The sequence below is a fragment of the Phyllobates terribilis genome, unplaced genomic scaffold (genome assembly GCF_046119375.1).
Source record: "Phyllobates terribilis strain yellow unplaced genomic scaffold, ASM4611937v1 Scaffold_10__3_contigs__length_209671492, whole genome shotgun sequence".
NCBI lineage: Eukaryota > Metazoa > Chordata > Amphibia > Anura > Dendrobatidae > Phyllobates > Phyllobates terribilis.
The window spans coordinates 148,754,411-148,898,589 of NW_027362770.1; the positions used below are offsets into that span (position 1 = coordinate 148,754,411).

Genomic DNA, 144,179 nt, shown 5'->3' on the forward strand with positions numbered 1-144,179 from the left:
ATGCTTAGAGACATGAAGGAGGCTGGGGTGATCAGGGATAGCTGTAGCCCCTGGGCAGCTCCACTAGTCTTAGTCCGAAAGAAAGACAACACCATGAGGATGTGTGTAGATTACCGGAAAATCAATCGTATCACACACAAGGATGCGTACCCCTTACCAAGGATAGAGGAGTCATTGGCTGCTTTAAGATCTGCTAACTTCTTCTCTACCTTGGATCTCACTAGCGGGTACTGGCAGGTTCCTGTAGCAGAGGCGGACCGGGAGAAGACCGCATTCACCACCCCGATGGGACTTAGCGAGTTCACCTGCATGCCGTTCGGACTCTGCAACGCACCGGGAACCTTCCAACGACTAATGGAGTGTTGTCTGGGCCACAGAAACTTCGAGACGGTCCTGTTGTACCTGGACGATGTCATCGTATATTCCAAGACGTATGAGGACCACCTGAAACACCTGGCGGAAGTGTTCGAAGCTCTGGCAAGTTACGGCCTAAAGGTGAAACCCTCCAAGTGTCACCTCCTGAAACCAAAGGTGCAGTACCTGGGACACGTGGTGAGCGCTGACGGAGTGGCTCCCGACCCTGATAAGATCACCGCAATTAAGGAATGGCCAAGCCCCTCCAGCGTAAAAGAAGTGCGGCAGTTCCTCGGGTTGGTAGGCTACTACCGAAGGTTTATTCCCGGTTTCACCAAAAAGGCAGCACCTATGCAGGACCTCCTGATAGGCCAGTCCCGGAAGGCCAAGAACCAGAAGCTGCCCTTCAAATGGGAGGAGCTGGAAGAAGAGTCCTTCCGCCAGCTGAAGATGGCCCTCACGGGGGACGAAATCCTGGCGTACCCGGATTATAGCCAGCCCTTTATCCTCTACACCGACGCCAGTAACATCGGGCTAGGAGCCGTACTGTCCCAGATCCAGCAGGGGAAGGAACGAGTAATCGCCTACGCCAGCCGAAAACTGCGACCCACCGAAAGGAACCCCGAGAATTACAGCTCATTTAAGTTAGAGTTCCTGGCCGTAGTATGGGCAGTCACCGAGCGCTTTAAGCATTACCTCGCTTCTTCCCGGTTCACCGTGTACACGGATAACAACCCGTTGACACACCTGGACACGGCAAGACTCGGTGCCCTGGAGCAGAGGTGGATGGCCCGTCTGTCCAACTACGAGTTCACAATCAAATACCGGGCAGGACGCTCCAATACCAACGCGGACGCCCTGTCCAGGATGCCCAACCTGCCGGACGGAGGAGAAGATCCGGAGGGACTGGAAGAAGTTGAACTCCCTGCGTTCCACCGTCATGGGACTATCCAGTATTCCCACCGGGTAAGGAGTAAGCAGGCTGCTACGTTGAACCCCTTACCCCACTACAACTGGGCAGAAACGCAAGACAGCGACCCTGCCGTCCGACTGGTGAAGGAGATGCTGACTCGGCCGGAGGCTCGCCTTGAACCAGACGCTCCGGAGGAAGCCAAACAACTATGGGCAGAGAAGAGTCGACTGTTCCTTTACAAAGGGAAGTTGTGCCGCAGAATGGTTAACTCCCGGACGCATGAATTACTCTGGCAAGTAGTGGTGCCACGAAGAGACGCAGCCATGGTGATGGAGGCATACCACGACGGAGCTGGACACTTCGGGTGGAAGAAGCTGGAGTTCCTGCTGCGCGAGCGGTTCCACTGGGTAGGCATGAGGGGAACCATCGAGAAGTGGTGCAGAGACTGTGGCCCGTGCAACCTGAGAAGGAAGGACCGTGCCAGCCAGAAGACTCCCCTGCAGTCCATCGTCACCCGGCAACCGTTGGAACTGGTAGCCTTGGATCATGTAAAACTGACCCCAAGCAGAAGTGGCTACGTCTACGCGTTAACCATCGTGGATCATTACTCCCGGTTTCTGGTTGTCGTCCCCGTCAAGGACTTAACGGCTCAAACAGCAGCTAGAGCCTTCCAGCAGCACTTTTGCCGTCCACACGGGTACCCGGACCAAGTGCTGACGGACCAGGGACCTGCCTTTGAAGCGGAGGTCTTCCAGGAATTCTGCAATCTGTATGGCTGCCGGAAGATAAGGACGACACCCTACCATCCGCAAACTAATGGACTTTGTGAGAAAATGAACCAGGTGGTAATGGATCTTCTAAAAACGTTGCCCCTGGAAGAACGCAGTCTGTGGCCTGAGAAGTTGCCCGATCTGGTGGACCTATACAACCACATCCCGGTAGGTTCCACCAACTGTACCCCGGCTTACCTAATGAGGGCAAGACCTGGTAAGTTACCTGTTGACCTGGAAATGGGAGTCCTGACACCCGAGGACACTTCACCAGAAACAGACTGGGACACAGAGAGGCAGCAGCAGTACCGGAGAGTACAGGAGAGCGTGGAGCGAAGTCTCTGTCAGGCTAGGGAAAGACAAGAGAAAACTTACAACCAGTATGCTCCCGCTGTTCCCCTGGTACCCGGAGAGCAGGTCTTGAAGAGGAAGAGACGGCTCCACAAGTTGGATGACCAGTGGGAGAAGGACCCGTACACCGTACTGCCCTCAAGCCACGAGAACCCGAAGGTTTGTACCATCAGTAAAGACGGAGGGGAAACCACAGCCATTGTATCCCGGGACCACCTGAAGAAGTGTCCCGAACAACTGAGGAACCCTGAAGAGGAACAAGAAGACCATCGACCCGTAGAGGAAAGGGAAGATATGGTTAGTACTGTGCTCGGGGACTTCCCTCGGTCTTGGACTCAAGTCAATGGTGCAGTTGTGGTACCCGTACTCACCTTCCTCCAACCAGCATCCCAAGCACCTACGGAGCAACAGGTAGAGCTGGAAGAACAGCCGGTCCAGGAGGCAGAAGACTCCACACAAGCAGAACAGGAGGATCAACCCTCTGCTTATAGTGAGCCTGCCGTACCCCTAGTGAGACAAAGAGCCGGTAGACAGCTGCCCAGTTTACCCTTGACAGCTCCTACACCCTGTAGTTCAGGGCTAGACAGTCAGCTCCGTAGGTCCACTAGGGCCACTAGAGGCCAGTTACCCGCACGCTGGAGGATTTGAAGTGTATAAATTGTTTTATTTATGTTTATCTGTGTATTGTTGCTTGTGTATAATTTTGTGTTTCCAGTTATTTTTAGGAATCCTTGGTGGATTTACCGGGAATCCTTGTACATAGTTGGAGCGTAACCCAGGATGGACTAGAGACTGTTAAGGACTCGGGGTAGGACAGACCCCTACCTGGTTACGTCTCCCTGTTTTGGTGAAATGGACACCTTGCTTTCTTCAAAGACTGCACCCGGTTACGGACACGCCGTGACCAGCTTTATGTGTTTCCTTATTGTAATGTTATTGTTTATACTTTGTTATGTTACAAAAATATGTTTAGTCCCGGAGTACTAAATTTCACTAGGGGGGAATGTGGCACCCCAGGGGTCTGGTTTTCCACAGTAATGTAATGTTATGTCTGAGAGCAGGTGGGAGGTCCTTTGGTCAGGGATCCTGTGCATGCCACACCTCCTGCCCAGTCTTGGGAGGGGAAGAACTTCCCCTGTATAAACCCTGGGCTGAGGCAGGGTTAGTCAGTCAAGGAGAGTAGAGACAAGAGACAGTCACAGGAAGAAACAGCAGAAGCTCAGTGGGAGCAATACTACTACAAGTCAGGGGCTGGCAGCTGCAGAGCTCGCCCTGACTGAGAAGCTTTCTTACCGGACCCGGCGTCCGAGGCTGTGGGGACTAACTCTTACCCAGCAGCAGAAGCCGACCGGCAGGGGATTTCAGGTCCTCTGGCCCAGAAACCCGAAGGCACGGTCACACGCGTGGGACCAGCACCGCCATCGTGGAGCGGAAGCCATTAGAAGGCCCCGAGTCACCGGCCATACGGGTGAGCACCACACGGTACACTCAGGGACGTGGGCTACTTATATCCGCTTCTAGCAAGGTAGCCAGAAGAGTACAGTCAGTTTGGGAGGCCTACAGCTCCGCCTGGCCAGGGGAGATCCCATCTGCTCAAGGACTGACCAGGCCCCGTTCACTAGCAAGTACTCCGGGAGGGTCTATCATTGTTACCAGTAAAGACCCTGAATTACACCGCACCGTCTCTGAGTGGTTCCTGCTACCCCCATCATCCACATCTGCTGCCCTGAGGCCATACCCCTCCCGTTGGGGGTTATACCATCTACGCTGCACCATCCATCCACCGGCCTCAGCGGACTGTCTTGCAGCGGCAGCTCCATAGCTGCATTCAACGGGTGGCGTAGTCGTCCTACATCTACCGCTGTTACATCGCCGCTCAGTTTGACTCCCTGGGCACGGACCGGGTCACCGCCACGAGACTACAACCCTCAAGAGATCCGGCTCCGGGTAAGCTCCCGCGTGCGCAACGCAGCGCGACACAGGCCCAGGGGCGCGTCAACTTTGGCGTAGTCGGCAGGATTTCGTGCCCGCAACCACCGGGTACTGCGTGCCTGAAAAAGAGACTTTTAAAACTTACCATCCGTGAAGTTTTCCCGCCATCGGTGAAGATTCCCGCCATCCGGCGCCATCTTCAGCCTTCTTCCCGCCATCCGTGGAGTTTTCCCGCCGTTGGACGCCATCTTGAGGACGCCGCGCGGGAAGAAGAGGGGCGTGGACTCCGAAAGCGCGCGAGAACTGAAGCCCCGCCTCACGTCCGGACGTTGCGTAAGGTCCTGGAAGGAGCCCAGCAGACGCCGACGTCACAGGAGCGCGACGGAAGGTCCTCAACCCTGACGATCCACTGCGGAGCCGCGGCCTACGGAACAGGATCATCGCAAGATAGGCCACGGTCCACTAGGGGGGAGGAAGATGTCGGATACGGAGGAGAGCTTCACTGCCTCAACCCCCGCCAGCGCTACCGCTGCTGCAGTTATGCCCTTCACCATGCCCTATATCCCGGGAGCAGCTTGGCTACCCCAGTACTCAGGGGAGTCACATACCCTGCATGACTTTAGAGAAAAGCTGGATAGCCTCTTCCAGGTGTACCCCCTCACAGAAGAGCAAAAAGTGAGCATCCTGGTGGCCCAACTAACCGGGGCAGCCAAAAGGGAAGTAAAATCCTGGCCACCTGGGAGGAAGACTGTCGCAGGGATACTAACCCGGCTGAAGGACACCTTTGATACCCGCACCTCAGCCGAGATTAAGCTTAGATTCTACGGGTGCAAGCAGCGAGCGCGTGAGAGTATAAGGGACTATGCACTAAACCTACAAGAGGCCCTGAGGGCCATTAAGCAGACCGACCCTGATGGAGTGGGAAACGAGGACAGGCTGTTGACCGAACAGTTTATAGAGGGACTGTATTGTAATACCCACCGAACCCAGTTGCGGGCAATGGCCTTACAGGATCCCCATCTGGGCTTTGCACAGTTCAAGGACAGAGCCATCCGGGTGCTCCGAGAACCGGCACCGGGTGGCGTTGTGACCCACAGGCGCCCAGCTAGCACTTACCACCAGGAGGCGGCGCCCTTGTCGGCAGGGCCTGTGGGAGCTGATGCGCAGGCTTTGGACAATGACCCGGCTCCAGACCTACACCATCAGGTCCAAGAGCTAGCTAAGAGCGTTGCTGCGCTAACCCGAACTGTGCAGTCTTTACAGGTTTCCACCCCAGGGAAGATCCAGCTGGCATCCGGACCGGAGGACATCCCGTGGCGTCGACCAAGGAGGACCCCACCGGCCAAAGGAAGACCCAGTGACCGATACAGCGAGGACGGACGACCCATCTGCCGCCGCTGCAATCAACCTGGACATATGGCAAGGTACTGTTCTTTAAACGGGCACAACCTGGGGTAGAGGGCCAACCCCCAGGAAAAAGATCACCAGGCCCATCGAACTGGCGCGACAGATATGTGGGAGGACGTCCAGTCTTGCCTGTGGTACTGGATGGCATTCCCATGAGTGCCCTACTGGACACCGGGTCACAGGTCACCACCATCCCGTACGTGCTCTTTAAGCAGTACTGGAATGACTCGGATATTACCCGCTACCCTGACGACGACTTGAGTATCATCGCCAGCAATGGCCAGCCCGTGCCACAGATCGGATTTAAAGAGGTGACCATCAAAATTGGTAGAGTCGAACTGGCAGCACAGGGACTGATCATTGTAGATATTGACAAGCATGAGAGTCACCCAAAAATAACTCTAGGAACTAATGTAATTGAAAATTGTCTTGCAGAGGTGATTTTCCTTTTACAGCAGGTTGCCAAGAACGCCAGCTCCGGCGAGCAGCGGGTGCTCCAGAAAGAGATCCGGGCACTGATGCGACGGCAACAGGTGGAACTCTCCGGCGGTGAGATTGGTAGCGTAAGAATGTGTGACCCTTTTCCTATTGCCATGCCCCCAAAAAGTGAAATGATGATTTGGTGCCGGGCAGCTATTGGTCTGAGAGGTAGAGATTACCAGGCAATGGTAGAACCAGTTTACTCGGACAGTAGGCCCACCATTTTGACAGCACGGGGGGTGGTTGATGTACGCCATGGGAGGGTGCCCGTTCGCATAATAAATATCGGGGAGAGGGAAGTGTACCTGCCCCGGTATGCCACGCTAGCCAAATTATATACCATTAACTAAAATTCTATACAATCTGTGGAACCCTTGCCTCCATCTCACCCGGAGGAAGGTAACGGCTCTAAGAAAAACATGGAAGACTGGTGTCAGCAACTACATCTGGGTACTGACTCCACTCCCGCACACCAGAAACAAGGAGTCTATCGGGTGGTTCAGGAGTACGAGAGAGTGTTCAGTAAACACCCGTTAGACTTCGGGCGAGTCAAGGGGGTAGAACACCACATCCCCACGGGAGACCATCCTCCTATAAAAGAGAGGTATCGACCCGTACCCCCTGCCCACTACCAACACGCCAAGGGGATGCTTAGAGACATGAAGGAGGCTGGGGTGATCAGGGATAGCTGTAGCCCCTGGGCAGCTCCACTAGTCTTAGTCCGAAAGAAAGACAACACCATGAGGATGTGTGTAGATTACCGGAAAATCAATCGTATCACACACAAGGATGCGTACCCCTTACCAAGGATAGAGGAGTCATTGGCTGCTTTAAGATCTGCTAACTTCTTCTCTACCTTGGATCTCACTAGCGGGTACTGGCAGGTTCCTGTAGCAGAGGCGGACCGGGAGAAGACCGCATTCACCACCCCGATGGGACTTAGCGAGTTCACCTGCATGCCGTTCGGACTCTGCAACGCACCGGGAACCTTCCAACGACTAATGGAGTGTTGTCTGGGCCACAGAAACTTCGAGACGGTCCTGTTGTACCTGGACGATGTCATCGTATATTCCAAGACGTATGAGGACCACCTGAAACACCTGGCGGAAGTGTTCGAAGCTCTGGCAAGTTACGGCCTAAAGGTGAAACCCTCCAAGTGTCACCTCCTGAAACCAAAGGTGCAGTACCTGGGACACGTGGTGAGCGCTGACGGAGTGGCTCCCGACCCTGATAAGATCACCGCAATTAAGGAATGGCCAAGCCCCTCCAGCGTAAAAGAAGTGCGGCAGTTCCTCGGGTTGGTAGGCTACTACCGAAGGTTTATTCCCGGTTTCACCAAAAAGGCAGCACCTATGCAGGACCTCCTGATAGGCCAGTCCCGGAAGGCCAAGAACCAGAAGCCGCCCTTCAAATGGGAGGAGCTGGAAGAAGAGTCCTTCCGCCAGCTGAAGATGGCCCTCACGGGGGACGAAATCCTGGCGTACCCGGATTATAGCCAGCCCTTTATCCTCTACACCGACGCCAGTAACATCGGGCTAGGAGCCGTACTGTCCCAGATCCAGCAGGGGAAGGAACGAGTAATCGCCTACGCCAGCCGAAAACTGCGACCCACCGAAAGGAACCCCGAGAATTACAGCTCATTTAAGTTAGAGTTCCTGGCCGTAGTATGGGCAGTCACCGAGCGCTTTAAGCATTACCTCGCTTCTTCCCGGTTCACCGTGTACACGGATAACAACCCGTTGACACACCTGGACACGGCAAGACTCGGTGCCCTGGAGCAGAGGTGGATGGCCCGTCTGTCCAACTACGAGTTCACAATCAAATACCGGGCAGGACGCTCCAATACCAACGCGGACGCCCTGTCCAGGATGCCCAACCTGCCGGACGGAGGAGAAGATCCGGAGGGACTGGAAGAAGTTGAACTCCCTGCGTTCCACCGTCATGGGACTATCCAGTATTCCCACCGGGTAAGGAGTAAGCAGGCTGCTACGTTGAACCCCTTACCCCACTACAACTGGGCAGAAACGCAAGACAGCGACCCTGCCGTCCGACTGGTGAAGGAGATGCTGACTCGGCCGGAGGCTCGCCTTGAACCAGACGCTCCGGAGGAAGCCAAACAACTATGGGCAGAGAAGAGTCGACTGTTCCTTTACAAAGGGAAGTTGTGCCGCAGAATGGTTAACTCCCGGACGCATGAATTACTCTGGCAAGTAGTGGTGCCACGAAGAGACGCAGCCATGGTGATGGAGGCATACCACGACGGAGCTGGACACTTCGGGTGGAAGAAGCTGGAGTTCCTGCTGCGCGAGCGGTTCCACTGGGTAGGCATGAGGGGAACCATCGAGAAGTGGTGCAGAGACTGTGGCCCGTGCAACCTGAGAAGGAAGGACCGTGCCAGCCAGAAGACTCCCCTGCAGTCCATCGTCACCCGGCAACCGTTGGAACTGGTAGCCTTGGATCATGTAAAACTGACCCCAAGCAGAAGTGGCTACGTCTACGCGTTAACCATCGTGGATCATTACTCCCGGTTTCTGGTTGTCGTCCCCGTCAAGGACTTAACGGCTCAAACAGCAGCTAGAGCCTTCCAGCAGCACTTTTGCCGTCCACACGGGTACCCGGACCAAGTGCTGACGGACCAGGGACCTGCCTTTGAAGCGGAGGTCTTCCAGGAATTCTGCAATCTGTATGGCTGCCGGAAGATAAGGACGACACCCTACCATCCGCAAACTAATGGACTTTGTGAGAAAATGAACCAGGTGGTAATGGATCTTCTAAAAACGTTGCCCCTGGAAGAACGCAGTCTGTGGCCTGAGAAGTTGCCCGATCTGGTGGACCTATACAACCACATCCCGGTAGGTTCCACCAACTGTACCCCGGCTTACCTAATGAGGGCAAGACCTGGTAAGTTACCTGTTGACCTGGAAATGGGAGTCCTGACACCCGAGGACACTTCACCAGAAACAGACTGGGACACAGAGAGGCAGCAGCAGTACCGGAGAGTACAGGAGAGCGTGGAGCGAAGTCTCTGTCAGGCTAGGGAAAGACAAGAGAAAACTTACAACCAGTATGCTCCCGCTGTTCCCCTGGTACCCGGAGAGCAGGTCTTGAAGAGGAAGAGACGGCTCCACAAGTTGGATGACCAGTGGGAGAAGGACCCGTACACCGTACTGCCCTCAAGCCACGAGAACCCGAAGGTTTGTACCATCAGTAAAGACGGAGGGGAAACCACAGCCATTGTATCCCGGGACCACCTGAAGAAGTGTCCCGAACAACTGAGGAACCCTGAAGAGGAACAAGAAGACCATCGAGCCGTAGAGGAAAGGGAAGATATGGTTAGTACTGTGCTCGGGGACTTCCATCGGTCTTGGACTCAAGTCAATGGTGCAGTTGTGGTACCCGTACTCACCTTCCTCCAACCAGCATCCCAAGCACCTACGGAGCAACAGGTAGAGCTGGAAGAACAGCCGGTCCAGGAGGCAGAAGACTCCACACAAGCAGAACAGGAGGATCAACCCTCTGCTTATAGTGAGCCTGCCGTACCCCTAGTGAGACAAAGAGCCGGTAGACAGCTGCCCAGTTTACCCTTGACAGCTCCTACACTCTGTAGTTCAGGGCTAGACAGTCAGCTCCGTAGGTCCACTAGGGCCACTAGAGGCCAGTTACCCGCACGCTGGAGGATTTGAAGTGTATAAATTGTTTTATTTATGTTTATCTGTGTATTGTTGCTTGTGTATAATTTTGTGTTTCCAGTTATTTTTAGGAATCCTTGGTGGATTTACCGGGAATCCTTGTACATAGTTGGAGCGTAACCCAGGATGGACTAGAGACTGTTAAGGACTCGGGGTAGGACAGACCCCTACCTGGTTACGTCTCCCTGTTTTGGTGAAATGGACACCTTGCTTTCTTCAAAGACTGCACCCGGTTACGGACACGCCGTGACCAGCTTTATGTGTTTCCTTATTGTAATGTTATTGTTTATACTTTGTTATGTTACAAAAATATGTTTAGTCCCGGAGTACTAAATTTCACTAGGGGGGAATGTGGCACCCCAGGGGTCTGGTTTTCCACAGTAATGTAATGTTATGTCTGAGAGCAGGTGGGAGGTCCTTTGGTCAGGGATCCTGTGCATGCCACACCTCCTGCCCAGTCTTGGGAGGGGAAGAACTTCCCCTGTATAAACCTTGGGCTGAGGCAGGGTTAGTCAGTCAAGGAGAGTAGAGACAAGAGACAGTCACAGGAAGAAACAGCAGAAGCTCAGTGGGAGCAATACTACTACAAGTCAGGGGCTGGCAGCTGCAGAGCTCGCCCTAACTGAGAAGCTTTCTTACCGGACCCGGCGTCCGAGGCTGTGGGGACTAACTCTTACCCAGCAGCAGAAGCCGACCAGCAGGGGATTTCAGGTCCTCTGGCCCAGAAACCCGAAGGCACGGTCACACGCGTGGGACCAGCACCGCCATCGTGGAGCGGAAGCCATTAGAAGGCCCCGAGTCACCGGCCATACGGGTGAGCACCACACGGTACACTCAGGGACGTGGGCTACTTATATCCGCTTCTAGCAAGGTAGCCAGAAGAGTACAGTCAGTTTGGGAGGCCTACAGCTCCGCCTGGCCAGGGGAGATCCCATCTGCTCAAGGACTGACCAGGCCCCGTTCACTAGCAAGTACTCCGGGAGGGTCTATCGTTGTTACCAGTAAAGACCCTGAATTACACCGCACCGTCTCTGAGTGGTTCCTGCTACCCCCATCATCCACATCTGCTGCCCTGAGGCCATACCCCTCCCGTTGGGGGTTATACCATCTACGCTGCACCATCCATCCACCGGCCTCAGCGGACTGTCTTGCAGCGGCAGCTCCATAGCTGCATTCAACGGGTGGCGTAGTCGTCCTACATCTACCGCTGTTACATCGCCGCTCAGTTTGACTCCCTGGGCACGGACCGGGTCACCGCCACGAGACTACAACCCTCAAGAGATCCGGCTCCGGGTAAGCTCCCGCGTGCGCAACGCAGCGCGACACAGGCCCAGGGGCGCGTCACAGGCTATTCCCCCCATATAATGCCCCATGCAGGATGTCACCCCCCCTTATAATGCCCCATGCAGGATGTCACCCCCCCCCTTATAATGCCCCATGCAGGATGTCACCCCCCCTCCCTTATAATACCCCATGCAGGATGTCACCTCCCTCCCCCAAAGCCCCATGCAGAATGTCGCCTCTCCCCCCCTTCCTTATACTTCCCCATGCAGGATGTCACTCCCCCCCCTTATAATGCCCCATGCAGGATGTCACTCCCCCCCATATAATGCCCCATGCAGGATGTCACTTCCCCCCATATAATGCCCCATGCAGGATGTCACTTCCCCCCTCCCTTAGAATGCCCCATGCAGGATGTCACACACACTCCTCTCCCTTATAATGCCCCATGCAGGATGTCACCTCCCCCAGCCAACGCCCCATGCAGAATTTCACTTGTCCCCCCCCCCCATATAATGCCCCATGCTGGATGTCACTTGTTCCACCCTCCTCCCCATATAATGCCCCATGCCTCCATACATATAAAAAAAAAATCAAATACTCACCTCACTTCTCACCTGCTGCCGCTGCTCCGGGCCCCTCAGCGTCACCGGCGTCTTCCCGCTCTGCGCTGTGACTGCTCAGGAGAGGGGGCGGTATAAAGGCGTCACCGCGCCCTCTGACCTGAGACGTCACAGTGCAGCAGCCGCGGAAGAGACCAGAGCTGCTGTGGAGGCACAGGGAGAGGTAACTATTGTACTGGCACTGCACCACTCACGGGTCCCATAGCGCGGCGGGGTGCCCGACGGTGAGTGGGCCCCCCCGCACATGCCCGGGTGCTGACACCGGCCCTGCACAGTATGAGGCCCCCACAAAAGCATTACACTTTTCTGTGTGTCCTGCTTCTTGACTGACCTGGCCATGACCGGAAGGTCCTTGCTACGCCTTCAGTCTCTTCCCAGACTGAACACTGGAGTAAGGATCTGATAATTCTCCACTCATGTTGTGTTCAACTGTATCTGTGTTCCAAGGACACAGAGATACAGATGAAGCTGGGACATACGCCCGACCTCCCAAAACAGCTCCCCAAATTCGTGACTGTCCGGCTGGATCTGAGACATTTGAGAGGTATGGGCATCCCAAGAATATTTATCACCTATCCATGAAAAACAGGTTCCATGTCCCCCAGTCCCTGAGGGGGAGACACAGGACCCGGTTTCTCAGGTAGATACAGTAGTGTGAATGCGCCCTTAGCAGATAGATAGCAGATCAGGTAGCAACAGAGAGGTAGAACCTGCTGGTCAGCCCTTTGGGGCAGGGTGTGTGAGTCAGGGGACATTTATGGAGCAGACATGTGTAAAGTAGACTCTAAGCACACAACAGAGTCACTCTTTGAGCCCACTCCACCTAGGACAGATGCCAGCTGTGTCATACAGCCAGCGCCTGCCTCTAACAGCAGCGATCTATCAAAATATTAAATCAATTAACCCATTTGGTGGAGGCTTTAGCGAGAGAAAAATAAGTCAAAACTCCAGAATTTTTTTTTTTTTTCAGTCACCGAACCTTCCTAAAAAAATACAATAAAAAGCGATCAAAATGTCTTTTGGAGCTCAAAATGGTATAAATAAAAAATGTCAATTTGGCACGCAAAGAAAAAAAATAACTCCCCCTCCCTCCCCCATACAGCTTCATTGATGGAAAAGTAAAAACGTTCCGTTTCCTGGAAAATGGTGACACACAAAATGGAAATTTTTTTGTTTTTTTTACAAACTTCTGAATTTTTTTTCACCACTGAAATAAAAAAAATTAAAATAAATATATATATATATACACACGCAAATAAATAAATAAATAAATATATATATGCAAGTTTGGTATCGCTGTAATACTGACTGGAGGAATTGTGTCGCCAGGTCAATTTTGCTGCTGTAAAAACAGAACTTAAAAAACAATGGTAGAATCGTATGTTTTTTCCCCATTTCACTTGTTTTTTTTTAACTGTTATCGAGGACATTTTACGATAAAAATTAATGGGGGGCCATTCAGAAGTACCTCAAAAAATGAGACTTTATAATAAACATTATGAAAAGGGAAGAAAAAAAAGGAAACTTGGCCAGGAAGAGGTTAAAAACCAGGCCTTTGTGTGGAAATGAGGGCACAGATGGCACCTGAGAGACTGTGGAGCTGCCATGTTAGATTTTCTTTATTACTTTGTACATGTTTTCCCTCCTACATGCCCACTGGCACACACACACCCTGCCCTGAGGGGCCGCTCCGCAGATACCGCCCCTCCACCACACACATAACTGTTTTCTTAGAACATCTGGGCACTTCCACGTCACTTAAATAGCAGGAGCTCGAAGGTGATTGGTTGACGCTTCCAAGCCTTCCTATTGGCTGAGCGGAAGGATGCGTCAGGCGCCACGTCTGCAGCGGCCAGAGTGAAGTGAGAGAGCGCCGAGAGGTAAAGAGAGCAGCGGCGGCGGAGGGAGACGCCATACGGGGAGGTGATACGTAATGTCTACCGGTGAGTGCGGCCGTACCGAGCTGTGTGGGCGGGTTATGTAACGTGGGACAGAGCAATGAGAGAATACTTACTCGTCCTCAGGGGGCTAAATCTTCTCGTGCACTCAGGGGACTATATTGGGGCTTATTCGGGGTAGTAGTCCCCATAGAAGATAGGAGTTCCTCTCCTATTATGGCTGTTTTGGATTTTTTTAGCAAAAATAAAAATCTAGGGTTTTTTTTGTTTGTTTTTAAAAATGCAAAAATCGCATTTGTTGACTGTTTGCACCGCCCAGATGGCAAATCAACAGCTGTACGTCGCTGTGGTAACCGTCTTGGCGATTAAAAATGGCAGACGGCGGGTTATTGAGCTACGGGACGGTGGTCTCCGCCGGGTGTCTGTGGCCGACCAGATCTGCGCTAAGTATTCCAGAGAGATTGTGATTGGACTGCGGGTCACATGACTTTGATTGTCTGCACTGGTGGAGACAGACGATCGTTTGCGCTCGAGTCCGGGTGTTGGCGATGGAAATGACTCACTGGGTGTAAGGGGGACCGCGTTTAATGGCGTCCTGCAGTTCTACTTGGGATTATCTATGGGGATGTGAGTCCGCTTTAGTAGAACCTCGGGAGGTCTGGTTAGGTATGGGGATATGAGTCCGCTTTAGTAGAACCCCGGCAGGTCTGGTTAGGTGTGGGGATGCGAGTCCGCTTTAGTAGAACCCCGGCAGGTCTGGTTAGGTGTGGGGATGCGAGTCCGCTTTAGTAGAACCCCGGCAGGTCTGGTTAGGTGTGGGGATGCGAGTCCGCTTTAGTAGAACCCCGGCAGGTCTGGTTAGGTGTGGGGATGCGAGTCCGCTTTAGTAGAACCCCGGCAGGTCTGGTTAGGTGTGGGGATGCGAGTCCGCTTTAGTAGAACCCCGGCAGGTCTGGTTAGGTGTGGGGATGCGAGTCCGCTTTAGTAGAACCCCGGCAGGTCTGGTTAGGTGTGGGGATGCGAGTCCGCTTTAGTAGAACCCCGGCAGGTCTGGTTAGGTGTGGGGATGCGAGTCCGCTTTAGTAGAACCCCGGCAGGTCTGGTTAGGTGTGGGGATGCGAGTCCGCTTTAGTAGAACCCCGGCAGGTCTGGTTAGGTGTGGGGATGCGAGTCCGCTTTAGTAGAACCCCGGCAGGTCTGGTTAGGTGTGGGGATGCGAGTCCGCTTTAGTAGAACCCCGGCAGGTCTGGTTAGGTGTGGGGATGCGAGTCCGCTTTAGTAGAACCCCGGCAGGTCTGGTTAGGTGTGGGGATGCGAGTCCGCTTTAGTAGAACCCCGGCAGGTCTGGTTAGGTGTGGGGATGCGAGTCCGCTTTAGTAGAACCCCGGCAGGTCTGGTTAGGTGTGGGGATGCGAGTCCGCTTTAGTAGAACCCCGGCAGGTCTGGTTAGGTGTGGGGATGCGAGTCCGCTTTAGTAGAACCCCGGCAGGTCTGGTTAGGTGTGGGGATGCGAGTCCGCTTTAGTAGAACCCCGGCAGGTCTGGTTAGGTGTGGGGATGCGAGTCTGCTTTAGTAGAACCTCGGGAGGTCTGGTTAGCTTAGTTCATCCGAGTCCGATTCAGTTGAACCCTAAGATGTCTGGTTAGCTATGAGGACCTGAGTTTGGTTCAGCTGAACCCCCAGGATGTCTGGTTAGCTCTGGGGTTCTGGGTCTGCTTCAGCTATACCCAAGGATGTCTGGTTATTTGTGGGGATGTGAGTCCGCTTCAGTTGAACCTCAGCAATGGTTTCGGCCAAACCAATGTCTCCCAACTCCTCCATACACAGGGTGGCTTGGACATGCCGGATCCTTACTTGTTCTGTCGGAGCAGAGTCGGGAGGCGCAGATACACATTAGACTGTTGGTTGTGATCACTGACATACAATGGTGTGGGTGGGGGTTTAAGTCCGCTTCAGCAGAACTCTAATGCCACTGGGTCCTGCAGAGAATCTATGTTTTGGTGTTATTCTATGGGAGATGTACGTTCCTTAGTTAAAATTATCACTAACTTAGAAGTTTTATACGTTGTTTTTTTGGGGAGGCTGAGACCCAAAATGTAGCAATAATATCTAAAATTATATTACATTAGTGTTTTCCAATCTGTGGCTCTTCAGCCGATGCAAAACTACAACTCCCAGCATGCTATGTGCAGCAGCCACAGGTTGGAGATGACCGCATTACCTTGTGCAGCCATGTGATCCCTACACACACGTGTGCTCTGACGCGAGCTGTATGTACACACTGCTCAGCATCCTAGTATGGCATGTATGACCTATACGCTTAACCCCTTCTGAGCCAGCCTGCGGCTCCTCCTTCCCTTACTCCACGTTGTATCTGCAGGCGATTCACTAAATGACTTCTCCTTTTGTCGCACTTTTTTTTAAAAATATAAACAAAGCTTCAAATTACGTTTTTTTTTGGGAGGGTGGGGGGTGTCCTAATTTATTGGATATTGCAAATCCTAAATTGCTTGTGGCTCGCACTCAACTCACTCTTAAAGCAGCTGTCCGATGGTAAAATATATTTTGTACGTGCGCCGTACCGCTCAGTTCTAAGCCAATAGTGCTGCGCTGTGATTTCAGTAAATTCTGGTGGTCGATGACGACCACAAGTGCTGCACCGACACCGATCTATCAATAATCGCCTACGCAGTAAATAAGTGATCATTTTATATAGAGGAGGACCCCTTTTAAGGATATTTTATTATCTTCTCAGGCCGTGACCCAGACATGACGTCTGTTTTGGCCTAGGGGCTGTGACATTCATCATCTGGCTCTCACGTTCTCTGTTAAGCAGCTGGGACCCTCTATGATCAGAATCAATTTAAAGGGGCAGTCTCGGATAGAGGCAACTTGCTGAGATGCAACCAGAAGGTGACGACTGGGTTAAACCTGCTGCACCTGAATACTTGGAGAAGGGTGGTGGGGGGATAATGGGTGTTTGTGGCGCAGGGTGGAGCTTCTTCCTGCAGGCGGTGCGGTGGCTGCACATAGAGGTGAATTGTTCTGCGTTCCCCCGGGATGACATGGACGTGTTGCTGCTGTGCAGAGCTGCTAGGGATCAGGTCTAAGCCTCTGCCACGTCACTGGAGGAGCCGCACTGTCCTCCCAGCCTCCTCCCTCCATCCTGCACGGCCTTATGTCCTGTGGCTTTAAAAATATCATCATATCATGAGTACAGTGCCCGATGTGGACGGAGCGGTGCCAGGGCTTGTGACGTGGTGTATCCCGCAGATGTGGGTATATGGAGCAGGATGTGGTGTGTGTGTGTGTGTGTACAGCCACCATACAGAAGCTTTGGATTTGGTCATCTCTACTTGCCTACGTTCTCATGGGAAAGCTGCGTGACCACCAATATGGCCGCTACGAGGGGGTTCACCAAGCTTTCCCAGACTCCGGATTATACCCCTATTATAATTACTGCATCCCCTATAGCCGGTCTGTGGGAGAGCTGGGTGACCACCAATATGGCTGCTACAAGGGGGGGTTCAGCAATCTTTCCCAGACTCCGGATTATACCCCTATTACCATTACTGCATCCCCTATAGCTGTACTGTGGGAAAGCTGGGTGACCACCAATATGGCTGCTATAAGGGGGGGGGGGGGTTACCAAGCTTTCCCAGACTCCTGATTATACCTATATTATCACTACTGCATCTCCTATATTTACACTTCTGTTCAGGACTATGGGTAAGTTGGGTGACCACCAATATAGCCACTATGAGGGGGTTCACCAAGCTTTCCCAGACTCCTGATTATAGCTATATTGTCATTACTGTATCCCTTACATCCACACTACTATACTTTACTGTTCAGGACTGTGGGAAAGATGGGTGACCACTAATATGGCCTCCACTAGGATATATATATTTTTTTTTTTTAGCTTTCCCAGACTCCTAAAAGGCATATCTATAGCTACTTTTATGGGATCATTGTGTGCATCAGTGCGTCCTCTATAGCCACACTACTAGATTCTACCATTCAGGACATTAAGAAAGCTGGATGTCCTCCTAGTACAGGGGTGTTACACCACTCAGGAGTATGGGAAAGTGGATCTACCTCGTTGTGTTGTCACGCAGGGTCTTGGAATACATTGTTGCATCCACTGTTGTGCCAAAGCTTCAATTCAGGACTCTAGGAAAGAAGGGTGGCATGAAGTATGGCCATTGTGGGGATGATTACCCAGCTTTCCCGAATGGAAAATCTGCCTGTTTAATTGTTTTATGGGATCAGGAGGAGTGGTTGTATCCTCTGCTCCTCCATAGACTCTACTACGCTGACATGCCGCTATACAAGTCTGCAGTTCAGGACTTTAGGAAAGCAGGGTAAAAGCCTATATGACCACCGTATAGGGTTCTCGCCTAGCTCTCCCAAAAATGGCAAAACTACCTAATATATCAGATGACGCTATAGATGCTCTACTGTACTTATCTGCCATTCAGGAAAGTAGGGTGACTGCCATTATGGCTGCTGCGAGGGTCTTGACTCAGCTTTCCCGGACAGACTCCCTCCGATGGCATATTTGCTTAGTAATGCATCAGAACATTTGCACCCAGTCTATAGATATCTTATTATATAGGGCAGCCATTCAGGACCCTTGGACAGCTGAGTGACCGCCAATATATCTACTTTCCTATGATAGGAGTCTGGGATCAGGAGAAAGTTCTCTCTACTCCTCCCTCCTTTATGAATAAGGTGCATTCAATTTTGGTCACTGCAGGGGTGTCCTCCTTTCCTAGATTCCTGAATGGCAAATTTACCTACTATACCGTCGCTTCTAATATTGCTATCAAAGGGGTGTTCACCCAGATTTCCCAAACTGCTTAGTTATAGGGGGAAGGATGACAACCAGTATATAGTTTACCTAGCTTTCCCAGACACCTGAACGGCAAATCTGCTTAGTTATGTTGTCGCCTCACTACTGTGCAGGTCAAGCCGTTCAGGACCATAGCAAAGCTGGTTGACGACCAATAAAACCACAAAAGCAGCGCTCCTCTTCTGAGTAGCAAACCTTCCGATTTGTTAATATGTGATCTGCTCCTCCACACTAGCAATTTGCCATACAGGACTCTAGAAAAGCTTGGTGACAAACAATATAGTCACCGCCAAGTTCACTTTTCCCAAACTCCTGATTGGCAAACTTGTTATATTCTTGTATGTGTGTGTGTGTGTGTGTGTGTGTGTGTGTGTGTGTGTGTGTGTGTGTGTGTATATATATATGTATATATATTATACACCTCCTCAGTGGAAAAGCTATTGTACATCGCTGCCATTCAGGATCCTAGGAAAGCTGGGTGATGCCAAATATGACCACAGCCGTTGGGGATTACCTAGCTCACCCTGTTTGTTGGGGGATCTGGGGCTGCATCATTGCACCTTCTGCTTTTGCTCGTCTGGGCTGTAGGAAAGCTGGGTGACAACCTGCTGAAAAGATATCCTACTTTCCTATATTCCAGAGTGGCAAATCTACTTATTTATATTATATGGGGTCTGGGAAAACATTGCTCCTCCATAGGCGGATTACTGAACTGGTCGGCCATTCAGGACTCTGGGAAAGTAGGGTGGCATCAAATATGGCCTCTGCAGGGGGGGGGGGGTGGTTTAAGATCATTCCCAGGCTCCAAAGCTGCTTGGTTATCTTCTCTGTACAATCACTTCTGTGCCCATCTTCCATTCAGGACTGTAGGAAAGCTGGGTGACAGCCAATATTCACTGTAATGACCGGAAGGAGTCTTGATGTGTTTTATGACCTGTAGGACTAAAAGTGCCAGCATTTCCCATCTATCCATTTGTTGCATCGCTCACAATTGAATTACATTTCCCATAATTCCCGTGGGCTTTGCATTCTGGGACACAATGCCGTGACTGGTTTTAATAAAGGCAGCGAAGACCTAACAGGTTGTGACTTGTGCAGAGCAGGAACGGCAGGGTGGTGCGTACGCTGTATACTACGGCCGCTTCTGGGAAAACTGGGTGCCATCCTCGGCACAGGAGCAGGGATGTCTGGGTGAGAGCTCGTAATGGGGCGGCTGAGGATGATCCACCCTGGGCTTGTATATGGAATCCGCTGTTTGTGCCTGTGCTCGCTGAGTGTCTCTTGGGAGTAAAGTCACCGCTCTGCAAACGGCAATCTGGTCACATCTTGCAAGCGTTTGCATAATGTCGCTGAGAGATTCTGCTCGTTAAGTCTCCTACTCCCCGGCCATAATGATAATTATCTCCTTCTGTTTCCCAGACACGATGAACCACACGGATAAGGCAGAAGACGACGTCCCCGCGTATCTACGGGATGAGGCCCCAGAGGGTAATTACACCTTTCTTCCTTTATTTTAAGGAATTGCCATTTTTCTCATCAACTCTTTCAGATGACTGATGCTTTGTACGTATAATGGGGGGGCTTCACTGTGAGATTCCAAAAAACACCACCGCTCTGCCACCTGGAGAAAAGGGCACTGAAAATGTCAGCTTGACCAGTGTCCATCAATTCAGACACCCGTTATTTGGGTGCCGTTATAGCTTTCATGTTACGGCTGTTGTGATACTGTTAGCACGGGACGTGAAGCGTGTGGGAACGCAGATTCAAGAAGGTGCCTAAGATTGCGTCAGTCAGTATTTGGGGTCTAAGGGGTAACGTTTCTCCTTGTGGGGAGTGCCAAGCCTGGCATGCCAGAGTGAGGAGACTTATAAGCCTTGCATGCTACTGAGAGGACTAGAACTCTAGCGCCACGTATTGGAAGCCGCGATCGGTATTGAAAATGTGAGCCAATTTTTAATTAGGAACTAGCTCCTCCCATTTGTTTAATTTAAAAGGTATTTCTCAGTAAAGGGCATATGGCTGTGATGGGAAGCCCTGCTAGGGACCCTCCACTAGGAGCCAGAGCTGATGGTCACTAAAGGACCCCATTAGATGAAAGATGGCTGAAGCTGCCAATTTTTGCAGGACTAGACGACCATCTGATTTGTATGGGGGTGTCCTGACTTTCCACTGACAGGTGATATGGGGGGAAATAAGGATCAAGCAGTATATGGGCAGCTTTACATTCACTCCTGTTGATTAGCTGATTTCTATCATGGCCGATATATAATGGTCTTTTCCACTGTGTGACGACTAGCATCAATCAATATTGGCCCTTGTAGTCTGTCATGTATTTGCGACCATTGGCCCATTTTCATGTCGTGTATGGGGACCCTAAGCGTAGAAAAATTCCAGCGTCCCCCCCCCCAACTTTTTGCAGATTAGGGGCAGTCTTTCAGCCGCCCTAAAACCTCTGACTACACTATGTAGAGGGCAGGAAGACCCATGTAAAAAATACCTGGGGTGATGGTTATGTCGGATGCACGACTAAGAAATACTTTTATAATACCCGCAGCTCTTAAATTGCAGGTTCCCAATACTAAGCCTCCTCATGGGCGGGGCTCAGGTCAGTGCAGAGTGACGGCCCCTGCGGTCTCCTGATTGAGCAATTAATATAGTAAGACTTGCAGGTCTCCTCCTTTTCAATCTTTTGCAAACATTGCTTAAAATTTGTCACCAGATTTTACAACAAACTGCATAAATTATTAATATAGATATTAGTCTTGTTGAGGCTACTATACTTGCTGTGAAAATCCATATCGCATTGCTTTGTTTATTCCTTTATAACAGTTCCAAGCTCTGCCCACCTAACTCCTCAGTGTCCCTCCTCCCTGCTGAGATCTCACACTACTCGATACAAGCTGCAGATATCAGTCTGTCTGGGAAGGCAGAGACTGAAAACATTCAGTGCTTTTTCTTTTTCGGGTTCACTCATCTCTACAGTTTTGTGGACAGTTCCTGAGGTTTTTATCCTTCTGCCATCCCCACCTCCCCCCGTGTTACTTGCTGCATTGCAAAACGTCAACTGCTTGAACAGATCCTGTGCACCACGTGGCAGTCTTATGACTGGATACTTGACCTAGTGTTGCACGTCTGGAATATGGAAATAACCTGTTTACATAAGAGATTGTTCCGGCGTCTGGGACTCGTACAGATACAGTATCAGGTGTGATGGCAATCCTGGTGACGGGGCTATTTTTGGGCTCCGTAATTTACTGTACAAGTAACGCTTAGAGATTAATGTTGATGGAAACTTCAGGTTATCCAAGTGTCAGTGGTTATCCAAGTGTCAGTGCATTAGTGGGTACGGAGTCGCCCCAGCATGGGGTACCTGAATTTTCCTGTAGGTACATAGTTGATTCTGCTATTCTCGTCTCTGGGGAGTAGAGATTGGTTTTCCTTCCCTATAGTAATCTTGCCCCTACCTACTCCTTGCTTTCCTTTTTTGAAGAATGAGTGCGATTTCACAATACAAAGTGCATGAGTTATTAAATGGATTTGAGACCTGGTGAGACTGGTGTGCTCACTTCGAATATCCTTGTCAGAATGCCTGTATGATTGATTATTTTAGGAGTCCAGCTATAGAATGAACTGTCTCACGAGACTAAATGCTTTCAGTCTGTGCCTTCCTATACAGACTGACATCTGCAGATTGTACTGAGTAGTGTGAGATCACAACAGGGAGGAGGGACATTGAGGAGCTGCCAAATCCGTTAGTTATAAGACTGAAACTGTTATAAAGAAATATACAGGCATTGTGATATGGATTTTCACAGCTAGTATATGTCTCCTCAGGACTAATATCTATATTAATAATTGCTGTTTTTATTGTAAAATCTGGTGATCACTTCTCAAACATTGCTTACAATTTAAGGCTGATGGCTATTAGGTCTATGACCCTAAGTAATAGTTACCTATAAGGAGGGGGGGAGGAATGATCAACGAAGTTCAGATTATAGTAGAAAAATATCAAATTTTATCAGTAAAAAATCATCATAGCAGACTGGGGAATGTGATACATATACACAGCGTGCATTGGGCACACAGGAAAAGAGCAGTGTCATAACAAATTACTGACATATCCACTGATGTAATATGACCTATAGATCAATGGCAACAGTAAGCAACCAACGCCATTACTAGTAAGCCTAGCATTACCATATGTAAGGGCTCCTAAACACCTGAGCGTCCGCCCTGACGTGCGTTTTGGTCCTGCCTTCGTCATCCCCCTTTAAGTAAGGGGGAATAGTAACTTGAAGTGGATGCCCATTTCTATTCTTTCCAGCATACTTGCTGGTCTATTGGGTTGAGTAATGGTGTTCTTAAAGATGGTCTTTCACTGGGTTTAATTTGGCCGGATTTTGCTTTCATTTTATTCTGTTTCTCTTAAAAATGCATTATACGGTTCCAGAGATGTGGGCCTTTTTTATTTGATGCTAATAAGGTGTTTTTTTTTCAAATAAGGCGGCAGCACTCATAAGATACTAATGTGGAGGGCTCTGCCGCTTTTATAAAGACCTTGTAAAGGACTAGTAAATATAAAGGCCCATATTTCCACAACCATATGGTGGATTTAGAGAAAAAAAAAACATGAAAATTCAAGGGAGCAGGGGGAAGTAAAACCAAAAACTAGCAACTTTTGACCTAGTGACAGGTCCTCTTTAAATGGCCTGACGGGTCTACAGGCTATTGGACCTGCCATTAGCTTTCTGTCCCTTCAAGTAGATTTTGCTTAGGGTATGTGCACACGATGCAGAAATGAAGCAGAAAATTTCTGCATCATTTCTGCATCTCCCTGGCAGAAAAAACGCATGCAGATTGTGCATGCGTTTTTCCTGCAGAATACATGCGGATCCACATGCAGATTCACATGCGTTTCCGCATGCAGATTGACAAGCGCTTTCCAGGCGATGTTAGCATCACCTGGAAAGTGCTTGATAACTAGGTCACACTATATAAATCCATGCAAACAGCATGGATTTATACAGTGTGACCCGAGAGAGTGTATATACTTACCTCCGATGGCCCGCGCTGTCCTGCTCACTCCGTTCTCCCGGCTGCCGGCAACTTTGAATTGAAAGACCTGCCGACGTCAGCGTCACGTGACCCGTCACATGACTCTGACGTCACCGCAGGTCCTACAACTCACTGCAAGTGCCGGGAACCAAGCGGGAGCGCTGCGCGGGCCGACAGAAGGTAAGAATACATTTATTTTTTATTTTATTCTTCTTTTTACAGCTTTTTTAATGGTACCTGGGTGTGGATGAGACTCTCCTCTCCTCCACACCCGGGTACCATCCGCACATTAGAACGCACCAATTACGCAAGTACAAATGCTGTCTTGCGGAATTGGCGCGTTCTAATGCAAGTCAATGGCGGCGAAATCGCCGCGTTTCCGCAAAATTAATTGACATGCTGCGGATTTTTGACCGCAGCATTAACGCTGCGGAAAAATCCGCATCATGGGCACAGCACATGCGGATTTCCATTGGGGAACATTGCTTCCCTTCTACCATGCGTTTTTCATGCGTTTCCGCGGCGTTTACGCAACTGCAAAAACGCCGCGGAAACGCATGAAATACGCATCGTGTGAACTAGTCTGATTTTTCTATTACTGGAAGGTTCTCTAGGAACTCAGCACAGCGTGACTATGTAATGCAGCAGAGCTGTCTAGGTGCGTTGCACCCCTCCACGATGAAACCCATTCTGACAGATGTATTTTAATGGTGGAGCTGCCGCACCTGCACCGTTTCGCAGATCAGCGGAGTGTGCCATCTGTTATTGATGTGATAGATGCAGACCTACTTTTGAGAAACGATGCATCGTGCCCGCGGCAGGCAGGTTCTGAGATGTCGCTGATTGAACTGGAGATGAAAGTTTGTGGGAAGAGCTCAAGGCGAGGAAGATTTGCCACCGCAGCTGGCGCGCTCCATCCACACAAATGGCTTTGATGTTACCAGAAGTTTATCTTCCACTTCTAATGAGAAGTGTTTATAAATCTGCAGAATGTGATATTGTCACAGTGGGTGTACCGGAAGGTGCAGGAGCCTGATGTGCATCCCTCTACTTAACTTTCCCGTAGTTTTTATTTTTTTGGGATCTACACACCTTCAATTATCTACCCACAAACCGCCTCCTATTGGATATTGCATTGACGTTTCGCAGAATTAGAGGCTGCATCACAAGCAAAAAAAAAAGAATTATTTTTTTTTTTTTATTTATTCAAAATTTTGTAAAATAATAAAACTAAAGCATACTCCTTTTAGAAATGCTGCCTTGATCCCTGTTGTGGATGTATAATGTAATGTGCCATGTGAGGAGTCTCTATTCTAAGCCTCTCTGTGCAGAATGCACTTACTCCAAACTGCGACTCTCCCACTGACTAGAAGTCCCAGCATGCCCCGATACTTTTGTAGACCTATATTTGAGCTTGGATACAATAAGGCATTCATTATTTTTTTGCTTCTTCTCTTTCCAGAAACTGTTAAAGACCACCCTCAAGCCCAGCCCGGCATGATCTCCCGCGTAACGGGGGGCATCTTCAGCATAACCAAAGGTGCCGTTGGTGCCACCATAGGTGGAGTCGCCTGGATCGGAGGCAAAAGCTTTGAAGTGACAAAGACAGCAGTCACATCGGTGCCCAGTATAGGGGTCGGCATTGTAAAGGGCGGAGTGTCGGCAGTGACCGGGAGCGTCGCCGCCGTCGGCTCTGCCGTCTCCAGTAAAGTCTCCGGCAAGAAGAAGGACAAATCTGACTGAGCCAATAATTATATTATCTAATTTTTCCTTTTTTCTATGAGGACTGACCCAGCAGCGATTTGGTTACTGCAGAAATGGGCAAGCAAAAGAGCACACCAGACAAGACACTTGTTTCTGTAGTGCCGGTGCGGCCCACCGAGCACGCAGACGGGATTGCGGCAGCCGCGCAGTGAACACGACGGACTATGAAGGGTTCATTGAAACTGCAAACGTTACATTTTTAATACACCAAATCATGTTTGTATTTTGGGGGTTTTTTTTTTCCTTTTGTTTTTTTTTATATATATATATTTGTACATAAATTCACAGCACATAGATTTACAGCTTGGTACTTCTGTAGTATGTATTTTATCTTAGTGACACTCATCGGAAAATCCACACACTTTTAATATATCAATGCAATTTTTCACCAATTTTTCATTTTTTATCTTTTTTTTTTTTAATGTCCAAAAATTTCAGCTTTATTTTTTCCTTTTTTTTCCCATTGATTTTTGGCTTATTTTTTGTGCTTGGTAGTTCTGTATGTGACGAAGGGGGTACATTAGTTTGAGGGTAGACCAATACGTTTGTTTTTTTTGCGGAAGGAAGGTTAGTTTTTCCTCTCATTCCTCTTTAGTGCCTTATAGATCGCCCTCAGGTACACAACATAATTATGGATTCTGCTACCACCCTCGCTTATCTTGTAGGGCCACTTATATAAAGCTCCGGGTTTTAACTCTCACCACTGTCTCTTCGGTCTTTGCACACGGTTGACACTCCCTTTTTAAGATGCATTTGTCCTATATTTTTTTGTTTGTTTGTTTCTTTCCTCCCTTGGAGCAGAAATCCAAAAAAAAGTGGTAGTTTACATATTTTTATACATCGTAAGAAGCTTATTTTCTATATAGAGTTTGCCGTGTCTCTGGAAAAGAAAATATCCGAAATGTAAATTTCTTTCTAGATGTCCCACCCTTGTGTATCTTATATCTTTCCGATATTTACTTCGTTGCCCACCTAAACTGTGAATTATGGTGAGAAGAGAAAATTAAAAATAAACTTTGTGCCTAAATATATTATATAGTATTTTTTTCAGGTTTCTTTATACTATCAGAGTTCAAAAAATTTAAGTTTGTGGGGTTTTTCACAACCTTTTCTGCCCTAGGGGGCAGCACAAAAGGGCCAGAGTATGAGATGGCGCTGCAGACTGTGCTATTAGTTTGCTATTGCTTATATAGGTCAACATATTCTGCGTTTGTTTGTTTTTTTGTTTTTTTAAAAGAGCTTTTTCAGCAGCCCCTGTGTCCAGCAAGGCTCGCAATCTAATTTTTCACAACCTACTCAAATATGGGGAAAGCGTTAGATAGAGGAAATCCAGCATCTGCGAAAATCTGGTAAGAAAACTTCACATGTATTGGAAAAGCCTTAAAATCAGGCTGTATATAATATCTTGGCAGAGGCATGAAAAGACACCGGGTCTACGCATTTCAAGCCAAAGCATGGCAGAGGCATGAAAAGACACCCCGGGTCTACGCGTTTCAGGCCAAAGCTGTTAAACGTCAGATTCAAAATGCGTAGACCCGGTGTCTTTTCATGCCTCTGCCATGCTTTGGCTTGAAACGCGTAGACCCGGTGTCTTTTCATGCCTCCGCTTTTTTTTTTATATATACTCCCTGCTTTTAAACCTTTTCCAATAAATGTGAAGGTTTATTTTACCTGATTTTCACGGATACTGGATTCCCCCATCTGTCCCTTCTACTAATCAATTTACCCAGTAACTGGAGCCTTCTGCGCACCACGTCCATGATGGAGTCCCTCCTGCATCGGTGAGCTTTGATGCTTGAACTTCTTCTTCTCCTTTCCATATCATGGGGAGAGCATCATAATTCCGCTCAAGAGGTGTCTGACAACAGCTTTCTCCTCTCTTGCCATTGAAAACAAGGCTTGGCCTGTGTATGGGAATGTTAGAAGTAAAGTACCAGAGAATTACACTTTTTCTGTGTGCTGTTTTTTGGGAGATGCTTCTTTGAATTAAAGCCGATGTCTTTAAAAAGCTCTGTTGCTGTTTCTAGCAGACCATTTGCTTATTATTCAAAACAGTTCTCCTGTTTCTCGAATTTGTGCTGATGCTGCTGTGATCACAGGACTTTATTAATCGACGTGTGGTGTTTACATAACACCAACATTTACATTCTATTCCACTGACTCGTGATAAGATTTTAGCATCTTAAAAACCTACTTTATGAGATGTATTTAATACAAAAAATGTTGCAAGTGGGCTAAAGAAGTGTGAAACATCTGCCGACCTTCACACATTCTCGGAAGTCCTTCTTCAGGTCTTTTCCAGCTTTGTGCGGATCTTTTCATTAACTCCTGTGGTTTTTAAGCTTGGGACATACCTTCAGGCAGTTCTGTACATTATAATTTTTCTGGTTCTGCGTGTTTTGCATGGAACGCAGTCTCTGGGATCATTTCATGGCGATCAGAAGAGCTCAATGTGGAAATACACGTTGGCTTATGTAAGGGTGCTTTAACATTGCATTCCAGCACCATTATAGTCTATGGCCCTGTTGACGCATATGTCGGAATCCCGTTTTATGGGGGTTTCGGACGTAAAGTCAATGAAAAGGTTTTTCCAGCTAAAGGGCTACGACCAAACACTATACAATGTATACTACATACAAGTATGTAGCATTTTTGTGGTAAGTGTTTTAAAGTTTGTTACAATATGACTAGCAAATGATTTGTAGAGCTGTTGTTGCTACTTGGAACCCATAAGTAAGCTGCTGTTGACTGATCTGGTATGTATGTCTCATGCATGCCTACTAGTTTGCAAAAAATAAAATATATATAATTTATTTTATGGTGTGCAAATAGGAAGATAATGGGGTCTCTAGTGCCACCTGTTATGAGTAGCAATCCTAGAAGTCCATTTTGACCCTTTAAGGAGGACATGTCACCAGATCACATCTGGCCAGTTTTTATTCTTATTTTATTCCCGCTCATCCCCCGGAGTATTCCGTTTTTGTGTTTTTGTTTTTTTCAAATCCGCCCTACGGTTCCAGAGATTTGGACCTTTTTATATTTAGTTCTCATTTTTATGCTCTTTAGTAAAGAGGGCGTGGCTCAGAATAATACAGTGCAGTCTAAAGCCACGCCCCCTCCCAGAGAATTCCGCCAGCCACGCCCCCTCCCAGAGAATTCCGCCAGCCACGCCCCCTCCCAGAGAATTCCGCCAGCCACGCCCCCTCCCAGAGAATTCCGCCAGCTGCGCCCCCTTGTGAAGACCATAAAAATTAGTACTAAATACAGGCCCCTATCTCTGTAACCATATGGCAAATTGTGAAAAAACAAACAGCGTATTATTCAGGGGAGCAGAGGGAATAAAATAAGTGCAAAAACTGGACACTTTTAACATGGTGACAAGTGCCCTTTAAGAGCCAAGCTAGAATAATCTCCAAAAGGAAAAGACCTCCACTTGCAGACAGCTGTTTGGTGGGTTCTTGACCTCATCAGTTCAGATGTCACTGGGACCTGGAGTGAGGTGGCGTTCCTCCATATTTAGGGATATTAGGAAGCCTGCTATGGCTTCATAGATTTCTTTTGGGTGCTACTTTATGGAGCTGTAATAGCTGTGCCCTTATTTTAATACGGAGTTTCACTATGGCACTTTATCTTAAAAAAAACAACAACTGATTTGTATATGGTATCTATTGACTTGAATAGGAACCGCAAACAGATGCCCCCTAGTGGTGGCAACAGGGAGCCATGACTTTTACAAAGGTGTTTATTGGAGAACAAGATGGCTGTTGTCTACTAAACCAGAACAACATATGCTTATCCCCAAAGTACATTGGGTAAAACCTCTAAATCAACTTGGGCTGCTGAATTAGATATGGATACCTTGGGGGACTTTTCATACATCCTTTTTTGGATCTCCTCTGTGCTGATTTTAGGACCACATCAAAGTTTAGGTCAATTTTGATGTCATAAATCTTCACAAAGCTCAGAGTAGTTTAGAAAAAGATGTGTGTTAAACTCCCTGTCAAAACCGGCTCACTGCTAGATTCTCTGGTAACTCCTCAATCTGAGCCGGTTTTGGCAGGGAGTTTGTAACTTATCTGTCTTTTTCTGAACTCCTCTGTGCTAATTTTAGGACTTTATCAGTTTTTAGCTCAATTTTGATGTCCTAAAATCAGCACAAAAAAGTTTAGAAAGAGTTGACAAGTTTCAAACTCTCCACCAAAACTAGATCATTGATCGATTCTCAAGTTACCTGCTGAACTCCTTTTTGTGCCGATTTTATGAGCACATCAAAACTGAGCTAAACGTTGATGTGGCAGAGAATAGCTCTGAAAAAGACAGAAGACTTACAGACCGCCCATCAGGAGAAGGTCTCTGTCCCGTGTGTCGTCTCTGTCCCGTGTGTCGTCTCTGTCCCGTGTGTCGTCTCTGTCCAACCAAAGTCCACCTCATTCTACTTAATGTCCTCATCCTTAAAATTTCGAAGATGGAAGTCCATCACCACACGGTCAAGCAGCAGACATTGGGGACAACAAAGCTACAGACCGGAAGAGGGCGAAAGCGACTCTCCACTGACCAGGATGACCATCATCTTATTCGATGACATCAAGTGACCTACAAAAGGAATGGCAGCTAGGGTGAAGTGCACGGCAAGAACAGTTGGTAACAGGCTCCTAGAGGCCTCAAGTCATGTAAAGCTAGAAAAAAGCCTTTCATCAATGAGAAGCAAAGGAGAGCCAGGCTGAAGTTTACCAAAGACCATAAGGATTGGACCATAGAGGACTGGAGTAAGGTAATCTTCTCTGATGAGTCTAATTTTCAGCTTTGCCCAACACCTGGTCGTCTAATGGTTAGACGGAGACCTGGAGAGGCATACAAGCCACAGTGTCTTGCACCCACTGTGAAATTTGGTGAAGGATCGGTGATGATCTGGGGATGCTTCAGCAGGGCTGGAATTGGGCAGGTTAATCTTTATGAAGGACGTATGAATCAAGCCGTATACAAGGTTATCCTTGAAAAACAATTGCTTCCTTCTGCTCAGGCAATGTTCCCCAACTCTGAGGACTAGTTTTTCCAGCAGGACAATGCCCCATGCCACACAGCTAGGTCAATCAATGTGTGGATGAAGGAGCACCACATCAAGACCCTGTCATGGCCAGCCCAATCTCCAGACCTGAACCCCATTGAAAACCTCTGAAATGTAATCAAGAGGAAGATGGATAGTCACAAGCCATCAAACAAAGAACTACTGCATAAGGTCACCCAAAAGCAGTGTGAAAGTCTGGTGGAAAGCAGCCAAGACGCATGAAAGCTGTGATCAACAATCATGGTTATTCCACCAAATATTGATTTCTGAACTCTCCCTGAGATAAAACATGAGTGTTGTTGTTTCTAAATGAATAAGAACTTGTTTTCTTTGCATTATTTGAGGTCTGAAAGCACTGTTTTTTTTTTATTATTTTGCCGATTTCTCATTTGCTGCAAATAAATACATTTTTAGCTTTGAATTTCGGAGACATGTCAGTAGTTTATAGAATAAAACAACAATGTACATTTTACTCAAAAATATCCCTATAAAGAGAAAAATCAGAGAAAATGAAAATTTTGCAGTGGTCACTTATTTTTTTCCAGATACATACATATATATATGTATATGTATATATGTATATGTAGTTTCTCATTATACAAACTTAATGAACTTTAGAACAAGCAAAACCAGACAGACGAGGAATTATAGGTATGATTCATAAAGTTGGAGGACTCGAGATCTAAGGTGGACCTTTAATTTAAAGGCTGTATACAGATTATATTCTAGATCGTGCTCATCGATCCCATCTGTCATCCAATGCTGCTTCTCACTCACACACTAGGGTCTACTTCATAGCAGGCAAAGATTAGATCTGCAGACTGATTGCACATATTGATCCCGAGCAGTAGAATTAGATGGATCTCGCCTAGGTTCATGTGAATTAAAGGGTATTTTCTCCCATCTTCAGAAATGGTATAGTCGGATAGTGCTTGTAAATACAAGCAATTTTGCAATTTACTGCTCATTAAAATTTTAAGCCGTTCTTGAAATATTAACTTTTTTCCTTTTTGTTTACAGTTTGTTGCCTTGGAGACCGACCACCGCTGCTAGACAACAGAACATGCAAATTGTTTACAACTTTTCTATTAAGCACATAAGCGCTGTTTCGAAGCTGACCGGGATCGCTGAAGTGTACCGTTGCCAGGCCAGCTTCAGCCAGTGCTTTCAAGCAGGACAGCAGCGGTGGTCGGTCTCCTAGGCAATGGTTTGTAAACAAAAGACAAATGTTAATATCTCAAGAACGGCTGAAAATTTTAATAAACAGTAAATGGCAAAAGTGCCTATTTTTACAAGCACTATCCAACAATACACATCCGGGAAATGGGGGTGAAACCCCTTTAAATTAAGTTTCTAGTTGGGATAAAGCCACATAATAACATCCTGAGATGTGGCCTGGTACTTTAAATACTAAAGCAAGGATACTATACTCTTGGTACATTTTTTGGAGCCAAAGTCATACTTGCCAACTTTCTTGATTTTTTTTCTCTGGACTATTTTGTAACCTTTGCCAAAAAGACGCATGTGGGTATTTTGGAGTATTTCCTACCTGGCTTTAAGTTAGAAGTGAATTCAGAAGTAAAAGGAAGGTTCTGAGATTCCTGATGGATCCATTTTTAGCGCCAAAACTTTAAGGTAAAGATCTAGAAAAAAAATTCTTGTTTTTCTAGAAACAGCGCCACACTTGTCCATAGGCTCGGTCTGGTACTGCAGTTCATTTACATTGCCTTTAATGAGGCTAAGCTGTAATACCAAATATGGTCCATGGGCAACAGTGGCGCTGTTTTGGTTGAAGAGCCAGCAAACATATTTTCTAGATTAATTAACCTGCGGAACCCAGGACATGAATGATCTGACCTAGATGTCCGAATTAAAAGGACATTCTTGCTATTTGCAGGGTTGCGCTATTTTGAAGGGCAATAATAGAATTTGCATGTTATTCTAATCCTGTTTTAAGTGATAGTAAGGGATTAAAGGGGATGGCCATTATGTGAAAAATATGGCTTTTTTTTTTTTTTTCTTGAAACAGCGCCACACCTGTTAACTGGTTATGTCTGGAATTGCAATAAATGGAGCAGAGCTACAATGCCAAACTCATCCTGTAGATGTGTGGTGCTGTTATGCAAGAAAAAGGCCAAGTTGCCTTATTCTGCACAACCCCATTAAAAGAATAAATACTCCTCATCTGTGCCACATGATCTACTTCCTCCAATCCGGCTCAAGCAAGTTTCCCTAGAAAGAGCGCCACCCTTTTCCATAGGCTAGGCTTGGTATTGCAGCTGCACTTTAGTCAAGTGAATGCAATACCAGACACAATCTTTGGACAAGGGTGGCGCCGTTTGCAGAGGAAATAAAAACTTTTTTTTTATTTCCCCCTAATTTTATACCACCCTTCAAGAAAATAGTCTAAGGAATAAATTTTATGATTAATTCATTTGTAAGATCAGCTTTGGGTTCACATACTTTTACATCCATTATATAGAAAATACATTTACTCTGAAATGGGAAATATATATATATTTTTTAGTAAAATTTTATTTATTTATTTTTCTTACAAAAGATTTTTTTTTTTACTTTAAAGGAGGAGAACATGATCTGGTAATTAATTTTCTGTACCCGCCGAGGTCGTCTTCATCTTCATCTAACGTCTTGTCCCTCGCAGTCACCGTTGAGACTTGTGATATTCCTTTAATCTCTGTTGGTTTGATCTGGTAGCTTACACCACAAATTTTGCTCTATTTTTTGTTAGATAAATGGCAAAAACACCCTTGGTTCTACAAGGCTTCGAGAAAGGTTCTTCAGCTGTTGGATGGAGTCCACCAGTTGAAAACCAAGTCGGGACAAGGTGGTGTTGCATATATTTTGCACAGTTTGGACTATACTAAAATGTAAGTATAGCCTCCATTTCTCCACAGTCTCGGATGAATTCCGGATGGTTGCATATTTGCTAGAATTAGGGGCAACCGTTGCATTGGTGTTCTCCTCAATCCATGACGAGAGACCTTCCTTCCACGGAAGACCCAAAAAGTTGTAAATTTCATGGGCCTTCTTGAGAGGTTCCCTAGCTAGATCTTCATACCGTACCAGCATATACTTCCCTTTCAGCCAAAAAGGTCTACTGAAAGCTGTCTCGAGGGACTTACTGTAATCCGTACACATGTTCATGATCAATGTCAGGTCCATGTTGCGAGGTTTTCGACCTGACGAGTTCCAGATTTGGTATGATCTATACTGGCCTACAAAAGTGTTGATTCTGGAGGCCAGAACTGCTCGGGGGTCCCTGACTAGGTGAACCACTTTAAGATTCAGTCTCGGATCATCCACCAGAGTTCTCATATGGTTGAGGTCAGGAATTCTGATGATTTTTATCGCCATGGTTTTGTAGGATCGACAAGATGTGGAGACCAAAGTCAAGTTAATCTTTCGGCATTCCTTCAAACATTGACTTTCTTGGACTTGGTTGCATACGGGAGGAGAACATAAGGCTTTACTTGATCCTCGTCTGAAAAACGAAGATGTGATATGGTCTTTAGGTGGGGGCTTGATGTAATTTTCCAGGAGATAGAAGTCACAGTCGTAAAGGTTATGCAGCAGATCTCTATAGGCCCCAAGAAGAGACCTCCTGTCTAAGGTAGGAAGGCCATTGGTGTTGGTAAACATGTCCTGTACATGGAATAGGGGCTCATATAGATAAAAAACGTCAGAGTTTTGGTTGAAAATTTGCCCAAGAAATGAAGACCCGCTTCTGCCAGTGGTGAATATTAGGATGTGCTTTCTTCCCGGGTGTCCGTTGACGTCTTCACATAAGGCTCTTGTTACATTATCTAGAAGACAAAGCGTAATACATAGAAGTCATGGTTTCTAGTTTCATTGTAAAAAAAAAAAAAAAAAAAAGGGGTCTCCAATTTGGAATACTCTACTTGTCACAAGATGACCACAATATGTAACTCAACTGGGATTCCCAGTGATCACTTGGGGAAAAATCTGCCTGTAAGTGCTCAGTTTCCCTGTAGCACCTCCACAGGAGAAGTTAAGTATTACACTGTGGTAATTCAAATCAATGAGTTGTCTGAGTAATGTGGGACAGGATGTGTTCTCCAGAGAGAGACACTTGTAGTAATCACCACCGACCAACAGCTGTCTAATGCTGAAAATACCACTGACAACCATGTGTCTAAAGTGGAATATACCATCAACCGCCAGATGTCTAATGCTGAATAGACCACGGACCACCAGGTGTTTTATACTGAATATACCACCAACCACCATGTGTCTAACGGTGAATATACCACCGACCAACATGTGTCTAATGCTGAATATGCCACCGACTGCCAGGTGTCTGATGCTGAATATACCACCGACCACCAGGTGTCTAATGCTGAATATACCACTGACAACCATGTGTCTAATGCGGAATATGACACCAACTGCCAGGTGTCTAATGCCGAATATACCACCGACCACCAGGTGTTTTATACTGAATATACCACCTACCACCATGTGTCTAACGCTGAATATAGCACCAACCGCCAGATGTCTAATGCTGAATATACCACCGACCACCAGGTGTCTAATGCTGAATGTACCACTGACAACCATGTGTCTAATGCGGAATATACCACCAACCGCCAGGTGTCTAATGCTGAATATACCACCGACCACCAGGTGTTTTATACTGAATATACCACCAACCACCATGTGTCTAACGCTGAATATACCACCGACCAACATGTGTCTAACGCTGAATATACCACCAACCGCCAGGTGCCTAATGCTGAATATACCACCGACCAACATGTGTCTAATGCTGAATATACCACCGACCAACATGTGTCTAACGCTGAATATACCACCAACCGCCAGGTGCCTAATGCTGAATATACCACCAACCACCATGTGTCTAACGCTGAATATACCACCGACCAACATGTGTCTAACGCTGAATATACCACCAACCGCCAGGTGCCTAATGCTGAATATACCACCGACCAACATGTGTCTAACGCTGAATATACCACCAACCGCCAGGTGCCTAATGCTGAATATACCACCGACCAACATGTGTCTAATGCTGAATATACCACCGACCAACATGTGTCTAATACTGAATATACCACCGACCAACATGTGTCTAATGCTGAATATACCACAGACTGCCAGGTGTCTGATGCTGAATATACCACCGACCAACATGTGTCTAATGCTGAATATACCGACCACCAGGTGTTTTATACTGAATATACTACCGACCACCAGGTGTCTAACGCTGAATATACCACCTACCACCATGTGTCTAACGCTGAATATACCACCGACCAACATGTGTCTAACGCTGAATATACCACCAACCAACATGTGTCTAGCGCTGAATATACCACCGACCACCATGTGTCTAACGCTGAATATACCACCTACAACCATGTGTCTAACGCTGAATATACCACCTACCACCATGTGTCTAACGCTGAATATACCACCGACCAACATGTGTCTAACGCTGAATATACCACCGACCAACATGTGTCTAATGCTGAATATATCACCGACTACCAGGTGTCTAATACTGAATATACCACCGACCAACATGTGTCTAAAGCTGAATATACCACCGACGGCCAGGTGTCTAATGCTGAATATACCACCGACCACTAGGTGTCTAACGCTGAATATACCACCGACCACCATGTGTCTAATGCTGAATATACAACCGACCATCATTTGTCTAACGCTGAATATACCACCAACCGCCAGGTGTCTAATGCTGAATATATCACCGACTACCAGGTGTCTAATACTGAATATACCACCAACCACCATGTGTCTAACGCTGAATATACCACTTATCAACATGTGTCTAGCACTGAATATACCACCGACCAACATGTGTCTAATGCTGAATATACCACCGACTGCCAGGTGTCTGATGCTGAATATACCACCGACCAACATGTGTCTAATGCTGAATATACCACCGACTGCCAGGTGTCTGAAGCTGAATATACCACCGACTAACATGTGTCTAATGCTGAATATACCACCGACCACCAGGTGTCTAATGCTGAATACACCACTGACAACCATCTGTTTAATGCGGAATATACCACCAACCGCCAGGTGTCTAATGCTGAATATACCACCGATCACCAGGTGTTTTATACTGAATATACCACCAACCACCATGTGTCTAACGCTGATTATACCACCGACCACCAGGTGTCTAATGCTGAATATACCACCGACCACCAGGTGTCTAATGCTGAATGTACAACCGACCAACAGGTGTCTAACGCTGAATATACCACCGACCAACATGTGTCTAACGCTGAATATACCACCGACGAACATGTGTCTAACTCTGAATATACCACCGACCAACATGTGTCTAACTCTGAATATACCACCGACCAACATGTGTCTAATGCTGAATATATCACCGACTACCAGGTGTCTAATACTGAATATACCACCGACCAACATGTGTGTAACGCTGAATATACCACCGACCGCCAGGTGTCTAATGCTGAATATACCACCGACCACTAGGTGTCTAACGCTGAATATACCACCGACCACCATGTGTCCAATGCTGAATATACCACCGACCAACATGTGTCTAACGCTGAATATACCACCAACCACCATGTGTCTAACGCTGAATATACCACCAACCACCATGTGTCTAACGCTGAATATACCACTGACCAACATGTGTCTAACGCTGAATATACCACCGACCAACATGTGTCTAATGCTGAATATATCACCGACTACTAGGTGTCTAATACTGAATATACCACCGACCAACATGTGTCTAATGCTGAATATACCACCGACCAACATGTGTCTAATACTGAATATACCACCGACCAACATGTGTCTAATGCTGAATATACCACAGACTGCCAGGTGTCTGATGCTGAATATACCACCGACCAACATGTGTCTAATGCTGAATATACCGACCACCAGGTGTTTTATACTGAATATACTACCGACCACCAGGTGTCTAACGCTGAATATACCACCTACCACCATGTGTCTAACGCTGAATATACCACCGACCAACATGTGTCTAACGCTGAATATACCACCAACCAACATGTGTCTAGCGCTGAATATACCACCGACCACCATGTGTCTAACGCTGAATATACCACCTACAACCATGTGTCTAACGCTGAATATACCACCTACCACCATGTGTCTAACGCTGAATATACCACCGACCAACATGTGTCTAACGCTGAATATACCACCGACCAACATGTGTCTAATGCTGAATATATCACCGACTACCAGGTGTCTAATACTGAATATACCACCGACCAACATGTGTCTAAAGCTGAATATACCACCGACGGCCAGGTGTCTAATGCTGAATATACCACCGACCACTAGGTGTCTAACGCTGAATATACCACCGACCACCATGTGTCTAATGCTGAATATACAACCGACCATCATTTGTCTAACGCTGAATATACCACCAACCGCCAGGTGTCTAATGCTGAATATATCACCGACTACCAGGTGTCTAATACTGAATATACCACCAACCACCATGTGTCTAACGCTGAATATACCACTTATCAACATGTGTCTAGCACTGAATATACCACCGACCAACATGTGTCTAATGCTGAATATACCACCGACTGCCAGGTGTCTGATGCTGAATATACCACCGACCAACATGTGTCTAATGCTGAATATACCACCGACTGCCAGGTGTCTGAAGCTGAATATACCACCGACTAACATGTGTCTAATGCTGAATATACCACCGACCACCAGGTGTCTAATGCTGAATACACCACTGACAACCATCTGTTTAATGCGGAATATACCACCAACCGCCAGGTGTCTAATGCTGAATATACCACCGATCACCAGGTGTTTTATACTGAATATACCACCAACCACCATGTGTCTAACGCTGATTATACCACCGACCACCAGGTGTCTAATGCTGAATATACCACCGACCACCAGGTGTCTAATGCTGAATGTACAACCGACCAACAGGTGTCTAACGCTGAATATACCACCGACCAACATGTGTCTAACGCTGAATATACCACCGACGAACATGTGTCTAACTCTGAATATACCACCGACCAACATGTGTCTAACTCTGAATATACCACCGACCAACATGTGTCTAATGCTGAATATATCACCGACTACCAGGTGTCTAATACTGAATATACCACCGACCAACATGTGTGTAACGCTGAATATACCACCGACCGCCAGGTGTCTAATGCTGAATATACCACCGACCACTAGGTGTCTAACGCTGAATATACCACCGACCACCATGTGTCCAATGCTGAATATACCACCGACCAACATGTGTCTAACGCTGAATATACCACCAACCACCATGTGTCTAACGCTGAATATACCACCAACCACCATGTGTCTAACGCTGAATATACCACTGACCAACATGTGTCTAACGCTGAATATACCACCGACCAACATGTGTCTAATGCTGAATATATCACCGACTACTAGGTGTCTAATACTGAATATACCACCGACCAACATGTGTCTAATGCTGAATATACCACCGACCAACATGTGTCTAATACTGAATATACCACCGACCAACATGTGTCTAATGCTGAATATACCACAGACTGCCAGGTGTCTGATGCTGAATATACCACCGACCAACATGTGTCTAATGCTGAATATACCGACCACCAGGTGTTTTATACTGAATATACTACCGACCACCAGGTGTCTAACGCTGAATATACCACCTACCACCATGTGTCTAACGCTGAATATACCACCGACCAACATGTGTCTAACGCTGAATATACCACCAACCAACATGTGTCTAGCGCTGAATATACCACCGACCACCATGTGTCTAACGCTGAATATACCACCTACAACCATGTGTCTAACGCTGAATATACCACCTACCACCATGTGTCTAACGCTGAATATACCACCGACCAACATGTGTCTAACGCTGAATATACCACCGACCAACATGTGTCTAATGCTGAATATATCACCGACTACCAGGTGTCTAATACTGAATATACCACCGACCAACATGTGTCTAAAGCTGAATATACCACCGACGGCCAGGTGTCTAATGCTGAATATACCACCGACCACTAGGTGTCTAACGCTGAATATACCACCGACCACCATGTGTCTAATGCTGAATATACAACCGACCATCATTTGTCTAACGCTGAATATACCACCAACCGCCAGGTGTCTAATGCTGAATATATCACCGACTACCAGGTGTCTAATACTGAATATACCACCAACCACCATGTGTCTAACGCTGAATATACCACTTATCAACATGTGTCTAGCACTGAATATACCACCGACCAACATGTGTCTAATGCTGAATATACCACCGACTGCCAGGTGTCTGATGCTGAATATACCACCGACCAACATGTGTCTAATGCTGAATATACCACCGACTGCCAGGTGTCTGAAGCTGAATATACCACCGACTAACATGTGTCTAATGCTGAATATACCACCGACCACCAGGTGTCTAATGCTGAATACACCACTGACAACCATCTGTTTAATGCGGAATATACCACCAACCGCCAGGTGTCTAATGCTGAATATACCACCGATCACCAGGTGTTTTATACTGAATATACCACCAACCACCATGTGTCTAACGCTGATTATACCACCGACCACCAGGTGTCTAATGCTGAATATACCACCGACCACCAGGTGTCTAATGCTGAATGTACAACCGACCAACAGGTGTCTAACGCTGAATATACCACCGACCAACATGTGTCTAACGCTGAATATACCACCGACGAACATGTGTCTAACTCTGAATATACCACCGACCAACATGTGTCTAACTCTGAATATACCACCGACCAACATGTGTCTAATGCTGAATATATCACCGACTACCAGGTGTCTAATACTGAATATACCACCGACCAACATGTGTGTAACGCTGAATATACCACCGACCGCCAGGTGTCTAATGCTGAATATACCACCGACCACTAGGTGTCTAACGCTGAATATACCACCGACCACCATGTGTCCAATGCTGAATATACCACCGACCAACATGTGTCTAACGCTGAATATACCACCAACCACCATGTGTCTAACGCTGAATATACCACCAACCACCATGTGTCTAACGCTGAATATACCACTGACCAACATGTGTCTAACGCTGAATATACCACCGACCAACATGTGTCTAATGCTGAATATATCACCGACTACTAGGTGTCTAATACTGAATATACCACCGACCAACATGTGTCTAATGCTGAATATACCACCAACCACCATGTGTCTAATGCTGAATATACCACCGACTGCCAGGTGTCTGATGCTGAATATACCACCGACCAACATGTGTCTAATGCTGAATATACCACCGACTGCCAGGTGTCTGAAGCTGAATATACCACCGACCAACATGTGTCTAATGCTGAATATACCACCGACCACCAGGTGTCTAATGCTGAATATACCACTGACAACCATCTGTCTAATGCGGAATATACCACCAACCGCCAGGTGTCTAATGCTGAATATACCACCGATCACCAGGTGTTTTATACTGAATATACCACCAACCACCATGTGTCTAACGCTGCTTATACCACCGACCACCAGGTGTCTAATGCTGAATATACCACCGACCACCAGGTGTCTAATGCTGAATGTACCACCGACCAACAGGTGTCTAACGCTGAATATACCACCGACCAACATGTGTCTAACGCTAAATATACCACCGACCAACATGTGTCTAATGCTGAATATATCACCGACTACCAGGTGTCTAATACTGAATATACCACCGACCAACATGTGTCTAATGCTGAATATACCACCAACCACCATGTGTCTAATGCTGAATATACCACCGACCAACATGTGTCTAATGCTCAATATACCACCGACTTCCAGGTGTCTGATGCTGAATATACCACCGACCAACATGTGTCTAATGCTGAATATACCACCGACTGCCAGGTGTCTAATGCTGAATATACCACTGACAACCATGTGTCTAATGCGGAATATACCACCAACCGCCAGGTGTCTAATGCTGAATATACCACCGATCACCAGGTGTTTTATACTGAATATACCACCAACCACCATGTGTCTAACGCTGATTATACCACCGACCACCAGGTGTCTAATGCTGAATATACCACCGACCACCAAGTGTCTAATGCTGAATATACCACCGACCAACAGGTGTCTAACGCTGAATATACCACCGACCAACATGTGTCTAATGCTGAATATATCACCGACTACCAGGTGTCTAATACTGAATATACCACCGACCAGCATGTGTCTAATGCTGAATATACCACTGACTGCCAGGTGTCTGATGCTGAATATACCACCGACCAAAATGTGTCTAATGCTGAATATACCACCGACCAACCTGTGTCTAATGCTGAATATACCACTGACCACCAGGTGTCTAATGCTGAATATACCACCGACAACCAGGTGTCTAATGCTGAATATACCACCGACCACCAGGTGTCTAATGCTGAATATACCACTGACTACCAGGTGTCTAATGCTGAATATATCACCGACTACCAGGTGTTTAATACTGAATATACCACCGACCAGCATGTGTCTAATGCTGAATATACCACTGACTGCCAGGTGTCTGATGCTGAATATACCACCGACCAAAATGTGTCTAATGCTGAATATACCACTGACCAACATGTGTCTAATGCTGAATATACCACTGACCACCAGGTGTCTAATGCTGAATATACCACCGACAATCAGGTGTCTAATGCTGAATATACCACTGACCACCAGGTGTCTAATGCTGAATATACCACTGACTACCAGGTGTCTAATGCTGAATATACCACTGACCACCAGGTGTCTAATGCGGAATATACCACTGACTACCAGGTGTATAATGCTGAATATACCACCGACCACCAGGTGTCTAATGCTGAATATACAACCGACCACCAGGTGTCTAATGCTGAATATACCAATGACCACCAGGTGTCTAATGCTGAATATACCACCGACCACTAGGTGTCTAATGATGAATATACAACCGACCACCAGGTGTCTAATGCTGAATATACAACCGACCACCAGGTGTCTAATGTGGAATATACCACTGACTACCAGGTGTATAATGCTGAATATACCACCAACCACCACGTGTCTAATGCTGAATATACCACCGACCACTAGGTGTCTAATGCTGAATATACAACCGACCACGAGGTGTCTAATGCTGAATATACAACCGACCACCAGGTGTCTAATGTGGAATATACCACTGACTACCAGGTGTATAATGCTGAATATACCACCGACCACCAGGTGTCTAATGCTGAATATACAACTGACCACCAGGTGTCTAATGCTGAATATACCAATGACCACCAGGTGTCTAATGCTTAATATACCACCGACCACTAGGTGTCTAATGCTGAATATACTACCGACCACCAGGTGTATAATGCTGAATATACCACCGACCACTAGGTGTCTAATGCTGAATATACCACCGACCACCAGGTGTCTAATGCTGAATATACCACCGACCACCAGGTGTCTAATGTTGAATATACCACCGACCAACATGTGTCTAATGCTGAATATACCACTGACTACCAGGTGTCTAATGCGGAATATACCACTGACCACCAGGTGTCTAATGCTGAATATACCACTGACTACCAGGTGTCTAATGCTGAATATACCACCGACCACCAGGTGTCTAATGCGGAATATACCACTGACTACCAGGTGTCTAATGCGGAATATACCACTGACCACCAGGTGTCTAATGCTGAATATACCACTGACCACCAGGTGTCTAATGCTGAATATACCACTGACCACCAGGTGTCTAATGCTGAATATACCACCGACAATCAGGTGTCTAATGCTGAATATACCACTGACCACCAGGTGTCTAATGCTGAATATACCACTGACTACCAGGTGTCTAATGCTGAATATACCACTGACCACCAGGTGTCTAATGCGGAATATACCACTGACTACCAGGTGTATAATGCTGAATATACCACCGACCACCAGGTGTCTAATGCTGAATATACAACCGACCACCAGGTGTCTAATGCTGAATATACCAATGACCACCAGGTGTCTAATGCTGAATATACCACCGACCACTAAGTGTCTAATGCTGAATATACAACCGACCACCAGGTGTCTAATGCTGAATATACAACCGACCACCAGGTGTCTAATGTGGAATATACCACTGACTACCAGGTGTATAATGCTGAATATACCACCAACCACCAGGTGTCTAATGCTGAATATACCACCGACCACTAGGTGTCTAATGGTGAATATACAACCGACCACCAGGTGTCTATTGCTGAATATACAACCGACCACCAGGTGTCTAATGTGGAATATACCACTGACTACCAGGTGTATAATGCTGAATATACCACCGACCACCAGGTGTCTAATGCTGAATATACAACTGACCACCAGGTGTCTAATGCTGAATATACCAATGACCACCAGGTGTCTAATGCTTAATATACCACCGACCACTAGGTGTCTAATGCTGAATATACCACCGACCACCAGGTGTATAATGCTGAATATACCACCGACCATTAGGTGTCTAATGCTGAATATACCACCGACCACCAGGTGTCTAATGCTGAATATACCACCGACCACCAGGTGTCTAATGTTGAATATACCACCGACCAACATGTGTCTAATGCTGAATATACCACTGACTACCAGGTGTCTAATGCGGAATATACCACTGACCACCAGGTGTCTAATGCTGAATATACCACTGACTACCAGGTGTCTAATGCTGAATATACCACCGACCACCAGGTGTCTAATGCGGAATATACCACTGACTACCAGGTGTCTAATGCGGAATATACCACTGACCACCAGGTGTCTAATGCTGAATATACCACAGACCACCAGGTGTCTAATGCGGAATATACCACTGACTACCAGGTGTATAATGCTGAATATACCACCGACCACTAGGTGTCTAATGCTGAATATACCACCGACCACCAGGTGTCTAATGCTGAATATACCACCGACCACCAGGTGTCTAATGCTGAATATACCACCGACCAACATGTGTCTAATGCTGAATATACTACTGACTACCAGGTGTCTAATGCGGAATATACCACCGACCAACATGTGTCTAATGCTGAATATATCATCGACTACCAGGTGTCTAATGCTGAATATACAACTGACCACCAGGTGTCTAATGCTGAATATACCACCGACCACCAGGTGTCTAATGCTGAATATACCACCGACCAACATGTGTCTAATGCTGAACATATCATCGACTACCAGGTGTCTAATGCTGAATATACAACTGACCACCAGGTGTCTAATGCTGAATATACCACTGACCACCAGGTGTCTAATGCTGAATATACCACCGACCACCAGGTGTCTAATGCTGAATATACCACCGACAAACATGTGTCTAATGCTGAATATATCAACGAGTACCAGGTGTCTAATGCTGAATATACAACTGACCACCAGGTGTCTAATGCTGAATATACCACTGACCACCAGGTGTCTAATGCTTAATATACCACCGACCAACATGTGTCTAATGCTGAATATATCATCGACTACCAGGTGTCTAATGCTGAATATACCACCGACCACCAGGTGTCTAATGCTGAATATACCACCGACAAACATGTGTCTAATGCTGAATATATCAACGAGTACCAGGTGTCTAATGCTGAATATACAACTGACCACCAGGTGTCTAATGCTGAATATACCACTGACCACCAGGTGTCTAATGCTTAATATACCACTGACTGCCAGGTGTCTGATGCTGAATATACCACCGACCAAAATGTGTCTAATGCTGAATATACCACCGACCAAAATGTGTCTAATGCTGAATATACCACTGACCACCAGGTGTCTAATGCTGAATATACCACCGACAACCAGGTGTATAATGCTGAATATACCACCGACCACCAGGTGTCTAATGCGGAATATACCACTGACTACCAGGTGTCTAATGCGGAATATACCACTGACCACCAGGTGTCTAATGCTGAATATACCACTGACTACCAGGTGTCTAATGCTGAATATACCACTGACCACCAGGGGTCTAATGCGGAATATACCACTGACTACCAGGTGTATAATGCTGAATATACCACCGACCACCAGGTGTCTAATGCTGAATATACAACCGACCACCAGGTGTCTAATGCTGAATATACCAATGACCACCAGGTGTCTAATGCTGAATATACCACCGACCACTAGGTGTCTAATGCTGAATATACAACCGACCCTCAGGTGTCTAATGCTGAATATACAACCGACCACCGGATGTCTAATGTGGAATATACCACTGACTACCAGGTGTCTAATGCTGAATATACCACCGACCACCAGGTGTCTAATGCTGAATATACCACCGACCACTAGGTGTCTAATGCTGAATATACAACCGACCACCAGGTGTCTAATGCTGAATATACAACCGACCACCAGGTGTCTAATGTGGAATATACCACTGACTACCAGGTGTATAATGCTGAATTTACCACCGACCACCAGGTGTCTAATGCTGAATATACAACCGACCACCAGGTGTCTAATGCTGAATATACCAATGACCACCAGGTGTCTAATGCTTAATATACCACCGACCACTAGGTGTCTAATGCTGAATATACCACCGACCACCAGGTGTATAATGCTGAATATACCACCGACCACTAGGTGTCTAATGCTGAATATACCACCGACCACCAGGTGTCTAATGCTGAATATAGCACCGACCACCAGGTGTCTAATGTTGAATATACCACCGATCAACATGTGTCTAATGCTGAATATACCACTGACTACCAGGTGTCTAATGCGGAATATACCACTGACCACCAGTTGTCTAATGCTGAATATACCACTGACTACCAGGTGTCTAATGCTGAATATTCCACCGACCACCAGGTGTCTAATGCGGAATATACCACTGACTACCAGGTGTCTAATGCGGAATATACCACTGACCACCAGTGTCTAATGCTGAATATACCGCTGACCACCAGGTGTCTAATGCGGAATATACCACTGACTACCAGGTGTATAATTCTGAATATACCACCGACCACTAGGTGTCTAATGCTGAATATACCACCGACCACCAGGTGTCTAATGCTGAATATACCACCGACCACCAGGTGTCTAATGCTGAATATACCACCGACCAACATGTGTCTAATGCTGAATATACCACCGACCACCAGGTGTCTAATGCTGAATATACAACTGACCACCAGGTGTCTAATGCTGAATATACCACCGACCAACATGTGTCTAATGCTGAATATATCATCGACTACCAGGTGTCTAATGCTGAATATACAACTGACCACCAGGTGTCTAATGCTGAATATACCACCGACCACCAGGTGTCTAATGCTGAATATACCACCGACCAACATGTGTCTAATGCTGAATATATCATCGACTACCAGGTGTCTAATGCTGAATATACAACTGACCACCAGGTGTCTAATGCTGAATATACCTCTGACCACCAGGTGTCTAATGCTGAATATACCACCGACCACCAGGTGTCTAATGCTGAATATACCACCGACCACCAGGTGTCTAATGCTGAATATACTACCGACCACTAGGTGTCTAATGCTGAATATACCACCGACCACCAGGTGTCTAATGCTGAATATACCACCAACCACCAGTTGTCTAATGCTGAATATACCACCGACCACCAGATGTCTAATGCTGAATATGCAACCGACCACCAGGTGTCTAATGCTGAATATACCACTGACCACCAGGTGTCTAATGCTGAATATACCACCGACCACCAGGTGTCTAATGCTGAATATACCACCGACCACCAGGTGTCTAATGCTGAATATACCACCGACCACCAGGTGTCTAATGCTGAATATACCACCGACCACCAGGTGTCTAATGCTAAATATACCACTGACCACCAGGTGTCTAATGCTGAATATACCACCGACCACCAGGTGTCTAATGCTGAATATACCACCGACCACCAGATGTCTAATGCTGAATATACCACTGACCACCAGGTGTCTAATGCTGAATATACCACCGACCACCAGGTGTCTAATGCTGAATATACCACCGACCACCAGGTGTCTTATACTGAATAACCACCAGGTGTCTAATGCTGAATATACCACCTCCCGGTGCGTCCTCTGCACAGAGCGAGATCCCTTTCCTCCTGCTTCCAGGATGGCCTCTACAGTGGCATGGGGAGTGCAGGGGTTAGTCTAATTCGCACCTTCCCTGCCTTCGCTGAGCTGTGCTGTCTAATGCCACTGACCGCCAGGGACCAGAAAACATAATGAACCAGAACAAAATGCAGGGTAGTGATATATAAATACTTTACTAAATCTGACTAGGAAAGAACGAATGAATTTGATGCAAATCGAGTTTGTGTCGAATTTTTGGAATCCACTGAACTCGGCAAATAAGAACATTTTATTATTCGATTTACATGAATCCACACTGCAGAATCTTACATCAGCCAGAAAAGGCTCACATGACCTCGGGAACGGCCAAGTGGGCGGTCTCATACTGCCTTGCAGCTATCACATCACATGGTATTACACAGGCAATCAGGAGGAACTATCCACAGCCAGTATAAAAGCTGATGCTGGGAAGCTAGCAGCAGCTTTAAAACGAATCTGGATAGTGACAGGACGTCACAGCTCAGCCATAGAGATAGAGAGAATAATCTATAAAACACTGAATAAACTGTAAAAAAATGTCAAAACCCAGAAAGAGATTTTGTCACCTTTGATGTGTCCACAATGCTTCTCGGCCGTCAGACTCTGGCAAGGTGATGTGAAGGTCATCCTGAGGGACTTAATGGCGGTGTATTGGATTCCCAGTGATGTAAACACGAGCAGCACAAAGACTTTCCATGAACACTCCATCATTCAGAATTTACATAGCTTCAGCCGTGTGTCCTATGGAAGACATCAAACAGCACAAATCTCACATACAAGGTTACAGGGAAAGTAGGATTCACTTAAAAATTGAGATCCTGTGTTATCTACTATATATAGAGGTGTTATCAGTCATTGTACAGGAGGATGAGGAGATGAGCTGTGACATCACCTATTGTGAATGGTGGATCCTGTGTTATTTACTGTATATAGAGGTGCTATCAGTCATTGTACAGGAGGATGAGGAGATGAGCTGTGACATCACCTATTGTGAATGGTGGATCCTGTGTTATCTACTATATATAGAGGTGTTATCAGTCACTGTACAGGAGGATGAGGAGATGAGCAGTGATATCACCTATTGTGAATGGTGGATCCTGTGTTATCTACTATATATAGAGGTGTTATCAGTCATTGTACAGGAGGATGAGGAGATGAGCTGTGACATCACCTATTGTGAATGGTGGATCCTGTGTTATCTACTGTATATAGAGGTGCTATCAGTCATTGTACAGGAGGATGAGGAGGTGAGCTGTGACATCACCTATTGTGAATGATGGATCCTGTGTTATCTCCTGTATATAGAGGTGTTATCAGTCATTGTACAGGAGGAGGAAGAAGTGAGCTGTGACATCACCTATTGTGAATGGTGGATCCTGTGTTTTCTACTGTATATAGAGGTGTTATCAGTCATTGTACAGGAGGAGGAGGTCGGCTGTGACATCACCTATTGTGAATGGTGGATCCTGTGTTATCTTCTGTGTATAGAGGTGTTATCATTCATTGTACAGGAGGAGGAGGTGAGCTGTGACATCACTTATTGTGAATGGTGGATCCTGTGTTATCTACTGTATATAGAGGTGTTATCAGTCATTGTACAGGAGGAGGAGGTGAGCAGTGACATCATCTATTGTGAATGGTGTTTCCTGCGTTATCTATTGTATATAGAGGTGTTATCAGTCATTGTACAGGAGGAGGTGAGCTGTGACATCACCTATTGTGAATGGTGGATCCTGTGTTATCTACTGTATATAGAGGTGTTAAAGGTCATTGTACAGAAGGAGGAGGAGGTGAGCTGTTACATCACCTATTGTGAATGGTGGATCCTGTGTTATCTACTTTATATAGAGGTGTTATCAGTCATTGTACAGGAGGAGGAGGTGAGCTGTGACATCACCTATTGTGAATGGTGAATCCTGTGTTATCTACTGTATATAGAGGTGTTAGAGGTCATTGTACAGGAGGAGGTGAGCTGTGACATCACCTATTGTGAATGGTGGATCCTGTGTTATCTACTTTATATAGAGGTGTTATCAGTCATTTTACATGAGGGGGAGGAGGTGAGCTGTGACATCACCTATTGTGAATGGTGGATCCGGTGTTATCTACTGTATATAGAGGTGTTATCAGTCATTGTGCAGGAGGAGGTGAGCTGTGATATCACCTATTGTGAATGATGAATCCTGTGTTATCTACTGTATATAAAGGTGTTATCAGTCATTGTACAGGAGGAGGAGGTGAGCTGTGACATCATTTATTGTGAGTAAACTCCATTATGAAGCTTTGTAGTCAGAATAAAAACTGCCAGATTTCAGGAATTTAAAAAAAACAAAACATAAAAACGAGATATAAACAGGAGATTTTCTGATGACAGTATACAGCCGCTTCTGCATCAGATCTAATTATCTCCTACACGACTTTTACAATAACTTACATTTCCGAATGATCACAATGTGAATCCCTTCCTTACAGTTCTCCCTTTTATGGCCACCATTTATCAGCTAGAACAATAACAATCACCATTTGTCAGATCAGAACGGAAGCGCCATTAGGACCGGCATTTTATTAATTAATATTCCCAATCATCTATCGTACGTGCAGACATTTCCAGAGCTCCAGATCTCCTCCGGCAGGACAGGCATTATCCTCGCTGCGGCTGGAGGAACCGCTGGAGCGAGAACTGTGGAAGACGTGGATATTAATATCAACCACAATGAATAGACGGTGAAAAGTAAAGAAAAGACGTCTCGCCTCCACCGCCTTTCAGGAAGGATCCTATTGTGTTGGCGCTGGTTCTGTAGTCTGGTGACATATTTCATTGCTGGAATAAGCTGTCAGGGTACAGGTGATAAGATCTGAGGAACAATGTATCAGTCGGATCCTTCCGCAGATTATATAGAGGGGGGAGAGGCTGTCTCCTGTCACTAGAATCCAAAATAATAAAGTCTACTCTTCTCGAAGAAAACAAACAAAAAAAAAGACAGGTACAAGCGTCCTGTTACTTTATTATATTTACCATTATTGGTAGAGAAAGATCAATGTGATACGATGACACTTTCCAAGAGTTGCCGAAAGTTTTTTCGGAACTTTTTGAAAGCTTTTAGGAATGGAAAGAATAAATCAGAATAAAAGAAATAAAAGAATAAAATTAATAAATAAAAAGAGCCGAAGATTCCAAGAGTCCGGTCATTAGAAATTCTTATATCCTTAGAAAAAAAGAAGAAGAGTATATTCCCCCCAGAAGAGGATGTATGATCTTACACGGTTACTTCAGTGGATAATGGCCCCCCAAAAACGGCCAAATACATCAATTTTGACGGGGCGTGTGAACTAATTTATGTTTATGGGGGATCACTGCCAGAGGGATCCTCTTCCCGAAAACACATAACCTATCTTAAATAGGTTTTCCAGTTTAAAAACTGCGCCGTACTTATCCTCCCCAGGTCCAGTGCAGAGTCTCTGGCGCTGTTCCTGGTGTCTGTTATTGTCTGACAGCACTGCAGTCAATCAGCGAGCTCAGCGCTCTGCTTGAGTTAACGGCAGGAGCTGGTCAGAACTACTGAGCTCAGTGGAGACCGCAGACAGGCAGCAGAGGTCCCGGAGACCGCAGACAAGTAGCAGAGGTCCTGGAGACCGCAGGCAGATAGGAGAGGTCCTGGAGATCGCAGACAGGTACCAGACGTCTTGAAGACTGCAGACAGGTAGCAGAGGTCCTGAAGACCGCAGACAAGTAGCAGAGGTCCTGAAGACTGCAGGCAGGTAGCAGGGGTCCTGGAGACAGTAGACAGGTAGCAGAGGTTCTGGAGACCGCAGGCAGATAGGAGAGGTCCTGGAGATCGCACACAGGCAGCAGAGGTCCTGGAGACTACAGACAAGTAGCAGAGGTCCAGGAGACTGGAGACACGTAGCAGGGGTCCTGGAGACAGTAGACAGGTAGCAGAGGTTCTGGAGACCAAAGGCAGATAGGAGAGGTCCTGGAGATCGCAGACAGGTAGCAGACGTCCTGGAGACTGCAGACAGGTAGCAGAGGTCCTGAAGACTGCAAGCAGGTAGCAGGGGTCCTGGAGACAGTAGACAGGTAGCAGAGGTCCTGGGGACTGCAGGCAGATAGGAGAGGTCCTGGAGACTGCACACAGGCAACAGAGGTCCCGGAGACTGCAGACAAGTAGCAGAGGTCCTGAAGACCGCAGACAAGTAGCAGAGGTCCTGAAGACTGCAGGCAGGTAGCAGGGGTCCTGGAGACAGTAGACAGGTAGCAGAGGTCCTGGAGACCGCAGGCAGATAGGAGAGATCCTGGTTATCGCAGACAGGTAGCAGACGTCCTGGAGACCAAAGGCAGGTAGCAGAGGTCTTGGAGACCGTAAGCAGGTAGCAGAGGTCCTGGAGACCGCATACAGGTAGCAGAGGTCCTGGAGACCGCAGACAGGCAGCAGAGGTCCTGGAAACTGCAGGCAGGTGACAGAGGTCCTGGAGTCTGCAGACAGGTAGCAGAGGTCCTGGAGACCGAAGACAGGCAGCAGAGGTCCTGGAAACCGCATACAGGTAGCAGGGGTCCTGGAGACTGCACACAAGTAACAGAGGTCCTGGAGACAGGTAGCAGAGGTCCTGGAGACTGCAGACAGGTAGCAGAGGTCCTGAAGACTGCAGGCAGGTAGCAGAGGTCCTGGAGACCGCAGACAGATACTAGAGGTTCTGGAGACCGCAGATAGGGAGCAGAGTTCTTGGAGACCGCAGACAGATACTAGAGGTTCTGGAGACCGCAGATAAGTAGCAGAGATCCTGGAGACCGCAGACAGGTAGCAGAGGTCCTAGAGACCACAGACAGGTAGCAGAGGTTCTGGAGACCAAAGGCAGATAGGAGAGGTCCTGGAGACCACAGACAGATAGCAGAGTTCCTGGAGACTGCACACAGGTAGCAGAGGTCCTGGAGACTGCAGACATACAGCAGAGGTCCTGGAGACCGCAGACAAGTAACAGAGTTCCTGGAGACTGCAGACAGATAGCAGAGGTCCTGGAGACCGCAGACAGGTAGCATAGATTCCGGAGACCGCTGGCAAGCAGCAGAGTTCCTGGAGACCGCAGACAAGTAGCACAGCTCCTGGAGACTGCAGACAGGTAGCAGAGGTCCTGGAGACTGCAGACAGGTAGCAGAGGTCCTGGAGACCGCAGACATACAGCAGAGGTCCTGGAGACTGCAGACAGGTAGCAGAGGTCCTGGAGACTGCAGACAGGTAGCAGAGGTCCTAGAGACTGCAGACAGGTAGCAGAGGTCCTGGAGACTGCAGACAGGTAGCAGAGGTCCTGGAGACTGCAGACAGGTAGCAGAGGTCCTGGAGACAGCAGACAGGTAGCAGAGGATTCCAGAGCACTTGGATGACTTAATACCAAGACACAGGTGTGTGTCTTGGGAGACATGGGAGCACGCCGGGCCATCTGCAAAGCTCAATGTGGAGCACAACAGAGTCCAGTGTAACGGGGAGATGGAGCAAATCCCAGATACGGGACAGGTGCTTAACACGTATACACAGCAGATTTATGAATGTAATACATTTTACATTTAAAGGATTTGTCACACAATGGACATTTAAAAACTGCATACAGAGGTGATCAATGTTTGGTCGCTACAATGGGAGTAAGGAGTTGTTCCAACATCTAAGGGACTGATGACGATAACCAAGTACAGCACTCGGTGTCTTCTATAAACGGATAATAGATGTCCATTTGTGGGAAAGCCTTTCAAAAATTGCTCACTATCTCTACTTGCAATGACTAAACGTTAAGTGCAGAACCCCTTTGGTATTTTTGATCTCACATTATTAGCCAGCTAAAAATAAAGCTTTTATAACATTTAATGACAAATTGCAATTGTAGATTGTGAGCCCTCGCGGGCAGGGTCCTCGCTCCTCCTGTACCAGTCGCTGTCACATTGTGTTCAAGATTATTGTAATTGTTCTTGTATTATACCCCTTTTTCACATGTAAAGCGCCATGGAATAAATGGCGCTATAATAAATAATAATAATAATAATAATTTATAGAGTGTAGTACACAATCATGACTACCAGATGGTGCTGTCTTCTACACTGTAATGGTCATTTGTTTTGTGGCACACCATCTAGTGGCTACAGCCGGTACTGCAGCTTCTAACACTTTTCCACTTTTTCATTTGAGATTCGGTTGCCGTTGTATCCTCGAGGCATATACAACGTGATTATTATTCATTCCTTGTCTTCTCTTTGTTCAGACATTTATTTGCAAATATTTTTGTAGTTTTAATTACCTTGGTCCACATAGAGTTGGTTATATTATTTACCTTCCTTATTTCATTTACTTTGTGGAATCCAATTACATTTTTAGTTCTCGCAACCAAGTTTGCAGTCTGGACATTTTTTTTTAGTAACCTCAGTGGTTTGTTCGGCGTCAGATGTTTATTTCCCACTTGCTGCTCTGCTCATTTATCAAAATTACGTGTATGACAAAGGGGCTTCAGTGGGATCTGCGTTATCTGCGAGCACCACGGGGGGTTCATCATTACTACACAGCCATCTGTTTCCTTTTTAAGCTGCGATCAGTAAACAACAACACAAAGCGGTATTATTCCCCCTGTAACGGACAGGTAAAAAAAACCAACGAAATAAATAAAACTAACTTTCAAATTTAAAAGAACAATTAAATCACATATTTTAGCTTCAATTTCCATTTTATTAGTGGATATTGGTTATGTAACATCTGGGCAACCCCTTCTCTAAATGAGGATTTTTTAGCGATCAGTGATTAGCACCAAGAAAAGCTTTGAGCAGCCACACATTTCTTCTGCAGTGGCCTCTGCTGGAGAAATGTGGTATTGCACTACACAAATTCAAAGGGATAGTTTGCCTCCAGGTGTCAGTGTAGGTAATGTACACTATTAATATGGGGTCCAGACTCTGGTGGAATTTAAAATTTATAAGCCCCAGTGCAAAATCTCAAAGATGGCCCCCAATTATCAAGGGTCTTCTCATATAGGCCAAAGGGACCTTTTTGGCCTCCTAGAAGTGGTGTAACCATCCTGGTCACACCCGTGCGGGAAAGGTGCCTGCCGACGCTTGCAACTATTTCAGCTGAAGTGTATTGTGGCACAGAGACCCACCAGGTCCCCGCACCACAATACATGCCACCAATCAATCAGAGACCGGCAGCTGACATTCTCGTCCATAGCAGTGACATCATTCGTCACCCATAGCAGGTACATTGAAGTCCACTGCCAGCATCTGCACTGGCTACAGAAGAGGACACCATGCGTCGTGGGAGTGAGGGAAGGCGAGAAGAATAATTTTTGCTTTTTTTATATGTGTTCAAGAACTGTCACGATTCCTCCTCTCATGGTGATAAGTGGCAGCTCAGCTGTCCAATCTGGGGCAGGGGCATGCTAATCTGTCAATGTGGTGAGTGACAGTCCAGTCACCCAATCAGGACCGGTGCGTGCTACAGGTGTCTTCTGTTTGAAATGATTCCCAGGCTATTTATCTGGCTGTCTGCCTCTTATCTCTGACAGTTGTACCTCTGCTCTGTTTGGAGTGTGTTTGCTCTTGTCATGAGTGTGTCAGATGTGACAGAGAGTCACCCTGCAGTGGGTTGCAGGAGATCTCTTCGTTTGACATTACAGACACCTTCTTAGATCTGTCTCACTCTAGGACCCAGCGGCTACCTCCCTCCGGCTAATTGATACCCAGGCCTGGGTGTTTAAATACTTCCTGTTTGCTACAGAGAGGTGCCGGTAATATTCACATGACCGCTTGTGAAGGCTTAGAGCTGTTGCAATCTGCTTACCTCCTTTTTGGTGCTAAGAGGCTGTGTGTGTAATCTCTCTGAAGTCGACTGAAGCTAAGTTACTTCCCTCGTGTCTGTCTCCCCTTGCTGTCTTTAGTTGTTAGTGGGGACTGAGTAGTCAGGGCCTAGCTCTAGGGAAATACAGGGTTTTAGGTTCCTGGTCAGCAATTGGTGAGAAACCAATATAGACGGTAGGGAAGACGGGGTGATATCAAATCAGCCTAGGAGGTCTCCACCTCCTCTTTCCTTAGTCTCTGGGCTCCCTTCCCTTCATCCCTTTGTGTTGCACTTTATTTTTCCTACACTGTGCGTGACAGCTCTGTGCTTTGAGTTCTAGTATTTTGATCTTTGTTGACTGACCTTGGATTTGCCTTTGACCATCCCTTTGCCTAGCTCCTTTGTCTTGATTCGCTACATTCTTGGAATTCTGACCCTGGATTGTGACCTGACTACGCCTTTGCCTTACCCCTCTATTTATGATGTACCCTCCTGGGGTTTGACCTTGGACTCCCTGACTTCCCTACGTCACGGCTTGTCCATTAGTAGTGACTAGTGTCACAAGAACAGTGGCAGAACCGGGAACATTATTATAGGATAAGTCCAGGAGCTGGGATACTATAGCCGCAAGGGGCCAAGGATGGGGAACATATATTACTGGAAGGGGTCAGGGTGGAGACAGTATACCAGGATGGTGGATATTATTACTAGAATGGGCCCATGATGGGGGACATATATTGCTGGAAGGTGTCAGAATGGAGACAGTACACCAGGATGGGGATATTATTACTAGAAGAGGCCCAGGATGGGGGACATATATTACTGGAAGTGGCCAGGATGGAAACATTATACAAGGATGGGGGACATTATTACTAAATGAGGCCTAGGAGGGGGGGCATTATGCCAGGAAGGGGCTCACGGTGAGGGACATTATAGGAGGAAGGGGGCCAAGATGGGGGACATTATATCAGGATGGGGGGTATTATACTAGGAAGGGGCTCAGGATGGGTGACATCATTACAGGATGGTGGACATTATTACATTATGGTTGCAATACATATGACTTTATAGGATTTAAAAAGCTACAAAATCCAAATTTTGCACTGTGGCCCATCGGACTCTAGTTATGCCACTGCCCCCTAGACTCCCTGGCATGGGTGCACATCGGCATCACAGATCAATACCCTTTGCAAGTATGTTGACTGCATGGATAGATTTATTTACTATGCTTGCTTATATAGTATAGCACCGAACATTTTCCGCCGCGCTGTACAGACATCATCATCACTGTCCCCATTGGGGCTCAATCTAGATTTCCCATCAGTATGGAATCCTTTGGAGTGATGGAGGAAACCAGAGAACCTTGAAGAAACCCATATCTGTGTCTGCCTCTTGCTCTGCCCTAGTATGTGTGTCTGCCTCTAGCTCCTCCCTAGAATGTCTGTGTCTGCTTCTAGCTCCTCCCTAGAATGTCTGTGTTTGCCTCTAGCTCCTCCCTAGAATGTCTGTGTCGGCCTCTAGGTGCTCCCTAGAATGTCTGTGTCTGCCTCTAGCTCCTCCCTAGAATGTCTGTGTCTGCCTATAGCTACTCCCTAGAATGTTTGTGTCTGCCTATAGCTCCTCCCTAGAATGTCTGTGTCTGCCTCTAGCTCCTCCCTAGAATGTCTGTCTCTACCACTAGCTCCTCCCTAGAATGTCTGCGTCTGCCTCTAGCTCCTCCCTAGAATGTGTGTCTGCCTCTAGCTCCTCCCTAGAATGTCTGTGTCTGCCTCTAGCTCCTCCCTAGAATGTCTGTGTCTGCCTATAGCTCCTCCCTAGAATGTTTGTGTCTGCCTCTAGCTCCTCCCTAGAATGTGTGTCTGCCTCTAGCTCCTCCCTAGAATGTCTGTGTCTGCCTCTAGCTCCTCCCTAGAATGTCTGTGTCTGCCTATAGCTCCTCCCTAGAATGTTTGTGTCTGCCTCTAGCTCCTCGCTAGAATGTGTGTCTGCCTCTAGCTCCTCCCTAGAATGTGTGTCTGCCTCTAGCTCCTCCCTAGAATGTCTGTGTCTGCCTCTAGCTCCTCCCTAGAATGTCTTTGTCTGCCTCTAGCTCCTCCCTAGAATGTCTGTCTCTGCCTCTAGCTCCTATCTAGAATGTCTGCGTCTGCCTCTAGCTCCTCCCTAGAATGTGTGTCTGCCTCTAGCTCCTCCCTAGAATGTCTGTGTCTGCCTCTAGCTCCTCCCTAGAATGTATGTGTCTGCCTCTAGCTCTTCCCTAGAATGTCTGTGCCTGCCTATAGCTCCTCCCTAGAATGTCTGTGTCTGCCTATAGCTCCTCCCTAGAATGTATGTGTCTGCCTCTAGCTCCTCCCTAGAATGTATGTGTCTGCCTCTAGCTCCTCCCTAGAATGTATGTGTCTGCCTCTAGCTCCTCCCTAGAATATATGTGTCTGCCTCTAGCTCTTCCCTAGAATGTCAGAGTCTGCCTATAGCTCCTCCCTAGAATGTCTGTGTCTGCCTCCAGCTCCTCCCTAGAATGTCTGTGTCTGCCTCTAGCTCCTCCCTAGTATGTCTGTGTCTGCTTCTAGCTCCTCCCTAGCATGTCAGTGTCTGCCTCTAGCTCCTCTCTAGAATGTCAGTGTCTGCCTCTAGTTCCTCCCTAGAATGTCTGTGTCTGCCTTTAGCTCCTCCCTAGAAGGTCTGTGTCTGTCTCTAGCTCCTCCCTAGAATGTCTGTGTCTGCCTCTAGCTCCTCCCTAGAATGTCTGTGTCTGCCTTAGCTCCTCCCTAGAATGTCTGTGTTGCCTCTAGCTCCTCCCTAGAATGTCTGTGTCTGCCTCTAGCTCCTCCCTAGAATGTCTGTGTCTGCCTCTATCTCCTACCTAGAATGTCTGTGTCTGCCTATAGCTACTCCCTAGAATGTTTGTGTCTGCCTATAGCTCCTCCCTAGAATGTCTGTGTCTGCCTCTAGCTCCTCCCTAGAATGTCTGTCTCTACCACTAGCTCCTCTCTAGAATGTCTGCGTCTGCCTCTAGCTCCTCCCTAGAATGTGTGTCTGCCTCTAGCTCCTCCCTAGAATGTCTGTGTCTGCCTCTAGCTCCTCCCTAGAATGTCTGTGTCTGCCTATAGCTCCTCCCTAAAATGTTTGTGTCTGCCTCTAGCTCTTCCCTAGAATGTGTGTCTGCCTCTAGCTCCTCCCTAGAATGTCTGTGTCTGCCTCTAGCTCCTCCCTAGAATGTCTGTGTCTGCCTATAGCTCCTCCCTAGAATGTTTGTGTCTGCCTCTAGCTCCTCGCTAGAATGTGTGTCTGCCTCTAGCTCCTCCCTAGAATGTGTGTCTGCCTCTAGCTCCTCCCTAGAATGTCTGTGTCTGCCTATAGCTCCTCCCTAGAATGTCTGTGTCTGCCTCTAGCTCCTCCCTAGAATGTCTGTCTCTGCCTCTAGCTCCTATCTAGAATGTCTGCGTCTGCCTCTAGCTCCTCCCTAGAATGTGTGTCTGCCTCTAGCTCCTCCCTAGAATGTCTGTGTCTGCCTCTAGCTCCTCCCTAGAATGTATGTGTCTGCCTCTAGCTCTTCCCTAGAATGTCTGTGCCTGCCTATAGCTCCTCCCTAGAATGTATGTGTCTGCCTCTAGCTTCTCCCTAGAATGTATGTGTCTGCCTCTAGCTCCTCCCTAGAATGTCTGTGTTTGCCTCTAGCTCCTCCCTAGAATGTCTGTGTCTGCCTATAGCTCCTCCCTAGAATGTCTGTGTCTGCCTCCAGCTCCTCCCTAGAATGTCTGTGTCTGCCTCCAGCTCCTCCCTAGAATGTATGTGTCTGCCTCTAGCTCTTCCCTAGAATGTCTGTGCCTGCCTATAGCTCCTCCCTAGAATGTCTGTGTCTGCCTCTAGCTCCTCCCTAGAATGTCTGTGTCTGCCTCTAGCTCCTCCCTAGAATGTCTGTGTCTGCCTATAGCTCCTCCCTAGAATGTTTGTGTCTGCCTCTAGCTCCTCGCTAGAATGTGTGTCTGCCTCTAGCTCCTCCCTAGAATGTGTGTCTGCCTCTAGCTCCTCCCTAGAATGTCTGTGTCTGCCTATAGCTCCTCCCTAGAATGTCTGTGTCTGCCTCTAGCTCCTCCCTAGAATGTCTGTCTCTGCCTCTAGCTCCTATCTAGAATGTCTGCGTCTGCCTCTAGCTCCTCCCTAGAATGTCTGTGTCCACCTCTAGCTCCTCCCTAGAATGTCTGTGTCTGCCTCTAGCTTCTCCCTAGAATGTATGTGTCTGCATCTAGCACCTCCCTAGAATGTCTGTGTTTGCCTCTAGCTCCTCCCTAGAATGTCTGTGTCTCCCTCTAGCTCCTCCCTAGAATATATGTGTCTGCCTCTAGCTCTTCCCTAGTATGTCTGTGTCTGCCTCTAGCTCCTCCCTAGAATGTCTGTGTCTGCCTATAGCTCCTCCCTAGAATGTATGTGTCTCCCTCTAGCTCCTCCCTAGAATATATGTGTCTGCCTATAGCTCCTCCCTAGAATGTCTGTGTCTGCCTATAGCTCCTCCCTAGAATGTCTGTGTCTGCCTCCAGCTCCTCCCTAGAATGTCTGTGTCTGCCTCTAGCTCCTCCCTAGTATGTCTGTGTCTGCTTCTAGCTCCTCCCTAGCATGTCAGTGTCTGCCTCTAGCTCCTCTATAGAATGTCAGTGTCTGCCTCTAGTTCCTCCCTAGAATGTCTGTGTCTGCCTCTAGCTCCTCCCTAGAAGGTCTGTGTCTGTCTCTAGCTCCTCCCTAGAATGTCTGTGTCTGCCTTAGCTCCTCCCTAGAATGTCTGTGTCGGCCTCTAGCTCCTCCCTAGAATGTCTGTGTCTGCCTTAGCTACTCCCTTGAATGTCTATGTCTGCCTCTAGCTCCTCCCTAGAATGTCTATGTCGGCCTCTAGCTCCTCCCTTCTCCATAGAATTTTAAAAGCACCAACTGTCATCTCCTATCTCAGTAATGGGTAAATCTGTCTTCACTGAAAATAGATTTTGTCCCTGAATTGAGAGTAAAAGATCAGTCCAGGAGGAGACAGAAGCAGATTTCTCTGATAATATATATTACAAAGTTTTTTTTTTATTTTCACGTGCACTATTACTTTATGAAATAAAAATTAAAATGACAATTACTTTTTAAATAGATTATACAAAACAGGATCTCTGGATCTCCTATACATCATATACTCTGCCATATTCAGAACTGATTCATAGGCGTAGAACATTACCCGCTGGAACAGCATTTAGTCACAACTTAAAATTAGAATCGACAATCTGCTAGAAACATCCATCTTTGATTTCCTGCGCGGATCAATAAGACCATTTGTCGTATGATTTAAAAAAACCAAAAACAAAAAAAAAAGCAAATCCAATTAGGAAATGCAGTTTTATTTTACAGCTCATAGTCATAGGAGCTCAGGGCAGCAAGCCAGCGAGAAGTGTCACAAGCTGTCACATCAGCGTCACTACACGGGAAAGGAAGAAACATCTCGTAATGACTTCAATCAGAGGGAAACATACGCTCATATGTGTCACGATCCTGGGAAACGTACATGGAACTGCGGGGGGTTCACTAGGCAAAAAGCGAGATGCTTCTCATGGAAAATACACAATGAAATCATTAACATATTCATCAATAAATTATAGTAACCAGCTGTTTGTTAAATTTGAGACTTAAAGGCGCAGTCAGAAATTCACCAAAATCAGTTGTTTTTTTTTTTCCAGGGAACAGCGCCACTGTTGTGCGCAGGCCGTGTCAGGAATTGCAGCCTGAATGATGTCATCAGCTTAATAATATTATCATGATATATCTGACTCCTGAACCACATTTTATTTTTTTGCCTCTGTAATTTTTCCCTAAAAAAATGTAGCTTATCAGTTTGTTTTTTTTCGAGAAGTTTTTTTTGAGCAGATCCAAATCTTCCTAAAAAAACTCAAAACTTCTCAAAAACTTGGTGTTTCTGCTCCAAAAAGTGCCCAAAGATTCCACGTGCCCAAAGCCTTAGGCTACGTTTACATGGAATTTTTGGAAGAGTTTTTTTGGAGCTGATCAGTTCCAAAATCCTCCTCAAAAAACACTGGTAGGGTATGTGCACACGGCATCTTTTCCAGACTGATTTCGCCCGGAATTAGCCTGAAGAAGAGCCGTAAAATCGCCCTATAAAATGAACGAATTGCACAGCAATGTCCCAATGACCATGAGGACATCTTCCGTCTTATGTCACTTCTTTTAATCACTTCGAGGCTTGGAAACCCTGGAGCAGTTAAAATTGGTGACAGGCTCATTCTTCAGGTGCTCCCTCTACTTACAGGGAGAATGACGGCACCGGCGAAAATTACAGGGAAAATTATCTGAAGCAGCTTTGCCTGGGAAAACTTGGCGGCTACACCTGTATCTAAGAGGTGCCTTATGCACATTTCCTGAGGCTATGTGCACACAGAGTCTTTTTGCTGAGTTTTTTTTTCAGAGGGATTTGAACAGTTTCCTCTCCAAAAACTGCTCCTCAAAAGACTCCTTGTGCACATAGCCACTGAGCAGAAACTCCAAAATTTGGAAGAATTTTGAGCTTTTAAGAAGGATTTAGAGAGTTTCTGCTCAGTTTCTGCTCCAATAACTCCTAAAAAAACTCACTGTTCGCATAGCCTTAAATAGAATCTGGCAGTATGCTCAACCCTCCTAAGTCATCTATATGGGCATGTAGGTCATAAGAAGCTGAATAAAATGATACCTTGATATCTGAGATCCGATGTCTTATTCAAGAGAAATCCTAATTTTTCTTAAAATGCAAATGAGCTCTTAAGATCTATGGGCCGGACATAGACCTCACTGAGAATCTGCCTCCAGAGCTTATATTAAATGAAAGGGAGAGTTACCAGTGTGAGACATGTAGATCAGGAGAGAAGACATTACATGTCTCACACTGGTAACTCCCCCTTTCATCTAAAATAAGCTCTGGAGGCAGATTCTCAGAGAGATCTATGCCCCGCCCCGTAGATCTTAACAGCTCATTTACATATTAAGAAAAACTTGGATTTCTCAGGAATAAGACACCAGATCGCAGATGTCAAGGTATCATTTTATTCAGCTTCTTATGACCTACATTTACTTCTTGGAGAAGAAGTAATAAAGGATGAAACACGTGCACGTCCTGGGTACTAAGATATTGAAGAAGTCATTAATATCAGGTCATTAGGGATCTGACCCTCAGAATGGCCACCGATCAGCTTTTACCTAATCCAATGTCCAGGGAGAAGATGCATTGTATAGAGCAAAGACAATGCAGCTCTGTGCACCATGTAGTGGACATTCTTGGGTACTGCAATTCAACGCTTATTGAGGTTTATAGGAGCTGAGCTGCAGTACCCAAGAATGGCCACTAAATGGTGCTCAGAGCTGTGATTTTCTGGCTGCAGCTGATCAGTGTCGGGTGTCTGATATTTTTGACTTTTCATAAAGATCAATATATTAGTCCTGGACAACCCCTTTAAGGTCTCCTTAACACACTATTTTTTTGCATTATTCAACATTTTTATGAAATTATTGAGTAAGTGGGTACGGCTTCAGTTAGGAGGGGCATGCTCCGAAAATGGCGTTTTATTTTTTTCTGTGAAACGCTGTATTTGAAGCCAGCCTCGGGCGGCTAAGTTTTAATAAAATATTATTCTTTGATCTCATAGTAATTTCTATTGCAAATGTGACATAAATATTTCCGCAGTAAGTCAGGATTTATGCATCTCAGCAAAGTAAAATTCCATTTTTAAGCAGAATCTATTTTCCGCGCATTATTTTTTCATATCTCGAAAATTTCGCCATCGACAAGAAATAGCTCCATCAAGAAGAAGGTTGTTGTTTCCTCCGCTGTACCATAGTGGCGGCTGTGATAGGATGAGCTGTTGCGAGATAGCGGGAAATAAAGCGTTTTCTGTTTATTGCATCTGAGACTTGTAGGAAGATTAATAAGACAAACTGACTATAGGATTACATTATCAAATTAGGTGCAAATGGCTGCGGTGTGACGGCCTTACATTCACCACTCGGCACAAATGGAAAAATATGTATCTCCATCTGTTCTATAGGAGGCGAGCGCCATGGCTCAGATCCCGGATGGAAATCAGGGAAATGAAAAAAAAATAAAATCTAAAATTGCCGTATTCAACACCATTGGTGAGATAAGTACATACATTTATACATTGGGTCCTCGAGGTTCTTGTCTTAAGATTCTTTCCTCCAAACGTAGAAGAACTAAAACTTTTCTTATAGGGGACTTGAACCCACGATCACCCGATAGTGTTTTTTATAGGGGACTTGAACCCAAGATCACCCGATAGTGTTTATAGGTGTACAAACATGGCAGACGTGGGGGTTTTCAATAGGGTGACATGACTGTGCCATCGGCACGCCGCTGTCATGTTGTGACAGGAGCGATGGGCGTCAGAAGGGACACCTTTCCTTTTTTACCATTTCCAACCTCTTAAGTGCCACCATCAGCATTGACTGCGACATCTAAGAGGTTTAACTGCTGCAATTGGAGCCAGCTCGGATTCTTGGTTTGGTGTGTGCTGGCGCCGGCCTTGTCACAGTCAAGCCTGAATCAGGGTCTGGTCAACCAAAGTGTAATGTTAAGGCTATCCTCTCAATTTCAGTGACATGCTCCGTGTTTACTTCATACCATATTTGGTGCAATGTCAACTGGGGAGGCACATTGCTAGTTAAACCTCCTTTGGCCTCCTTGACCTATCCTCAGCCACGTTCATACTAGTTACATTGGTATCGTTGGTGGCCAGTCCTTACCGTGCTTGACCGTTTGAGTTAAGTGTTCTGGTTATGCCCTGGATCTTCCTTGGTACTTGGTCCATGACTCCAACTGCACTCGTGGTATGAACCCTTGGGTATCCTGAGACATCTTCATCAGTCACCTCCTGTTCTTCTTCTTTGACCCTTTTTATGGAGGCATGGATTTTATTGGTTGGACTAATAAAGTCAATCTGTCAACAGGATTGAAACACTCCCCAAAACACATTAGATTAATGTCAGCTCAACCCGCCGATAACCCTCCTAGCATGGACCCTTGGATATCCTGAGACATCTTCGTCAGTCACCTCTTGTTCTTCTCCTTTGACCCTTTTTATGGAGGCATGGATTTTATTGTTTGGACTAATAAAGTCAATCTGTCAACAGGATTGAACCCCCCCCCCACAACACATTAGATTAATGTCGGCTCAACCCGCCGATGACAACATCTAACGGAATTGATTGTCGGTGGAGATAAGGATCCAGCATGTCCGATTTCGGACTGACGATCCTTTTTTTCTCAATGATATAAGCCCCCGCCAGAGATGTCTCAAAGAAAACGTAGGGCAAGTGCTCCGGTGTATGGGAGAGACGACTGAGATGGCTGCCGGTCGAACCATCGTCCGACATCTATCTAATGTGTGTGGGGAGCTCTAGCCCTCCAAAATGCCACCAACCTTTCCAATCCAGGACAGTGACTGGTGTACAATGATGACCTTCTATCTTCTGGGAAATTTTGCACAAGGGAGAAAACAGTCAAGCTCTCAGACCCTGCTCCAGGCTTGATGACTCATCTGTTCGGTGGGACGTCATTTAAGCCAGAAGGTCATCTTGACTTCTTCGGGAGAGACGCTCCACGACCAGACCTCATTTCAGTGTTTTGAGCTTTTTTTTCCTCCATTATCCCGAATCTGCCTAAAGATTGAAAATCATCATTATTAAGCCTATCTCCACTCTAGATAAAAGGTTGGTGATCATGGTACAGGATCTTAAATCCTGCTAATAGTTTGTGTTTAAGTAAAGGGATCAAACATGAAGAACAGAGTCATCCATCAGGGTTTGTTTGAAATATGCTGCATTTATTTCACCTGGAATTTCTGAAATTGCTCTGAGTGCATCACTTAGACAGTCGTTTCAGGAGAACTTGAAGAAGAATGATTGTGTCTGTCTCTAGCTCCTCCCTCTCCTCTCCATAGAACATTATAAACACCAACTGTCATCTCCTATCTCAGTAATGGGAAATCTGTCTTCTCTGAATATACATTGTACCCATAATTTGAGAAGAAAAGGTCAGTCCAGAAGGAGAAAGAAGCAAATTTCTTTGACAAGATATATTACAAATTTGCTAATTTTCATGTATACTATTGATTAATTAAATAAAAATTAAAATTATGATTACTCTTCAAGGAATTTTTACATCATCCCCCCTTCTTCCAAGACCCGATTCTTGCCTGCATCTTGACCTGTGAAATCAGGTTGGATATAGTAAGCTTGAAATGGTTTGCTGCTGACTTCATTGGCTGCAGGGTCTTTTGTACCATTATTATGGGATTCAGCAGTGAGCCTAGCAGGGAGTCGGGGACGTGTGCTCAGAAATTGCTTTCAATGTAATTTTTTTTATCCAATGCATTCGGTTTAACAACATCCATGCAGCCGGTTTTGGTATTCATGCATAGCTAATTTTACGTAAATGAGCTGTTTGTTGTCACTCATGTCAGGCCTGTTCTTCAGATATGGATATAGAGCTGTGCGGCATGTATCAAAGCAGGATTTAATCAAAAATGCAATAAAAAAGGGCCAGAAAGCTAAGAACTTGTGTTTACTGTGAGTTTGGATTTAATGAGCGACTTAATGTAAAATACAGTGGGTGAACTAAGTATTGAACATGTCACCAATTTTTCTAAGTAAATTTATTTCTAAAGGTGCTATTGACATGAAATTCTCACCAGATGTTGGTAACAACCCATCCAATCCACAAAGGCAAAGAAATCATCCATATGCATTCATAATTTAAGTTATGTCTAATAATGAGAAATGGCACAGGGAAAAGGGATTGAACACATGAACAAAGAGAGGTGCCATGGAAAGTCATGACACCAGCTGAAATCTATCGGTAATTAGAAAGCAATCCTGCCATTTAGTGACAAATAATATCAGTTAATTCAACTGATGACCTATAAAAAGGTGTCTCATTACCAAGGTGCCACACAAGAAACATCTCATGATGGGTAAAACCAGTGAGCTGTCTCAAGACCTTCGCAACCTTATTGTTGCAAAACATACTGATGGCATTGGTTACAAAAGAATTTCTAAACTACTGAAGGTTCCAGTGAGCACTGTTGGTGCCATAAGTGGAAAGAACATGATTTTAACATTAACCGGCCAGGACCAGGTGCTCCTCGCAAGATTTCAGACAGAGGATTAAAAAGAATTATCAGAAGAGTTGGCCATGAGCCAAGGATCACCTGTGGAGAGCAACAGAAAGACCTGGAATCAGCGGGTACAATTGTTTCAAAGAAAAGTATAAGTAATGCCCTCAACCTCCGTGGCTTGTATGCACGCTCACCACACAAGACTCCATTGCTGAACGAAAAGCATGATCAACTGCGTTTAAAGTTTGCTAAATTAACACTTAGACAAGCTTGTGAAATACTGGGAGAATATAGTTTGGTCAGATGAGACCAAAATTGAATCCTTTGGATGCAATAATGCACCCATGTTTGGAGGCTAAAAGGCACTGCACATCACCCCAAAAACACCACACCATCAGTGAAGTTTGCAGGTGGGAACATCATGGTGTGGGGCTGCGTTTCAGCATGCGGCACTGGCAAACTTCATGTGATTGAAGGAAGGTTGAATGGACAAATGTACTGAGATAAAAATCTGCTGCCATCTACCAGGATGATGAAGATGAAACGAGGGTGGACATTTCAGCAAAACAATGATCACAAACACATGGCCAAGGAAACTCTTCATTGATTTCAGAGGAAGAAAGTAAAGCTGCTAGAATGGCCGAGCCAATCACCGGACCTGAATCCAATAGAAAATGTATGGAAGGAACTAAAGCTCAGAGTTCATAGAAGGAGCCCACGGGACCTTCAGGATGTGAAGAGTGTTTGTATGGAAGAATGGGCCAAAATCACACCTGAGCAATGCCTGCGACTAGTTTCTCCATACAGGAGGCGTCTTGAAGCTGTCATCACCAACAAAGGCTTTTGAACAAAGTATTAATTAAATTTCAGTAAACATGTTCAATACTTTGTCCCTGTGTCATTTCTCATTATTACACATAATTTATGGACATCTATGGTTTAATTTCTGTGCCTGTGTGGATTCGATGGGTAGTTACAGACATTTAGTAAGAATTTCATGTCAATAACACCCTTAGAAATATATTTACTTTGAAAATTGGTGATGTGTTCAATATTTATTTCACCCACTGTATATTTTCTATAAGCTAGCAAAATCCTTCACAGGCTGCAATTCACATCATAACCAATGGGTGGGGATACATATACTGTAGCATAATCAACTCCCGACTGAGTATCTAAAAATCATGGGTTCTTAAATCAAGGCTGGTCAACTTGTGCCATACATCTCGGGTTATGTCATGTCAAGAGGAAAGGTAAGGACACATCAGTACTATGAGTGAGCTACTTGGAAGCGAACATAGGTAATGAAACTTGATGTGTAAAAGTAATTGAACAATTATAACACCCACACTCTGCATTCTATTTATACATTGAACTCAATAATGAAAACTATACAGGTTGCTCAAAAGACACCCTTAAGGGTGACTACAGACGGCGTTCTTTTAATCGCGCACCTTTAGAAAATCAAGGTTTTGTTGTACTCATCCCTTTCTGGTTCATCTACATCAGCATTTTAACAGAACTATATGTGCTGGAACTTCCTTTTCCTTTCTTCCAGCATGCATCCCTCCTGCCATTGTTCAATGACTTGCTTGCCCTGAACTCCTGAACTGAAAGTCCACCTCTCTGATATGTTTGTATGCTGTTTATCAGATAGGAGATCAGAAGCAGAGAAACAAAGACCTGCTGTTACTTTCTGTAGACAGAAAAAAAATTGCACCCACTTCAATTATAGAAACAAAGCCCTACTGTCATTTCCTGTACAGACAAAGACCCACCCCCACTTCCTGTAGGGAGAGAAGACCACCCTCTCCTTGTAGACAGACAAAAACCCATCCTCATTTACTATAGAAGATCTGCCCCCACTTCCTGTAAAGACAAAGACCCTCCCCACTTCCTGTAGAGAGATAAAGACCCTCCACTACTTCCTATAGAGAGACAAAGACCCACCCACACTTCCTGTAGAGTTACAAAGTCCTGCCCCCACTTCCTGTAGAGACAAAGACCGCCCCCACTTCCTGTAAAAGTAGAGAGACAAAGACCCACCTACACTTCCTGTAGAGAGATAAAAACCCTCCATCTCTTCCTATGGAGAGACAAAGTCCTGCCCCCACTTCCTGTAGAGACAAAGATCCTCCGCACTTCCTGGTTGAGAGAGAGAGCCTAACCTACTTCCTGAAGAGAGGCAAAGACCCGCCCCCACTTCCTGTAGAAAGACAAAGACACGCCCCCACTTCCTGTAGAAAGACAAAGACCCGCCCCCACTTCCTGTAGAAATACAAAGACCCTCCCACACTAGTTACAAAGTCCTGCCCCCACTTCCTCTAGAGACAAAGACCCGCCCACGTCCTGTAGAAAGACAAAGACCCTCCCACACTTCCTGTAGAGTTACAAAGTCCTGCCCCCACTTCCTCTAGAGACAAAGACCCGCCCCCACTTCCTGTAGAAAGACAAAGACCCGCCCCCACTTCCTGTAGAAAGACAAAGACCCGCCCCCACTTCCTGTAGAAAGACAAAGACCCGCCCATACTTCCTGTAGAGATACAAAAACCCGTTCCCACTTCCTGTAAAGACGAAAAATCCCCCCTCCCCCTACCAATAGAGTTACAAAGTCCTGCCCCCACTACCTGTAGAAAGACAAAGACCTGCCCCCACTACTTGTAGAGAGAAAAAGACCAATCCTCACTTACTATAAAGAAAAGTCGCACCCCACTTTCTGTAGAGACAAGGACCCCCTCAAAACTTCTTGTAGAGAGAAAAACACTTGCCCCCACTTCCTGTACAGAGACAAAAAACCCTCCCCCACTTCCTGTAGAGAGGCAAAGACTTTCCACCACTTTATGCAGTGAGAAAAAGACCCCCCCCAACTTCCTCTAGAGAGAAAATGACCCATCACCATTTCATGTAATCCGTCTTTGCTACTTAATAAAGGATCACACCTGACAGTATGCAGTGGGCAGCTGCTTACGCAGAAGGGAGACACATAGTGGCTGCACTTTGTAGTGTTTTTTTCAGGGATAAGACAACATACTTTTTAGAATGATTTGCAGATCGTTTATTTATCACATTATCTCTCAAATGACATCAAGTTGTCTAAAAGTATAGAGACCTCTTAAAGGCTACATCACATTCTCTCAGACTTTTTTATACGGCTTATTTTTTACCTAAATAAAAAGTTATGAAACTTTCTACATAGTCTTCATTAAAACAATTTCTACCATTTTGCTGCTTCGGTGTATCTGTATATCTAGCTGAGTGCTTTGCAAAATCGTCAGTTCTCTTTCCTCTAATTCTGACAGCTCTCCTTGCTCTCCCCTTTACCTTTCTGTGTCGTATAAATAGCTGCAGGAAAGGGGATGGGTTTTTCACAGATCTCTATGATGTGGACAGGGGAAAAGCATCAAAAGGCTCAGGGAGGGCAGAGAAAACGGGCTATAGAAAAGGAGGAAAGCACGTGAAGAGAAAATAAGTGCAGGATAGAAGCTGTGCTCATTTATGAACTAATGAAAACACCCTCAGTACACACAGAGCTCATATCCAGCCTATATTACTGTGAAAGAAACTCTCAAAAGAGAATCTCAGATCGGGCTGCAAACTGCACATCAAGGGATTTGAAAATGAAGAACTGCAGATGAAAACACAACCAATCAACATATGTAAAAAAAAAAAAAATTCCATGTCAGTTTCCATAGATCTCAGTGGGAAATTTGGAGCACTTTATCAGAAAAAGGGCTTTCTAACCTGTAGGACCCATTAAAGTCACATGAGGGTCATGGTAAAGCTGTACTTTTACTGCAAATTGTGGGCAACTCACTATCACTATGGTGCCTGCTTCTTTAAATAAAAAAAATGCTATAGTTATTTGATATTTAATTGTAAAACTACAGATGAATAATATATCCTAATGTAATGGGATTTTCCTGCAAAATTGACAGCACTAATTATATTTCCAAATTGCCGTTGGAATAAGATTAGTTATTCCGATGGATCTGGGGGTAATGAAGAAAATGTAATAATGGAGACGGCATGTATTAGGTCATGGTATACATTGATTATTGTATTGTCTTTTTCAAGTTTTTATATTATTATTCTCACCATTAAAGGACCTAAAAATACCATTTAACAGTAACAGGTAAAACAATGAAATCAGGTTAAATTTGTGATGAAAATGTTGTAAAAACCTTGATGTGTTCATTAAAGGCGTCAATCGAGCTGCTCCTTCTCCAGAGACCAACTGCCGTGGGGCGTAGAAAATGATAAAAAAAAAAGTGTTTTCAAGTTTACTGCAATTCACCGTATTCTCGGAGAAATAACCGGTTTGAGTTAATTAAGAATACCCTCGTATAACCATTTAATCTTTCACCATCCATCCTGCGGGAATTTTCAGGAGCTAAATACCTACAGAACTCATGGCTGAAAGAGAAGGCGCAATCCATTGATCTGATCATTGATTTACATAAACATATTGAGCCTAATTTACGATGGAATAAAAATTCGGCCATTGACTTTGTACCGTGCGCAATCTGTCTCTCTCCCACATTCCTACGACTTGCCTAATAAATAAGCTCCCGTCAAAATGGTCTCGGTGGCAATTTGGCACTCTTTGGCAGCTTTTAATAATTTAGTTTACAGAAAAGCTCCTCCTAAATAAATTAGGGTCCAGATAAAGTCATCAACACGAAAGACAGTAAGACTAAGTTCACACAAGCGTATAAAAAAAGGATCCTTTTTTTCATTCAGAAAAACGGACGATTTTTCATTCGTATTGTCATTCATTTTTTATACATCAGCTGTTATTATAAATTGACAAGAACAAATAGGCTATGTTCACATGTTGCATTTTTTATGCAAATTAAAAGCTGCTTTTTACATTACCAGCAAAAGGGAAACTCGAATTGGAAAACTGTGTTCTTGAAAACTGCAGCATGTCAATTCATTTGCCATTTCTGCAGCTTTTTTCACACATAGAAAGCAATGAGTAAGTGCAAAAACGCAACAAAAACACAGTAAGAATGCTGTTCTCAGTTTTTGCAGCCTTTTTGGTGAAAAGAGCGTAGGTATGGCAGGATGTGAAACCCACTTGTTTTTTCATGATTTTTCCAAGTTTAAACCATAAAGTCTTGGTATCCTCAAATGAGCACCAATGCTAGTATTAGAACAGATAATTAAATTAGTGATACAGTACAGACCTAAAGTTTGGACACACCTTCTCATTTAAAGATTTTTCTGTATTTTCATGACTTTGAAAATTTTACATTGAAGGCATCAAAAATATGAATTAACACATGTGGAATTATATACTTAACAAAAAACAACTGAAAATATGTCTTATATTCTAGGTTCTTCAAAGTAGCCACCTTTTGCTTTGATGACTGCTTTGCACACTCTTGGCATTCTCTTGATGAGCTTCAAGAGGTAGTCACCGGAAATGGTTTTCACTTCACAGGTGTGCCCTGTCAGGTTTAATAAGTGGGATTTCTTGCCTTATAAATGGGGTTGGGACCATCAGTTGTGTTGTGCAGAAGTTAGGTGGATACACAGCTGATACCTGAAATGAAGGTCAGTCAGTCCGAAAAATTGGGAAAACTTTGAAAGTGTCCCCAACTGCAGTTGCAAAAACCATCAAGCGCTACAAAGAAACTGGCTCACATGAGGACCATCCCAGGAAAGGAAGATCAAGAGTCACCTCTGCTTCTGAGGATAAGTTTATCCGAGTCACCAGCCTCAGAAATCGCAGGTTAACAGCAGCTCAGATTAGAGACCAGGTCAATGCCACACAGAGTTCTAGCAGCAGACACATCTCTTCAACAACTGTTAAGAGGAGACTTTGTGCAGCAGGCCTTCATGGTAAGATAGCTGCTAGGAAACCACTGCTAAGGACAGGCAACAAGCAGAAGAGACTTGTTTGGGCTAAAGAACACAAGGAATGGACATTAGACCAGTGGAAATCTGTGCTTTGGTCTGATGAGTCCAAATTTGAGATCTTTGGTTCCAACCACCGTGTCTTTGTGCAACGCTGAAAAGGTGAACGGATGGACTCTACATGCCTGGTTCCCACCGTGAAGCATGGAGGAGGAGGTGTGATGGTGTGAGGGTGCTTTGCTGGTGTCACTGTCGGGGATTTATTCAAAATTGAAGGCATACTGAACCAGCATGGCTACCATAGCATCTTGCAGCGGCATGCTATTCCATCCGGTTTGCGTTTAGTTTTACCATCATTTATTTTTCAACATGACAATGACCCCAAACACACCTCCAGGTTGTTTGACCAAGAAGGAGAGTGATGGGGTGCTACGCCAGATGACCTGGCCTCCACAGTCACCAGACCTGAACCCAATCGAGATGGTTTGGGGTGAGCTGGACTGCAGAGTGAAGCCAAAAGGGCCAACAAGTGCTAAGCATCTCTGGGAACTCCTTCAAGATTGTTGGAAGACCATTTCCGGTGACTACCTCTTGAAGCTCATCAAGAAAATGCCAAGAGTGTGCAAAGCAGTCATCAAAGCAAAAGGTGGCTACTTTGAAGAACCTAGAATATAAGACATATTTTCAGTTGTTTCACACTTTTTTGTTAAGTATATAATTCCACATGTGTTAATTCATAGTTTTGATGCCTTCAGTATGAATGTACAATTTTCATAGTCATGAAAATACAGAAAAATCTTTAAATGAGAAGGTGTGTCCAAACTTTTGGTCTGTACTGTATGTGTGAAAGTAAACAATGACTAACCAACAGAGTGCCCTACCAATGTGTGAAAGTAAACAATGCCCAACCAACTCAATGTCATACCAACTCAATGCCCTACCAACGCAATGCCCTACCAACCAATGTGTTAAGTAACCAATGCTCTACCAACACAATGCCCTATCAGTGTTTTAATTACCAATGCTCTACCAACTCAATGCCCTACCAATGTGTTAAGTAACCAATGCTCTACCAACTCAATGCCCTAGCAATGTATTAACTAACCAATGCTCTACTAACTCAATGTCCTAGCAATGTATTAAGTAACAAATGCTCTACCAACTCAATGCCCTACCAATGTGTTAAGTAACCAATGCTCTACCAACTCAATGTCCTAGCAATGTATTAAGTAACAAATGCTCTACCAATTCAATGCCCTAACAACTCAATGCCCTACCAGTGTTTTAATTAACCAATGCCCTACTAATGTGTGAAAGTAAACAATGCCCGACCAACTCAATGCCCTACTGACTCAATGCCCTGCCGACTCAATGCCCTACCAATGTGTTAAGTAACCAATGCCCTATCAACTGAACTTCCCCTGCTGTTTTTACATCTACAATTGTGCATTATTTCAGGAAGTCATGTAATCTTTACAGTGGAAGCACAGCTGAACTTTAGAATCCTGAAAAACATTGCAAAACAAACGCAACAAAAACACAGCAAAAAAAAGGCAGCAAAACCTGCATTTTGTCTGCAGCTGCAAAATATCAGGTTTTGGCTGCAGAAAAAAAAACGAAGCAAAAATGCAACATGTGAACATAGCCATTCAGTTTCCCTATGTTACAGAATTGGAATGTGTACGTTAAAATAGTTTTTTATTTTTGTGCACCCATAAACTTGAGTGGGCAAACCTCATCCAAAGCACGGAGACATTAGTAAATGCTGCAATTTTTTTTCACGCAAATATTCGGCTCGGCCTGTGAAAAAAACGGTCACCTGGTCAGCCATATTAAATAACATTTGTCCAAGTGCATTGTGGACAGGAATTTGGTTTTCCAGATGCTTTCGCCTGGTTCACCATTTGTCACAAATGTACTCCAGCCCATCCTACCCCCGCCGGAGAAATTTTTATTGACACCAATTATTTGGGGGTAAATGTTGCATAACAAAGTGACTTTTTGTGCTACAAAGTCAGCAAAAAGGTTTAAGAAAACAAAAGAACAACAATTTTTTTTGACTTTGTGCAAAATTGATGAAGTGAGTGCAACATTTTGATGATTTTGACATAAAGAAACATCAACGAATGCCACAAGACAAAGAAAAATGACTTCCCAAAAATCACAAATGAAGAATTGAGCCCTTTATTTTTGTCTTTAACAACATGATTCTTCAGGTCAGTCCGATTACAGCGATACCAAACCTTTTTTTGGCGGTGAAATAAAAAATCTGAATTGTCTAAAAAAAATAAAAAAAAATAGTTGAGTCACAAGTTTTTGAGACCCGTAATTTTTTTATTTTTCCGTCAATGTAGGTTGTACCAGAGCTTTTTTGGGTGGTGTGCTGATGTTTTAATAGTTACTAGTTTGGAGGACATATGATGATTTGATTGTTTAATAAGGCATTTTTAGGGGGAGGGGTGGTGTCCAAAAGATGACAAGTCTAACATTTTGATTTTTTTTCCCTTTACGGAATTTACCATACGGGTTCATTGAGTTTATATTTTCGTAGATTAGACATTGAAAGGTGAGGCAATACCAAATATGTTTCTTTTTTCTTTCTAAATTCGAAAACAGTGGGTGATTCAAACTTTTAAAATGTTTTTTCATACATTTTTTTAGTCTCAAACTTTTTTTTTAAAAAGAATGTATTCATTTGTTAGTTCCTCACGAAGACTTGAACCTGCCACATCAACAGGATTGATGGAAATAGCTAATGAATGCGAGGCCAATGCTCCATTTTAGTTGGCCATTTTGAGCTCCATTTTAGCTTTGCATTTTGAGCTCCATTTTAGCTGATCATTTTGAGCTCCATTTTAGCTGAGCATTTTGAGTTCAATTTTACCTGAGCATTTTAAGCTCCATTTTAGCTGTGCATTTTGAGCTCCATTTTAGCTGTGCATTTTGAGTTCAATTTTAGCTGAGCATTTTGAGCTCCATTTTAGCTGAGCATTTTAAGATCCATTTTAGCTGTGCATTTTGACCTTCATTCTTGGGATCCATAGTGGTCTCAGTAGTCAGACCCACAAATTATTATTATGTGAAATATCTGTAATGTTCTTGATTAAAAAAAGAGCTTGTCAAGCCTGGAAAACTACTGTTTGGATTGTTGACCCCTATGGGGTAAAAGTTCTTCCAGCCCTTAGGAATAAAAGCCATTGTACCCAGAGTCGTGTGACATGCAGAAGTAGTGCTGTTGCTTTAAAAGCATTTAGCAACTATTAGCAGTAAGAAAAGCACAGGAGACAGGAAGTGTTGTGCTCCAGAAGCATCCAGCAACTAGAGGGGTTAACACAGTCACAGGAGAAGGGGAGTGTATTAGCAGAGCCCAAGGGGGATTGTGGGGAAGTTGTTTACTGTCTGTCTGGAGCCAAAGAGAAAGATGGTGTGTGTGTTCTGCATCTGACAGATGCAACCCTGCAAGTGAAAAGGATTCAAATCAGGAGTGAAGCTAAGCACAGGTCAGGTGGAGTTCCTGAACTAGCAGTGCATAGTATTGTCAGGCAGAAAGATAAGGACTGGAAGAAATGGTGTCACAGGGATCATCTCCCTCAGCAAACCCTCCCCCCTCCTCCATCTCACTGTGCTGTAAAGAATGCAGTGTTCATTAATTTGCCTTTGCATTATAACTGTGCTGTCCTGTACTACTGGGAAGACTGTGAACTGCTGTGCTGCTAGGCAAACTGTACTGTTTGTCACTGGAGCTTGTTGTTCATAAGACTTAACTTGCACTGGCTGTGCGGCTTCTTATTAAATGCTACTGTTCTACCATTTATGAGGACTCTTGTCAAGTGTGTCTGGTCAGCAAGTGAAACAAGCTACATGTCTATGCTTGAGGGTCAATACCTCTGTGTGCCTGAAAGAAGCTGCAGCACATGGTCTATGTTCGCCCTGAGTAACGGTTCCCCCAGGATTCCAAAGAATTCATGTAACCTGTCTCACCCCTATCTGAACCTAGCGGCGTGCGTGTAACAGTTGCCGAAGAATAAAATTCATATACTGATGTAATGGTTAAGCTGAAGACATCAGTATATATGGCACGTTACTAATGTGGCCAACAACTGGCTGTTACAGTCAGAGGACCACAGTACCAGGGACATTTGGTGGTCCAATGACCAGTATTCTTAAGGGTTGGAAAACCCCATTGTATTTGAAGGCACATAATTCAAAAAGCATTATCACAACCTTTTTTTTATATAGAGGAACATTAGTCAATTTCGTAAGAGTACGATTTGAAAGATAAATTCAGGAGGAAAGAGATCATACCTTAGTCCACTAGAACCATCAGTCAAATCTATAACCGGCATGCAAAATGTAATTTATTGTAATAGAGTTTGCACATATTTCTCAATAGGTCATGCCAGATTTGGATTTGCCATGCTCCAACTGCCTTGGTCTGTACATGCCCGGCATCCTGCTTCTATCCTTCTGCACTAAGGCTTCCGCGTCAGGTGTTCTTCTGTCCTTTGTAGCACTCCTACCTAGAAGCCACCAAACCTGGCATCCTGTTTAATTTTTCATTGGTATAACTATAGTGGGTGCACGTGTTTCGGTCGTACCTGGGCCCTGGAGCCTAGAGGGGCCGAAATTGTGTCTTTGTACCTTGGAGAAGGACCATACGAGAAGGTCACTAATTTTAAAGACCTGTGGTAATTGGGGGCTCTGTTGGAGATTTTTGATTGGAGCCAATGCCACTTCCTGATAGTCTCTTACATGCAAACACACTAATCTTTGGGTTCTCAAGAGCCAAGTAGCCAATGCCCACTCATTTCATGCTTCAAATGGTCGCTTCATCCAACTTCCTACATCTGAACACTAAGGTACAATCCACTACTGAGGAATTTTTCTACATTTCTGGCATTCGATCCACCTTGTCTTTGACAAGGTCTACCTATACTGACCAACTGCTTGTCAATCGTTGTGCCATAACTCTTCCAACTTTAACCCCTTTATTTTAAACATGCTCCGCCAGCCCTGACCTCTGCTGAGCTGACTATGACTTCTGCTCACTGAGCTGGTACCACGTCCTAGTACTATCTGCTCAGTTTCACATCTGCTTTAGCTTCTTCTGGGTTAGCAACCTGCCTCGAAATCCAGACTCTACTTGTGGGTGTAGACTTAAGCTACATTCATGGCCACCCAGTAGGAACAGGTTAAGTACAGCCAAGATTAAGATGGAATTAAAGACATTTTGGGGTCTTGGCACTTCTGCCAAGTGAGTATTTTAATGAATGCTTTGCTCTCCTATCTGGTTGGAGAGGACCAATGAAGCCTTCCTTATAAGATACAACCCCTTTAAGTAGCAATATTATTTTTAAAGACCCATACATCAAACAAGAGCATGGAGGAACCGGCCAAGAATCAAACAACTCTTGTGTTCTGGGATGGGTAGAAGTATCTGTCATTGCTCCCCAGGTGAGGTGGATCCTCTAAGCCCTATGTTCGGCTGGGCACACGAACCTCAGGCGTTGATGCAGCAAGCTGGAATGTGCATGGGCAGCGAGTACTTGGCACACTCAGGAATCTCAGAAGGAGCTGGATAGATAAAGTGGAACCCAGCATGGATGGAAGCAAGTAAAACACAGCATGCATAGAAAGTGGAGCACACCAAAGATAGAAGTCAAGAAACTAAATCTCAAGACACAGGTGTGAGTGTCAATGGACCTTAAATAGGTCTGGGGAGATGATGCCATTGATCCACTCCGGGCAACCTGCAAAACCCAAAGTGGAGCACAACAGAGGTCAGCGGACACAGGGAAAGGAAGCAGAGCTTGGGATAGTGTGACATATGGAATGAGATGGTTGGTGGCATCAACCAGCACCAAGTACGAAGCCCGATTTGAGTCACTCGGTTCTTCATGTATACCACTGGCTATATGGGACAATTTTTTACACCTTTCTCATAAATTAGTAAAAGAAATTCCGGTATCTACACAAGCCAAAATATTTTCCCTACCACTGTCAATTCCATCAAGGGTGAGAAGCCAAGCGTTAAATTACATTCGATGCTAGAAGTCATCTCAAATAGTTATGACCAAAGCATAAAAAAACACAGTTCAGCTTGATTTAAGTCTGCTTATTGCCCATAAATTCGAGAGGTCAAATATATAAAGAACTTGCGTCATTAATCTCAGCACTGAGCTATTAAAGATACACGGGAGACTATTTACTTCCATCGTTTGGACGCGAAACTGGGACAAAATCTATAGACGACCCATGTACTGCATTAATCACACAGAGAAATGCTGCTGGGCCTAATGGGATTCATTATTTTTAATAGATATATTTTGGTTTTTGAATGTTTTTTTTGCCTCGTCGAGAGCATCTTCAGTCCCTGGATTCATCAGCATCAATTTTGTGAGATTTAATCTAAAATGTCCTCATACAAAACTAAAAAGGACTTTAATTCACATCTAACTAGAGTATAGAGTAGGGTTGGCGGTCTACCGGGACACAATCCATAAAGAGTATTTTTTGCCACCTGGTCCTAATGTACATAAGAAAACCAGAAGTTTACATACACTATATAAGAAGACGCATCTCCATGTTTTTCTCAATATCTGTCATGAAATCAGAATAAACCTTTCCCGTTTTAGGTCAATTAGGATTACCATAATTTTTAATATTTCCCAAATGCCAGAATAATGAGAGAGAGAATGTTTTAAGGCATTTTTATTAGTTACTGCAAAGTCAAAAGTTTACATACACTAAGATTACTATGCCTTTAAGCAATTCTGGACTGCCCATATGATGATGTCATGTGTTTGGAAGCTTCTGATTTTTTTTTTGGCAACATCTGAGTTAATTAGAGACATACCTATGGCTGTATTTTAATGCACACCTGAAACACACTGCTTCTTTGTGTAGCATCATGGGAAAGTCTAAAGAAATCAGCCAAGATATCAGGAAGAGAATTGTGGACTTGCACAAGTCTGGCTCATCCTTGGGTACAATTTCAAGATACCTGAAAGTGCCTCATTCATCTGTACAAACAATTATACGCAAGTACAAACAAGATGGGAATGTCCAGCCATCATACTGCTCAGGAAGGAGACGGGTTCTGTGTCCCAGAGATGAACGTGCTTTGGTCCGACATGTGCATATCAACCCATGGACAAAAGCAAAAGACCTTGTGATGATGATAGCGGAAGCTGGTAAGATTATGTCAATATCCACAGTGAAACGAGCTGGAAGGCCACTCTGCCAGGAAGAAGCCATTACTCCAGAAGAAACATAAAAAAGCCAGATCAATGTTTGCAAATGCACACAGTAACAAAGTCCTTAATTTTTGGAGACATGTCCTGTGGTCTGATGGAACTAAAATTGAACTTTTTGTGCATAATGACCATCGTTACGTTTGGAGGAAAAAGAGAGAAGCTTAGAAGCCTAAGAACACCATCCCAACTGTGAAACATGGGGGTGGCAGCATCATGTTGTGGGGTTGTTTTACTGCAGAAGGGACTGGTGCACTTCACAAAATAGATGACATCATGAGAAAAGAAGATTATGTGGCAATACTGAAGCAACATCTCAAGACATCAGCCAGGAAGTTAAAGCTTGGGCGGAAATGGGTCTTCCAAATGGACAATGACCCGAAGCATACTGCCAAAATGGCAACAAAGTGGATTAAGGATAACAAAGTCAATGTTTTGGAGTGGCCATCACAAAGCCCTGATCTCAATCCTATTGAAAATTTATGGGCGAAGCTGAAAAGGCTGCGAGCAAGACGACCTACAAACCTGGATCAGTTACACCAGTTTTGTCAGGAGGAATTGGACCAAAATCCGACCAACTATTGTGAGAAGCTTGTGGAAGGAGATCCCAAACGTTTCACCCAAATCATTCAGTTTAAGGGCAATGGTACCAAATACTAATGAAATGTATGTAAACTTTTGACTTTGCAGTAAGTAATAAAAATGCCTTAAAACATTCTGTCTCTCTCATTATTCTGGCATTTGGCAAATATTAAACATTATGGTAATCCTAATTGACCTAAAATGGGAAAGGTTTATTCTGATTTCATGTCAGATATTAAGAAAAACATGAATATGTGTATTTTTATAAAATGTACTGTATGTAAACTTCTGGTTTCAACTGTATTTTGCTTTCTCAAATAGACCATGAATTAGTCCTACCGCACTGAGATAAAGTCATCCTGCCACAAAACTAATGGGTCATGTCTAGTTTGTAGGGTCTTCAGATCTATGTCAAGTTGACTGTCAAATTGGTGTAGGCCCAATTACCATGAAAATGCTTTGTAAGGACATCTGTACTGGGACAAGTCAAAGGGAATATGTTTTTTCTATGTAATCTGACAGCAGAATGATGTAGGGGCAGAGACCCTGGTTCCGGTGATGTATCACTTAGTATACTGGGTGCAGCAGTTGTGATAGAATCACAGTTTTCTCTGCTCCAGATCTCGGAATGCTGAGCTGTGCATAGCCCCGCCCATACCACTGATTGGCTGCTTTATGTGTACACTCTGACAGAAAGAGGCCAATCAGTGCTGGGGGCGTGATCGGACTAGGAGGCAGGAGACACCTAGTCCTGTAGTAATAATCTCCTCCTGATAAAACACTGATTTTATTGAAACAGCAAGACACAGCCCAGTAAGTGACATATCACTGGAATCAGGGTATCTACTCCTACATTATGTTGCTCTTGGATTAAATAGCAAAAACCTGCTGACAGATTCCCTTTAAGGCCCCCATATTCATTAGACTAACGTCAGCATGAACCCACTGATACCGATAGTGTAATGTGTAGGGTAGCCCATGGCGCTCCACTAAGAAATGATGACGGGCGAGATGTCGATTGGGCATGTCTGATTTCGATCTGCCCATCTTTTTGTTCTTTAAGAGGTAAACCGCCACCAGAGATATAAAACGTTGGCTCTCTTTTTGAGAACACATAAGAGCGCTCGGAGAATTGAATGAGATCCCTGCCGACTCATAGCATAGCCGGCCCATAAGTCTTATATGTAAAAGATGGGAATATCCCTTTAAATGTCATCATTGACACCTTTGCCCACCACTAGAGTCTACCAGATAAATACTAGATATTTTTGAATCTATAGGACCACAGTAAACTCCTCATCACTACCATTAGCTGGTCTTGATGTTATACCCAGAAAGACTGCCTACAGCAGACAAGCTCCATCAATGTTTTTTTTCACAAAAGTAGAAAATGACCGTTTATCTCCAGCAATAGCGCCTCCACCTGCTACCAGGTTGGTAATGGTATTGCAGCTAATTTATATTCACTTGAATGCAACTGAGCTGCAATACCAGACACAACAGACGGACAGGTGTGGCACTGTTTCAGATCCTTTGTCCACCTTATCTTTTCTTACATAAATGCATGCATTGGGGGTTAAAAATTATTTTTCCAATCTTATTAAACATTTTGCGCCAGTTGCCTTCTATAGCTTGTGCATTGAATTGTCTGTAGAATGAGCTAACTGACATTCAGTCAGTGAGTTCATTCTAACAGGGAGATTGTATCTCTATTATGTTTTTTTTTTTTATCTCAGGTCGTCTCTCCTGAAGCACAGACCACATCAAAGCTGATCGTGTAAGGAAACAACAAGCATGTAAAAGCCAAATTGTGCAAAATTTTTAATAAAACCCAATTGCAAAAATAATTTTTAGCCCCAAATACATGCATTTAAGTAAAACAAAAATAATGGTCCAAAAAGGTGGACTACCCCTTTAATAAAATTATTTCTATTAATTGCCTAGAAATGTTATGTCTACAGTTTATTGATGACTGTTATGTTTTTTTATAGTGTTAATAAAGCCAAAATGAGATGAATGGAGGTTGAACTGCAATACCGGACATGGCCTTTAGACAAGAGTGGTGCTGTTTCTAAAAAAAATAACTATACTTTTTGTTTCTAACCTTGAAAACCCCTTTTTGACATTTATTTCACACAAGCCAAGATTTAACATTTTTTTTACCTCTTATTCCGACTGTTAGCTAGGTTTTTTTTTAAAAAAAATATATATAGATAGGATGTCCATTTTGTTATTCTGTAAGACCCATGCAGAATATAAGGCTTAAAGGGATTGTCTAGAACTGCAATATGTATGACTTTTCCTTTAGCTAGGTCATCAATAATATCAGATCGGTGGAGTGACACCTGGCAGGTCGGATCCTGTGGTTGTCAGAAATATACAGTGTATGGAGCTGGAATACCATAGCTCCATTCACTATGTAGTGGCCATTCTTGGGTACTGCAGTCTACATCATATTCAGGTCAAGAGGGACTGAGCTGCAGTACCTGAGCATGGCCACTACCCAGTGTTTGGCGCTGTGGTTTCTGGCTCTGTACATTGTATACCTCCAGAGGCCGCGAGACCTGGTAACAGCAGATTGATGGGTATACTGGCTGTTGGACTTCCACCAATCTGACCTATTTTAAGGTCATCAAAGTCCTTGAAAACCCTTTTTAATATTATATTGAAGGTCTCTAGGGGTGCAGTTACAGTATGGACCCCAAAAAAGTCTATGGGTGCTATAAAACTAGAGGGTGTAAGGAACCAGACATTACCCCTGTAGTCTCCTTTGCATTGCATGTGTCAATTCAGATGAATGGCCGCCCAGGTGATGAACAGGTGGCTCAAAAGTTAAAGGAGAAGCTGCTCTTACAGAATAGGATCCCCTCTGTGAAGTCCATATGTTCTAATAGGGTATAGGAACATGGGTGGTCTCCATATGTGAAAACCCCTTTAAAGAGGATCTGTCACCAGGCCTCATATGCCTGTTTTTTTTCAATTATTTTATTTCCACTGTTCCCCTAATTATTCAATTTTTTGTTTTTTTTTCGTACAGTTCCAGAGATATGGGCCTTTTTATTTAGTGCTAATTTTTGTGGTCTTTATCAAGAGGGCGTGGCTCACAGGGTAATTATGTGAAATAGCCTAAAGACACGCCCCAGAGGATCCTGTGAGACACGCCCCCTTAGTAAAGACCATAAAAATTATCACTAACTAAAAATACCCATATTTCTGGAACCGATTGGAGGATTTCTAAAAAAATGAAAATGGAAAACGCAGGGGAAGAGTGGGAATAAACTATGAGCAAATGCTGGTCACTTTTGACCTGCTGACAGTTCCTCTTTAAAGGGTTATTCCCAAAACAGAAAGGATAGGGAATAATTTACTGATTACTAGGCGTTGACTTCAGAGGAGGATGCCACACTTCATGGGAGCGGGAGAAAATAATAATAATAATTTTTTTCTTTATAAAATGTTCTAGAGAAGAATGGAAGAGGCCCAGGATGGGGGGTATTATTCCAGGAAGGGGCCCAGGATGGGGGGCATTGTACCAGGATAAGGGAAATTTCACCAGAAAGGGGCCCAGGATGGGGGACATAGTTATAGGATGGGGCGCAGAATGGGGGGGGACACATTATTACTGGAAGGGGCCAGGATGGGACATTATTACGGACGTTGCACAGGATGGAGGACATTATTATAGGAAGGGACCCAGGATGGAGGACATTATTAAATAAAGGGCCCAGAATGGGGGACATCATTACATGATGAAGAACATTATACCAGGAAGGGGCATAGGATGGGGGACATTATTACATGCAGGGGAACATTATACTAGGAAGGGGCCCAGAATGGGGGACATCATTACATGATGAGGAACATTATACCAGAAAGGGGTCCAGGATGGGGGACATTATTACATGATGGGGAACGTTATAGCAGGAAGGGTCCCAGGATGGGGGGCATCATTACATGATGGGAAACATTATACCAGGAAGGGGCTCAGGATAGGGGACATTATTACATGATGGGGAACATTATACCAGGAAGGAGCCCAGGATGGGGGACATCATTACATGATGGGAAACATTATACCAGGAAGGGGCCTACGATGGAGGGCATCATTACATGATGGGGAACATTATACCAGGAAGAAGTCCAGGATGGGGGACATTATAACATGATGGGGAACGTAATAGCAGGAAGGGTCCCAGGATGGGGGGCATCATTACATGATGGGAAACATTATACCAGGAAGGGGCCCACGATGGGGGACATCATTACATGATGGGGAACATTATACCAGGAAGGGGTCCAGGATTGGGGACATTATTACATAATGAGGAACGTTATAGCAGGAAGGGTCCCAGGATGGGGGGCATCATTACATGATGGGGAACATTATACCAGGAAGGGGTCCAGGATTGGGGACATTATTACATGATGGGGAACGTTATAGCAGGAAGGGTCCCAGGATGGGGGGCATCATTACATGATGGGAAACATTATACCAGGAAGGGGCTCAGGATAGGGGACATCATTACATGATGGGGAACATTATACCAGGAAGGAGCCCAGGATGGGGGACATCATTACATGATGGGAAACATTATACCAGGAAGGGGCCTACGATGGAGGGCATCATTACATGATGGGGAACATTATACCAGGAAGAAGTCCAGGATGGGGGACATTATTACATGATGGGGAAAGTTATAGCAGGAAGGGTCCCAGGATGGGGGGCATCATTACATGATGGGAAACATTATACCAGGAAGGGGCTCAGGATAGGGGACATTATTACATGATGGGGAACATTATACCAGGAAGGAGCCCAGGATGGGGGACATCATTACATGATGGGAAACATTATACCAGGAAGGGGCCTACGATGGAGGGCATCATTACATGATGGGGAACATTATACCAGGAAGAAGTCCAGGATGGGGGACATTATTACATGATGGGGAACGTAATAGCAGGAAGGGTCCCAGGATGGGGGGCATCATTACATGATGGGAAACATTATACCAGGAAGGGGCCCACGATGGGGGACATCATTACATGATGGGGAACATTATACCAGGAAGGGGTCTAGGATTGGGGACATTATTACATAATGAGGAACGTTATAGCAGGAAGGGTCCCAGGATGGGGGGCATCATTACATGATGAGGAACATTATACCAGGAAGGGGTCCAGGATTGGGGACATTATTACATGATGGGGAACGTTATAGCAGGAAGGGTCCCAGGATGGGGGGCATCATTACATGATGGGAAACATTAAACCAGGAAGGAGCTCAGGATAGGGGACATTATTACATGATGGGGAACATTATACCAGGAAGGAGCCCAGGATGGGGGACATCATTACATGATGGGAAACATTATACCAGGAAGGGGCCTACGATGGAGGGCATCATTACATGATGGGGAACATTATACCAGGAAGAAGTCCAGGATGGGGGACATTATTACATGATGGGGAAAGTTATAGCAGGAAGGGTCCCAGGATGGGGGGCATCATTACATGATGGGAAACATTATACCAGGAAAGGGCCCACGATGGGGGACATCATTACATGATGGGGAACATTATACCAGGAAGGGGTCCAGGATTGGGGACATTATTACATAATCAGGAACGTTATAGCAGGAAGGGTCCCAGGATGGGGGGCATCATTACATGATGGGGAACATTATACCAGGAAGGGGCTCAGGATGGGGGACATTATTACATGATGGGGAATATTATACCAGAAAGGAGCCCAGGATGGAGGACATCATTACATGATGGGAAACATTATACCAGGAAGGGGTCCACGATGGAGGACATCATTACATGATGGGGAACATTATACCAGGAAGGAGTCCAGGATGGGGGACATTATTACATGATGGGGAACGTTATAGCAGGAAGGGTCCCAGGATGGGGGGCATCATTACATGATGGGAAACATTATACCAGTAAGGGGCCCATGATGGGGGACATCATTACATGATGGGGAACATTATACCAGGAAGGGGTCCACGATGGGTTACATTATTACATGATGAGGAACGTTATAGCAGGAAGGGTCCCAGGATGGGGGGCATCATTACATGATGGGAAACATTATACCAGGAAGGGGCTCAGGATGGGGGACATTATTACATGATGGGGAACATCATACCAGGAAGGAGCCCAGGATGGGGAACATCATTACATGATGGGGAACATTATACCAGGAAGGGGCCCAAGATGGGGGACATTATTACATGATGGGGAGCATTATACCAGGAAGGGGCCCAGGATTGGGGACAACATTACTTGATGGAGAACATTATACCAGGAAAGGGCCTAGGATGGGGGATATTATTAAATGCAGGGGAACATTATACCAGGAAGGGGCCCAGAATGGGGGGCATCATTACATGATGGGAAACATTATACGAGGAAGGGCTCAGAAAGGGGGACATTATTACATGATGGGGAACGTTATACCAGGAAGGGTCCAAGGATGTGGGGCATCATTACATGATGGGAAACATTAAAACAGGAAGGGGCTCAGGATGGGGGACATTATTACATCATGAGGAACATTATTTTAGGAAGGGACTCAGGATGGGAGACACTATTACATGATGGGGAACATTGTACCAGGAAGGGGCTCAGGATGGGGGACATCATTACATGATGGGAAACATTATACCAGGAAGGGGCTCAGGATGGGGGACATTATTACATGATGGGGAACATTATTCCAGAAAGGGGCGCAGGATGGGGGACATTATTACATGATGAGAAATATTATACCAGGAAAGGGCCCAGGATGGGAGACATCATTACATGATGGGGAACATTATACCAGTAAGGGGCCCAGGATGGGGGACATTATTACATGATGGGGAACATTATACCAGGAAGGAGCCCAGGATGGGGGACATTTTTATAGCATGGGCCCAGGATGGGGGATATTTTTACCAGAAGGGATCAGCATAGGGGACATTATTACTGCAAGTGGCCCAAGATGGAGGACATTATTCTTGGAAGGGGCCCAGAATGGGGGACATTATTACAGGAAGAGGCCAGGATCGGGGAGATTATTGCAGGAAGGAGCCAGGACAGGGGACATTATTACATGGGGGGTGAACACGTATGTCTTTATTGGATCAAGAATGTTACAAGGGCCTGTACATCTGACCAATACCAGGTGAGGGCTCAGGTCCAAATTTTGCATCGGAGTCCATCAGACTCTGATTACGCCACTCGCTGTAGAACCTTTATATCAGAGTCTACAGATCTGCGTCTTGAATGGAGCAGAAGTGCATATGCTCAATATCTGCTGCAATAAATGGAGTGAAGGTTGAGCATGTGCACCTCTGCCCCTTCAAGATGGGGTTCTGCAAAGCTCAGGTCCCAAGTTCCAGATGCCCCAATCTCAGGATTAATTACTGTTTGGTGGGGACCCCACCTCTGGGACCACCAGCGTTTTGTGATGAACTATCTTTGGAATAATACTTTAAGACTTTACTTGCAAGAAGCAGTAACAAATGAAATCTCTGCACACAGCACCCTAAAATCAACCCCTACGCGGTCGGGATGTCATACTAAGCACCGCGCTCCATCCTGCGGCTTTTTCAATTCCCAGAGTGAGTAGATCTCCCGCTGTTAAGTAAATGACTAATCTCAGCGTGCTCCACCGCCAAGTTATTTCTACCCGATCCCATGAAACCGGACTGTGATCAGTTATTGATCTGTGACGGGTTTGATGATGACCTTCATATTACAATCCACCATGGCGTCTTATCCATATAACTGCATCTCAATAGTCACTGCCCTTGTAAAGCCCCGAGCGGAGCGTCAGCTCAGCAGGTCATCCTTGTCAAATGACTTTACGATGGCAATTATGGAAACAAATTCCTTGAAGAATTAGAATGTCCGCGTCTCGTCTCTCGTCTTATCTACGCTCAGTGGACGTGTCCTTCACTATTTTATATACTTTGATAACATGATTATAAAATGCCTGGAATACGTACGGTGAAAATTTTCATCAACAGAAAGGTTTTATTGCCCGCTCTGTTATTAATACGACCTCTGATCATATGAGTGGCACGGCATGGTGCCTCTTATCTTATACTGTACGTAAAGACACACCTTCCACATCTGTTGGTTTCTTTTTTTCAGAAATAGCTTCTTATTATATTAAACACCTCAGCTGCTGCAGAACATCATAATATTCTACTCTATTTGTGAGAGAGAACCTCATAATACATACCTCAGCTGCTGCAGAACCTCATTGTACAACTCAGGTGCTGCAGAACTTCATAACACACCTCGGCTGCTGCAGTACCTCATAATACACCTCAGCTGCTGCAGAACCTCATCATACAACTCAGCTGCTGCAGAACCTCATCACACAACTCAGCTGCTGCATAACCTCATCATACAACTCAGCTGCTGCAGAACATCATAATACACACAATAGCTGTGTATGGCGCAGCTTTGGTGCAGATGTATGGAGTGGGCTCAAGCGACCAAATGCACTGCTCAAAAAAATAAAGGGAACACTCAAATAACACATCCTAGATCTGAATGAATTAAATATTCTCATTGTTCAGTACAAAGTTGAATGTGCTGACAACAAAATCACACAAAAATCATCAATGGAAATCAAATTTATTAACCAATGGAGGCCTGGATTTGGAGTCACCCCCAAAATTAAAGTGGAAAAACACACTACAGTCATGGCCAAAAGTTTTGAGAATGACACCAAAATTATATTTTCACATGATCTGCTGGCCTCTGGTTTTTATTAGTGTTTGTCTAATGTTTATATCACATACAGAAATATAATTGCAATCATATTATGAGTACCAATAGGTTATATTGACAGTTAGAATGAGTTAATGCAGCAAGTCAATATTTGAAGTGTTGCCCCTTCTTCTTCAAGACCTCTGTAATTCTCCCTGGCATGCTCTCAATCAACTTTTGGACCAAATCCTGACTGATAGCAGTCCATTCTTGCATAATCAATGCTTGCATTTTGCCAGAATTTGTTGGTTTTTGTTTGTCCACCCGTCTCTTGATGATTGACCACAAGTTCTCAATGGGATTAAGATCTGGGGAGTTTCCAGGCCATGGACCCAAAATCTCTATGTTTTGTTCCATGAGCCATTTAGTTATCACCTTTGCTTTATGGCAAGGTTCTCCATCATGCTGGAAAAGGCATTGTTGGGCGCCAAACTGCTCTTGGACGGTTGGGAGAAGTTGCTCTTGGAGGACATTCTGGTACCATTCTTTATTCATGGCTGTGTTTTTAGGCAAGACTGTGAGTGAGCCGATTCCCTTGGCTGAGAAGCAACCCCACACATGAATGATTTCAGGATGCTTTACAGTTGGCATGAGACAAGACTGGTGGTAGCGCTCACCTCTTCTTCTCCGAATAAGCTGTTTTCCAGATGTCCCAAACAATCGAAAAGGGGATTCATCAGAGAAAATGACTTTGCCCCAGTCCTCAGCAGTCCACTCCCTGTACCTTTTGCAGAATATCAGTCGGTCCCTGATGTTTTTTCTGGAGAGAAGTGGCTTCTTTGCCGCCCTCCTTGAAACCAGCCCTTGCTCAAAGAGTCTCCGCCTCACAGTGCGTGCAGAAGCACTCACACCAGCCTGCTGCCATTCCTGAGCAAGCTCGGCACTGCTGGTAGTCCGATCCCGCAGCTGAAACAGTTTTAAGATACGGTCCTGGCGCTTGCTGGTCTTTCTTGGGCGCCCTGGAGCCTTTTTGACAACAATGGAAGCTCTCTCCTTGAAGTTCTTGATGATGCGATAGATTGTTGACTGAGGTGCAATCTTTGTAGCTGCGTTACTCTTCCCTGTTAGGCCATTTTTGTGCAGTGCAATGATGGCTGCACGTGTTTCTTTAGAGATAACCATGGTGAACTGAAGAGAAACAATGATACCAAGAACCAGCCTCCTTTTAAAGTGTCCAGTGATGTCATTCTTACTTAATCATGACTGATTGATCGCCAGCTCTGTCCTCATCAACACCCACACCTGTGTTAATGGATCAATCACTAAAACGATGTTAGCTGCTCCTTTTAAGGCAGGACTGCAATGATGTTAAAATGTGTTTTGGGGGTTAAAGTTCATTTTCTGGGCAAATATTGACTTTGCAAGTACAGTAATTGCTGTTAAGCTGATCACTCTTTGACATTCAGGAGTATATGCAAATTGCCATTACAAAAAATGAAGCAGTAAACTTTGGAAAAATTACTATTTGTCTCATTCTCAATACTTTTGGCCATGACTGTACAGGCTGATCCAACTTTGATGTAATGTCCTTAAAACAAGTCAAAATGAGGCTCAGTATTGTGTGTGGCCTCCACATGCCTGGGCATGCTCCTGATGAGGGTGCGGATGGTCTCCTGTGGGATCTCCTCCCAGACCTGGACTAAAGCATCCGCCAACTCCTGGACAGTCTGTGGTGCAACGTGACGTTGGTGGATGGAGCGAGACATGATGTCCCAGATGTGCTCAATCGGATTCAGGTCTGGGGAACGGGCGGGCCAGTCCATAGCTTCAATGCCTTCATCTTGCAGGAACTGCTGACACACTCCAGCCACATGAGGTCTGGCATTGTCCTGCATTAGGAGGAACCCAGGGCCAACCGCACCAGCATATGGTCTCACAAGGGGTCTGAGGATCTCATCTCGGTACCTAATGGCAGTTAGGCTACTTCTGGCGAGCACATGGAGGGCTGTGCGGCCCTCCAAAGAAATGCCACCCCACACCATTACTGACCCCCTGCCAAACCGGTCATGCTGAAGGATGTTGCAGGCAGCAGATCGCTTTCCACAGCATCTCCAGACTCTGTCACGTCTGTCACATGTGCTCAGTGTGAACCTGCTTTCATCTGTGAAGATCACAGGGTGGTGCCAGTGGCGACTTTGCCAATCCTGGTGTGCGGAGGTAGCGGTCCTGCTGCTGGGTTGTTGCCCTCCTACGGCCCCCTCCACATCTCCTGGTGTACTGGCCTGTCTCCTGGTAGCGCCTCCAGCCTCTGGACACTACGCTGACAGGCACAGCAAACCTTCTTGCCACAGCTCGCATTGATGTGCCATCCTGGATGAGCTGCACTACCTGAGCAACTTCTGTGGGTTGTAGACTCCGTCTCATGCTACCACGAGTGTGAAAGCACAACCAACATTCAAAAGTGACCAAAACATCAGCCAGAAAGCATTGGTACTGAGATGTGGTCTGTGGTCCCCACCTGCAGAACCACTCCTTTATTGAGGGTGTCTTGATAATTGCCAATAATTTCCATCTATTGTCTATTCCATTTGCACAACAGCATGTGAAATTGATTGTCAATCAGTGTTGCTTCCTAAGTGGACAGTTTGATTTCACAGAAGTTTGATGTACTTGGAGTTATATTCTGTTGTTTAAGTGTTCCCTTTATTTTTTTGAGCAGTGTAGTTTGTTTGTTTTTTTAAATGGTGAAAAAAAAATGAAAAAATGTATAAAAAATATTTGGTTTGCGTCGCAATTTTCATTTTTTATTTTTGGAAGGGTGACAGGGCTTATATTTTTGTGTGGCCTTTTTTATTGATACCAATTTTGGGTACATACAACATTTTCATGGCTTTATAGTGCATTTTGTGGGGAGATTTTTTTTAGCTGTACGGGTTAAATAATTTATTGTTTCGATAGATACTGTAGGACTTTTACATATATCAAATATGTTTATTGTTTGCATTTTTTATTCTTAAAGTGAAAAAAGCCGGGTGATTCATATTTTGATATTTTTTAAATATTTTTATTTTACTTTATTTTTTAGTCCCTTTAGGGGACTTGGATTTGTTATTGTTTAAAACTTGTACTATATAGTGCAATCGAGAAATGAACGGTCTCTCAGGAAGCCCAACCCATGTTAAATTCCAGTTGTTTGTTTCAGGGCACCTAGGTTTATATCACTGGTATTACATTCTGTCATAAGTGGGGTTATGAGTTATACAGATCAAAGGTTGGGGGCATTGGATCACTGCCCGCACCCCCTTCTGTGAATAGGTAATTGAAGTAGGTTATCTGATGAAGAGCAGACATGGAGTGCATACACAGAGTAATTAACAGGCAGTGGTCAGTGTTGGATAACCATTTTGGCCAGCACAGGCATCCCTGTATGCCCCCACAGTGTTAAACACAGTGTTTTAGGTATTAAATCAATGCTTTCACCTTGCACAGCTGCTCTGTCTGTATGGCAAAGTCAGGAAAAGGTAAAATTATATTTTAAGATTTGTAGTGTTTTACAGAATCTATGGATATATCCATGATTATATTTGCATCTGTGGGTAAAATTGCAAAAGTGTTGGTAGCTGGTAACCCACAGGAGCGCAATATCACCTTGAATTATGGATACATCATATTCATGTGGGGTATGCATAGATTGAAGGATGATCGGTAAGATGACGGCCATATTGTTCTTATAGGAGATACCTGGGGAAAATATGACCCACAGCAGAAATGAGGGCCAAAACTAGATAAAAATCGAATCTAATCAGCATTCTCCCCTCTTACTTCTTTGGAAGGAGGAATGAGGGGATTGGTGAGACCCTTTATATCATTTTATCTACCAAATATCAGGGCCAGATCTGGAAGAACCACTCGGGCATGGTCATTCTGCACCACAACCTTTTCGGTGGCGTCTTCTCCGCAAAGAAATCTTACAATCCAATTGTGTAAGGTTTCTTTACTTATCCTTTTTATTTGACATTTAATTAGCATTCCACTTCTTATCTTATCAAAAGGAGGAGTGAGGGGTGTGGTGAGACCCTTTATATAATTTTATCTACCAAATATCAGGGCCAGATCTGGAAGAAGCACTCAGGCATGGTCATTCTGTGCCACAACCTTTTCCGTGGTGTCTTCTCCGCAAAGAAATCTCACATCACGATCCAATTGTGTAAGGTTTCTTTACTTATCCTTTTTATTTGACTGTTTGTTTTATGTATGTCTTTTTGTTATTTCACTTTTTTAAGCACTGTACCTTTTTATATAATAAATCTAAAATTTAATACGCTTGTCCCTTCTTACTCTAACGTACCCACCATCTCAAGGAGAGAAGATAGGTTTGTTGTCTTACCTTGAAGCCAGAGTCTTACTTTTCAAGAGCTTGGGAAAGTTGGGGGTGCATGTTTACCAGTGGTAAAAGGGCAATGAGTGGTGGCAGCGTAAAGTATGGCGTGGATGTGGGGACCATCTGTAGGGTCATTGTTGGCCTATTGCGATATGTGAGTGGACAAGTGAGTAGGAATCAGAGTCCTCCTTTATGATGACATGTGAGGAACGTGTGTTACGAGCGAGTGGTGTTCGTGACACATACATTACTTCTACATTTATTGTACCTTTTGAAAATACTTTATGTGCTAGTGTTGATTTCAAAACTGGTTTATTGCCAGTTTATTCTGATCATCCACTTCCTCATTTTGCGCACTATTATATTGTGCTGCCATAGTCTGTCTGATAAACATTCCAAGATAGTCATAGATTATCTTATTTACGTACTCAGTTGAGGGTTTCAAGATAATGTTTTCATGAGTTGAAAGGTCATAATTCTATTATTTTCACCATAAACAATTCTGACTACAGTCACAATAGTCTGTGCAACTTGAATTAGTCTTTCCAGTACAGTTTCTATAGGATAAAGGTAAGTCCAAAGATCTCATTAGGGCACCATGTATCATGTATGCTGGTCCGAACCCAGGGTATGATATTTTCCAATCCCATATACTACCCTGAAATCTTAAAGGACACTTTTAAATACTGAAATGTACGTATTTTCAACATATGTACAAAAATATTTGGACCGTTTGGATTTTATACTGTGTGCAGAATTATTAGGCAATTTGTATTTTTGATGATTCTTTTTATTATTGAACAATTCCAGCGCTGTCGATCAATCCAAAAGGTTAATAAACCTGAAAAGTTAATATTTAGGAAAGTAAGAGTGATATTTTTTTCTTTTTTTTTTGGAGAATATCTCTATGTGTAGAATTATTGGGCAACTATTAGTGTCCAGAATTATTATGCAACAAAATTAAAAATTTTAATTTTTCTATCTTAATTATTCACTTTCATCTGGTAAAGTGAGAATAATAACCAAACTACTCAATGTACAAAAATATATTTATGACATTTCAAAAAATATCTATGACAATATGGCTGCCCTTCTTCAGTATCAGTCATAAGCTCCATCCATGGAGTCTGTCAGTTTCTTCATCTGTTGACGATCAACTTGTCAACTTTTTGGGCAGCACCAACAATGGCCTTCCAGTCACTAATCAGAGAGGGGGACTGTTCTCCTTCACTGTAAATCTCTCGTTTAAGAAGGGCTCACAAGTTCTCAGTAGGGTTTAGGTCAGTCGGGTCATTATTCTCTCAACTTTAAGGCCTTTACTGGCAGCCAAGCAGTGGAGCCTTCGATGCTGTAATGGAGCATTGTCCTGCAAAAAAATCACAATTTTCTTGAAAGATGCTGACTTTTTCTTATACCACATCTTGAAGAAAGTGTCTTCTAAAAATCTAAAAACTGGCAGTAGGTTGAAGGTTGATCTTGAGTCCATCTTCAACCCAAAAAGGTCCAACTAGCTCATCTTTAATAATCCAAGCCCATAGAAGTGCCCACCTCCACCTTGCTGATGTCTGAGTGGAAGTGGAGATTTGTGACCATTACTGATCCAGCCACGGGCCCATCCATCTGCTCCATCAAGAGTCCCTTTAATCCCATCAGTCCATGAAACCTTTGAAGAATCGGTCTTCAGATATTTCTTGGTCCAGTCTTGATGTTTCATCTTCTGTGTCTTGTTCAGTGATGGTCGGGTTTCGCCTTCCTTACCTTGGCCGTGTCTCTGAGCATTGAACACCTTGTACTTCTGGGCCTCCAGGGAGGTTGCAGTTCTGGAATATGACCGTACTGGAGGATAATGGCTTCCTGGTCGCTTCACGTTTCATTCTTCTCACATCTTTAGCAGTTAATGTGCGTCTTTTGTTTTCAACACTTTTTTTGCGACCCTGTTGACTATTTACAACAAACTTTTGGGTGATTCTGTGATCGCGCCCCAATTTTAAGCAAATTCAGGAGTGCTGCTCCCTCTGTAAGACTTATAACAATTTTTGGCACATTTTGCCCAAGCTGCCTAATAATTCTGCACACCTTGATAAAGGGTGTGGTATCTTTAGGCCTCACCCCCCTCATTACACAAATACACATCACCTGATCTGACCCATCCAATCAGCATTCAGGTTTATACAGCACGGAGTTGGAAAATCTGAATAAAAATGCTGATATGTTCAAAATACTCACTTGTCTAAAAATTCTAAATTCAGTATACATCTTGTATGTGCCACAGTACACAGCAGATGGCAGAATGAGTTACAGGTGAATCTGTCAGTGAGTTTGTCTGATGACAGGGTCTGATCCCCTAAAAGATCTAGAACTTATATTAGCTGATAAGATAGTTCAGGAGAATAGAGATAAGAGTTACAGACCCTGATGTCAGAACAAGTTCACTGACTTATTCACTGCTAACACTTTCTGCAATCTGCCATGTACTGTGATGCATAGAGGCTGCAGAAGCCAAACAAAGTAAATATTTTTTATGAAAAAAGGGGAAAATGCTTTTCATCCCTCAAAAATACATGAATTTAGGTAAAAAAAATGTTTTCCAAGGTGTCCATAAGATCCTTTAAGAATGCAATATTTTTTTTTTGGGTTTTTGCTTTACATTTTTTACCATGCAAGTTAAATAATTTTATGTTTTTATATATGGGAATTTTAGGAATATCAACTACTATTTGTACATTTTTATTTTTTTTATTTTTCATATAGGAAAAGAGGAGCGATTAAATTTTTTAGATTTTTTTTTATATTGTAAAATTTTTATTTTTTTTATTTTATTTTTTATTCCCTTTAAATCACTTGAAAATGCAAATTTTTTTAACCTCCGATTGCGATATACAGAGAAACTGATGGCCTCTTATGAAGCCCGGCCTTTAGATGGGCTTCACAATATTACCAACATAATAGCCATGGCAGCTCATTCACACCCGTGGTCGCATCGCGGAGATTTCACGCCTTAAATGCCACTTTTTGAGATTGACAACAACATCTAAGGGATTAAACAGCAGCGATCGGTGCCAGCTCCAGTCGCTTCTGTTAGCGTAGAGCTGAATAATACGCCATGTATAGAGCGGGCGCAGCTCCTTACACCAGCAACCAACACAGGATGCACTGGTACATTCTATGTCTGGAAGAGGTAAAATTCCCAACAGCGCCACCACAGGAGAGATGAAACATTACACAGTGCCCTCTCGGGCCCATAACTTAATGAGTAAACATGTTTTTTCCACTTGTTTGTTTCAGAGCTCCTAAACTTACGGTATATCATTGACAGGGTATACATTAACATTTATTGTACTTTTTACTTTACGCACTACAATTGCCGTAAAAATGGTTTATTGCCAATTTTTAACGATCATCCTCTCCCCGTTTTGCACACTATTACATTGTAACCTCAGAGTTTTTCTGATAAAAAATCCTACAAAAGTTAATGATGTACTCAGTCATTGGGCTTGAAGGTAACATTTTCTTATGAGCTAACAAGTGATCATAATATTATTTTTATCTTTAAACAGTGATCACAACAGTCATAGTAGTCTGAGCAACTTGAATTAGCATTTACAGACCTGGACCATTTTATCTCTACAGCCTCTATGTGTCCCAGTACAGAGCTGACTGCAGAATGAGCTACAAGTGAATCCATCAGTGAGATCGTCTGACGGCAGGGTCTACTCCCCTAAAAAATCTTGAACTGTGGTCATAAATGAGCTCAGATGGGGGTTTAGGAGAAGAAAATTCAGGGTTACAGACTTTGCCGTCAGAGCAAGTGCACTGGATTCACTGCAAACTCATTCTACAGGCTGCCATGTACTATGATGCATAGAGGCTGTAGAAAGCAAATAATCTAAAAGAATTATGACAAAAAAAGCTTTTCAGACAGAAAAAAACATGAATTTAAGTAAAAATAATGCTTCTAATGGCTTCTGACAGGGCAGGGCCTCCTCCTTGAGTGACAGTTTTGTGGGATAGCTGAACTATAGTATCAGTAAAATTATAAAGCTCAGCACACGTTTTGCTATAACACATTCAGCTATCAAGCTCAGCACAAGTTCTGCTATAACACATTCAGCTTCAGTGGTTTGTTCCGGAGTTCACACTGCTATCACTGTATTTAGGTATAGAGATAACAGGGAATTTGAACAAGCACACATCTCAGGACAGTGAGAGCAGTGATTAAGAGACCTACTCTTAAAGAAGAGTATGCTGTGGACTTGTGATTTTGCAAGCTTTATAACAGCAGCTTGTCAGGAGCTTGGAGGGAGGTGAGCAGCTAACTGCTGTATAGAAATCAATGGGCTGGAGAGAGGTGACTAGTATGTTAAGAGTTACCTTTTATCCTGGAATGTAGGTGGCCAAGCTCCATGTAAAGAAAACAGCTGTACCCCATGAAAGATAAAAGCTCTCATTGCAGGAGAATGACAAGAGATAAAAAAAGCAAGTCAATTGGAAAGTTGCTTATTTTGATGCTGTCTAACTAATTAAAACAATTTAATTACTTGAGAATACCCAGTCTACTATGTACTATGATACATAGAAGCTTTAGAAACTAAATGAACTAATATTTTTAATTGAAAAGAAAACACGCATCACATGAATTCAGGTAGAAAAATGTCTCCAAAGGTGTCCATAAGGGCCTTTAAAATTGTAATAGTGAGTTTGTGAAAGTCTCTATGAATGAACTTAAAGGGGTATTCTTATCAAAGGAAGTAATTGCTTTATGATTGGTACGGAGCTGACCTCAGATCAGATAAAAACAGGGGCAGGAGACACTTTTACTTTTTTCTGTAAGGGATAAGCCCACATTCACTCACAGTGTACTCATGCAAATAGTTGACTATGACTATGGAGTGGGCTATATATTACATAGGAAATATTACCAGCTTACTACTTATGTATCAAGATTACCATTGATGTCTTAGTATTCGTATATAAAAACCTGTTGATCCTTTTTGTAATCTTGTAGACCTCACATAAGTACCCAATTAGTTGCACCCTGGTAGCCTTTCTTGTTACATGACAAATGTATGGTCACTTTTCAGTGCCAGGATGGATGGTCACTTTTCCATTCCTTTCCAGGCTTGATTGACATTGACATCCCCCATCCCTTGCTTGCAGAGCAAGATATATAAAAAGCCTCTTTGCGGACCCTTGTCATTGCAAAGAAGGAGATTAGTCAGCTGGGTAAGAGTAAGGTATGGGGTAAAGTTTCTCTTATTTGCTTACCTTTTTCCCAAGAAGCATTGAATGGCCTTTACTTCTCTTTGCGGCAATTTTGTGTTCGCCTTAAATCAGTTGACTGCTGAAAAAAAAAAGTTATCACCTATCCAAGATGATCAGTAGGGGTCCAACCATTAGGATCCACATAGATCGGCAAAATGGGTCACTTTTATACTTGTTAGAATGAAGCAGCAGTGCACATGCTCAAACTCTGTTCTATTCATTCCCTATTGGGCTGCCCAGTGCTGCACTTGGCTTTTTCCAGTAGCCCCTTAGAGAATGAATGCTGCTCAATTTTGTAACAGGGATAAAAGTTCCCCATCAGGGATGAAAATCTGCCGATCGGTTTGGGTCTCAACAGTTGGACACCCACAAATCTAAAAGTTATCACCTGTCCTGGCTCTGGATAGGTGATAATAACTGGATAACCCCTTTAAGGAGAAACTTTATCCCTTAGACAATCCATCCAGCTCTCGCCCAGCCAACCAATCTTCTACATTACACGGGTGACGGGCAAGACCCCCGAAACAGCTATCTGCAAATGGAGGTCTTTTCTTTTTTCAAAGGGTCAATATTTACGTCTAGGATTGCTGCTTCCAAAAGGTGGCCCCAAACACCCTACTCTCTTCCTCTGTGAAGAGGCTCTTTGCATACCTTTTTCCCCAGTAGTATGGCCTATAAGTCTCCATACACTTGCCTTGTAGTCTACTTAAAGGGTTGTCCAGACTTGGGGCTGAAGCCTGCAGTCACTCTATGACTCACAGTCAGGAATATCTGGTGCTGGTATAGAGGGTAGCACACGGGGCAGCTACCATCACGCTGTGTGCCGGAACTATCTTTTCTTCGCCCAATGCCCACTCTATTGTTAAGGACTGAGACTGGAATGTGTGCTGCAATGGAGGACTTGCTGTACTCACTGTTACACCATTCATGGAACCGACACCAAGCAAGACAGGGGATCGTAGATCCGGGTTAACATACTCACTTTTACTGTGCAATTCTTCCATACACGGCTGCAGTATACAGATCAAGACAAGTTCTTTCGTTAGTGAAGTACCCTTGGTTATGTGCCTTTCCAGTGTTTGCTCTCGTCCCTTCCTGAGACCCAACATAATCCACTTCTTCTGCAACCCAGCTGAGAATCTCCCCTCTAGGGATATAGAGGCCTCTCCTTGAGTACCTCTGACAGGCCATGAGCCTAGGACTGTGCCGGCGTCCAGATTCCGTCTCAAATGTGTCCTCATTCTGTTCTGATAACTTGCACTAGTAAAACACTTCTTCACTGCTACTGCTGATGGAGTCTGTTTTCCTGTCTGCTCAGTCTTCCTCCATACTCCTTTTTATTTATTTACAGCAGGGTTTTTGTTTATTTTGCTTCTTGTAGGTTTTTCTGATTCATAGCCATTGTGAAACATGCATTTATGTGCTGCATGTACAGTACAGACTTTCTCATTTAAAGATTTTTCTATATTTTCATGACTTTGAAAATTGTACATTCACACTGAAGGCATCAAAACTATGAATTAACACATGTGGAATTATATAGTTAACAAAAAAGTGTGAAAGAACTGAACATATGTCTTATATTTTAGGTTCTTCAAAGTAGTCACCTTTTGCTTTGATGACTGCTTTGCACACTCTTGGCATTCTCTTGATGAGCTTCAAGAGGTAGTCACCGGAAATGGTCTTCCAACAATCTTGAAGGAGTTCCCAGAGATGCTTAGCACTTGTTGGCCCTTTTGCCTTCATTCTGCGGTCCAGCTCACCCCAAACCGTCTCGATTGGGTTCAGGTCTGGTGACTGTGGAGGCCAGGTCATCTGGCGTAGCACCCCATCACTCTACTTCTTGGTCAAATAGCCCTTACACAGCCTGGAGGTGTGTTTGGGGTCATTGTCCTGTTGAAAAATAAATGACGGTTCAACTAAACGCAAACCGGAAGTAATAGCATGCCGCTGCAAGATGCTGTGGTAGCCATGCTGGTTCAGTATGCCTTCAATTTTGAATAAATCCCCAACAGTGTCACCAGCAAAGAACCCCCACACCATCACACCTCCTCCTCCATGCTTCACGGTGGGAACCAGGCATGTAGAGTCCATCCGTTCACCTTTTCTAGGTCGCACAAAGACATGGTGGTTGGAACCAAAGATCTCAAATTTGGACTCATCAGACCAAAGCACAGATTTCCACTGGTCTAATGTCCATTCCTTGTGTTCTTTAGCCCACACAAGTCACTTCTGCTTGTTGCCTGTCCTTAGCAGTGGTTTCCTCGCAGCTATTTTACCATGAAGGCCTGCTGCACAAAGTCTCCTCTTAACAGTTGTTGTAGAGATGTTGCTGCTGCTAGAACTCTGTGTGGCATTGACCTGGTCTCTAATCTGAGCTGCTGTTAACCTGCGATTTCTGAGGATGGTGACTCGGATAAACTTATCCTCAGAAGCAGAGGTGACTCTTGGTCTTCCTTTCCTGGGGCAGTCCTCATGTGAGCCAGTTTCTTTGTAGCGCTTGATGGTTTTTGCAACTGCACTTGGGGACACACTCAAAGTTTTCCCAATTTTTCGATCTGACTGACCTTCATTTCTTAGAGTAATGATGGCCACTCGTTTTTCTTTACTTAGCTGCTTTTTTCTTGCCATAACACAAATTCTAACAGTCTATTCAGTAGGACTATCAGCTGTGTTTCCACCAGACTTCTGCACAACACAACTGATGGTCCCAACCCTATTGATAAGGCAAGAAATCCCACTTATTAAACCTGACAGGGCACACCTGTGAAGTGAAAACCATTTCCGGTGACTACCTCTTGAAGCTCATCAAGAGAATGCCAAGAGTGTGCAAAGCAGTCATCAAAGCAAAAGGTGGCTACTTTGAAGAACCTAGAATATAAGACATATTTTCAGTTGTTTAACACTTTTTTGTTAAGTATATAATTCCACATGTGTTAATTCATAGTTTTGATGCCTTCAGTGTGAATGTACAATTTTCAAAGTCATGAAAATACAGAAAAATCTTTAAATGAGACGGTGTGTCCAAACTTTTGGTCTGTACTGTATACCAACTTAAGCAAGCTCAAATTTTGTGCTTTTTCTTCCACACTCCGTCTCTCTCTGTACATGGGACAGAACCTAGTCTGGTCCTGTACAATCGGGTCTTGAACCCAGGGATAAGGTGGCCTGGCACAGGTCTCTCCTAACGGCAGGCATACACTGCCTAATGCTCCTACTACTCACTCTCCCCCAACTGTCTGCAACCCGGAAAATGATTTTATATAAAACTGCTCTATTGCTCTAACTCTCCCAACTGAGAATTTCCCTTGTGTTGTGGCTGTAATGCTTAACTACTTCTATACTGAACTTAACTAACTTTCTGAACTACAGTGCCCTTTCCCATTACTAACCTAAACTATGAACCCTATACTATACTTATGTCCTACACTTAACCCTATGTGTTTTACATAAAGAACATTATACATTCACATATGATAACAGTCACAAATCAGCATGTACACTGTTTAGAGAGGGAGAGGCATGTGACAGCCCGTCACACCCTTACACTGGCGCCAAGAGTGGGTCGATCATGTGACCGCAAGTGTGCGATTTGCATACTTCCGGCCACATTACAACTAGACTTGTCCCACCTCGTTCAATTCACTTGTATTGAGCAAGTTCCAGACATGTCTAGTCGGCATGTGACCACATTTAGGCATATTGCTCTCAGCACCGGCGACTGTGTGCTGTGAGGATGCACAAGTCTGTAGACACTTATAGTGACTTCAGACTTCAATTCCAAGCATGGACAACCTCTTTAAGAAGAAATCCTACCCCTTAGGCCTGCAGAGCTAGAGGAACTGTTTGCTAGCAGATCACCCCTCTGGATCTATTGATTAGGTCCCAAGCAGAGGACCACCCTCTATGAAGTCATATACCAATCTAAATCATATGGACAGGGGCTGTCTTTGGAAGATACAGTATTTCCTGTAAAGTGCAATCAGGGTTCTGGAATACATTATAATAAATTATGACTGACCAAATACTTGACATAAGACCTGAGATGTTAATTAGGTAAATTTTGGGGCACCCATTGGTCTACATCAGCATTTTCACTAATTTACTATAGGAGTTTTCTAGGGTTTAATTAACCATTAGTGGTTCTTTATAGACACAATTAATGGCTATAATAAATTAATGTCAAGGATACTACATTTCGTACAAGGTGGAAAGGGTAATAGAGACTGGATATGAAACGATTTTCTGAAAATTTGAAATAATGAATCTCACCTTTATGTGAACCTATTACTTATTACTTTTGCATATCAATTGTTCTATTGAGCAGTGACTCAGGAATTTTAAAAGGTATCACTATCTCCATTTTGTCAAAAGCATGTCATGGGCTGTAGTTTGTATTATACTCCAGAGCTGCATTCATAATTCTTCTGGTTGTGATTGGACACAGACATATCCTTAGCTGTTTAGCTGAGCTCCTATAATTCAGTAGAATTGAAACATTTATCATCATAAATGTATGATCACTAGTGCTATGGTTTCTGGGAATCCATCCCAATGTTCCCTGTGTGTATGTAGTGATGCAGAGCATGTGTGACCACCTCTTCTTTAGACAGTGAATGGAGCAGTGGTCGCACATGCTCACTACTTCTTTCACACAGGGGACTTTGTGACTCCCGTTCTCTTGACCAGTGGGGGTTCAAGCAATAAAACCCCCAGAAACCACACATTTATAGTCTTTCCAGTGGCTAAGTGACATATGTTGTTTATGGGACAGCCCCTTTAACTTAAGCAAGCAGAATTTTGAATACTGCTCTGGAGCATTATGCAGGCTATAACTTTGAATAAGTACAACATAAATAATGAGATCTATTTGCAAATTTACTTAAAGAGGATCTGTCACAAGTCATAGTTTTAGCTCTTTATTCCCATGGCATTGCTCCCAGGATCCTCTGGGGCGTGTCTTTAGGCTGTATTATTACCATACGAACCACACCCCCTGGTAAAGACCATTAAAATGAGTGCTAAAAAGGCTCAGATCTCTGGAACCGTATGTCAGATTTTTAAAAGACTGTTCAGGGGAACAGAGAGAATAAAATACAATCAAAAACTGGACACTTTTGACCGGGTGACAGGTCCATTTCTATACATAAGCAATAAAAACCTATTATCACAATCAACATAGTAAGGCTTATATGCATTAAAGACGGAAAACACTAATAATATGAAAAAATGCAAGCCAATAATAATAAAACACTTGAATTTTACTAAATAACTAAAACAAAACCACAAAAACAATACAAATATGATAGGAATAAGACATCACAGGCAAGTTAAAAAGAAGCGGGGGACACCCAGTGACTAATAAATAAAGCCAAAGTGGGAGCCTTGCTAAATAGGTAGTATATTATATTAACGAGTGCAAAATATACGCATTAGCAGCAATTGCATAATTATTCCAAATAGATAAAATAGTGATCAAGCTAGGAAGTAAGGAAAAACAAGCAACACTTGTCAAAGTAAGCCACCTAGAAGGACACCAATACGTCTATGTGTGATGAGACAATATGGCAGACAGACAAAATGAATACCCACAACGCCAAAAAGTAGGAGCAAGGCAAGGAACTAGGTTCCACCGCACCCGACGCGCGTTTCACGGGAAATGTTTAATCCGGGGTAGTGGGATGTTAAAGTGCAAAATATTTAAGAGATAAGACATTCAATAAGCTGACTGTTATTTACTCGGCACCTGTATGGAAAAATGTTACCCCCTTCGGTTTATAGTCTTCACCTGCATACACATGTCGCTATAAAACCGCGATACCCGCCATGAAAATTACGTGCTGACAACAATGGAATGTTTGATATATTTACTAAAATTCAAGTATTTTATTATTATTGGCTCGCATTTTTTCCTATTATTGGTGTTTTCTATACACAAACTCCAAAATGGTTTTCAAAGGTGGGCTTGAGCGGGTTTGGCTGATCCCATTCATATCTTTGGGGAGGGGTATGATGCGCACTTGTCCTGCTTTCTAGTCAAAATCAGGGATTAATGCCCCTTATTTTTAACAACTGTAATGGTCAAAGTCAAACCTCTTCCTAATTTACTTATATGATCTCTTTTATACCCCTATTATTGGGAAAACTCAATTAAAGTAATTGTTTGAAGATAGAAAATAGGATTTTTTTTTTCCAGTGACAGCGCCACACTATGCCATAGGATGTGTTTGGTATTGCAGCTCAGCCTTAATACCAGATGCAGCCCATGGACAAAGTTTTCTAAGACAATCCCTTTTTAGAAATGCTATAATTAATGACGAGCCCCACCAATCCCTAAGATAACGAGCCAGTATCTCTCTTTGACATCTGTTCCCTTTTCTTTCCTATAAGCATCTACATGATCGGCTGATTAGATAATAGAGGAACTTGCTACTGAGTCTCCCAGGATTTTGCTCTAATCTGTAGGGGAACTTGCCAACAAGTGTTTAATTTCCCTGCAGCATCCCCACAGGGGAGCTTTGGTACTACACTTTTTCCCATTAAAATCAATGGACTGTTCATATAATGCCAGGTCCCTCAAAGCTCTTTGTGGTTAATGGGGATGGTGCTGAATAGAGGGAAAGCCCTCTATTAACATAGAATAACCCTAAACTTTCTTGTAGAGAAAGAGATGTCATAAAATCCAGCTATAATATATAAACTCGAAGTAAAGAATAAAATATCTGCTGTTCACTACTGCTGCCATTTATGCCGTTCCCAATAATTAAGACTTCACACACCCTGTGGTGATAATGGCAGAAATGTTTTACAGGATTGCTTATAATCACCATGTGTTCATGATTTTATCTCCATTAGTTATATAGCACTGACATATCCTGCAGTGCTGTACACAGCAAACATTACGGATGGTCTAAAATTTAAAAGGATGGCTTCAGGTTTTGAACCATGCACTCCTTTTATCCAAAAATGATTTAAAAATTGTGAAAAAAATCAACATCCTTGAAAACCATTCATGCGTTTTGAGCCCTCATGGCCACTCATGTGTTTTGAGCCTTCATTGCCACTCATGTGTTTTAAGCCCTCATGGCCATTCACACGTTTTGAGCCCTCATGGCCATTCACGCGTTTTGAGCCCTCATGGCCACTCATGCGTTTTGAGCCCTCATGGTCACTCAGGCGTTTTGAGCCCTCATAACCATTCACACGTTTTGAGCCCTCATGGCCATTCACGCGTTTTGAGGCTTCATGGCCATTCACGCGTTTTGAGCCTTCAAGGCCATTCACGCGTTTTGAGCCTTCATGGCCATTCACACGTTTTGAGCCTTCATGGTCATTCACATGTTTTGAACCCTCATGGCCAGTTATGCATTTTGAGCCTTCATGGTCATTCACACGTTTGGAGCCTTCATGGCCATTCACGCATTTTGAGCCTTCATGGCCATTCACACATTTTGAGCCTTCATGGCCATTCACGCGCTTTGAGCCTTCATGGCCATTCACGCGTTTTGAGCCTTCATGGCCATTCACTCGTTTTTAGCCTTCATGGCCATTCACGCGTTTTGAGCCCTCATGGCCAGTTACGCGTTTTGAGCCTTCATGGCCATTTACGCGCTTTGAGCCTTCATGGCCATTCACGCGCTTTGAGCCTTCATGGCCATTCACACGCTTTGAGCCTTCATGGCCATTCACACGTTTTGAGCCCTCATGGCCATTCACACGCTTTGAGCCCTCATGGCCATTTACATGTTTTGTGCCTTCATGGCCATTCACACGCTTTGAGCTCTCATGGCGATTCACGTGTTTTGAGCCTTCATGGCCATTCACATGTTTTGAGCCCTCATGGCCATTCACACGCTTTGAGCCTTCATGGCCATTCACGCGTTTTGAGCATTCATGGTCATTCACACGTTTTGAGCCCTCAAGGCCAGTTACACGTTTTGAGCCTTCATGGCCATTCACACGTTTGGAGCCTTCATGGCCATTCACGCGTTTTGAGCCTTCATGGCCATTCACGCGTTTTGAGCCTTCATGGCCATTCACGTGCTTTGAGCCTTCATGGCCATTCACGCGTTTTGAGCCTTCATGGCCATTCACGTGTTTTGAGCCCTCATGGCCAGTTACGCATTTTGAGCCTTCATGGCCATTCACACGTTTGGAGCCTTCATTGCCATTTACGCGATTTGAGCCTTCACGGCCATTCACGCGCTTTGAGCCTTCATGGCCATTCACGCGCTTTGAGCCTTCATGGCCATTCACGCGTTTTGAGACCTCATGGCCATTCACACGCTTTGAGCCCTCATGGCCATTTACGCGTTTTGTGCCTTCATGGCCATTCACACGCTTTGAGCTCTCATGGCGATTCACGCGTTTTGAGCCCTCGGGCCATTCACACGATTTGAGCCCTCATGGTTTCTCAGGCGTTTTGAGCCCTCATGGCCATTCACACGTTTTGAGCCCTAATGGTCATTCACGCGTTTTGAGCCTTCATGGCCATGTGGGTTTGAAACATATAACCCCAATATGTTGCGCTGAATACCATTTTGACGAGTTGCTCTGGAAACCTTCACTCAGGTCAGTTTTAGAGGAAAACTGTCAACCTAGACTACTTTTTTGGAAAATAGGAGTGAACCGAAGAATGATATGAACATTTATACAAGTATTTAAAGGAGACCCATCACCTTTCATGACATGTCTATCTTCATAAATATTCGCCACCCCCAATAAATAGCGATTTTTGAGCATATTTTTTTACAACATTGCATTGTGCTGTTGCTCTGTTATTCCTCTTGAATATTTATGAATAAATTGCCAACTGGGTGTTACCATTGCCCTAGTCAAACCGTTGCACTGGCACTGGCAACACTGATTGGATAGTGCCAGATTGTGGGTAGACACGCCCCCAGGTCATAACACCCAGATGTCAATTTATCCAGATTTTTTAGGATATAGGAACCCCACAATCACAGAGTTCAAAGACAAAACTCTCTAGAAGGACGTAGTTGAAAAAGTCCATTGAGTTCAACTTTTATTGACCAGTTCCACATTATTTATCACTAGATAATTTATAAAGAATAAAAATACGTATTTACTAAAAGAGACATTTTAAAGAGTCCCAATTATAATGACTTTTTGTTGATGGTAGGTTATAGAGCAGGAGGATCTGAGCAGACAGATACTGTATATAGATTTATAGAAAAATATTCAGTGTCACTTGAAATTTATTCATCTAAATACCTACTAACTGTACATTCATGAGTCCAGCGGGTGGTCACAATCAATGAATCCCTTAGTAGCTCCACCCACTGGACTCTTAATTCGACAGAAAGCAAATACTTTAATTCATTACAAGTTAATCTTATCCCACCAAACTATATCTCAATCTGCTCAGTTCCGCTTGATCTAAAACCTGACGCCCACAGATCAAATCACTTAGTCACCACCAGGCTCGGACTGGCCCACAGGAGAACAGGTGAATTTCCCGATAGGCCACTTACTTCCCAACATGAGCAGTGGTTGGCACAATACACTTGATTCTAGACAGAAGCAGCATCTCATCCTAAATTTAACAAACTACTCAGTGTATTATAATATAGAAGCAGAGGTACAATTGTGTGTAAGATTTGAATGTTGTCTGAACAGTGGGTCAATGTTACTGGTGGGCCCTTGTTACCCCGGTCTGACACTGGTCACCACTCTCCATGGTGCCAATTCTGCTTACCAGATCAGATGGAGTAGGACAGACCTTGGCAATGTCACTATCTCTTCCACCCTTCACCATCCTCTGGACTGGACTATTCTGACTTCTAAATACAAGTGTAAGGAACATCTCAGATCACCAATATCCTAATACTGTCACTGGAGAGAAGTGGTAGCCTTAGGAGTTATGGAGATATATGCCACCATAACTATCTACGGCACAGATCCCCAATCTTTCTGACCTTGAAAGCCACATTCAGTTATGAAAGAGGGTCGCGAGCCACATTCAGCTCTGAGAGAGGGTCGCGAGCCACATTCAGCTCTGAGAGAGGGTCGCGAGCCACATTCAGCTATGAAAGAGGGTGGCAAGCCACATTCAGCTATGGAAGAGGGTTACAAGCCACATTCAGCTATGGAAGAGGGTCACAAGCCACATCCAGCTCTGAGAGAGGGTCGCGAGCCACATTCAGCTCTGAGAGAGGGTCGCGAGGCAGATTCAGCTCTGAGAGAGGGTCGCGAGGGACATTCAGCTCTGAGAGAGGGTCGCGAGCCACATTCAGCTATGAAAGAGGGTCGCAAGCCACATTCAGCTATGGAAGAGGGTCACAAGCCACATTCAGCTCTGCTAGAGGGTCACAAGCCACATTCAGCTATGGAAGAGGGTCACAAGCCACATTCAGCTATGGAAGGGGGTCACAAGCCACATTCAGCTATGGAAGAGGGTCACAAGCCATATTCAGCTATGGAAGAGGGTCACAAGCCACATTCAGCTATGAAAGAAGGTCGCAAGCCACATTCAGCTCTGCTAGAGGGTCGCGAGCCACATCCAGGTCCTGCCCCACTAACAGTGGTGACATCCAGAGCCCCCATTACCGGTATAATGACAGCCAAAGCTATGGCAGACAGTCGCAAGCCACACTTCATGGGCCTGCGAGCCATATGTGGCTCTCGAGTTACAGGTTGAGGACACCTGATCTACGGCAATGTCATAATAGTTAAAATTCTCTTACAAAAATGTCTGTTCAACCTTGAAATCAAGTTCACACATGAAGCTCCTACAGAATCATGGTACATTGGGCCCCCGTAGGCACCAGGGCCCAGGTGAGAACGATACCCCGGGTTTGGATGGCAGTTTAGAAGTGTGTCTCAAATTAAATTTGAATATTAAGGCTAACGATTAATACATTCTATATAGGAATTTAGCTCATTCCATCTGCAGGCTCTCGCTATAACCGAACGCACCAACAATAAATAGTAAATCTTTAACTGCGACTTATCACTTGTGCCTGCAGCAACTACAAAGGTCCACACTGAGCAAAATCACTTGTGTGAATTTATGCAAAAGATTTCTTGGCTGGTTCTCCAGAACTGTCAGTGTGGCGCCCCTGAGGGTCCAGTCGCCACAGGGGTACTGCACCTCAGATAGAGGTGTGGTATTTCCTCTCTCAGGTAAGGATGGAGCATCTCACAGGACCCTGCTCTACACCCAACACTACACCACTCCAACCTGCAGGGGGCCTATATGCACCACGGTGCTGCCCCGTTCCAGGAGAAGGGAGATGGGGGGGAACCAAAGATAGGGGGAACCATGTAGTGGGTGAGGGTGGAGGAAGCACTTTACATTTACACTTAATCTAGGCATATATAAACACTGGCCATCTTTATAACCTGGCCTTTAGTTGTGGTACCTGAGGAAGGCAAGTCAGCATAAGGCTGCGGTCGACTGAGGGTCCACGATTCCCGGTTTCAGGCCTCGAGTCGGGGATTGGGGCAGAGTTGAGTTATAGCCAGCTCTGTCCTCGGTCAAAGTCCAGCCAAGCGGGCCCAGGAGGGGAGCAGAGGAGATAGGCTCCACAGGCGAAAGGATCCCAGGGGGATACGGACGGAGCGGAGTCGCCACCTGTATTCCTCATTCCGGCTTTGCCAGAGGGACTCCTGCCGCAAGAGGGGACCGGCCCCTGATATCTGACTCGGCCCGGCCTTACACCACATTCAGACAGGAGAGGACTTAGTGGGAGAATCTAGGAACACCCTGACGGGGTCCTGACTGGTGTTCCTGAAAAGCCTGGGAAGTGCTGGACCCCTTTTCTGGTGGCCGCAGCGCGCCGCGAAAAGCAGAGAGGAGCTTGCAGCTGCTGTTTCACCAAAAGTGAGTAAATCTTGGACGACTTCACAGACTGCCTCCGTTTGCTCATTTCTGCGTGGCACCGCACCTAACACTACTCCCCAGACCTCTTCTCACTGCCCTGAGGCCTACTCCGCCTGCGGAGAGTCGTCCCATCTTAGCTGCCCCTAAACACCGGCCTCAGTGGACTGAAGCAGCGCTGGTGTCCATCACCGGAAACCGCAGGTGGCGTAGTCGGAATACCACTCATCCTTAAAAGAAGCCCAATATTTTTATGAGACTGCCCTGGGCACGGAACGGGTCTAGGCCACGACTGCATGCCCAGCAACCCCCAACATCTGACCCGGCTCCGAGTAAACCCCATTTCCCTGGGAGGGCTAGTGCGTCTCATACTTGCCGTAGTCAGCAGGATTGCGTGCCCGCAGCAGCGGAAGAAGATAACTCCCCATTGCCGACGGGTACTGTGCGCCTTTTTCACAAAAAGACTGTCGTTTCACACTTAGCGTGGTGCCGCCCAAGAAGAACGGAAGCCATTATGTGCAAAGACAACAGCAACCAAAGTCCTCCCATCGTGGGCGTGGCTCCCCAATGGCGCCAAAAGTGCAGACCGCCCCCTCCAGCAGAGACTGTCCGCATAGTAATGTCCGTCAAAACAGATGGGACGTCCCTGGGAGTGCCCGTCAGCCAGCCGCCCTGGAGCCGCACCAAAAGAAGAAGGAGAAGCAGACCACACCTTGCAGCCAACATGAACGCAGCAAAGGAGATGTCCTCCGAGTCCTCCGACGCTGGCCCACAAGCTGCCACCTTCCTCGGTATGAAGGGAATACACCTGACCCCGGAGGAGGCCGAGTTCCTCCGAGGAGAAACCCAGGACCTGACCCGGAGGGTCGAAGAGGCCCAGTGATTGGCCGCCGCGGAGTGGAGAGAGGTGGTGCTACAGAGGATCCAGGCCCGCCGCCAGAGCTTGTCATGTCGGTCCATGGAGGCCGCAGCCCAGGCGGAGGAAGACCAGGAGGCCGTGCGCAACCCTGGAGCGGGTAAGGCGGAAATCCCCAGTCCGGGCGTGGGCCGCATGGAAAGCCTCCTTGATCTTTTACGGCACCCCTGTCCCCAGGCGCCATCATATGGGAGCAGCTATCGGCTCCGGAGTCCGAGGCCCAAGCCACCGCCATCACCGGAGGCCTGCTATGCCTCCCGGCTCCTGGCCCAGAGAGTCCTGCGTTTCATGGGGTGTCCACCTGCCCCAACCCGGACCGGTCTGCCTCAGTAGGGGGTCCGCAGCAGCCTCCACTTTTGCCGCTCCCTGCACCTCCTGTCACCTGCCCGGCGGCAGAAGAGTATGTCTGTGACAACCAGGGGGGCGACCTGATGGCCTTCCCCCAGGAGACCCGGTCTGAAGCGCGGAGGAGAGAGGAGTTCTGTCGGAATGAACTCCGCCAGCTCGACAAGGAGCGTCGCCAGAGGGAGGTCCGCTGCGAGCGCCTGGAGGTGTGCACCAAGGCCGCAAAGTCGCGGGCCCGCCAGGCAGAGGTCACCCGTCCAAGCCCCCTGGGAGGAAAGCCTGATTGTGTGCTTCCACCAGAAGGCCGGATGGGGCTTCATTCGCAGCACACAGTTCCACCGGGACGTCTTTGTTAACCGGCGGGACGTCGAGCCGCAGCTGGAGCAGGGCCACCCTGGCCGGGACCTTTACCCGGGTGACCTGGTGTCCTACACCCGCCACCACGGGGAGCGTGGGTGGTATGCCCTGGACGTGCACAGGGTGTTTAAAGAGGATGCCCCCACCCATCTGCCCACAAGGGATCGGTCAGGCTCTGTCGGTAAGAATGAGCCTTTTCCCCGGTGGGGATGCTTTGACTAAGAGGCCCAGGAGGCTGAATCTCCATGTAAAAAGTTAACTTTTATTTGTTTCTTTGTTTGCATCCGGATCATGTGGAAAGACATTGTGCCTGCGGACGATGAGCAGTCTACAGACTGAACTGTAAATAGTTTTTGCATCTATTTAGGTGCTCCTTATTGGTTTTATACAAAGCCATTTCTACCTCTGACCTCAGAAGAGAAAAACCTGTCTGGAGTGGCTCTACCGGAGGTCCAACCCAGGATCTCCATGCCCTGCAGCTACCCCAGGGCCTACGTTGAGGGTTTGGGGCAGGTCCCTCATGCTGCTGAACTGACACTTTCTATAATATTTTCTACTTTGATAATGTTTTTCCAGAGTTTATATGTTTATAATATATAATCTGCAATGTTTAAGAGGTTGAGCCTCCCATAAAGGGAAGATCGTTTTATTGTTTAAAAGCATATAAAAATCTGAATGTCTGACCAGGCAGAGGTCACCCGTCCAAGCCCCGTGGGAGGAAGGCCTGATTGTGCGCTTCCACCAGAAGGCCAGATGGGGCTTCATTCGCAGCCCACAGTTCCACCGGGACGTCTTTGTTAACCGGCGGGACGTCGAGCCGCAGGTGGAGCAGGGCCACCCTGGCCGGGACCTTTACCCGGGTGACCTGGTGTCATACACCCGCCACCATGGGGAGCGTGGGTGGTATGCCCTGGACGTGCACAGGGTGTTTAAAGAGGATGCCCCCACCCATCTGCCAACAAGGGATCGGTCAGGCTCTGTCGGTAAGAATGAGCCTTTTCCCCGGTGGGGATGCTTTGACTAAGAGGCCCAGGAGGCTGAATCTCCATGTAAAAAGTTAACTTTTATTTGTTTCTTTGTTTGCATCCGGATCATGTGGAAAGACATTGTGCCTGCGGACGATGAGCAGTCTACAGACTGAACTGTAAATAGTTTTTGCATCTATTTAGGTGCTCCTTATTGGTTTTATACAAAGCCATTTCTACCTCTGACCTCAGAAGAGAAAAACCTGTCTGGAGTGGCTCTACCGGAGGTCCAACCCAGGATCTCCATGCCCTGCAGCCACCCCAGGGCCTACGTTGAGGGTTTGGGGCAGGTCCCTCATGCTGCTGAACTGACACTTTCTATAATATTTTCTACTTTGATAATGTCTTTCCAGAGTTTATATGTTTATAATATATAATCTGCAACGTTTAAGAGGTTGAGCCTCCCATAAAGGGAAGATCGTTTTATTGTTTAAAAGCATATAAAAATCTGAATGTCTGTACCAATCTTTTATTCTTTTGCAGCCTGCGGACATGCTGTGTTTCACCAGGGGGGAATGTGGCGCTCCTGAAGGTTCAGTCGCCACAGGGGTACTGCACCTCAGATAGAGGTGTGGTATCTCCTCTCTCAGGTAAGGATGGAGCATCTCACAGGACCCTGCTCTACACCCAACACTACACCACTCCCACCTGCAGGGGGCCTATATGCACCAGGGTGCTGCCCCGTTCCAGGAGAAGGGAGATGGGGGGGAACCAAAGATAGGGGGAACCATATAGTGGGTGAGGGTGGAGGAAGCACTTTACATTTACATTTAATCTAGGCATATATAAACAGTGGCCATCTTTATAACCTGGTCTTTAGTTGTGGTACCTGAGGAAGGCAAGTCAGCATAAGGCAGGGGTCCGCTGAGGGTCCACGATTCCCGGTTTCAGGCCTCGAGTTGGGGATTGGGGCAGAGTTGAGTTATAGCCAGCTCTGTCCTCGGTCAAAGTCCAGCCAAGAGGGCCCAGGAGGGGAGCAGAGGAGATAGGCTCCACAGGCGAAAGGATCCCAGGGGGATAAGGACGGAGCGGAGTCGCCACGTGTATTCCTGATTCCGGCTTTGCCAGAGGGACTCCTGCCGCAAGAGGGGACCGGCCCCCGATATCTGACTCGGCCCGGCCTTACACCACATTCAGACAGGAGAGGACTTAGTGGGAGAATCTAGGAACACCCTGGCGGGGTCCTGACAGGTGCTCCTGAAAAGCCTGGGAAGTGCTGGACCCCTTTCCTGGTGGCCGCAGAGAGAAGCTTGCAGCTGCTGTTTCACCAAAAGTGAGTAAATCTTGGACGACTTCACAGACTGCCTCCATTTGCTCATTTCTGCGCGGCACCGCACCTACCACTACTCCCCAGACCTCTTCTCACTGCCCTGAGGCCTACTCCGCCTGCGGGGAGTTGTCCCATCTTAGCTGCCCCTAAACACCGGCCTCAGTGGACTGAAGCAGCGCTGGTGTCCATCACCGGAAACCGCAGGTGGCGTAGTCGGAATACCACTCATCCTTAAAAGAAGCCCAATATTTTTATGAGACTGCCCTGGGCACGGAACGGGTCTAGGCCACGACTGCATCCCCAGCAACCCCCAACATCTGACCCGGCTCTGAGTAAACCCCATTTCCCAGGGAGGGCTAGTGCGTCTCATCAGCGTGGAGACTCCTGGCAATACTACGCTTTAGGAAATCGCAGATAAATGAGCTAATCAACAAAATGGAAGATTTGATAAAAACCTGAGAAATAGAATGTTATGTAAAGGTAATATTGAGAGGAAATGAATGATTACTACTATTATTATCAGTTTTGTAATGGAGATAGTGCAAGTATCACATAATAATAATAATTAATTAATTATTATTATTATTTTCATTTCCTTACTATTGAATTATCAGTTTTATTATGATTTTGGATTATTTATTATTACAATCTAAATTATTTCTCGATTGTCTTTCAATTGATTTTTAGATTTCTTTTATATTATATATATAAATACAATAATTCAAATATATATATATATTAATATAATATTTTACATTTTAAATCTTTCTCAAATATAGATTGACCATATTTATTACTAGAATGATATGTATATATATATATATATATAAATATATATATATATATGTACACAGTATTTTCTATATATATATAAAATTCTGTTATATACTGTATATATATATATATATAAAATTCTAATAATCCCTTTAAGAAAAATAGAAAAATATTATCAGTGATATAGTAATATAGTGATAATATTTTTCTTAAAGGGATTGTCCATCACCAAAATATATATATATTTTGTAGTCATTTATGGTTTTAAAACAATAGACAGAGATATGCTCACCTTCCAGTGCCTCACAGATCCAGTTCAGGCCACTCCAGAAGCGCTATCTGCATTGTTCAGAAGTAGACAGGACTGCTGCGTGACTAGAAGAATGTATGATCAGGAAAACATTGATGATGCGCTCCTCTAGTCACCTGTCCTGTTGACTTCCGAATGGAGCAGACATTGCTTTTGGAGGTGCCTGCACTGGATTTTTTGGGGTAGGGGGCGCTGGAATTATTGTTTTAATTTAAACCATCCATGCAAAGCAAATAAAAATTAATTTCTTAATAAAATTCATTTTTCCCTCTCCTTCCCCCCCCATCCCCTCCCCTTCTCTATTCCAAGTTTAACCCTGTAGTTTTTTCTTCAAAAAACGAATGTTGATACTCTTTACTCTGGTTATATGAATATATATATATATATATATATATATATATATATATATATACATATATATATATATGTAATTATTTTGGTGTTAGACAAGCCCTTTAAATGACATATACATGGTGACATTGTATATATTAAATAAATATATATATATATATATATATATATATATATATATTGTAGGGATTCACGCTCTCAGGTAGGCATAAGGTAGTGTTCACACAGGCACTGCGGTTTGGTCCAAACGTGCTGTTTTACTGTTTTCATAAAACTCCAAAGAATTCAAAACCAAAGACAGTCTCTTCTGGGGAGCAAATAAACAGTTCACTTAGCAGGCACATATGTCTGTGTGGGCTCACCTGAATAGATTACATTTCTTTCTGCCAGAGCAAACTTTATACACAGAAGAGGTCTGGTCCTAGCATGTCTCAGTTTCCCGTTCAGTCCAAGCTCCAGCAGCTTCAAGCGGCAAACAGAAGTGTTCAACTCCGGACACAGTTCATACTGAACAGGCTGCAGCTCCAACACACAGACTGCTCAGCTCCCCTAGCTGACCCATGCAGCTTCCATTCAGAGCACAACTCAACTCTGCTTTATTCAGCAGACTAACACACCTAGTGAACACAGGCCATGTTTCTAGTTAAAAGCCAGGCAGGTGCATCAAATCCTGCAAAGCTAGGACTTAACGCTATCCTACCTGGTATTCCTACTATATATATCTATATATCTATAGATATATATACATATATATACTGTGTATACTGTAGTAGATGATGTTGTATATATACAGTACAGACCAAAAGTTTGGACACACCTTCTCATTTAAAGATTTTTCTGTATTTTCATGACTATGAAAATTGTACATTCACACTGAAGGCATCAAAACTATGATTTAACACATGTGGAATTATATACTTAACAAAAAAGTGTTTAACAACTGAAAATATGTCTTATATTCTTGTTTCTTCAAAGTAGCCACCTTTTGCTTTGATGACTGCTTTGCATACTCTTGGCATTCCCTTGATGAGCTTCAAGAGGTAGTCACGGGAAATGGTTTTCACTTCACAGGTGTGCCCTGTCAGGTTTAATAAGTGGGATTTCTTGCCTTATAAATTGGGTTGGGACCATCTGTTGTGTTGTGCAGAAGTCTGGTGGATATTCAGCTGATAGTCCTACTGAATAGACAATTAGAATTTGTATTATGGCAAGAAAAAAGCAGCTAAAGTAAAGAAAAATGAGTGGCCATCATTACTTTAAGAAATGAAGGTCAGTCAGTGCGAAAAATTGGGAAAACTTTGAAAGTGTCCCCAAGTGCAGTTGCAAAAACCATCAAGCGCTACAAAGAAACTGGCTCACATGAGGACCGCCCCAGGAAAGGAAGACCAAGAGTCACCTCTGCTTCTGAGGATAAGTTTATTCGAGTCACCAGCCTCAGAAATCGCAGGTTAACAGCAGATTAGATTAGTGACCAGGTCAATGCCACACAGAGTTCTAGCAGCAGACACATCTCTTCAACAACTGTTAAGAGGAGACTTTGTGCAGCCGGCCTTCATGGTAAAATAGCTGCTAGGAAACCACTGCTAAGGACACGCAACAAGCAGAAGAGACTTGTTTGGGCTAAAGAACACAAGGATTGGACATTAGACCAGTGGAAATCTGTGCTTTGGTCTGATGAGTCCAAATTTGAGATCTTTGGTTCCAACCACCGTGTCTTTGTGCGACGCAGAAAAGGTGAACGGATGGACTCTACATGCCTGGTTCCCACCGTGAAGCATGGAGGAGGAGGTGTGATAGTGTGGACGTGCTTTGCGGGTGACACTGTTGGGGATTTATTCAAAATTGAAGGCATACTGAACCAGCATGGCTACCACAGCATCTTGCAGCGGCATGCTATTCCATCCGGTTTGGATTTAGTTGGACCATCATTTATTTTTTAACAGGACAATGACCCCAAACACACCTCCAGGATGTGTAGGGGCTATTTGACCAAGAAGGAGGGTGATGGGGTGCTATGCCAGATGACCTGGCCTCCACAGTCACCAGACCTGAACCCAATCGAGATGGTTTGGGGTGAGCTGGACCGCAGAGTGAAGGAAAAAGGGCCAACAAGTGCTAAGCATCTCTGGGAACTCCTTCAAGATTGTTGGAAGACCAATTCTGGTGACTACCTCTTGAAGCTCATCAAGAGAATGCCAAGAGTGTGCAAAGCAGTCATCAAAGTAAAACGTGACCACTTTGAAGAACCTCAAATATAAGACATATTTTCAGTTGTTTCACACTTTTTTGTTAAGCATATAATTCCACATGTGTTAATTCATCGTTTTGATGCCATAAGTGTGAATGTACAATTTTCAAAGTCATGAAAATACAGAAAAATCTTTAATTGAGAAGGTGTGTCCAAACTTTTGGTCTGTACTGTATATATATATATATATATATATATTTACAGCCATGAAATGGATATATAATAGTATATAGATATGCTATATGCATAGTAATACAATTAATAATAACTTAATAATAATACCAATATAACGTAACCAATAATAATCGGACCAATAATAATACCAATAATAGTTCCAATAATAGTACCAATAATAATAATAATAATAATAAGACCAATATAACATAAGTCCCTATATGATATTAAATCTCTATAATCATGAATATTATGATGAATGACATTACAACTATATCTACATATGAGTTAGTATCTCCATAGTCTTGCAGCACAGGGATCCAGAGTTCGAAATCGACCCAGTCTAACAACTCTATAGATATACAGCCTATGCTTAAAAATCTAAATAAAAAATAAAAATAATAATAATAACAAATAAATAAATAACAATAATAAAAAAATATAAATAAATATATATATATATATATATATATATATATATATATGTATCTTACTATCAAAAAGACAACCTCACAACAGAAAAAAAGCCAACTCTATGGACTTTGCATGTTCTCTTCATGCTTTTCATCCAGTTTCCAACACCCTAAGGTTTGTGAATGAAATCTAGAAATTAGTTTGTGAACCTCTGTGTGCCGTCCTGTGGAATATGTTAGATAGAGGTATTATATTTATGTCTTTACTCTGACTATATTATTATTTTACATGGCATGATATGGATAGAATGTAATAAGAATGATAGTAAAATTCTGAAATTCTGATGGGATGGTTGCAGTCGGTCTCATATGCATGCGGTGACAATCCCGGTATATTACAGATTGGATACAGATAGGACTGACTGCTTACCTTACATCCAGCATTTGAGAATCCCTAGGATCAGCCTGTGGACTCCTTGCTTGCAGCGCAGCATCTTCGCTGCTGTGAAATCCCTGTTATTTAAATAGTGCTCAGTTCCAGGAAGCGCTGATCGCCGGCCAATCCCAGATTGTCACACTTGATGTAATAAAAAAAAAAAATATAGGAGGAGAGAGAACATTTAAATGGACCCTACTCCTGCGACTGATCAGCATCTCTCCCAGCTTGGAGAACAGGAGATGTCAGCTCAGTGTGAGAGGAGGGTGGATAATGGACTGGATGCTGCTGTGTATGAAATGTCTGGAATTCTGGATCTCGATTAAAATCTGCCGCTGCATGAGATAGATGCTGAAAAGAATGCAAAGCAGCGTGCGATAGACTTAAAGTGGGAGGAATAAACAATAAGAGAATTATAAAATATGATGTGTGCAATGAGAGTAACAGTCATTTTAATTTTTATTTCATAAATCAACAGTACACATAAAAATAATCAATTTTGTAATATATCTCATTAGAGAAATTCACTTCTTTTTCTTCCTGGATTGATCATTCACTCTCAATTCAGGGGTAAAATCTGTATTTTCGTGAAGAAAGATTACTGAAAAAGAAGATGACAGTTGGTGCTTTAAAAAATCTATGGAGAGGGGAAGAGCTGGAGGCAGACACAGACATTCTAAGGAGGAGATAGAGGAAGACACAGACATTCTAAGGAGGAGCTAGAGGCAGACACAGACATTCTAGGGAGGAGATAGAGGAAGACACAGACATTCTAAGGAGGAGCTAGAGGCAGACACAGACATTCTAGGGAGGCGCTAGAGGCAGACACAGACATTCTAGGGAGGAGCTAGAGGCAGACACAGACATTCTAAGGAGGAGCTAGAGGCAGACACAGACATTCTAAGGAGGAGCTAGAGGCAGACACAGACATTCTAAGGAGGAGCTAGAGGCAGACACAGACATTCTAAGGAGGAGATAGAGGAAGACACAGACATTCTAGGGAGGAGTTGGAGGCAGACACAGACATTCTAGGGAGGAGCTAGAGGCAGACACAGACATTCTAGGGAGGAGCTAGAGGCAGACACAGACATTCTAGGGAGGAGCTAGAGGCAGACACAGACATTCTAGGGAGGAGCTGGAGGCGGACACAGACATTCTAAGGAGGAGATAGAGGTAGACACAGACATTCTAGGGAGGAGCGAGAGGCAGACACAAACATTCTAGAGAGGAGCTAGAGGCTGACACAGACATTCTAGGGAGGAGATAGAGGTAGACACAGACATTCTAGGGAGGAGCTAGGGGCAGACACAGATATTCCAGGGAGGAGCTGGAGGCAGACACAGACAGTCTATGGAGGAGCTAGAGGCCGACACAGACATTCTAAGGAGGAGCTGGAGGCAGACACAGACATTCTAGGGAGGAGCTAGAGGCAGACACAGACATTCTAGAGAGGAGGTAGAGGCAAACACAGACATTCTAGGGAGGAGCGAGAGGCAGACACAGACATTCTAGGGAGCAGCTAGAGGCAGACACAGACATTCTAGGGAGGAGCTAGAGGCAGACACAGACATTATAGGGAGGAGCTAGAGGTAGACACAGACATTCTAGGGAGGAGCTGGAGGCAGACACAGACATTATAGGGAGGAGCTAGAGGTAGACACAGACATTCTAGGGAGTAGCTGGAGGCAGACACAGACATTCTAGGGAGGAGCTAGAGGCAGACACAGACATTCTAGGGAGGAGCTGGAGGCAGACACAGACAGTCTAGGGAGGAGCTAGAGGCAGACACAGAATCACTGACTGGGTGGATCAGGGAAATGCTGTAGATATAGTATGTCTTGACTTCAGCAAAGCATTTGACAAAGTATCTCACACCATCCTTATTGAAAAAAGACCAAGTATGCAATGGACCAGGCAACTGTTAGGTGGATTCATAACTGGCTTAGTGATCGGACTCAAAGGGTGGTTGTAAATGGCTTCACATCCAGCTGGATGAATGTCTCAAGTGGGGTACCACAGGGCTCTGTCCTGGGACCTTTATCAATGATTTAGATGAAGGAATTGAGGGTAAACTGATTAAATTTGCTGATGACACAAAGCTAGGAGGGATAGCTAATACTAGAGAAGAGAGAGAGAGAGGATTCAAAAAGACCTAAATAAACTGGAGCAGTGGGCAGCAACCAACAGAATGGTTTTTAACAGGGAAAAATGCAAAGTACTACATCTGGGCAATAGAAATGAAAAAAGCATATACAGAATTGAAGGAATAGATCTAAGCAACAGTACATGTGAAAAAGACTTAGGTATACTAATAGATCATAGACTGAACATGAGTCAACAGTGTGATGCAGCAGCAAAAAAGGCAAATACAATTCTGGGATGTATTAACAGAAGCATACAGTCTAGATCACGTGAAGTCATTATCGGTCTTTACTCCTCTTTGGTCAGACCTCATCTGGAATACTGTGTACAGTTTTGGGCACCACATTTTAAAAAAGACATAGACAAACTGGAGCAAGTTCAGAGAAGAGCGACCAGAATGGTGACTGGTCTGCAAACCATGTCCTATGAGGAACGGTTGCAGGATTTGGGAATGTTTAGCTTGCAAAAAAGAAGACTGAGAGGAGACTTAATAGCGGTCTACAAATATGTCAAGGGCTGTCACATTGTAGAAGGATCATCTTTATTCTCATTTGCACAAGGAAAGACTAGAAGCAATGGGATGAAACTAAATGGGAGGAGACACAGATTAGATATTAGAAAAAACTAATTGACAGTTAGGGTGATTAATGAGTGGAACAGGCTGCTACGAGAGGTGGTGAGTTCCCCTTCAATGGACGTCTTCAAACAGAGGCTGGACAGACATCTGTCTGAGATGATTTAGTGAATCCTGCTTTGAGCAGGGGGTTGGACCAGATGACCCAGGAGGTCCCTTCCAACTCTACCATTCTATGATTCTATGATTCTAGGGAGGAGCTGGAGGCAGACACAGACATTCTAGGGAGGAGCTAGAGGCAGACACAGACATTCTAGGGAGGAGCTAGAGGCAGACACAGACATTCTAGCGAGGAGCTAGAGGCAGACACAGACATTCTAGGGAGGAGCTAGAGGTAGACACAGACATTATAGGGAGGAGCTGGAGGCAGACACATACATTCTAGGGAGGAGCTAGAGGCCGACACAGACATTATAGGGAGGAGCTAGAGGCAGACAGACATTCCAGGGAGGAGCTAGAGGCAGACACAGACATTCTAGGGAGGAGATAGAGACATACACAGACATTCTAGGTAGGAGCTAGAGGCAGATACAGACATTCTAGGGAGGAGCTAGAGCAACTAAGTATCAACCCGGACCGACCCTGGTCGTACGGCGGCTAACGACTCCGTGACCAGGGAGGGACCGAGCCGAGGGACCAGGTGCTACTCTGGGGATGACCTTGTAAGGGAACAGGTGACTCCCACGGTACAGAAGGCAGGGACTGACCGGAATAGCAGGTAGGCACAGCAGGTAGGCTGGCGAGCACAAGCCTCCAGGTAGGATATCAGGTAGACACGGCAAATGACAGCAGGAGTCTCTAGGTGGGCTGGCAGGTGGTCATGGCAAGTGACGGCAGGAGTCTCTAGGAGGTCACGGCAAGTGACGGCAGGAGTCTCTAGGTGGTCACGGCAAGTGCTCCCAGGTGAGCGGGCTGGCAGGCACGGCAGGTAACAGGCAGGCAACAGGCAAGTGCTCCCAGGTGAGCGGACTGACAGGAACGGCAGGTAACAGGCAGGTAACAGGCAAGTGCTCCCAGGTGAGCGGGCTGGCAGGTACGGCAGGTAACAGGCAGGTAACAGGCTGGCGGGCAGGACTGGTAGTCAGGCTAGCAGCGGGACCTGAGGGCTGAAGCAGAGGTCAGAAACACTGTGCAACAACTTTTGCTCGGGCACCTCCATTTTGAAGGAGGTGCCTTATATATGGGAGGACCCTCGGCTATTGGCCGGGGACTCCTTAGGACTGTGCGCGCTGCCACTTTAAGAGGGAGGAAGTGCGCGCGCGCCCTAAGCACAGTGCCCGGGGAGCTGCGTGCGCTGGCAGCAGGAAGAGGAGCGCTGGTGAACGCAGAGCGGGGAGCGTGGGGAGCGAGGAGGTGAGTGGGACGGCGTCTCTGCCTGGCAGGGGGCAGAGACCCCGATGCTACAGTGGGGACATTGAGGAGCTGTCAATTAGGCTAGTTGGCTAGAGATTGAACATAAACTTTAAAAAAAATTATACAGCCATTCTGAGATTGATTTTCACAGTAAGAACATGATCCTTATTAGGTTCAAGAGATCCACTTTAAGTCTATATAAACATACCTTGAGTCAATCATTCTCCTTTTAAAGATGTCTTACAGATTTCTTGCTTCTTATCATTGATAAAGTAAGGGTCGGCTGATACACAATGTATTGTTGCTGGAAATAGTTTCCTGCAGCGGAATGTGACAAATAATAACAGGACATACGTTTTACAAGGCTGCCAAGAAAATGCAAAAGAAACCCTACCTAAGAAGCAGAAAAAAACTGCTGAACAAAGAAAATAAAAACTAGTTTACCAAGAACACCTGGAAAATTGTCCCTACTGACATCCCGACTAGTGATGAGCGAGCACTAAAATGCTCGGGTGCTCGATGCTCGGGTCGAGCACATTGGAACACTCGGGTGCTCGACCCGAGCAACTACCCCAATGTAAATCTATGGGAAACTTGAGCATTTTTCAGCCGGCTCCCCCCGCGGTCTGCAGAGGGCCTAAAAAACGTTGTCAGAGTATTACGCCACTTTTACGGACTCACAATAAAACATACAAAAACGAAACCAAAATGAATTTTTCTGGGAAAAATGTTAAGGAACTTCCTTTCCAGGGTAATGACTTGTATATAAGGCAAATTAAATAACCAAAAAAAACCCAAAAATACTACTAGACACCTTGGGCTATGTTCACACGTAGCGTTTTGATTCATTTTTGCAGTTTTACATTTCTTTCAATGGTGAAAAACACCTTCACCGGGAAATGTCATTTTAACATTTTACTACCTTATCTGGCCATGTGCTGTGTGAGACATCATCAGACACATGCATACAGTGCTGAAAAGACATGGGAACAGCATGGGGAAGACCCCTGGAAGCATCTCTGACACCCAGGTCACTGCCTAAAACTGTGGTCATCAGACATAATCCTACATTACTGCAGTAATAATACAGACATTTTTGGCAACGTGACAAATATTAAACTCCATTTAAAATGGGCAAGGTGTGTGTCAAGGGACGGGAAAGTGGACATTATGGTGATGGTGATAGTGCACGCAGAGGCCGTGGGCAAGATGAAACTGAGCCTGCTGAGGGAGCACAACAAACACCCACATCATGTCGACCTAGCTTCCTGTCCCACTCTCTAGGGGGCCGTGGAACACCACTATTGAAGCCAGAGCAGTGTGAAAAGGTTGTTGGTTGAATAGCAGATAAATAAATAATTCATCTAGTCAGTTTGCAACCACTACCACCACCCTGTCTTCCACACGGTCCAGTCTCAGTAGTCGTGAGTCTGGACAACATTATTATTATTATTAGTAGTAGTAGTAGTATTATAGCGCTATTTATTTGATGGTGCTTTACATGTGAAAAAGTGGTATGCATAGCAAAAACAATTACAATCTTGACCAAAAACGTGACGGCGACTAGTACAGGAGTAGACGGCTCACAGTCTACAAGGGATGGGTGAGGATACAGTAGGTGAGGGTAGGGCTGGTCATGCAGCGGTATGATGGAGCGGTGGTTTCTGCAGGTTGTAGGCATGTCGGAAGAGGTGGGTCTTCAGGTTCCTTTTGAAGGTATCCACGGGAGGCGAGACCCTGATATATTGGGGTAGAGAGTTCAAGAGTAGGGAGGATGCATGGGAGAAATCTTGTATGCAATTGTGGGAAGAGGCGATAAGAGGGGAGTAGAGAAGGAGATCTTGTGAGGATCGGAGGTTGCGTGCAGGTAACTAGTACAGGGAGACTAGGCCACAGATGTATGGAGGAGACAGGTTATGGATGACTTTGCATACTAAGGTTAGGGTTTTGAAATGGAGTTTTTGGGCAATGGGGAGTCAGTGAAGGGATTGACAGAGAGGAGAGGCCAGGGAATAGCAGGGGGATAGGTGGATTAGTCGGGCAGCAGAGTCTAGGATAGATTGAAGGGTGCGAGAATGTTAGAAGGGAGGCCACAGAGCAGGAGGTTGCAGTAGTCAAGGCGGGAGATGATGAGGGCGTGCACAATTGATTTTGCAGATTCTTGTTTGAGGAATGTGCAGATTCGGGAGATTTTTTTTACTTGGAGTCGGAATATTCCTCACCCTGATCCTCCTTCCTCCCACCATGCAGAGTGCCCGGAGACAACTGATCCCACACTTGGACACTCTGAAGAGCTATTCTGTTCATCTTTCCAATCATAGATTCTGGCCTCTGGCTCGATCTGCTTCAAGCGGCGCAACAGAAGATTGCATGTAGCGATGCCCAAATATTTGAGCAGCCATGCTTACCCAAAGGTGACGGTGGGAAAGTGCAATTACTGTCGCAAGAGGTGGATGATGATGAGAAACAATGGGCAGAAAGTCAGGAGGAGGACCAGGGTGTGAAAGTGTAAGACGAGGTGGTGGACGATGAAGTCGATGGGCTGAGCGCCAGGTCCAGAAACAGTGTCTGCGGGTGACACCACTGCCTCTTCCCCTGTTGTATGTGCACGCCAAGCCTCCGTCCATGATGCAGACAAAGATGCCTCCCATCCTGCACCTGTCGTTGCACACTAAACTTTCACATTTCTCGACTGCTTCAACTAGAAATGTTGCCTTTTAGGCAACCTTATGGCGGCTGTCCCTTGGTATTCGGTTCCCAGCCGCCACTATATCTCTTGGTGTGGAGCACCTGCCCCATAAGCACGTGCCCCAGAACATTTCCCTTGCTCTCACCAATGCAGTTACTTGGAAGGACAGCCATGTTAATTGGCTGTCTAAAGAGTGCCAAACATGCGGGGAGGTGACCCGAGCTCCCGTCTGAGCATCCTGGAAATACTCGAGGAGCGCCAAGCATCTCGAACAGTGAGATGCTCAGGCGAGTACCGAGCAGTGGTGAGCATGCTCGCTCATTACTAATCCCAACTTCCAGTTAAGGGCAATTCATCTTCATTAAGCTGATATTTGAATAATTCTTAAAAAATATTAAATCATCTTGTGAAAAGGAGCTAAAATAAAATATTACAAAATAAAGAACAAAAAATGTAAATACAAGTTAGATAAAATGATTACTGTACATAGATCTGTATAGCTACAGTGCCGATAGACCATAAATCCCTACACTCAGGATGAAACTGCTAAGCCACCACCCCTTACCAGAATTAGGGCTCATTCAGACGTGTGATTTTCACGTATGAGTGCTATCCATGTTTTTCAAAACAACAAAAATGCGACTTGCTCTAGATAAAATGAACTGCCAGCTCACTGAGGGATCAAATTCCAGCTGTACATTGAGTCTACGTAGATAGGAAGGTGAAGAGTAGGGAAAAGCAAAGAGAAAGAGAGGCAGAAAGGCACACAGACTTTCCAAGAAGTATTTTCATCTCACTCCAGAGCTGAATTCACAACTACACTGCTAAGTACAGCTGCATAATGTCCTCCATGCTGCTGCTTCCTCTGAATTTGTCATATATATATATATATATATATATATATATAGTGGTAAGACTACTCGTCCGCTTCCAGAAGTAGACCCAGGAACTGGGTTTTCTCTGCAGGCTTTATTGTATGGCATAAAGCCCTGCAGCTCCAGCAAAATAAACACGGCCTTATTGGCAAAACGACAAAACAAAAAGATAAATAATAGCACAGTCCATAGGAGTGTGGGGTTCGCCCACACAGGTTGTAACACAGCCTTCAGCTCCTTCCTGGGCTATGGCTTTGTAAGGGGGTGACCGGAACGGTCAGGCGCCTCTTCCCTCCTTATGCACAATGTATTGTACTCTGCTTATATGTATATGAACATGTATGTCACAGTTGTCAGACCTGTTAGTTGCAGGGTCAACTAGGTTTACATCTGGGCAGTGCAGGGGTGGGCACTTTAAGATAAGATGGAGTTAAGGTAGCAAATAGTTAAAGAATTAGGAGTTGCTCAGAGTGGAAGGAGCAGGACAGTGGAGACTGCCAAGAGAATGCCAAGAGTGTGCAAAGCAGTCATCAAAGCAAAAGGTGGCTACTTTGAAGAATCTAGAATATAAGCCATATTTTCAGTTGTTTCACACTTTTTTGTTAAGTATATAATTCCAAATGTGTTAATTCATAGTTTTGATGCCTTCAGTGTGAATGTACAATTTTCATAGTCAAGAAAATACAGAAAAATCTTTAAATGAGAAGGTGTGTCCAAACTTTTGGTCTGTACTGTATATAAATATATATATACATATATACAGGAGGGAAGGAATCCTCCATGTCTTCATTTGTGCTTTATAAGGGAGACATCATGGCAGCTACTCTCCACCCACTAGCTCAGAAATAGCTAAAAATTAGAGAAAGAGCCTGCAGAGAGGAAAGAGATGAAAAATGCAGGATGCAAGTCACTTAATGGCCAGAAATAGTGTTATTCCTCATGGACATACAGTGAAGGAAATAATTATTTGATCCCTTGCTATTTTTGTAAGTTTGCCCACTGACAAAGACATGAACAGTCTATAATTTTAAGGCTAATATGTTTAAAAACACCAAAATACTGCAAAATTAAATGGTATAAAAAAACAGGACTAGAGCTGTAGGGCCAACTGCAATAGTCCTCTGATCAGGTCCAACAACCAATGCTAGTATTCTCTCTTTAAATTGAAAATATGGATATGTTAGTGAACACCATAGTCAAATGTTATTTCAGATATATCACATTAGAGAGCAAAAAAATATATATTTCATTTTGCAGTTGTGCACACAAGGGTATTTTGGTGTTTCTAAACATATTAGGATTGAAATTTGAACTTTTTAAAGAGTTGTATGTACGCGCTCGTTTCTAAAGAAGGATACTTTCAATGAAAAGCACATCCATCTAAACTTTGTGTCATAGCAACCTAGCGCAAAATCAGGGTTGCATCTGAATCCCACTTTTATGAATGGATGTAGTGCATATATACTATGTGAATAAAGCCTTACTTAGAGGGAATCTCTACTCTTGACCACTGATTGCCAGCCCCCTGCAAGCCTCATTTTGTTTCTTCCACATTGCTGTTTTCCTTTGACAATGTCATTTTGGATTTCGGCACTGCGGTGGATCTGCAGCTGATGCTTACTGAGGTTTTTGATGTCTTCTAGAGTTATGTCTGAATTCTCTTAATATACTTACTTTATTCCGGTTTACTAATTTTTTTTCTATAGTAACCCACCTCATCTGATGTCACTTTCTCTGACTTTATACGCTGGCTCAGGGTGTGGGTCCTGCCTGAGTATTCAGGTAATTGGCTTCCACACCACTAATGTGGACTGATTCCCTGTGACAAATTTTGCTGTACCTGCCTTGGACCTTAAGATAAATTCAGATTTGCTAAATTGCTGGATAACTCTGCTATACCGCTGTCCTGTGGACCTAGTGACAAACCCAGTGGTGAGTCAAATCTGCTGCACAACTTCCAGCTTTACAATAAACTCTGTGACAAACTCAGCTCTGATACATCGCTGAGTGAATTCTGCCACTGTACTACCTGCTTTGTACTGAACTCTGTGACAAACTCAGCTCTGCTATATAGCTGAGTCAGCTCTGCCATATCATTGTGCTACTCAGCTCTGGTTCTCCGGTTCCTCATCTGCTTCATCAGATTCCATGGTTCCAGTTTACGCTTGATGCTATTCTGCTACAACAACCTATGTTGTTCCATCTGGATCTCCCTGCTGCACCAACATCATCGATCCGTGCTGCCTAACAGCTGCTCATCCAGACCAAAAGCTTTGAAGATCCTCCTTATAAAGTGAGAAATAAAAAGAAAACACTTTCAAATTGAAATCCTTTTTATCTCTACTGGATACATCCATTTTATCTCTTAGTTCTTCTCCCCTTCTTTCTTTTGTGCCTAAAAGATTCGAGAAGGGGACTTTGACTGTGCCCTCATGCCACTGGCTAAGACATAGTTAATTCCTTCCCACATTGGTTTGGATTGCCACTTAATCCAATCGAAACCAAACCACATCCCTTTAATTAGGTTCCACCCCCTTCTGATATTCCAGGAAAGCGCCATCTATGAAACTATCACTGACCTCTAAGTAGCAATATGAATTTTTAAAGCTTTTGATTCTGTTAGAACTTTTTAGAACTAAGCAAAACTTTTCTACTAATAATTGGGATAAGGGCAAGAATCTGATCTTCTGACGAAAGTGAGGAAGAGTAATTATGTTAATTGCATCCATCATATGAGGTTGTTTGAAAAGTTAAATTGTGCTAAAAATATTGTGTTTTGGAAACATATAAGTTCAGTCTGTAACTCTCAGACTCTTCCCAATCAATGAGATATATGGATTTAACACCATGTAGTCTGATGAATGACCTCTCCCTTGTGGAAAATACGAACTAATGAACTTTTTGGCATTTTAAGGAACATTAAGATGTGATTTCTCTAAAACCGATTTCTAATAAATGAGCTGTGGAACAAAAAGCAGCGTCCGTCTAATCTGGCATATTACATAAAATGAAAAGATTAAAAGAGCTTAAAAGGGTTATTCTGTGTGGACAACATCTTATAGAAATGGAGACTTGCTGTTGATCATTAATTTTCTGTAGATTTAGTAGCAATAACCCCAGTCAGGCTCGGACTGGCACACCATGGAGCCGGTAAATCCACTGGTGGGCCCCTGTGATGGAGTGCTAATGAGCAATGTTGATATGCTTAATTCAATATTTACAAAAAAAGGCATAATTTAATGATTCATTATACAAAATGTTCAGTTTAAGATTCTATACAAGAACAAGTGACTATATGTACTAGGGTCAGGTTATTTTTGTATGTAGCTGAATAATTGGCCACTAGATTCAGTTACTGGTAGCCCCTTGCCACTACAGTCCGACACTGACCTCAGCAATCAACTGACATTTTTTGGGGTTTGCACATTCCTCCTGCAGCAGCCACTATAGAAAAAATGTGCTATTACCATTGGTGTAGTGTAGGGTGGGGAAGCCACTGGGGCGGTTAAAGAAAAGAAAGGACTTCTGTCCGGGTACCTCTAAACTCTAAGCAAGCATCAATTTTCAACATGATGCCAATTAGTGTAGGACTGGGGTGCCAAGGGCCCACTAGTAACCATGCCCAGGGCCCCACTTTTCACCTACATGAAAATGTGACATTATCCTCAAATTTATATAACAATGAACTGGGTAGATTGTTAAATGAATAAGATGCTGCCTTTGTCTGTACACAGTGATTCAAGTACTGCTCACATAAGAGGGTGGTGGCCGACTCTTGTACAGGGGCCCACCGGAGGATTGTCCTGTTTTCCTGTGGGCCAATCCAAGCCTATTGCAAATACATTGGGATCTGTCTCGTAGGCCAATAGGCCACAGGCTGCTAGGCTGCTGTGAGCAAGAAGAGTATATGGGCCTTTTGCATTCAAATAATGTGTCTGTGAAAGATGCCGCTTGCTATTTGACCCTTTACCTTTTGGGAATTGCACAGGTTGCACCAATTATATGCCGACCAAGCTAAGGGGTTGCCCCAACTTTTTTTATTAATGGCCTATCCTTGGGACACCAAGCACCCCCACCAATCAGTGGTTACCGGTGCTGGCCAGAAGTTATCAGATGCTGCCGGAATACACAAGCTCCATCATTTTTATAGTAGCCATGGCCAGGTACTGCAGATTAAACTCCTATTCAAATGAATAAGGAGTGTATCAGCAGTACCAGCCGCGGCCACTATAGTTTTGACGGAGGCGCATCCGAGAACTCCCGGTTGGCGGTGGTGCCGGTAACAGCTGATTGGCTGGGGTGCTGGGTATCACACCCCCACCGATCAGATAAGGGTAGGTCATCAATAAAAGAGTAGCAGCAAATTTCTTTAATACGACTGCTGCTAGCTTTTTGGGCATCATCACGTAATCCAGACTGGATCCATGTCTTCTTAGCTTCAGCTGCAGTTGTGCCCAGTGCCATAAAGCTTAGCAAAAGAAATTTGGAGCATGCTGTAGAAGTTTTACTCTCTGGGGTGCGACGGGAGGAAGACAGGAGGCATGTTCCTTTAAAAGTTCATGTGGGTTTATTGCTTCATAAACCCAGAAGCAAAACAGAAAAGCAAATGGCCTTGAGTTCAGGCAAACAAAGAAAACATCCTTAGCAAGTCTCTGCTCACTCAGGCTTGTGTGGCACACAAGCTGGGGTAGCGTCCAGTGTCCTGTCTTGGTCTGAAGACAAACACACACAGGAGGCCTTCTCCCTCCAAGCACACAGACCATGTGCCAAACAGCAGCCTCCATTTTATAGGCTGTTAGCCACACCCAGAGGTGAGGTATGTGGGTTGCTGGACCCATCTATTCTCTCCTAGCCACCCATAACCCTGCTCCCAGGTGCGCTAATTAATCCTCTTAGTGCATGCGTGCACTAGAGAAAATACACTGGGTTACATCACAGAGACCAGCCATCTCTGTGATACATACCTCTCATCAACTGCACGACCATTAGCCACCTTACATACCTCTCCCTCTGCCTAAAGCCGTGGGGCACCTTCTACCACTAGACAGGGGATTCTCGAGAGGACATCAGCATTACCATGTAGCTTCCCTGCTCTTTGTTCTACATGGAAGTGGAAATCCTGTAGGGTTAAAAACTAGCGGGTGACCCTGGCATTTTTCCCCTTTGTTTCCCTCATCCATCCGAGTGGGGCATGGTCGGATACCAATCTAAATTTTCAACCTAGCAGATAGTACCGCAACATGTCCACCGCCCACTTTATGACCAAGCACTCCTTCTCTATGACCGCATAATTTTTCTCACAGGAGGACAGCTTCCTACTCAGGTAGAGAACAGGGTGCTCCTCCCCGTGTATCTCCTGGGAAAGGACTGCTCCCAAACTGACATCCAAGGCATCTGTCTGGAGTACAAACTCTTTCTTGAAGTCAGGGGCAACCAGGACCGGTTGCCTACAGAGAGACACTTTCATCTCTTGAAAGGCCGTCTCCGCCTCTGCAGTCCACTTGGCCATGACTGATTTTGTCCCTTTAAAAAGGTCAGTCAGGGGTGCGGCCACCATGGCAAAGTTTGGGATGAACCTTCTGTAGTACCCCCCGATCCCAAGGAAGGCTCTAACCTGTTTTTTTGACAGCGGTCTCGGCCAGGTTTGGATTGCCTCCACTTTACTGATTTGGGGTTTTATCTTGCCTCTACCAACCACATAACCCAGGTACTTGGCTTCTTCTTTCCCCATGGCACATTTCTTCGGGTTTATTGAAAACCCCACCTTCCTGAGAGCATCAAACACAGCCTGGACCTTTTTCAGATGACTCTCCCAGTCCCGGCTGAAGATAAAAATATCATCCAGGTATGCGGCGGCCTATTGCTTATGGGGTGCAAGAATTCGATCCATAGCTCTCTGGAAGGTTGCAGGGCCCCCCTGCAGTCCAAACGGCATCCGGACATACTGGAAACATCCATCCGGCGTAGAACACACAGTCTTCTCCTTGGCTCTCTGAGCCATGGGGATCTGCCAATATCTCTTTGTCAAATCCAAGGTGGTTATGTACCTTGCTGGCCCAAGCCTCTTGATCCGTTCGTCGACGCGTGGCATGGGATATGCGTCGAATTTGGAGACTTCATTCAACTTCTGATAGTCATTGCAAAATCTCCACTCACCATCTGGATTTGAAACTAGTGTTGAGCAAATTTGTTCGGCATTTCAAATTCGTGTTCGTGTTCTGGGTTCCGACTTGTTCGCGCCAAAAAAATCGGCTCCGCCCATGAACATCGTTGATTTACCACGCTGTCATGCAGATGACATCTGTCCTTCCTGTAGCAGTCACACGTCTCTGCTGGGAACACTGCCCGCACGTCTAACACCAATTATAGGGGTTTTACTCGCTGGGGTGCGACGGGAGGAAAACAGGAGGCATGTTCCTTTAAGAGTTCATGTGGGTTTATTGCTTCATAAACTCAGAAGCAAAACAGAAAAGCAAATGGCCTTGAGTTCAGGCAAAGAAAGAAAACATCCTTAGGCTATGTGCCCACAATGCAGAAATGAAGCAGAAAATTTCTGCATCATTTCTGCATCTCCCTGGCATGCGGATTGTACATGCGTTTTTCCTGCGTAATACATGCGGATTCACATGCGTTTCCGCATGCGTATTGACAAGCGCTTTCCAGGCGATTTTAGCATCACTTGGAAAGTGCTTGACAACTTGGTCACACGATATAAATCCATGCAACCGGCATATATAGTGTGACCGTAAGAATGCTTAAAAGTAAAAAAATAAAGCTATACTTTACCCTCTGATGCCCCGGCGTGTGCTGCCGCGTTCGTTCCTGGCTTGTTCCTGACTGCCGGGATATCGCGAGACACTGTGCTGAAGGGCCTGCGGTCACATGACTGTGACGTCACCGAAGGTCCTTCACTCTTGCACGCGAGCAGAGGGAAGGAGACCGGGGGCCGTCAGAAGGTGAATATAATCTTATTTTTTATTTTATTCTTGTTTTTACAGCTTTTAATGGTACCTGGGTCCGGAGGAGAGTCTCCTGTCCTCCACACCCGGGTACCATCCGCACATTAGAACGCGCCAATAACGCAAGTACAGGTGCAGTCTTGCGGAATTGGCGCGTTCTAATGCAAGTCAATGGCGGTGAAAACGCAGCGTTTCCGCAAAATGAATGGACATGCTGCGGATTTTTGAGCGCAGCATAAACGCTGCGGAAAAATCCGCAGCATGGGCATTGAAAGTGCGGAATTGCATAGGGGACCATGGCAGAAGGCTTACCATGCGTTTTACGCTGCGGAAATTTCCGCACCAAAAACGCATGAAATACGCATCGCGGGCACACAGCCTTAGCAAGTCTTTGCTTACTCAGGCCTGTGTGGCACACAAGCTGGGGTAGCGACCAGTGTCATGTCTTGGTCTAAAGACAAACACACACAGGAGGCCTTCTCCCTCCAAGCACACAGACCATGTGTCAAACAACAGCCTCCATTTTATAGGCTGTTAGCCACACCCAGAGGTGAGGTATGTGGGTTATTGGACCCGCCCATTCTCTCCTAGCAACCCGTAGCCATAATTATATCTAACTCAGTACAGCAGAGCTGACACAGTACAGCAGAAGTGAACTTTGTCTCATTACAAATATATTTGTAGCTGTAGTTGTCCTCTCACAGTGCTTCAGCTTCCATGTCACAGGCATCTAGTGTGGGTGAAGGGCAGTACAGCAGAGCTGACAGCACTGTGAGAAGACAACTGCAAATGTGCTTGCCATGTTTGTAAGGAGACAAGGTTCAGCTTTGCTGTACTATGTTAGTTATAATCAGGCACAGCTCTGCAGCAGAGCTGGCAGCACTGTGAGAGGACAACTGGTGCTGCAAATGTTTGTAATGACACAAGTTCACTTCTGCTGTACTGTTAGTTCTGATCTCACTGTGTGTGATTATGAGAGCAAAGTGTCAGCCTTTACATGTCTCACACTGGTAACACCTTTTATTTAAAATAAGCTCTGAAGGCAGATCCTCGGGGATCTTTGTTCCACCCATAGATCTTAACAGCTCATTTACATATTAAGAAAGATGTGGATTTCTCTGGAATAAGACATCATAGGAATCATTTTATTCAGCTTCCTATGATGTACTGTACATGCCCAAATAGACGATTTAGGAAGGTTGATCCTAATGATAGATTCAGATAGAGTAAAATAATGTAGTGGTGTTGATTAGAGATAAGTTAGTGTCTGGTGCTAAACGCCGAGCATGGACTTCTTCCAGTTCCAGGGAAGAGAGAGGAGAGAGAGACAAGATTTTCCAGTTCAAAATTTCGAGTCCCCATGGCTTTCAATGGGGTTCAGGTTCTGGTTCATGTTCGGATATAGTTCTAGTACCCGAACCGAACTTTGGAATAAAGTTTGGGTCGGGTACCAGAACCTGAACTTCCACGGGTCCGCTCATCCCTAGCTGGTGATAGGTTCTCTTTAAGGGCCATGTTTATAGCCGCCAATGACAACCCAATGGTATATGGTAATCTCTCCTGTATCAATGACTTCCTCATTTTTTTAATCCCAATATTAGCTTACTTACTTTATGATGCTATTTATAATATGGACAGATAATAACATACAAAGGCTTCTCTCCTACTGATCGGTAAAACACATCCATGATAGTATAGTAATTGGTTGTATGATTTCAGAATTTAATACACTTAAAAAAAAAATCAATATTTGTCTGAAAGCATTTCCCATAGATAGAAATCCCATAAGTAGACATGTTCCAGCAGATGGGATTTAGTCCCAAAACGTGGTGATTTAGCATTTAGCGGCAATAGACAACTTCTTCTTCTCAGTTGCAATTCGAGAAAATTACTCACTGGGGAAATTGACAACTGCCTATTGCCCTGAATAATTGGCTGTGTATCACTTGTAATGAGAACATTTACAGTCCTGTCCATTTGGCATTTACTAAACTATGTAGGGAAAGTTGCATTTATTGCGGTTTTAGAATAACACAAATATCATCCCGCATCCCAGCTATTTACAACCTCTGGCAAAAATTATGGAATCACCGGGCTCGGGGGATGTTCATTCAGTTGTTTAATGTTGTTGAAAAAAAGCAGATCACAGACATGGCACAAAACTAAAGTCATTTCAAATGGCAACTTTAGGGCTTTAAGAAACACTAAAAGAAATCAAGATTAAAAATGTGGTACTCAGTAAGGGTATTTTTTTTCAGACCAAGCAGAGGAAAAATAATATGGAATCACTCAATTCTGAGGAAAAAATTATGGAATCACCCTGTAAATTTTCATTTCCAAAACTAACACCTGCATCAAATTAGATCTGCTCGTTAGTCTGCATCTAAAAAGGAGTGATCACACCTTGGAGAGCTGTTGCACCAAGTGGACTGACATGAATCATGGCTTCAACACGAGAGATGTCAATTGAAACAAAGGAGAGGATTATCAGACTCTTAAAAGAAGGTAAATCATCACACAATGTTGCAAAAGATGTTGGTTGTTCACAGTCAGCTGTGTCTAAAATCTGGACCAAATACAAACAACATGGAAAGGTTGTTAAAGGCAAACATACTAGTAGACCAAGGAAGACATGAAAGAGTCAAGACCAGAAACTTAAAGCAATATGTCTCCAAAACAGGAAATGCAGGACAAAACAAATGAGGAACGAATGGGAGGAAACTGGAGTCAATGTCTGTGACCGAACTGTAAGAAACCGCCTAAAGGAAATGGGATTTACATACAGAAAAGCTAAACGTAAGCCATCATTAATAGTGTTGAGCCACCCCCGTAGTGTTCGGGTTCGGTTCGGTTCGTCGAACACCGGGATGTTCGAGGAACTGTTCGTCGAACTGTTCGTCGAACACCTTAGAACACCGTCGAACACCGTTAAAACCAATGGCAAGCAAACAAAAACACATAGGAACACATAGAAAACACCTTCAAAGGTGTCCAAAAGCTGACAAACTGCTCAGAAGACGCTTTCTTTAAAAAAGCCGGCCGGCAATTCAGCAGCGGCATACACCGGTACCCGACAATTTAGACATGAAGGAATAGAGCATCACACATAGATTAGATAGATAGAAACATGTCAGTCACATATATATGAAGTACAGTGACAGTGTTGCTTACTGTACTTGTCATTTAGTGTAAAGGATTTATTAAAAAATATAATAGTGTTTTCGTGCACCGTCTCTTTAAAAAAGCCGGCCGGCAATTCAGCAGCGGTACCCGACAATTTATAACAGACAGAATAGAGCTTCACACATAGATTAGATAGATAGAAACATGTCAGTCACATATATATGAAGTACTGTGACAGTGTTGCTTACTGTACTTGTCATTTACTGCAAAGGATTTATTAAAAAAAATAATAGTGTTTTCATGCACCGTCTCTTTAAAAAAGCCGGCTGGCAATTCAGCATCTGTACCCGACAATTTAGAATAGAAGGAATAGAGAATCACACATAGATTAGATAGATAGAAACATGTCAGTCACATATATATGAAGTACAGTGACAGTGTTGCTTACTGTACTTGTCATTTAGTGTAAAGGATTTATTAAAAAATATAATAGTGTTTTCGTGCACCGTCTCTTTAATAAAGCCGGCCGGCAATTCAGCAGCGGTACCCGACAATTTATAACAGACAGAATAGAGCTTCACACATAGATTAGATAGATAGAAACATGTCAGTCACATATATATGAAGTACTGTGACAGTGTTGCTTACTGTACTTGTCATTTACTGCAAAGGATTTATCAAAAAAAATAATAGTGTTTTCATGCACCGTCTCTTTAAAAAAGCCGGCTGGCAATTCAGCATCTGTACCCGACAATTTAGAATAGAAGGAATAGAGAATCACACATAGATTAGATAGATAGAAACATGTCAGCCACATATATACGAAGTACAGTGACAGTGTTGATTACTGTACTTGTCATTTAGTGTAAAGGATTTATTAAAAAATATAATAGTGTTTTCGTGCACAGTCTCTTTAAAAAAGCCGGCCGGCAATTCAGCAGCGGTACCCGACAATTTATAACAGACAGAATAGAGCTTCACACATAGATTAGATAGATAGAAACATGTCAGTCACATATATATGAAGTACTGTGACAGTGTTGCTTACTGTACTTGTCATTTACTGCAAAGGATTTATTAAAAAAAATAATAGTGTTTTCATGCACCGTCTCTTTAAAAAAGCCGGCCGGCAATTCAGCATCTGTACCCGACAATTTATAACAGACAGAATAGAGCTTCACACATAGATTAGATAGATAGAAACATGTCAGTCACATATATAATAAGTACAGTGACAGTGTTGGTTACTGTACTTGTCATTTAGTGTTAAAATAAAGGATTTATTATTAAAAAAAATTGGCGTGGGGATCCCCATAATTTTAGTCTCTAGCGGAGGTTAAGCAGACAGCTGGGGCAGATGTTTGAAGCCTGGGAAGGGGGTAATACCCACGGAGCTTCCCAGGCTACTAATATCAGCCCCCAGCTGAATACCTAGCCTTTACTAGCTATTAAAATGGAGGACCCCCCCCCAAAAAAATGGCTAATAGCTAGCAAAGGCTAGGCAGACAGCTGGGGGCTGATATTAATAGCCCAGGAAGGGAGCCATGAATATTGGCCCCCTCCCAGGCTAGAAACACCAGCCGTCAGCCGTCCCAGAAATGGCGCATCCATAGGATGCGCCAATTCTGGCACTTAGCCTCGCTCTTCCACGCTGCCCTGGTGCGGTGGCAGGGGGTAATAGGGTTGGGGTTGATGTCAGCTTATAATGCCAGCTGACATCAAGCCCAGGTTAGTAATGGAGAGGCGTCTATAAGACACCCCCATTACTAACCCCATAGTCAAAGTTAAAAGAAAACACAAACACCCAGAATAAAGTCCTTTAATTGAAATAAAGACACAATTCTTTATTGTTCTAAATTAAACCATACTTACCATCACGCCCATTCCAGCTGAAGCCAACGATCTCCTGCAATAAAAGAAAAATAATAAAGCAACCTCATCCTTACCTTTCCATGGTTCCCAGGACAGCTTCAGCTCTGCTACATCGAGATGACAGGCTGGACCTGCAGAACGCTGCCATCCAGCCTGTCATCCCGCGGACACTGAGAAGCGCAGGCATGCTTGCGCTCCTCAGTGTCTGACTGTGACGGCATCCAGATGAGCCGACAATGAACTCGGCTCACCTCATGTACGTCACTGACAGCGTGGGAAAATTCTCCTGCACTCAGCGCTTCAGCGTGAGAATTTTCCCACGCTGTCAGTGACGTGCATGAGGTGAGCCGAGTTCATTGGACATGACCTCGGCTCATCTGGATGCCGTCACAGCCAGACACTGAGTAGCGCAAGCAAGCCTGCGCTTCTCAGTGTCTGCGGGATGACAGGCGGGATGGCAGCGTTCTGCTGCAGTCCAGCCTGTCATCTCGATGTAGCAGAGCTGAAGCTGTCGTGGGAACCATGGAAAGGTAAGGATGATGTTGCTTTATTATTTTACTTTTATTGCAGGAGATCGTTGGCTTCAGCTGGAATGGGCGTGATGGTAAGTATGGTTTAATTTAGAACAATAAAGAATTGTGTGTTTATTTCAATTAAAGGACTTTTTTCTGGGTGTTGTGTTTTTTTTTAAATACTTTACTAGAAATTCATGGTGGTCATGTCTAATATTGGCGTGACCCCATGAATTTCGGGCTTAGGGCCAGCTGATAATGCCAAGCTGGCCTTAACCCCTTTATTACCCAGTGAGCCACCGCACCAGGGCCCTGGATGAGTTGGGTACAGCGCCAGAAGATGGCGCTTCTATGAACGCGCCATTTTCCGGGGCGGCTGCGGACTGCAATTTGCAGCGGGTGGGGCCCAGAAAGCTTGGGCCTCCCTGCGCTGCAGATTCCAGCCCCCAGCTGCCTAGTTGTACCTGGCTGGACACAAAAATAGGGCGAAGCTCCACGTATTTTTTTTTTAAATTCATGAAATTCATGACGTGGGGCTTCGCACTATATTTGTGTCCAGCCAGGTACAGCAGGCAGGGACGGGCTGCCCCCAACCACCAGCTGCCTATTTGTACCTGGTTGGACACAACAATATAGGGAAGCCCTTTTTTTCTTAATTATTCCATGAATTTCATGAAATAATTTAAAAAAAAAATGCGTGGGGCTTCGCCCTATTTTTGTGCCCAGCCAGGTACAACTAGGCAGCTGGGAGCTGGAATCCGCAGCGCAGGGAGGCCCAAGCTTTCTGGGCCCCCCAGTGTCTGCGGGATGACAGGCTGAATGGCAGCGTTCTGCTGCGGTCCAGCCTGTTATCTCGATGTAGCAGAGCTGAAGCTGTCGTGGGAACCATGGAAAGGTAAGGATGAGGTTGCTTTATTATTTTTCTTTTATTGCAGGAGATCGTTGGCTTCAGCTGGAATGGGCGTGATGGTAAGTATGGTTTAATTTAGAACAATAAAGGAATGTGTCTTTATTTCAATTAAAGGACTTTATTCTGGGTGTTTGTGTTTTCTTTTAACTTTGACTATGGGGTTAGTAATGGGGGTGTCTTATAGACGCCTCTCCATTACTAACCTGGGCTTGATGTCAGCTGGCATTATAAGCTGACATCAACCCCAACCCTATTACCCCCTGCCACCGCACCAGGGCAGCGTGGAAGAGCGAGGCTAAGTGCCAGAATTGGCGCATCCTATGGCTGGTGTTTCTAGCCTGGGAGGGGGCCAATATTCATGGCTCCCTTCCTGGGCTATTAATATCAGCCCCCAGCTGTCTGCCTAGCCTTTGCTAGCTATTAAATTAGGGGGGACCCCACGTCATTTTTTTGGGTCGGGGTCCTCCATTTTATTAGCTAGTAAAGGCTAGGTATTCAGCTGGGGGCTGATATTAGTAGCCTGGGAAGCTCCGTGGGTATTACCCCCTTCCCAGGCTTCAAACATCTGCCCCAGCTGTCTGCTTAACCTCTGCTAGAGACTAAAATTACGGGGAACCCCACGCCAATTTTTTTTAATAATAAATCCTTTATTTTAATACTAAATGACAAGTACAGTAACCAACACTATCACTGTACTTATTATATATGTGACTGACATGTTTCTATCTATCTAATCTATGCGTGAAGCTCTATTCTGTCTGTTATAAATTGTCGGGTACCGCAGCTGAATTGCCGGCCGGCTTTTTTAAAGAGACGGTGCATGAAAACACTATTATTTTTTTTAATAAATCCTTTGCAGTAAATGACAAGTACAGTAAGCAACACTGTCACAGTACTTCATATATATGTGACTGACATGTTTCTATCTATCTAATCTATGTGTGAAGCTCTATTCTGTCTGTTATAAATTGTCGGGTACCGCTGCTGAATTGCCGGCCGGCTTTTTTAAAGAGACGGTGCACGAAAACACTATTATATTTTTTAATAAATCCTTTACACTAAATGACAAGTACAGTAAGCAACACTGTCACTGTACTTCGTATATATGTGGCTGACATGTTTCTATCTATCTAATCTATGTGTGATTCTCTATTCCTTCTATTCTAAATTGTCGGGTACAGATGCTGAATTGCCAGCCGGCTTTTTTAAAGAGACGGTGCATGAAAACACTATTATTTTTTTTGATAAATCCTTTACACTAAATGACAAGTACAGTAAGCAACACTGTCACTGTGCTTCTTATATGTGTGACTGACATGTTTCTATCTATCTAATCTATGTGTGAAGCTCTATTCTTTCGGTTCTAAATTGTCGGGTACCAGTGTATGCCGCTGCTGAATTGCCGGCTTTTCATGTTTCACTGTGAGCACTGTTCCCATCGATTTGGGCAATCACTGTAATGCCACAACCACCATGGCTGTGGCATTACAGTGAGTGGCAGACAATCCCTGCATGATTGGTGCTCTAAATAGCGCCAGAAATGCAGGACACGCTTTTGGTGCACGAACAGTTATCGAACATAACCTCGAACAGCCGAATTTTTTGCAAATCGTTCGGGTTCGTCGAACAACTCGAACACCACCCAAAACAGCTCGAATTTGAGATTGGCGAACAGTTCTAGTCGAACACCGCTCATCTCTAATCATTAACACCTAAACAGAAAAAAACAAGGTTACAATGGGCTAAGGAAAAGCAATCGTGGACTGTGGATGACTGGATGAAAGTCATATTCAGTGATGAATCGCGAATCTGCATTGGGCAAGGTGATGATGCTGGAACTTTTGTTTGGTGCCGTTCCAATGAGATTTATAAAGATGACTGCATGAAGAGAACATGCAAATTTCCACAGTCATTGATGATATGGGGCTGCATGTCAGGTAAAGGCACTGGGGAGATGGTTGTCATTATATCTTCAATAAATGCCCAAATTTTGCATTGATATTTTGGACAGTTTTCTTATCCCATCAATTGAAAGGATGTTTGGGGATGATGACATCATTTTTCAAGATGATAATGCATCCTGCCATAGAGCAAACACTGTGAAAACATTCCTTGAAAGAAGGCACATAAGGTCAATGTCATGGCCTGCAAATAGTCCGGATCTCAATCCAATTGAAAATCTTTGGTGGAAGTTGAAGAAAATGGTCCATGACAAGGCCAGATTGATGAAGAGTACTGTTTGTCACTCATTAAGTCCATGCCTCAGAGACTGCAAGCTGTTATTAAAGCCAGAGGTGGTGCAACAAAATACTAGTGATGTATTGGAGTGGTCTTTTGTGTTTTTGTTTTTCATGATTCCATAATTTTTTAGTCAGAATTGAGTGATTCCATATTTTTTTTCCTCTGCTTGGTCTGAAAAAAAATTACCCTTACTGAGTACCACATTTTTTATCTTGATTCCTTTTAGGCTGTGTGCACACGATGCGTTTTTTATGCGTTTCTGCAGCGTTTCTGCAGCTGCGGAAACGCTGCGGAAACGCATTAAAAACGCATGGTAGAAGGGCAACAATGTTCCCCAATGATAATCCGCATGTGCTGTGCCCATGCTGCGGATTTTTCCGCAGCGTTTATGCTGCGCTCAAAAATCCGCAGCATGTCCATTAATTTTGCGGAAACGCTGCGTTTTCACCGCCATTGACTTGCATTAGAACGCGCCAATTCCGCAAGACTGCACCTGTACTTGCGTTATTGGCGCGTTCTAATGTGCGGATGGTACCCGAGTGTGGAGGAGAGGAGACTCTCCTCCGGACCCAGGTACCATTAAAAGCTGTAAAAAAAGAATAAAGTAAAAAATAAGATTATATTCACCTTCTGACGGCCCCCGGTCTCCTTCCCTCTGCTCGCGTGCAAGAGTGAAGAACCTTCGGTGACGTCACAGTCATGTGACCGCAGGCCCTTCAGCACAGTGTCTCGCGATATCCCGGCAGTCAGGAACAAGCCAGAAACGAACGCGGCAGCACACGCCGGGGCATCAGAGGGTAAAGTATAGCTTTATTTTTTTACTTTTAAGCATTCTTACGGTCACACTATATATGCCGTTTGCATGGATTTATATCGTGTGACCAAGTTGTCAAGCACTTTCCAAGTGATGCTAAAATCGCCTGGAAAGCGCATGTGAATCCGCATGTATTCCGCAGGAAAAACGCATGTACAATCCGCATGCCAGGGAGATGCAGAAATGATGCAGAAATTTTCTACTTCATTTCTGCATCGTGTGCACATACCCTTAAAGTTGCCATTTGAAATGATTTTAGTTTTGTGCCATGTCTGTGATCTGCTTTTTTTCAACATTAAACAACTGAATGAACATCCTTTGAGCCCGGTGATTCCATAATTTTTGCCAGGGGTTGTATTACTAAAATAGGATGTTTTTTTTTATTTTTCTCTTTTTTGAGGGGGTCGGGATTTAAAGGGACTGTGTAAACACAGAAAATAGAATTAAATATAAATATTAATACAAAATTAAATTACGGTATACAGTAAATATATATGACGCACCCCCTGGGCCATGTTCAGGGGATACCCGGAGCCGGATCTGGATAGGGGTAGTAGTCCTTGTGGCGGTAACCCGGTCCGTGCCCAGGGTGTCAAACTAAGTGGCAGTCTATGGCAGTAGATGTTAACTTGATTGTCGACTACGCCACCTGTTGAATGCGGCTTTGACGCCGCCGCTGCAGAGCAGTCCGCTGAGGCCGGTGGTATATGTGCAGCAGTGATGGTATAACCCCCAACGGGAGGGGTATGGCCTCAGGGCAGCAGGTGTGGATGATGGGGGTTGTGATGATGCAGAAAGAAGACTCAGAGTCAGGAGATGCAGTTCA

At 44.7% G+C, this 144,179-nt stretch overlaps 2 protein-coding genes across 8 annotated transcripts; one reads left to right on the top strand and one right to left on the bottom strand.

Annotated features, from left to right (window-relative positions):
* Positions 1–13,583: 13,583 nt before the first annotated feature.
* TMEM263 (transmembrane protein 263) lies at positions 13,584–26,399 on the top strand. 3 transcript variants are annotated; one of them, XM_073649917.1, is made up of 3 exons: positions 13,584–13,743; positions 19,973–20,041; positions 25,071–26,399. In XM_073649917.1, exons 1-3 carry the CDS (start codon positions 13,734–13,736, stop codon positions 25,349–25,351), a joined length of 360 nt encoding a protein of 119 aa, XP_073506018.1. In that variant the 5' UTR covers positions 13,584–13,733; the 3' UTR covers positions 25,352–26,399. The 3 variants fall into 3 exon arrangements, with proteins under 3 accessions (XP_073506018.1, XP_073506021.1, XP_073506019.1); XM_073649918.1 differs by lacking the exon at positions 13,584–13,743 and adding an exon at positions 19,604–19,744; XM_073649920.1 differs by lacking the exon at positions 19,973–20,041 and having other exon boundaries at positions 13,595–13,743.
* A 5,256-nt stretch (positions 26,400–31,655) lies between these two features.
* LOC141164546 (carbohydrate sulfotransferase 1-like) lies at positions 31,656–119,494 on the bottom strand. Of its 5 annotated transcripts, XM_073649922.1 has the most exons (5): positions 119,224–119,494; positions 65,016–65,253; positions 64,339–64,485; positions 48,331–48,505; positions 31,656–34,261 (listed from the first exon to the last, which is right to left on the bottom strand). In XM_073649922.1, the coding sequence occupies exons 4-5, from the start codon at positions 48,473–48,475 to the stop codon at positions 33,183–33,185; spliced, it is 1,224 nt and encodes a 407-aa protein (XP_073506023.1). In that variant the 5' UTR covers positions 48,476–48,505; positions 64,339–64,485; positions 65,016–65,253; positions 119,224–119,494; the 3' UTR covers positions 31,656–33,182. The 5 variants fall into 5 exon arrangements, with proteins under 5 accessions (XP_073506023.1, XP_073506025.1, XP_073506024.1 ...); XM_073649924.1 differs by lacking the exon at positions 65,016–65,253; XM_073649923.1 differs by lacking the exon at positions 64,339–64,485.
* Positions 119,495–144,179: the final 24,685 nt, after the last annotated feature.

What these genes read in the sequence shown, in the direction of transcription:
- LOC141164546 (XM_073649924.1), bottom strand. Translation starts at nt 48,475, where the DNA reads ATGATGGAGTGTTCATGGAAAGTCTTTGTGCTGCTCGTGTTTACATCA. An exon ending in GCATTGTGGACACATCAAAG is followed by an intron (nt 34,262 to 48,330) that starts GTGACAAAATCT and finishes TTTGTCTTCTAG; the next exon opens with ATAATGTAACAAGAGCCTTA.
- TMEM263 (XM_073649917.1), top strand. An exon ending in ACGGGATGAGGCCCCAGAGG is followed by an intron (nt 20,042 to 25,070) that starts GTAATTACACCT and finishes TTCTCTTTCCAG; the next exon opens with AAACTGTTAAAGACCACCCT.